This window comes from Macaca thibetana, chromosome 5 (genome assembly GCF_024542745.1).
Source record: "Macaca thibetana thibetana isolate TM-01 chromosome 5, ASM2454274v1, whole genome shotgun sequence".
NCBI classification, from domain to species: Eukaryota; Metazoa; Chordata; class Mammalia; order Primates; family Cercopithecidae; genus Macaca; species Macaca thibetana.
The window spans coordinates 153,339,897-153,484,075 of record NC_065582.1 but is presented as its reverse complement, the minus strand read 5'-3'; positions in this window follow the sequence as shown (position 1 = coordinate 153,484,075).

Here is a 144,179-nt window from a genome sequence, read left to right as displayed (position 1 = left end):
AATTATTATTTTTTTCACTTTGACTTTAGACATTCTTAATATAATATGCTATGGTGAAGTCCTTTTTACAATACATTTCCTGGTGATTGCTGGGCCTCCTATACCTAAATGCTTAACTCTCTTGCAAGACGTGGGAAGTTTTCATTGATTATTATCCTAAATAAGATTTCTGAATGTGTTGATATCTCTTCCACCTCAAGAATACTAATAATTTATAAGTTCAGTCATTTTATGTACTTCTAGACATCTTTGTTCATTCTTTATTTCGTTTTTCTTATATTTGTTTGATTGGATTAATTAAAAGACCTGTCTTAAGATTCTGAGATATTTTTACTTCTGCTTGGTCTAGATTATTATTAAAGCTTTAGAACACATTTTGTATTTTATTCATTAAATTTTGAGTTTCAGGATTTCTGCATAGTTCTTGTTTTTAAAGATATCTTTGATATATTTCTCATTTATATATTTAACAGATTTTCTTATTTTTTTATATTGGTTTTCAGATTTTCTGTGCATCTCTTTGAACTTCTTTAAAAATCAATATTTCAAATTCTTTATATGGCATTTAGAGGAATGTTTTGTTGTTAGGATTTTTTGCTGGGGAATTCTTGTAGTCTTTTGGTAGTGTCATATTTTCCTGCTTTTTTATAATTCCTATGTCCTTCTGTTCCTACCTGTGTATCTTGTGTAGCAGTTTCTTATTTTTATTTTTTGAAAATGCTTTTGTAGAGGACAATATTTTCCTTACAAGACTTCTATTTTGTTGTTTTAGTAAGATAGTTTGGCTTTGATTTTTGTTGCCTTCAGACTTGTGACTTTTATATGACCTCTTCAGCAGTACCCAGGTTCAGGGGTATGTGTGATTTCCTCGGTGGCTTAAGGTATAGTTATTAGTTTAGGTTGTGGTTAAATTTTGCTGAGAACTTGGGCACCATCTGAGATGGTTTTCAGAACACAGTGGTGACAGCAGTGGCCTGAGTGTGCCTGTTGTTAGGCCCCAGAGGAGCTTATGCTGATTTCCATATGAGTGGATCCAAGAGGGCTGGTTCTTAGGCCTCCGGGTGGCTTACTTGGAAGTTGCTAGTAAAAGTGGTGAGTCATATATGTAGATGGGTTCCCTGAAGAGAGCTGAAGCAGTAACGGTGGTGGAGCAACACACCCAAGGTGTACGTGTTGCTGCTGCTGGTAGCTGTGATGAGCTGGGTCAGCTAGTCCTCAGTCCTACAACCTCCTGTACAAGGGAGGTGAGTATTATACAAAGTATGCTTAGAAGAGCTTGTCCCTCCCTTGCTCATCCCCAATCTGGGTGGTGACTTCAGCTTGCATCACCTCAAACGTGGCACAAGGATGAGGCACAGCTCAGCATTAAATTCCCCAAATGATGCCAGCTGCAGGCCTGTGACCAAGGTTGTTATGACCCCCTCAGACTAGCAGCATGAGCAAGAAGCTGTGGATAGTATGGTCCACTTGAGTTTTGTTCTCATGGCAGCCCATAACAGCGGGGTGGGTATTGTCCCAGATACAAATCAGACAGCCTTCTTCCCTTGTCCCTCCTCAACTAGGCAGCAGCTGCAGCTGCATCAGCCAGAACTCAGACTGGAGGCAGGAGGCAACCCAGCATTAAACTCTCAAAATGGTGCCTTGGGCCTGGGAACAGAGAGGGCAGGGATCCTCTCAGGCTAGCAGCCTGGGGAAAAAGCTATGGGGAGTGTGGTCCTCTCATGACTTAGTCTCAACTGCAGCCTGTAGTAGGGCAATAGGAACCTCCCAGGGTTTCATGAGTGTGCCTGATCTTTTCTCTCCCTGCTTGGAGCAATGCAGCAGCAGCAGTCATGTCTGTAGATCCCCAGTAGCTAGGCTTTCAAAACAACACCCAGTTGAAGCTCTGGGATTGGACGCCTCTGGGATTCATGTGGGTTTCCTTACTGGAGCAATGTCTCCGTGCAACTTCGTATGTCAGGCCAGAGGCCCTAGTGGTTTGAGAATATCTCCCATAGCTGATCGTAAAAGTCCATTTTGAACTGTGGAACCATGAGGGTTTCTCTCTTAATGTCCCACATGCAGGAGCCTTTCGCAGGTTTCAGTCAGTCTCTTGCCAAGTAAGCTGCTGCCTCAAACATTCTCCTTACTTCTGGTGCCTCCTGTTGTTTCTCTTGTGAATCCTAGCAGATCTGTTTGAAATGTGAGTATCTACTTACTATTCTGGTTCCTCTTAGTGGAGGACCATATTCTACCTGTATCTAGTCAGCCATCTATCATGTGTTTGAATATTTTCTTTCTTTTTTTTTTTTTTTTTTTTTTGCGGAGTCTCACTTTGTCGCCCAGGCTGGAGTGCAGTGGCGCGATCTCCGCTTACTGCAAGCTCCGCTTCCCGGGTTCACGCCATTCTCCTGCCCCAGCCTCCAGAGTAGCTGGGACTACAGGTGCCCACTACCATGCCCAGCTAATTTTTTTTTTTTGTATTTTTAGTAGAGGCGGGGTTTCACCGTGTCAGCCTGGATGGTCTCGATCTTCCGACCTCGTGATCCGCCCGTCTCGGCTTCCCAAAGTGTTGGGATTACAGGCGTGAGCCACCGTGCCGGGACGAATATTTGCTCTTTAACAATTGCCGTGTAGCACAGAGGTGAGTAATTGAGGATTTCAGTCTTTATGCTTATGAGACAGAGATAGAGAGAGCAAGTGAGCGAGAGAGAGAGAGAGAAAGGAAAGCACAGATGATAAGGTGATATTTGGTGACTGATTGACTTGTATGTTTTCAGATGTGGTCATCAGTGTGTTGAATAGGAATCCTTATTATAAGTGGTCATTGTTCAAGTGAAGGAAAGAAAAATAAGTCATGCGATGAAACTCTTCGACTGTTCAAAACCTAGAAAATCTTGGAAGTAACAGCTTCCATTCCAAAACAAAAGGTTATTTTCAGTAAATCACACATTGTGATGATTTTGATCCCACATAATCCTTACAGGAACATTTAAGCATACTAATCATGGCAATGTTTATCGTCTACTGAGAAATCTAGTAGTAAAAGTAAGGGGCATGATCTAATAAAAAAGTTTGGAGTGTCTAAGAAGAGCACTTAATAATCTTCATATTTTAGAGTTGAAAGTAACCATGTTGTCAATGCTTCCTTTGTATAATTTATGTCACACAGTCAGAACATCCGGAATTATATACATAGAATAATTACAGATAAGAAAGTATCAGAAACCTTTGCTGTAGAATAATATGGTGCTAAGTATTGACATTACAACATTTACTATAAAAAGAATTATATTTTGAACTTAAGAAGTTTTGAAATTTATATTACAATTAATAAATTAAATTTTGTTTAACATTAAAATTAAAGAATCCTAATATTTCTATGAAAAATTGTATGGAATAATATATAAGGAGATGTATATGGTATAATTAAACTTTATTTAGAATTTTATACTTTATATTTTTATATATTTATTCCTACTTTGGTGTACTCTGGGCTTTCATTTTGAAGATTAATGTTTATGACTTTACAGTTAGTTGCATTTTATGAATTGGTTCATATTCTTAATCATAGTAAAAATTCCTGGTTTCTGAGCCTTGAAGGCTTGTTCCAGTTTATAGAACAAAGCCGTTTTCATGCCTCTAGAACATTGTATTACTTTACATTTTTATGCAATGTTAAGAAATTTACCCAAAACTTTTAGAAAATAATTTCAAAGTGTTTACCACATACATATTTCTCATATGACATAACTAGCCAAATGCAAGTTTGGTCTGGATTCTGATAAATTACAGAATTACTATTGAACATATTACAAATAAAATTTGCTTTGCATGGACTACTAGAGCAAGAAAGATATAAATAATTAAACATATCTTTCATGTAAGAAAATAATCTAATATTTGTGCATATTCTTCACCAAATTATAACTATTAAATTTTATTTAAATTTTGAAATCAATGTATAAACAATTCTCTGTTTAGCTTGTTTCACTAACATTACCTAATTTCCTAATTACATTATTTCTAAATTTACATATAATAAATTTAATGATTAGAAAAATCTCAACATATAGACCAAAGAATAGTTAAAATATTTGTTGCTGTTAGGCTTTTAATATGCCTCCAATTATCTAATTGCTCTACAAGTTATGATAAAAGAATAGCTTTTATGCATAAAACTATCTTTTTTTTACTAATGAGAAGAATTTGAAAATTCATAGATATTTTAGCCTTGGTTTGCTAAGAAAAAAACAAAAGTCTGCTGCATAACTCACACAACAATGCTTTAATCAAAGTTGTAATCCCCAGGCAGCAAGTGAGGGAAATTGGATGTGATGCAGAGAAAAAGTGCATGCAAATATAAGGTGATATATTACTTCAAATGAAAAGATAACTAGTTCTTGATCAGACAGGATATTCTGAAACAGGCCATGTGGAAGCACTGGGCCATGGAATAGTCCATCAGAGGGAGGAACGAACATAATTTTTTTTCTGCAAATTTTTTCCTTTTCCTGTTTCTCATTGGCCAATGTTTATCTCATGAAGTGTTAACTTCCCCATATTTCTAGTATGTATCAGCTAGTCCTTCTGACAGAAGCCTAAGAATCCAGGATTTTCTGATGCTATTTTTTTTTGCATTTAGAAATGGTACAAGCCAGCACCCTAATGAGACATGTTGAGTAGAAACTGAGCATTGACTATGCTGTGGTTTCCATCATGGTGGACCCCACAGAAGTCAAGCAAGGGGCTTAGCACCCACGGTAAAGCAGCCAAGATAATCAAACGTGCTACAAAATGAGGAGGTAATCACAGGCGGCCAAAAGCCTGAGAGGTAAATGAGGTTTAACTGAATATGGTAATATATCAAATAAAAGGTATAAAATTTTGCCTGGCTCTTGACAATAACGGATGAGTTACTTTTTAAAAATGTATACTATTTTGCACATGTACACGTAATTCATAAATGCAGTGGATCTCTGAATCCACCAAAAACTTTTCTAAACAGCATTGTTTAATTAAATTTGCACTTGTATTATGAGAACAGTTTAAAACTATTCATGTTTATTCATTTGAACCTGCAACTACTTCATAACTGTACAAATAATTCCCCAAACTATTTAAATAATCAGACTTTACTCATAACCCTAAAAATATAGAATTACAGCTAAAAGAAGTAAAGTAGTATACACAAATCTGTATTAATCAAATATTTTCTGCTTTTGATCCAGGTTTCACTAAAGAATTTTATATAAATGCCAAATACAATAACAAAAACACGATTAAAGATTAAATACTAAGGAACATTCTTTATAAAATGAATAATAACAATATGCAAAATGAATAAATTACTACCAAATTACTCAAAAGGAAACTAAAAAATCAACTATATTCTTGGATTGTTTGACAAACTCAAAATAATAAAGATGCCAATTTTTAGGAAAGAGAATTTAAGATAATTTATAAGTTTAACATGATTCAACAATCCCAAGATTTTATTAATAATCCTGATATATGTTAATAGACATATAAGATATAAAAAAATAAAACACAAATAGCCAGAAACTACGCTGTTGCACAGTAAATAACCACCAATCTCTGTGGCTTCCAATAATCATCAATTTTTTACTCATGGGTTTGTAGGTTGGTTGTAGCTCGGTTTCTCTTGACTGGCCTTATCCGCTAGGGTGTGCTCTAATCAGCATCAGATCCGGGAGACTTCACCCTAGCTCTGAGCTGAAGAAGCCATGGCTATGTGTTTGTCATTACAAACAGGCATCAGAACCTCAACAGGGGCCTCTTAAAACTTGGAATCAGGGTCAGGCAAGGTGGCTCATGCCTGTAATTCCAGCACTTTGGGAGGCTGAGGCAAGTTGGATCACCTGAGGTCAGGAGTTCAAGACTAGCCTGGCCAACATGGTGAAACCCCATCTCTACTAAAAATACAAAAAAAAAAAAAAAATTAGCCAAGTGTGGTGGCAGGCACCTGTAATCCCAGCTACTCGGGAGGGAGGCTGAGGCAGGAGGATCGCTTGAACCTGGGAAGAGGAGGTTGCAGTGAGACCAGATCATGCCATTGAATTCCAGTCTGGAAGAAGAGCAAAACTCCGTCTCAAAAAACAAAACAAAACCTTGGAATCAGAACTTTCTTTCTCTCACTTTCTGTATATTAGATTGATTAAACTAAGTCACACAGCCATGCTTAGTGACAAAAATTTTACCCCACTCGCAGTGAATAACAACAAAGGAAGATAGGAAATTATGAACTCTGAGCAAATAATACATTCTGCTGTACATAAATTCTTCATGACTTCTGTTTTTACACTTTTTTTTTTTTGATGGAGTCTTGCTCTGTCGCCCAGGCTGGAGTGAATTGCATTCACTTCAGTTCGATGTTTTCCTCTTGTTTATTTGTATTGCTTTGCTTTTGACAGTTAGGGAAAATTTATATAACAGAGGTTTCAAAAGGATATGATAATTAAATATTAAATACAAAGAAAATAAAAATATAAACAAAATACTTATATTAGCTAATATTTGCTAGAGGATAACCAGATATTAGAGAAAAGCCTATAATTCAAGATGGCAAGAATAGGGGGAAAAATAACTAAAAATAAAGATATTCTTGACCTGGAAATAAATTCCAAATGAATTTGGATTGAAGAATATTAAATGTGCTAAGTTTGTAGAAGGTTGATGCTACTGTATCATAATATAAACCAAAATAAACCTATTATTCCGACTGAATTTGAGGAAACTCTGAGTGCAGAAAATTTTTAATTGTGCGCCTATGCCATTCTTTATGACTAGCTAACTCTAAGAATTTTCATTTTCCTCTCTTCATTGCTGCAAATCCTTATTTAGAGGATGTACATTGTTTCTCCTCTTCTCAGTTAAGAAACCAGACACTATTCCTTAATGCATTCAATGTAGGCATTGGTGCTAAAGAGTCTGTCCAAAAATGTTAAAGAAAGTGCAGCCCTCAGATGTAATGAGTATGAAAGACTGTACTCCTATCACTTTTGTTATGGTTTGCTTTGTTCCTTGGTGATGAATGGGGGTCAAAATTAGGAAGAATGTAGAATACTGGAACTCATATAATTTTTGGCAAATATCTCTAGTGTAATAAAATCTGCATTGGAATTTTATTAATTTCAAAAGAGTAGTAGATACTATATGGCTAATAAATTTTCCCAGTGACTGGGACTAGTCCCATCTGTTTTCTTTTACAGAGTTACCCCAGGACAATAAGAGGACGTGCTTACTTGGGTACTTGGAGAATGAACATGAATTGTCTTACCCAAGGCAATATTTGCATTATGCAAAAATAAAAAGTATCTGCATGAATATGAATATGACTATAAATATTCCTGATATTACAAATTATATTTATTTGCAATCTAAAAGAAGCCACACCAATTTTCCTTGTCCTCTAGTATTACATAAAACTGTCTGATTATTTCTATTTCTTCCTTTAAAATATTTCAACGATTACTTATTTATTTGAAAAAGATGAATTAGCTTTACCTAGATCTAATTAGCCAAGATGAGGTCACACTGGAGTAGGGCAGACTTGTAATCCAGACTGGTGTCCTTATAAAACAGAGAAATTGGAGCATATACGCGCACACAAGAGAAATAGCATGTGAAAATGAAGGAAGAAATTAGGATAATGAATGAAGCACATGACAAAGAACACCAAAGAAGGAGAGCAAGTAATGAGATGAAGGTAGAAGAGAAGCATGGGACAGATTTCTTCCTCACAGCCCCCAGAAGGAACCAACCCTACCAATACCTTTATCTTGACTTCTGACTTGCTGATCATGAGACAATAAATTCATGTTGTGTAAGCCATCCAGTTTGTGGTATTTTTTTAGGGAAGCCCTAGCAAGCTGACGGTTTTATTGTCCTCTACATATTAAAACTATCTCTTTTGTGTCTCATTGATCTTTGTACAAATCCTTCCTCCAACTCCAACCAATTTCTCAAATCAGACATGAGGTCAATGGAAGGGATAAATAAGTAAAATAATCAGCAAATAAATAATACCAGGGTGAAAAAAAATCTCAATTGATTGCTGTGCCTTGAGTTTGTAAGACAGGTGTAAGAAATTATTGGAGATATTACAAAAAATATAAAAAGAGAAAAATGAGTTGGGAACCATTCCACTGAATACCTACATAAACATTTACATTTCTGTACCCTCTTTCAATACCATAAACACTCATTTTTATTTCAATTTTGTGTACCTGAACCCTCTCTCTTCACAGTGACATCAGCATGACCTTTTGGCATGAATATCTTTTTGAAAATAATTTCTTTCTGAGTTATCACCACCATTTCAATTATATATGTCCAATTTCCTATGTAAACTTCTGTGACACACACCCTGACACTTCTATCTCCTCACACCGATGACTTCTCTCTGTTGTCCTTCTTCAGTGTATATGAATTTTCATTTGCTAAGAGACTTCAACTGTAGGATAATACCCTCTGCATACTTCACTAATTGTGTTTCTAATTTTAGGAAGAACTAAAGATTTTATTCTGATTTTACTTTATTTTCAAGAAGAAGTGGAAAGGAGTCAAGAAGAAAATGTTATTATGAAAAAAGATATTGCACATACTAGACTAAGGAGATTCTAAGGAGAAGTAAAGAGGCATTTAATAAAACTATTCTGTGCTGGATTTTTCTTAAGCCATACTTGATGATCTTTTAGATTGCTGCTGTTTGTAGGAAAGTGTAAAAAATTATTTGCAGGGGAAGCCTCCCAGTTATCAAACAGTAGTAAAAATAAATTAGGCTGCACTTACGTAAATCATCAAACTAGCTGATTGCTTGGGACTATCTCAAGACCAGAGACATGAAACGCTCATGCCTTACAAATCCCATTTCACCCAGTAAGGTAACACATACGGATTTTATGTCAGAATCTTTGAATCATAACAAACTTTTTTGCCTGGAAATTTGGCAAACATGTATTTGGAATCTTTAGCAACTCTAGAAAACTGATAGAATGTGTGGGCTGTTGGGATCATAGTCCATTTTCATTTATTTCTCATCAAAGGGATATTGTTAACAGATGGCATCTGGATCTAAAACTTTAGTATGGGTTCATTGCATTGCTCTACTGCCTCTGATAGATCCTACTGCACTCATTTTATAATTTCTGACGCATGAAGTCTGGGCCAACAAGTGGCAGTACCACTTTCCTTTCATTTTTATCACGAATTTCTAAATCAGGAGGTACATTTATGATAATAACGTTTACTTTAATTAAGCATACTGAATTTTTTAAATAGTCATCCTTTGTTGTGAATTTGTATTTTGAGTACACAAAAACTATTAGAGCTGCATTTTATGAAATGCCTTCCTCATAGTTATTATAACATTAGAAACCTGAGAATTATATCTTTTATAGAAAACTTTTTTCTAAGTTAACTGAAAGGCCACAAGGAAAAGTTAAGTAAGTTAAAATCATTAAATATATTTTCGTCTATATCATTATCATGTCTCACGTATAGCACAGAAACTACTGAGTTCACTATTATTTTTATTGTATTCTACACCAACACATGGTTTTACTTTATTTTTCTCTTTAAATCAACACCTAAGTGTATGTGCTTAGTCAAAAGTGGTTCTAAAATGTTGCTAGAGAATAGATGCAGCTCTAACATATTGGACAGGAATCTATAAATTAACACCAATATAAAATTAAAATAGTATAAAACAGCAAGACTGTACTTGGAAAATTACTCAATGCACAGAAAATAGTTCTTTTAAAAAATAGTACAGTCTATTGTTTCTCTACAATGTTACAATATATGAATAGCATCTATAGAAAGAAATAAGTTTCCAAGCCATGTTATGCTAGATGCATATCCTTTTCCTTAAAGAAATAAATAAGTTTAACATACAAAATAGGCTTCTGAGAGTAAACAAAATGAAACAAAAATAAACCTTCCCACACAAATAAGATATACTTGTCATGGAGTATAGCCTAGTTATAGCAATTGCAGTGCAAGACTTACAGAGCTACCCAACCAAACGCTTACTTGGCACCCATTTCCTAGTGGAACAGGCTTACCAAGTTGTAAACAGGCACCATGCCATCCTAACAGATGGTTGAGTATTCACAACCAAAAGACCATGAATGAACATCAGATGTGTTTACTGAGGGCAGGAGTCCCAAGAGCGAACGCCCAAACAGCTGTCTGTCCTTAGGTTATGAACCTAGAGTTGAAGATATCTGCCACTCCTAATTCGTGTCTTGGTGAGATTAAGTTCTCTCAAACCCTGAAGTTGCCTTCTTCCTTTCATAACAAATATTCTTTATACACTGAACTGTATGTATATGTGCTTAATTGTGTTCAGAGTACTGTAGTGTTTTACTTATAAATATGTTCATTTCAGTTAACATCTTGCATGTATGCCCAAAGGAAATAACAGATATGCACTCAAAATTGATATTGGTTGATATGTGTTAGCATCATTGTCAAAATCATTATTTACAGTCAAAAACCTGTCTCTGACCATAAGAGATGTCTATTGTAAGGTAGCCTGGAGGATATAAAATCCTCCACAATCTCTTCACTGACACAATAGAAAATTGCTCTGTCCTTATCTGGATTTAGGAGCTTTTAGGAGATGCAACTTTTAGGAGACGCAACAGGGAGCTGAGAACGGTAATCATGATGCTATTTCTTAAAAGTTGTATGTAGTAAAGTTCATGTATTACAGTTGCCATAGATTCTTCAGAAAATTCCACTGAAGAAAAACACAATAGCTAACACCTAACTTGTTTTTTCTAATGGACAATTGCACTGCAATAGCCCCCATGGGACAATTTCAAAAATCATAATAAGCCTTTTAAATAATTTTCAAGATATATTATTAAATAATTTATAATTGAATACATTATTATAAAGAAACTCAAGAAAGCTGTCAAGAGACAAGAATATCAAACAAATTATTATTATCCTATAGCAATTAAAATACATCTAAAAAGTAGTTATGTTATACAATATTTTATAAATAATAGGTGACAGCTTTATTAAAGTTTGAATATTTTAAAAAATTATTAAATTATTTTGCAAAGAGACTCTGAAGCCAGAATTTACATCAGGCTTCCACGGTGATATATGAGAATGCATTAAAAGCATTCTTAACAAAAACAAGATGAAGACAAGGATGTTTACAGTAAATTACATGTTATATTTATATTGTTCTATCTTTGCACATTATAATTAACCATAACATCACATGAAATAATATTTTTGAAACATATATATTATATGTAAATAGTTATTAAGTTATTTATGACTCAGGAAAATCATCTAATACTTGCAAACAAGGAGTTGAATATCGCATTATTCATGTAGATATTTCTCTATATAAGTAATTTATATCATATATTAAGATAATAGCTAATTTAAAAATATAGAAGAACAAATGCTTTTTAACATCAAAAGTAACTAAACCGTTATAATTGGAAATATGTTTACCTAAGCATACTGACAGATGAAAAGTTGACTATTCAACGAACAAAGATGGAAGAGGATGAACTTTATGATATCTATTCTTTCGAACATGATCTGTATATATAACAAATTTTCAATTAAAATATAATTTTAAAATCTCTCTGAAAAATAAAAATATGAAGTTAGCTAGAAAAAATATGAAAATAAAGAATAATAAAAAGCTACCATATATTTTAAAACATTGTGAAGTCACATAATTAAAAATGTATAATGACCTAGGAATTGGCTTGTCAATCAATGAGGAGGGTGTAACAAAAATAAATAAAGTCATGTGTGTGAGATTTTGGCTGATGGTAAAGAAGACATCTCAAGGTAGTGAGGAAAATATTTCATCTTTATTTAATAACATTTATAATTGCCTATTTAGTAATAAAAAAATAGAATAGAAAAAATAGGAAACCAATTTTACTTCCTTAACAATTACACCTATAGACAAATACCAGAGAGATTAACTATTTAAATGTAAAACGTGGCAGTTTAAAACATTACAAGGAAAAATGTGTTTCTAACTCGGGAATAGGAAAGGCACTTTTACAAATGGCATAGAAACCACCAGGAGCCGTAAATGAAATGGAAGCAAATAAAACTTTAAAACCCTTTTATTAGTTAGGTTAATACTAGCTTCTGTAAATAACAATCATAAAGTATCCAGTGGCTTCACAAAGTAAAAGTTTCTTGCTAGCATGGTGGGTAGCCTACCATGCTGTGATTCAGAGCTCCAACCTCCTTCCTTTTCTCTTGGGATTAGAGACTTTTCTGGGTCGTCATAGCCCTTGGCATTCAGCTGGCCGTTGAGGGAGCGGAAAGTGATAAAGGACCACCGGCTTCTTAAATACGCAGACCTGAAAAGGACCCGCATTCATTCTACTCACACTACATGGTTTGAACTCATTATCCTCACCTCCCTGACTTTGATTCAAAGGAATGATAAGAACATAATTTCTGCCTGTTCACCTGTTGCTCTTCAACAACTCTGCACAGTGGAAGGTGTAGCACATGTAATTAGAGGAAATGTAGTCATACTTTTTCCAAAAGAAAAACAATCTACACACATAAAAAATGTCACAAAAAAGAAATCAAACATTGAAAATCCAACTACTATATATGATACATTGATAAAAAAGAAGAGATTCCTTAGGAAAGTAAAGAAAGTACTAAAATCAGGCAATAAAAAGGAGACTAAAATTGGTCAATAAATACATGAAAATATAGTTAAGTACATTTTAATTTAAAAAGTAAATTGATCTCTTTTTAAAATTTACTTTAAAAAGTAAATCTCCTTGATGATTTTTTTTCATTGATCAAATTGGTAAAGCATACAAAAATTATTTATCAAAATTGGAGAACAGTTTTTATTACTCTTCAGGAGATGATAAAAAAAATAAATTCTCTCTCTCACACACACCCACAAGACACGCGCGCACACACACACACACACACACACACACACACAGAGAAAGAGAGAGCCGGGGAGAGAGAGAGAGAGAGAGAGAAATGTTCTCCAATCATTTGGCAAGCATTAAAGACTAATGGAGAAAATGTTAGGGGTGTACATAGGTGTTTGTATTTTTGTGTTTTTTTAATTGTTTGCTTTTGTAAAGTGAATGCATTGATATTGTAATTCAAAAATTGTGTTTTCAAAATAATTAAACAAAACTCTACAAAACTGCACCAAATTATTAAAATATATTAAGGTTTTAAACACAGTATTAAGCGTAGCTAAAGTTTAATTCTGTGTTCCTTAAATTTCAGATTGTAAAGTAATAATTTGTGGAGTCTAATAAAACACAGATTGCCTACATCCACTTCCAGTGTTTCTAATCAATAAGTCTAGGGAGCAAACCATGAATATACATTATTAATGAATACTCTAGAAAATTCTGATGCCAGTAATCTCTGTGGAACATACTTTAAGAAGCACCATATTGAATTTAAACATTTATAAAATAAAAACTGATGTCTAAAGTAATTATATTTTTATTGTGTTTCACTATATTTTCATCATTTTCAAAGCAAATACCCTCTACTGTATATATTTCCCGTTAATCAGTTTTCTCTAAGATATGACGTAAAGAGCCTGGACACATTTTCAGTGTTTTCACGGTATCCATGTTATACTAAAGCTTCATCATACTCCCATAACTATTTTATACAGGTTTGCCTTTTTCTCATCAACTGTGAGCTTTTTTGAACTCACGTACAACATCTCTCTCATTCACTGATGCACACCCAATGTCTTATATAAGTATAGCACCCAATAAATATTAAAATATTTGTTAGATATGAGTGAATACTTTAAGATATTGATAAATAAGAGGATATATTGCTGTTGATATTGTATTGTTTCATTTTCATATATGCATCCTGTCTCTTTAACTAGATATTCCATTTTGAAATAATCATTTACTTTATAAACTACAATAAATACAAATGCATAGAAAGATTCTTTTAGAGATTAGAGAGAAAAACAAAGTATAAAATCTTTTGTTTATTTACTGCCACCAAAAAGATAATTCATCAGTGAAAAGATTCAGGGACAAGGTAGAGTGAAAAGGCACAGTTTTGAACTAGGCTTCAGGAGTTTGGATTCTAACCTCAACATGTTTTTAGCTTGGTGACATTAGGAATGTTTCCTAGACTTCTGATACCTCCATTTTCTTATCTGTAAAATGTGAATGGTAATAATATGGCTATATTAGTAGACTCCTGTGGAGATTATATAAATCATTTGTAACAATTATTGACATATATTAAGCACTAATGATTGCCAAATAAATACTCAGTGACATCAAATGCAGATTCTTCTATATTCATTATCATAATCTGTCTTGAAAATATAAGTTTTATCAGTTGAGAGTCTATTGAGCAATGAATAATACAGTAGACATATTAATATGAGATCAATGCAATCCATGATTTTACCCAATGAATCTGTTACTCAGTGTTTGAGTTTTTTAAGCTCAATTAATGCCTGTTTTCTTATTCTTCCAGTAAGTAATACTGAGCAGTTGAGCTGTAGGTAAATGTCTAACCTCACAGATTTCATAACTATTGTGTGTGTGGAGAAATATAAAAATAAGTAAATAAATATATAACAAAATTTCATATATAATGTAGCTGATACTAATGAATATTAACAGATAATATGAATTATTTCTGTAAAAATACATTGGCAGAATTCTAAATTTATGTTTGGAACATTTGCTTGTGTGTGTTTTTATGGCATAACCAAGTTTGTCATGAACTTGGAGGGTAAAATAGGTTCATTTACTTGACTATTTTCAGGGACATAATCGAGTTCTTGACACTCATAGTGCCAAGACAAGGTAAGTAATAATGCAGAAAGAAACAAGAGAAACATACTAAGGAGATTATTATTATTTTTTATTTCTGATTTCTGATGATTTCAATTGTTCCAATGAGAAAACCAAACTAGAGCAGACAGTTTTCTTTTAACTTTAATCTTTTCCCTCTATCGTATATAGCATTTTATATTTTAATAATTTTTCAAAATTCAGATATTCTTAATTTGAGAAGCACATCTTGGAAGTGTGGCTATTAAAACATAAATAAGAAACATGTATTGTTTACAAATTGGAAATGCAACTTACCACTTCTAATATTGTTCAAAGTTATTTTATTTTATTTTATTTTATTTATTTAATTTCAGGAATGTCTTCTTAGAAATACTTGAAGGTGTTTCTATGTGAAGACCAGAGAGAAAGTAAAGTGGTCTCAAAGTGAATACATACAGAATGTAGCATGTAATATGGCTCTGCAATTAAGTTTTTATTCTCTCAACTCAGTAATTAGCTAATTATGTCATGGTTATTGTATATCTTTGTCTTGTTCTTAGTCTAAATTATGTTCTGTTCATTTTGGTCCAATGTTTATGAGTAGTTTTCTGGTTCTGGTTTTTATTTTGTTTCAATATATAGTACTTTCAGGCTAAACAGGCAATACCTGAGTTTGAAATTTTTAGGATAAGTCTGTAACCTTCTAAGTCTTTATGACTTTAATTTCTCAAAACCTAATCCACACATACTTTGTTTTTTTTCTCAACAGAGCACAACAGGTATGTTTATGTAAACCCTAATTTATCTCATTAATTGCACAACTGTGTGCAGAGCTGACATTTTCTGATGTCTGATTCTCATGTAGAAATCTCTCCGGTATAAATCCTTGCATTCGTGTCAGGAAAAACTTTCTAGAACATGGTGTCTCTCATGCTGCATGTCACCAGAACGCTCTCCTTTGATTATTTCTCTTTGTAAGGCAATCAATTAGATGTATCTTTTACTCTGTTATAAATAATACCACTTACCTAGACTTCTGTCTCTACCAGAATTGTGAGCATTCATGTTGGTTCTATTGACAGTTGTGATAAATTGTTATTCATCTGCATATGTTCTTACACAGTAAAATTGTGATTAATAGAAAAAGTATCTGAGATTGCTAGCTGGGGATAAATTAACAATGAAAGGCCAAGGAATTGAACAAGGAACTGGCATAGCAAGGCTTCAGAATGAAAACAAAGACTTTGTTAATATCCACTTTGCCATGTAATTATAATTACATCTTTAAATGTGTTTTTTTCTCAAACATTAGAATGAATAAGTTGCTACTGCATGATGTATATATATATATAGATAGATAGATATAGATATAGATATCACATATATATCTCATACATATATATCATACAGTAGCAACTTACTATATATCATATATATCATGCAGTAGCAACTTACTAATTCTAATAATATATATTACATAGAGTATTTCTTAACAGTTTTTTTGCATTAATTGAAAGTTTACTCTGTACCAGATTTTGTTCTATGTGATGTATGTATCTGTTAGATAACCTAATCTTCACTTTTATCCTATGAATTTGATACTATTATTATCTCTATTTTATGGCAAAAAATTCTGAGGAGCAGCCTGAGATCTCACAGCCAGCAAGTACTGGAGTTAAGTTCCAAATCCATATATCAGTATGCCAGGCAGCAAAACAGAATTTAGCAAAGAAAGTTCTCATATGTTAAGGGACTTTTATCTATAAAGCATTTTAATAATTCCTCATATGCAGCATGACTAATAAAAGTTGATGGCTTTTCTTGCCAAAAATTCCTAAGAAAGATGAGAACAGAACTTCCTGGTTAACTAATCCCAAAACAATTTATGAAACCATAGTAACAGAATAATAGATTAGCTGAGCACTATAATTGGGTGGGGAGGGGAGATTTGCACATTTAAAATGCAATTTAGGGAAGCACGCAGAATTTATAGTATTAAATGAACAGTAATATTTCAATGTTAAATATTTTAAGACCTTTAATTTATACTCAATTCTAAAGAAGAAATTACTTTCAAGATTAATTTCACTAGCAAAGTGGTAGCTCCTTTTTTCATTATTAAACAAGTAATAATAATACTGAACTTGAGTCTTTTACTCACTTAACAAGTATTTATTGATTCCTACTATATGTCAGTCACTCTTCAAAATATTTTATTTTGACTGCAAACAGTACAGAAAATATTACTACACCGGTGGATTTTCAGATTACCTAGGATGCAGTTAAAAAAAAAATAGGAGAGGGAATTTTCAATCAGTATGCTATAGCAATTGCTAAGTTGTATTAGGCATTTACTATGTGACAGTCACTTTCCTATATTATTTACATCTATTATTCTAGCTGAATTTCACAATCATACTGTCAGGTAAGAAATATTTTCATTCATATTTTTCAGATGAGGAAACTGAGGCATAAACATCTCACAGTGAGGTTCAAGCCAGGCTATTTTTTAAATTAATAGACTTCATTTGCTTAGATTTAGTTTCACAGAAAATTGACCGTATAAAACAAATAGTTCCTACATACTCGTTCTCTTTTTTATTCACTATTTCCCCTATTATTAACATCTTGCATTAGTGTGACCCATTTGGCATAATTGAAACAGTATTAAACATTATTACTAGCTATAGAATATTAATTATGGTTCACCGTACATTACTTTTGAGATCAGTCTTTGCATTTTACAGTTTTGTGTGCTTTGACAAATGTATTCTACAAGGTCATATATCTACTATTAAAATATTATAAGATAATTTTGCTACCCTAAATATTCCCTATACTCTATCTACTCATTTCTTCTCCCTTCCCTCTGGAAACCACTGATCTTTTTACTACCTCTATAATTTTGCCTTTTCCTTTTCCAAAATGTCATAAGGGTGGAATCATACAGTGTGCAGCCTTGAAAGACTGGCTTCTTCCACCAAATAATATGCATTTAAGGTTCCTTCATGTCTTTACATGGCTTGATAGCTCATTTTTTATCCCTGAATAATAACTCATTTTACAGATGTATCACCATTTGTTTACCCATTCATCTGTTGAAGGGCATGTTGATTGCTTCCAGCTTTTGTCAATTATGGATAGGCTGCTATAAACATTCATGTGTAGGTTTTTACCAACACATTTGGACAAACTCCAAGGAGCACAATTGCTGGATTATATAAGTAGACTATGTTTCGTTACATAAGAAGCTTTCAACCTGTCTTGCAAAGTGGCTCTATCATTTGCATTCTCACTAGCAATAAATGAGAGTTGTTCTACATTTTTGGAACATTTGATGTTGTCATATTGGGCAAGGGGTATTTTAGCTATTCTAGAAGGGATCTCATAAGTTTATTTTGCAATATCCTAATAACATATGATGTTGAACATCTTTTCATATGATTATTTGCTATTTGTATATTGTCTGGTGTGGTGCCTACTCAGACCTTTCTCCCACTGTTTAAATGGATTTTTTGTTTTCCACTTTGTTTCATGTGGACAAAATTGTAATTTATGTTACATTGCCTTGTAGAATGCTGTGTAGATAACATAGCAGGCTAAGGAATAGAAATAATTTGATGGACAAACAAATCTGCTTTTCATTTTACAAAGAAATGTTATAAAAGTCCTTTCTGAGGAGAAAACATTTTACTTAATAATTTTTTAATAGAGGGAGGATCTTGTTCTGTTTCCCAGGTTGCAGTGCAGTGACACAACCATAGCTCATTGCAGCCTTGAACTCCTGAGCTCAAGCGATCCTCCAGAGTAGCTAACACTTTAGGCGAGAGCCACTATACCCAGCCAGGAGATAACATTTGAGTGAAAATCTAAATAATAAGAAAACCTAGACAAAGAAATTCTTGGGTGTAGAGAGGATTTTCATTAAACACAATGAGTTATAGTTTCTTAAATTATGAAATAAAGATAGCTTTAAGATTTTCTCACTATTTGCTTATATCAATTAAATTGACAGAGTCAATAATTAATTATCTTTAAAAAGAGCATCTAATATGTGAACTATTTAAAACCGTTTTTATTCAATGCTAGCTTGTGGTCCTGATATCATTGTAGATATATAGCTGATATAATATACAAAAATGATTTTTAGCGCCTTTTTATTTTCAAATAAGTATTTATCTGAATATATTTCAATGAAAACCTATATATTTTAAAAAATGATTGTATAGACTTTTTGCAATTGATGCTTAATTTGTGTAAGTATTCCATCATATGTATTGTTTAGCATTTTAGCTGCAAGCCACCAAGACTGAGTAATTTAAGCAGAAATGTATTGACAGATATTGGATAGATTGTAGACATTTCAGAAGGACCAGAAAATCTGACACAGAAGCTATTTAGTCAGGAATATTTCGTTCAAATTCTACCACTTCATTGGATCTGTGAAGTGATGCAACCACGCTGGTGACATTATGCAAAGGGAACTGCCATTGGAATTCTCATCAATGTTGTTCTTTGAAATTGGTTGCAGTGGCGGTACTTGCTACTGTGTAATTTTGTTTTTATCTTCTTGCCTGTATATCTTGGTTTGTATCACTAGCTTTAAATTGAGAAGGTAGGTATTTCTGACTGGTAAAGCCAAGATCATGTGTCCACAGTCTAGCTGCTACAAGGGAAGCATAGAAAATGTGTCAATGAATTGAAGTTTTTTGTTTGTTTGTTTGTTTTGTTTTGAGAAGGCGTCTCCCTCTGTAGCCCAGGCTGGAGTGCACTGGCAGGATCTCGGCTCACTGCAAACTCCGCCTCCTTGATTCACGCCATTCTCCTGCCTTAGCCTCCCGAGTAGCTGGGACTACAGGCGCCTGCCACCACGCCCTGCTAGTTTTTTGTATTTTTAGTAGAAACGGGTTTCATCGTGTTAGCCAGGCTGATCTCGATCTCTTGACCTCGTGATCCGCCCGCCTGGGCCTCCCAAAGTGCTGGGATTACAGGCGTGAGTCACCGCGCCTGGCCGAATTGATGTTTTAAGCTTTATAAAGGTGACATAAATGAAGACAAGGTAGTTTATTCTTCAAACTTTGAAAGTTCAAATGTCCAATGGACAAAAAGAATTGACAATTTTATATAGTATGCCATAATTCAGAATATAGATTTTCCTGAAGAATATATTATTCTTTATATTCTCTTCTAATGTGGTGCTGTCTTGGAATTTTTGTTAGTATAGATACAAAATGTTACCAATTTTTTTTTTTTTTTTTCCTACCAGGTATCTTCCCCTTTGTAATGTTGTATTCTAGCTTTCCCATAAAGAGTCTATTTATTTATTTGTGAATCTGGGCTTGGCCATCTTATTTGCTTTGTGCAATAGATCCTTTCAAATGTTGTAAGGAGAGGTCAAAAAACTGCCTGTGCATTAGAATTTATTCTTTTGATAATCTTGGAAATCTTATATTAAGCATAATGTGAAATCTTGATGAGCCCACCATATGAGCAGCTTACATCCCAACCATCTTGTTGACCACTATATGGTGGCAAATGCATTAGTAAGACTACTATATATATATATACAGTAAATACACACACACACACACAAATATATATACATATATAATTTTTTTTTTTTTTTTACATGGAGTTTCGTTCTTGTCACCCAGGCTGTAGTGCAATGGCGAGATTTTGGCTCACTGCAACCTCCGCCTCCTGGGATCAACCGATTCTCCTGCCACAGCCTCCTGAGTAACTGGGATTACAGGCACCCACCACCATGCCTATGTTTTGAATTTTTGGTAGAGATGGGGTTTCACCATGTTGTCCATGCTAGTTAGATGATATCTTGAGGAGCAGCTGAAGCTAAAAACCCCAAATTGCCTAACTATAGAAATGAGAAATAAGTAGAGTATTTGTAATTCAAACCTATCAAATTTTAGGGTAGTTTGTTCTTGGTAAATGCTATTTAATACAGTTAGTATTTACTCCTTTTCATATATCACTGAGTAGCTTTTTTTCCTCACTTTCAAATTGATACTCATCTGGTACATTGAAGGAATGTAGCTAAAAGTTAACTGATTATGATATGAAGATATATATGGCATATTTTGAATATGGTTCATAAATCAGCTTCATAAAAGACCATATATTTATTTCTACAAAACAAGATATTTAAACTTTTTCAGATTTTTAAAAATATTATTAGTATCTTGGCATACTTAGCAATTTTCAACAGAGATGGTGGTGTAAAAAACTTTTATTTTTGCTTTGTTACAGATATATCAGTTTCAGAAGTCAAATTTGGTTATGCTAAAAGGATAATAAGTGACATCTTAGATCAGAAAAAAAGTTGATTATTCCTAACTACAGAAATGGAAAAATGGCATGGACCCTAATACCTGACAGATCAGTCACTGAAAGCTTTCCCACCCTTTAATGACGGCAGGGTTGTCAGTAGATATAGCTCTGTGGTAAAAGTCTGGTACACTTTCACCAGGGAATAGTGCTCCACTTATTTGCTTTCAGGAAAAACATAAATCAATCAATCAAACAAACAAACAAAAAACCCTTTAAACTCTAATGAATGTTGTAGTTTTGATAGTGTTTGCAAAATATTCCAGTAAATAAGTTTCTAAACTAAATTTATATGTGAATTTTAAATGACCTGTTCAATTTTATTGTCAAGGAAGACTTCCCCAAAGACTGTCCTCCAAATTATACATATTAAGGGAAGACTGCTGTTCATTATGTCAAACCTCCAGTCAATCATTTCTAATATTTATAGAAGTAATTTCCTTAAGATGAAAAACTATAGAAATGTGTTTTGTACTTGCTGTTTCAATGATAAAAACTAAATTTAATAAGCAAAAACATTTTTGTGACTTTGTTTCTATATATTGATCTTGCATCATCATATTTGATTGTAGTTATAGTTTTTCAATTAAGTTATCTTGGGGTTTTTAATTTTAAATGAATTATGAAAATTTGTTTAGCACTTATAAAACATATCAATATGCTTAACCTTAAGTAAATTTTTAGTGAATACGAGTCAACAAAAATTCTTAAAGACGTAACATGTGTAGGCCGGGTGCGACGACTGTAATCCCAGTACTTTGGGAGGCTGAGGCAGGTGGATCACGAAGTCAGGAGATTGAGAACCTCCTGGCTAACATGGGGAAACCCCGTCTCTACTACAAAATACAAAAAGTAGCAGGGCGTGGTGGCGGGCGCCTATAGTTTCAGCTACTCCGGAGGCTGTGGTAGGAGAATGGCGTGAACCTGGGAGGCGGAGCTTGCAGTAAGCCTAGGTCGCGTCACTGCACTCAAGCCTGGTGACAGAGCGAGACTCCATCTCAAAAACAAAACAACAACAACAACAACAACAACAACAGAAAAAAAAAAGAAGACATAGCATGTGTAGACTGAGGTATAGCTGTACAAATTAAAAGAAGACTGTATATTAGAATCAATAAGAGTAGGAATTTAGATTATTACCAAGGACAAGTAGTATAATAGTATGATTTGAAATATTTGTTTTCTTTTCTTTTCTTTTTAGTTTTTTAAATTTTTTTTTTAGATGGAGTCTTTCTCTGTCGCCCAGACTGGAGTGCAGTGGTGACAACTAGGCTCACTGCAAGCTCTGCCTCCTGGGTTCACGCCATTCTCCTGCCTCAGCCTCCCGAGTAGCTGGGACTACAGGAGCCCGCCACCTCGCCTGGCTAATTTTTGTATTTTTTAATAGAGACGGGGTTTCACCGTGTTAGCCAGGATGGTCTCAATCTCCTGACCTCGTCATCCGCCTGCCTCAACCTCCCAAAGTGCTGAGATTACGGGCGTGAGCCACCACGCCTGGCTGATTTGAAATATTTCATCAGAAGACATTATATCTGCTTCCCTACATATTCACAGGACTACAAAGCAAATGGAACTTAAACTAGGGGAGACAAAATAAGGAACACTTGCCCAACGAACGTAGCAATGATAAATAAATTTTCAGAAAGAAGTGAGCACTAATGGCCAGCACCTCAAAAGACAAGGTAATAATCACTATATTTGTAAATCAAAACACATTATTTATAACTAAAATAATAATTTATTATTTTACCCATTTACAATACTAGCCATTTTACCATATAGTCAAATATAACTTTATTAATATTTAATATTTAGTATCAATTCTTTCTGTTGGAGTTTAAATCAAGTCCTGGGTATCACTTTTAAATTCAGTCCTATCACCCTGTTATTTAAAATAATTTATTACATGGATGCAGACAAAATAGCCCTTCGTGTGCATGAAGACGTAAATGATATATCCCCCTTAAGACTTTCCAGTTTAAATTTACCTCTAAACTTTGATGTTTTGAAAACATTGTCTTTGACTTTTTTGAAGTCCATAGTGTTGACACTACTTTGTGTAATTGTATAAGTTAGATCACTCCCATAAAATGACAAGTAGTTCAATTTATAATATTTACAAACTATGACCTGTTCAACATGATAATGTCCCATGTGCTAAGTAGACTAGTGACCAATAATATCTTAAGGGATTTGTATTTCTGTGTCCACAGATGACAAAATTGATATCCGGAATTATCAAGGTACTTATCAAGTAGAGGACCTGAAGCTGCAATCCACATATTTGATCAAGTTCATTTCTTTTTCTAATATAAGATCATGTAGCTTTCTACAGAATGAAATTTATCTGTATATTACCTTAAGATTTCTCATTTCAATGGACCACTGAATTTAAAAGTGGAAATATGGGTCATTCATGGAGAGGTTATGTAAAAGTTATTCTGCTATGATTTGTGGTCAATCATAAGTCAATAATCTGAAGCTTAAAATGTGCCCCAAAGATAATGAGCTTTTCTAATTATAAGGGGGCTCCTGGGTAAGGTGGGCAGGGCTAAAGTAAGCATTAAAACAAAATGAAACAAAGCATTGTAAATTAAGTTGTTGGGCCTAGTTAATGCACAATACAGTAAAATGTGGTTGCCTGTTAAGCAAACCAGACAGGAGCCTCAAAAGAAATTAATTTAAATATAATCAATAAATAGGTGCAGAATTTTAACTTCAAAACCTTGAAAACATTAAATCTACCCCAGATAATTAACACATTCTTTATATTTAATGACCATTATGCATTAGAAATATGTAATAGTACTCACACTATACTAATCTGAAAGAGCGTACAGGAGTGACAAAACATAGAGAAAAATGTATACTTTTTACTGTTAATACATTATAGTTTTCAATCACTTCTTCATAGCTAACTAGATATTAGAACATTATTTCAGGTGCTTCAGATCTTAGTAGAAAATTTATGCTTTTTGTTTTTATATATGCCACCAAAAACTTGCAATGTTTATATTTCTTTGGGAACTCTGTTCCCATCACCAGAATAGTAATGTATGATATACTCAATTTGCATACTAACAGGAAATTAATTTTTAACCAAACTGTAAGTAACCTCAAGCCACCATTAAAAACATCATTTGAACTTCTAGTATTAGATTAAATTTAAAAAATATTAAAAACTAGGCTCTTGGAGCTGAAATGTAGCAAAATTCTGCAGTGTTTCCTAGGATTTGTCAGAAATTTAAAAAGTTATTGCTTTAGTACAGCAATGGTAGTTCTTAATTAACGCAAATGATAAATTAACCAGCACATCCCATTTTTGAAAAACCTACATGCATGCCTTTTTTTGTACTAAACACCTATGACTGACAGTGTTTCCTTTGAGAATTTTCATATAAAATTTAATTTATTTTAATATCAAGAGTGATTTAACATTACCAGCAAGAAAGCTACAGTCAGTCCTTGATACTGATGGTTTCTTCATCCGTGGGTTCAACCAACTACAGATCTAAAATTTACAGAACAAAAACAGATGGTTGTATGTACTGAACATAAACAGACTTTAAAAAATTTCATAAGAAATATGGTACAAACATAATTTACATAACATTTACATTGTATTAGGTATTATAAGCAATCTAGAGATGATTTACAATATACAGGAGGGTGTACTTAGGTTATATGCAAATATTACACTATTTTATATAAGACACTTGAGTATCTGTGAACTTTGGTATCCAATGGTGGGGGGGGCTTTGGAACAAATTCCCCACTGATACCCAGCAATGAGTGTAATTAGATTTGAGGTATCTTTTTCCATCCATTCAAATTATTATATAGAATTTCATAACAGCAATATGACTAATTTTCCAAGTAAGCACAAAACGTGTCTGGAGGGTATTGATAAGTACTTATAACCATCAACCTAAGACCAAAGAATGATAAAAATTTACTAGTTGGACTCCCAAAAGTAATTTTTAACGTTCATGTCAAGGTGCCCAATTGTTATAAAGTAATTTCTCCAACACTTTACATTTTTGAAATAATCTAGATAAATTCAGTCCACTAAAATTCCACTTGAACCTATTTAATTTCCTATGATTCAGTTATATTAACAAAAGGATTTTGTTTGGGTTTGGGGGTTATGCTTGAACGAGACTCAAGTTAATCATTTGGGTACTTCAATGTTCTTAACTCAAGGATTTCTCCTGACAGCCATTTCAAGAACAGCTTTATATTCTTCAATTCATATATTCCACAAGAAATAAATACAAAGGAATTTTATTCTTCTCACATTTTTCTGCCTTGTCACCAAAATGCATTGCTTAGGGGCAATTTTCATGTATAAAAGGCCTATATGCTACATGAATTTAAACACCTCTATTTCTCAGTAAAGGTCAAAGGGTGTTAATCACAGCTCCATAATTGTTCTCAACCTTCATTAACAGACACCATATTAAACTGATGGAAAGCCCTGCTTAATCGGGCTTTGCTAAAATTACTCAGGTAGATTATCAAGATAAAAGAGGAGGAAAGCTAGAAATGGGCCTAAGGGAGAATGTGCCCTAAAAGTATCTATCTTCCTTCTGACACCAAAACCTGTGTAGCACTGAGAGATATTTGGAAAGTGAAAGTTCAGACTTACTATTGGATTTCATTGTTAAGCATTAGAGTTTGGTGGTTTCAATTATAAATGAAAGCACAACTTGCTGCAGGATGATTTCAGCAAGGATGTTCTATTTCTTCATATATAGTAATAATCTTGCTTTCCAGTACTTGAAATGTTTAAAGTCATTTAGATTTATGTAGGCTACTTCTTTTAGGTATTTATTCCTCAAAAAGCAGATATGTAAAATGTAGCAGAGTAGTTATACTATATAACAGGCTTTGCATGATTAATATATAACTACACACATTGGCTCCTTAATTCACATTGCGTTAACACAGTTATGTTTTAGTTGCTCTAAATATTATGAAGCTAAAAGAAGAAAGCAATAAAATATCACATACTTAATGGCAGACATAAGGGTAATATATATTTATACACACACACACACACACATATATATACACCCACATTTGATCTCCATCAAAAGGTTTTGATCAATAAAAATATGTATGTGTGGATGTTTGCATTTATGTATACATTGTGACCTTACTGTATGAATTAATATTTATTCAGTTCAACTAAAAAATTCTTTTCATTGTGGTACTCTAAAAGACACTAAACTAAATCCTAAGAAGCCATACAAACACTTTAAAACAATTCTCTTAAGTGGGTTACCTTTTGAACAGACATACACGTGTAGTATAAAAGCAGGCAGAATAGGATACATTATTTTAGTGATATAAAATTTTACAGGAATTCGGAGAAATGAATAGTTAATTTTGGCTGAGAACCATAAACTATTCAATAATTCTTCATGAAGAAACAATGTTTAACTCAAATCTTAAATGTGTTATATACATTTAAGTTAGATAATGTTTAACTCAAATCTTAAATCTTAAAAATGAGTTTTAAAAATTCATACTAATGGCATTGGGCAGCAATATTTCTTCATTTATTAAAATAACAGCTTGTAGGAAGATATTTGATAGCAGGTATATGTAATGAGAAGCATGTGACAGTTCTTTGCAAACCACCAGAGCAGAGGAGTTCAATATATCAGAAACAAAGAAAAATACAAAAACCAAGGAAAAGATGGAATGGTAGAATAATTTTAAGGACGAGAGTAGGCATTGAGTAATTCAAATGTGAGTATTTTATCATGAGGTCGTTAGGATACAATGAAATATTTTAAGAAAATATTTTAAGGAAGATATGCAATGATTTAATCTTATTTTTTAGAGTGTATTTGATGGAAGGAGGTGAAAGTGAAACCTAGAAGATGAATTTGAATGTAATTGCTGAATTCCATTGAAAAATAAAGGTAATGTGATATAACTATGATAGTGGCAATGGGAATTAGTATGCGATAATGATAGTGAGATAAGGAAGCTCAAACTTGGAAACTGATTAGATGGGTGATCACAAATATAGAAAAGGCAAAATTCTAAATAAGGACGTTGTATTATTTGTTACTATTTCATTTTTCGTATGGGGAGGTCTTTCTCTCACCTCACTTCTACCACATACTTAATCTTATATTTCTGAAGTAGAAATATAATTATATATATATATATATATATATATATATATATATATAAACAAGATAATGAAAGGAGAACAAAAGAAAGTCCATAAGATTACATTCTTGGTGCTTTGATTCATGGTGATAAATTTTTGTAAACACTGTTCCTTTCTATTAAAATCATGAGCCCATATCGACTTTAGTGAGCATTCTGTAAATAGAGTTGGAAAATAAGATTGTTAATTACTCTAATTCCAAAGATCTCTTTTCCAGTTTATCTGAATATCCATGTCAGAAATTACATTACAGGTTTGCCTTTAAAATATAATGTGATGCTAATCCATCATCAATGCTTTAACCAGTGTGTTCTTACCAATTAACAGTGTAAAAGCCATTCAGCATCTGAAACCAATACTTTAAAAAAAAAAATCCCATGGAAATTGTCTGTGAAATTCATAGAAAAATATTCTTTGTCACAAATTTGAATGTGCAAGGACAAGTTTTGAAATGGTGTCGATGTATCAAAATAACACATTTCATGCTGTGTGATAAAATTTTCAACACTGTGAAACTCAGAGAAATAATATCTTAACAGGTTTACAGGAAAGCAAAACATGCTTCATTATCGCTTTGAATATTTCATGAGATTAAAAGAAGCATTTTTTTTTTTTTTCCCCAGGGAAGAATCTGTTTTGTTACTGAGAAAAACTTGTTTAGGTTTGAAAAGTTCAACATTTCTAAGATAAATGTCATATTTTCGCTTAAAAAATATGAATTTCCAATTTTTTTCAGAGTGAAAACTCATGTAATAGTTGCAATATAATTTCATTTGTAGATATCCAAGTCAATATTTTCAAAGAAAACATCACACATTTTTTAAACACAACTAAGAGAAACTAACCTTATGATAGAAAATTAATTTTAGTGTCTCAGGTGTGTATTGTATTGATGCCATTGGGCTATGATATATCTTGATTTGAATCCAAGACATTCCCTCCACTGTGACAAACTAACGTTTCCAGACCTTCTTCTTAATTTGCTAGAGATGAATTGTCCCCCCCCCCCCCCCCCCCCCCCCCCCCCCCCCCCCCCCCCCCCCCCCACCCCCCCCCCCCCCCCCCCCCCCCCCCCCCCCCCCCCCCCCCCCCCCCCCTGTAACAAGATGCCACAGACTGGATTGCTTAAAAAAAAACCAAATTCATTTTCTCACTATTCTCAAGGCCAGAAGTCCAAAAACATGGTGCTGACAGGGTTTTATTTCTTCTGAAGTCTCTCTCCTTGGCTTGAAGATGGCGGCCTTCTCACTGTATCCTCACATGGCCTCTCTTTGTGTGTTCACATCTCTTGATGTTTCTCTCTCTGCCTTAGTCTCCTCTTGCATGATATAATGATACCAGTCAGATTGGATTAGGGCCCATTCTAATGACCTCATTAAGGCTTAATTACGTTTTAAGGGTCCCTAAACTCAAATATAGTGACATTCTGACATACCAAGAGTTAGGACTTCAACACATGAAGTTTGGAGGGAGCAACTGAGTCCACGTCAGTCCTAATTATTTCAGAATACAAAGAAGCAGATTTATCATTTAAAATTCACAGTAATATAGATATTGAACAGAAATACATTTTATTCCCAACCCAATTTGACAACAAATAAAATTAAATCAGACTTTAAGGAAACTATGAGGAAATTTCTCAGAGATATTCTTGAGCAATGACAATTTGTTTTCATTCGTAATGCTCATACACTATTACTGCTTAATTACTCCACTTGTCTTTCAGTTGATTAACACTTGGCCAATTTCTCACTTCATTTATAATCCTATGTCTGTAAACTTCATTTTGTTAGCAATGTATCTACCACTTTGGAGGAGGTTAACAGCTATTTCAGTGTCTGGAATAAATACTATTTTAGTAGCAGAAAAGTATCTTTTAAATTCCTGACATTATAAAGAAAGAAAGGAAAGATACTTTATATGTTGAAGATAATCTATCTCAAGCTGGTTGTCAGTAGAATATTAAATGTTGATTTTGTGGACACCCTCACGCCCAGTATTACTGACACTATTTAAAATTATTCAGTACAGACTGATCAATGCATTAACAATAGCAACAACAAAGAGAGTACATCTATGTAATATATAATTTCAATATTAATATTATAATATTAATATATAATTATCTAAGGTTATGTAATTTGTTTAAAAAATTGGAGTGCTGAGGGAAACAAGGGGGATGTACACTATAATATTTTTATTTGTTTTTTAAAACGTTTTACAATATATTTACGACACTCAATACCTTATGATTTTTTAAAACTGAATAAATAAAATAATATTCCTGCAGCCTGTAAAAATGTAAAGATATTTTCCAAGTAATATGCAGGATATTCTTCATGTTACTTACATTGTATTTGAAATATTATAAATGTGTATATAATAACATATATATGTTACTTTTCTTGAGAAATAAAAAATATATACTGAGTAAATGTGGAGATAATTCTACATCGTTTCTGGTATTGGATGTTATAAAGATATAATTTCCTCCCCAAATAAACATATATGCTTAATACAATGATTATCAAATTCAAATTATTTTTAAAATTTTAAATGAAAAAGTCAATAAGTAAGAAAAGCTAACAAACTTTGGAAGTGGAAAGGCTATGTTAAAACTTGCTTTAGTAGAAATTAAGGCCTATATTAACATCTCAATACTTAACCAATTGTGGCCTTGTTTCCAGAACAGAGAGCTGATTTATATCTCGAAATAGGAGCCTAGAATATGCACAAATGAAGATACAATGAAGACGAAACAGATATCAGAATATTTAATAAACAATGATTGACAAGTGACTGAAAAACCAGGTTCATATCTGTCTACTTATCTAAAAAAATTTCATTATAAAATATCAAACAAATAAATATAAATCACTACTCATTTAGGTTCCAGATGAAAAAAAGACTGTAAATAGTAAAAATGCAAAAAAGAAAAAAATGTAGGAAAACATTGGTAGTCTAATTTCCTAACCCCATATTTCCATTTCTTAACAAATCCTATTGATTTTACCTCTAAAGCCTATTGCTTATCAGGCAATTTCTCTCCGTCTTTTTTACCGCCATGCAAAAAGTAGTCTACAACTGGACTTCAGTAGCAGCCTCCTAAATTATTGTCAGTTATCCAAAAGCTTACTCCATTCATCGTTCAGCAGCAAGATTACACTGTAAAATATAATATGTGCTAGCAATTATTAAGCATGTAGTATGGGTCATGTATTGTTCTATTTTCTTGGCTATAATAACACATTAATCTTCATATTAATCTTAACTTATGGCCCTCATTTTTAAATGAATAACCTGAAAAAGATGAATAATTTATGACTTTAGCATTCATTAACAAAGTCACACAGAGAGTGGCAAGGCAAGATTTACACCCACACACTTCCACACTGAACTGCCTCTGTAAAGCAGCCCTGAAATTTATCTAGAATTAGAGAATAACCTTCAGCTTCTTTCCATGGCATATAAAGCCCTGTTGTGCTGCCTGCCTGCCTGTCTCCTGACTCATTTCATATGACCTCCACCCGCTCACTCACAAGTCTTCAATTACACCAGCCTCCCATTGAATTCCTTGCACTTGCCAAGCTTATTCTTAGCTAACATCCTTTGCTTTTGCATCACTCTGGTTCTTCCCAGTGTTCTTCAAATAGTATATCCTCAAAGATAAAATAACCTACATAAAATAACGTCTGTCCTCAACAAATACATACTCCAGGGGCTATTAATTCATGCTGTTTATTCTTCATAGCACCCACCACTATCATACATTTTTTCTCTTTGTTAGTAATTTATTTTTTGTCTTCCCACACTAGAATGTAATCTCTATGAGTTCAGGTGTCTTGCCCTTTCTGATCAGAGCTCTATCAACAATGATTAAATCACTATGTGACACAGAATAATTTCTTAATATTAAATTAATGAAGGTATTAAATTAATGCCAGACTAAATCAGCAAAACTTTTGTAGGCTAAAAAACTGTGATTAGAACTGTTCTTCCCACTCAATTATTTTGTAAACCGAAAACTATTTTAAAAATCGATTAATTAAAAACTTAAAATAATATTAAAAGAAAAAAGAGAAAAGTCTTTTCAATATTATAATACTACAATGAGTTAAAATTTCTAAATATGAAATTTTATAATTTATTTATACATAAAACATCAAGACCCTAATTTTAATAATGTGGAAAAGACACTGAAGTTTCCTGTATTTGAAAATGCAAATGTTGAACACATGTATAAAATAATTTAAATTTTAAATTCTTTCCTTTTTAGAATTTGTATTATCTTGGAAAGATGGACAAAAACAAACGAATAAATATATCTGTCACAACCTATACATAAAGAAATCTAAAACAATTAGATAATAAAACCTGATTTGATATCCTGATTGATAAGAAGAAAAATAAAACAAGATTAAGATATAGGATACCATAATATTTATTGAAATAATTGGTTTGTTAAGCATTTATATAACTGCACATATCTAACTCTTTATAAAAATATTTCATTAAATTCACACAACATCTATGAGGAAACTTCTAGTATCTTAATGTTTTACATATGGAAACAGAAATAGAGAGGTTAAGATACTTGCCAACAGCACAAATTACCACAACACAGAGCCTGAATTTGAAGATTTTGAAGTCCATACTTGTAAAAATTGTTACCACTTCCAGTATTTTGTGTAAGTAATTAACAAATGAGAGAATAAGTGAATTAATATTTTCTATTTGGTCAATTTATCAAATTACATTGTAAATCAATTGTGTTCATAATTCTTTTATTCATAAATACAATAAAAATATACCCATATAATCTAATCTTGACTTTCTCCTTTAAGTATGAACAATTACATTTTGTCTACCAGAATGTAAATCTAACAGATTACATATTTATTTTCATTTATTGAATTGTCCTTTTAAAATTTCTTATGTTGAGGGAAATTTACAGTACTAAATGCCCACATCAAAAAGCTGGAAAGATCTCTAATCAACAACCTAACATTTCAACTAAAAGAACTACAGAATCAAGAGCAAACAAACCTCAAAGCTAGCAGAAGGCAAGAAACAGCCTAGATCACAGTAGAACTGAATGAAATAGAGACATGAAAAGTCCTTCAAAAATTAAAGAATTTAGGAGCAGTGTTTTTTTTAAATAGTTGATAAAGTAGACCACCAGCTGGACTAATAACGAAGAAAAGAGAGAAGAATCAAATAGACACAATCAGAAATGAGAAGAAGGATATCATCATTGACCCTACAGAAATACAAACAACCATTGGAGAATACTATAAACAGCTCTATGCACATAAACTAGAAAATCTAGAAGAAATGGATGCATTCCTGGAGGCATACAGCCACCTAAGACTGAATCAGGAAGAAATGGAATCCCTGAATAGACTAATAATGAGTTCTGAAATAGAGGCAGTAACAAATAGCCTAACAACAACAAAAAAAAGCCCAGGACTAGACAGATTTACAGTTAAATTCTACCAGAAGTACAAAGAGGAGCTGATACCATTTCTACTGAAACTATTCCCAACAACTGAAAAGGAGGAACTCCTCTCTATTTTATGAGGTCAGCATCATCCTGATGCCAAAACCTGGCAGAGATATAAGAAAAAAAGAAAACTTTAGGTCAGTATCCCTTATGAATATCAATGCAAAAATCTTCAATAAAACACTGGCACACCAAATCCAGCAGCATATCGAAAAGCTTATCCACCATGATCACGTCAGCTTCATCCCTGGGATGCAAGGTTGGTTCAACATAGCAAATCAATAAATGTAATTTATCACATAAGCAGAACTACCGAAAAATAAAATAAATAAATAAAACCGTGATTATCTCAATAGATGCTGAAAGGGTCTGTGATAAAAATCAAAATCCCTTCATGTAAAAAACTTACAATATACTAGGTATTGAATGAACATACCTCAAAATAATAAGAACCGTATATGACAAACCCACAGCCAATATCATACGGAATAAGCAAAAGTTGGAATCATTCCCTTTGAAAACCGGCACAAGACAAGGATGCCCTCTCTCACCACTCCTATTCAGCATGGTATTGGAAGTTCTAGCCATGGCAATCAGGCAAGATAAAGAAATAAAGGGTATTCAAATAGGAAGAGAGGAAGTCAAATTATCTTTCTTGGAAGATGATATGTTCCTATAAAACCCCATCGTCTCACCCCAAAAGCTCCTTCAGCTGATAAGCAGCTTCAACAGTCTCAGCATACAAAATTAGTGTGCAAAAATCGCTAGCATTCCTACACATCACCAACAACCAAGCAGAGAGCCAAATCATAAATAAACTCCCATTCACAATTGATACAAAGAGCATAAATTATCTAAGAATGCAGCTAACAAGGGAGGTGAAGGACCTCTTCAAGGAGAACTATAAACCACTGCTCCAATAAATCAGAGAGGACACAAACAAATGGACAAACATTCCATGCTCATGGATAGGAAGAATCAATACTGTGGCAATGGACATACTGCCCAAAGTAATTTATAGATTCAATGCTATTCCCATTAAACTACCATTGACTTTCTTCACAGAATTAGAAAAAACTACTTTAAACTTCTTATGGAACCAAAAAAGAGCCTGACTAGCCAATATAATCCTAAGGAAAAAGAGCATAACTGGAGGCATCACACTACCTGACTTCAAACTATACAAAGCTATAGTAAACAAAACAGCACAGTACTGGTACAAAAACAGACAAACAAACCAATGGAACATAACAGAGAACTCAGAAATAAGACTGTACACTTACAACCATCTGATCAACAAATCTGAAAAAAGCAATAGGGAAATCATTTCCTATTCAATAAGTGGTGCTGGGAGAACTGGATAGTTAAATGCAGAAAACTGAAACTGGACCCCTTCCTTAAACCTTATACAAAAATTAACTTAAGATGGATTAAAGACTTAAATGTAAAACCCAAAACCATAAAAACCCTAGAAGAAAACGTAGGCAATACCATTTAGGACATAGGCAGGGTAAAGACTTTGTGAATAAAATGCCAAAAGCAATTGCAACACGAGCCAAAATTGGCAAATGAAAACTAATTAAATTAAAGAGTTTCTGCATAGCAAAAGAAACTATCATCAGAGTGAACAGACAGCCTATAGAATGGGATAAAAGTTTTGCAATTTATCCATCTAACTAAGGTCTAACATATGAAGTCTACAAATTTTCAAGAAGAAAACAAACAACTCCTTTAAAAAGTGGTCAAAGGACATGAACAGACACTTCTGAAAAGAAAACATTTATGTAGCCAATAAGCATATAAAAAAAAAGCTCAGGCCGGGCGCGGTGGCTCAAGCCTGTAATCCCAGCACTTTGGGAGGCCGAGACAGGCGGATCACGAGGTCAGGAGATCGAGACCATCCTGGCTAACATGGTGAAACTCCTTCTCTACTAAAAAATACAAAAAAAAAAAAAAAAAAAAAAAGACCCAAAACAAACAAATAAAAACTAGCCAGGCGAGGTGGTGGGCGCCTGTAGTCCCAGCTACTCGGGAGGTTGAGGCAGAAGAATGGCTTAAACCCGGGAGGCGGAGCTTGCAGTGAGCTGAGATCCGGCCACTGCACTCCAGTCTTGGTGACAGTGTGAGACTCCGTCTCAAAAAAAAAAAAAAAAAAAAAAAAAAAAAGCTCAACATCAACATCACTCATCATTGGAGAAATGCAAATAAAAAACACAATGAGATACATCTCATGCCAGTCAGAATGGCAATTACTAAAAAGTCAAGAAACAACAGATGCCGGAGTGATTGCAGAGAAAAGGGAACACTTTTACACTGTTGGTGGGTGTGTAAATTAGTCCAAGCAAGGTGGAAGACAGTGGTGATTTCTCAAAGATCTAGAAGAAGAAATGCCATATGACCCAGCAACCCTATTATGGGTATACACCCAAAGAAATATAAATCATTCTGTTACAAAGATACACATATGTGTTGTTCATTGCGGCACTATTGACAACAGCAAAGTCATGGAATCAATCCCAATGCCCATCAATGATAGACTGAATAAAGAAAATGTGGTGCATACACACCATGGAATACTGTGCAGCCATAATAAAAGAGTGAGATCATGTCCTTTGCAGGGACATGGATGCAGGTGGAAGTCGTTATTCTCAGCAAACGAAGGCAGGAACAGGAAACCAAACACTGAATGTTCTCACTTATATCTAGGAGCTGAATGATGACAACATGTGGACACATGGTGGGGAACGACACACACTGGGGCCTGCTGGGGGAGAGAAGGGAGAAGGAGAGCATCAGGAAGAATAATAAAGGCTCTGATTAATAATTAGGTGATGGGTTGATCTGTGCAGCAAACCACCATGGCACACATTTACCTATGTAACAAACTTGCATATCCTGCACATGTACCCCAGAACTCAAAATAAAAGTTTGATTAAAAAACAAAGTTATCAAAAAATAAAATAAAACCTCTTACATTGAAAATTTAATTTCTTACCTGCAAAATTACCACTGCAAATATCAAATTAAACTTTTTTTTTCTTGAAGGACTATTTATAATTTACAGTCAAGTATAACAGAATCACCTAGATGACTCCATTTTTTTGATGTTTTATGGATTTATCATTGTTTTATTTCTTAATTCAATCATTAAGAAAACTATTGTGGCATTAAAACCACAATTACGATTGTAAATAAAGCCAGTTTCCATTTTAGATACTTTTGCTCTCCAAATCAAAAAGTTCCACATTATAATAAAAGGAACAGAAAGAAAAGAAAGATAGCAGGAATACAAACACTATTATCAGAGGATGAGAAGTATTTTTTTTTTCCTTTTCTCAAACATCTAGCTTTTTCTCAAAACATTGCTTTTCCCCTCTGCTACATCCAGAAAAACCCATTGGTTGAAACAAAATTCTACAAAAACTTGGATTGCATGTCTTGGTGTTGGTTTTCTAAATGAATAAATTATGTAGTTCACTGAATGAGTAAATACATTGCTAAAATAATAGGATTGAATTATTCCACCTGCAAAGGAACACTGAAGAAATAAATACAAATTACATTATCTCTATTATATTCTTATTTTTTATTTCAAATATTATGGGCAAGATAAAGTCAACCTTCTGGAGAAATGTATTCTATCATCAAAATTCCAAGGGAAAATATATGCATGTGTATATACATGTAAATTTATACTTACAGTGGCATATGGAGTTTTTTGTCATATCATTATTTATATTTATAATTAAATGTCTAATTATGCTACTTTTTGTAAAAATTGTTAATGCATCAGATATACCTAGAAAACGAAAACACACATTATTTTCATTTTAATGTGTGGCAAAGCTGATAAGAAGCTGTTAACAATACAGAATTGTAATGTGATGGTTTTATGTACTGAGGGGTGTGAAGCTGAATTTATTAAACAGATCAAAGATACCTATTTTTGTTATTTTTCTATGTTAGCAAATAAATGCTACTTCCAATATGTTGTGTTCTGATAAATATTCAGTATGCTAAAATGGAACCTAATGGCAATCACTGACCTTTGTATCATTTTTAAAAACTATATTAAAATAATGAACACATATTTTTAATAAATGTGTTTATTTTCTAGTTTTTCTTGTAAGAAATGCTGGCTAGTAACAAACTATAAATACAGATGAAAAATTAGCAGGACTTTTTTTTTTTCTCTAAGTTTAAGCACTACCATTTATTATTCCAGATATCTTCCCTTTTCTACCTATAACCTAATATCTGAGGGGAATTCATGAATATTTATTTGAGAGTAATGAGGGTCAAGCTAAAGCAAGGTAATGGACCAGTTCTCTTTTGTCCCCTTTCCTCCCTGTAGGAGTGGATCATTTCTTAATGGGGCACTTGACATAATACATGAGTAGAAAGTTTACCTTTTTCCTCCCACTCACTCTCCCCTAGAGGTTCAAAGGCAGAGTGCTTTCTTAATAAAACCATTTATGGCTGAAGGTGCTTTTCCTCCCATCTTTATAAACAGCAACAGATATAATCACAAATGTGTGTGCTAAAAACATTTTTCTTATTCAGAATGTGATATTGAAGTCTACAGGATCACTCAAGTCATATCTAGAATTTAGCTGTGAGATCACAGATCACTCTTCATGAACAAACTTTTTATTTATTTTTTCCTGGAGATTTCTTTGAGTTTGCCTTTGAATTATGAGTGCTGCCCCTAATGAAGAAATGCGTGCCACCAGGAAACAGAGCAGATTTTGCCCAGATTCTTTCCTATGGACTGGGCTCGGCAATCCCTGATAGGTCTATTCATGTGTTTGTCTAAAATAGTTCATTCTATACAGGAAGACTCACATCAAGGACTTTGCAACAAGCTTCCAAACCTATTCTACAGCAGCCCATGAACACCCAACTGGTCCAGTAGATCAATGAAGTTGGCAATCATATCTTCAATGCCATACCAAAACAAATTTAATTTTAGTGTGGAAGCAAAGTCACTGATAAAACAAATTTTCTGACTAAATACTTTTCTGATTTAATGAAAAGTATTAATATTCAAAATGAGATAAATGAAGTGAGTTGATACCACATTTATGTTATTTAATTTAATTTAAAATTTTGATTAACCTTTAATGGATACAGCTTACGTTATGACTCTAAAGTGCTAACTTTAAAAAATTGAGAATATTATCTTTTACAACTTAAAATTTTGTGACCTCATAAAAATCAAACATTTTATTTTTTATGTTTTATTATTTCTTTTCAATAAAGATAATTTCTCTAATACAGTAAAGTTCTATTGATATTATGATTTAAGTACATATGAATACTACAAATTATCACTAAAAAGACAAATCTTGTGAAAGGACATAGTTTAATGGAATATACCTTTATCTTTATGGAGGTAAAAGAGAGAGATAGTTTTCCATAGGGCTTTCAAAAAACAAAATATATATAAAGTATAGCTAAAAGGACAGAAATTCTAGTATAAACTTTTGGTTTATGGAATTACAATTATTTATTTTAAAATTTTGCTCTCACGTATTCTACAATACATTAAAAATCTAGCTTTTGTTGTCATAGTTATAAACCTTAATGCAACAATTTATGAATTACAATTCATGTGAGTTGTCCAAATGCATTTGTTGACTGCAGTTTATGTTTAAACAACTACTTTTTTCATGTGTAGAAATTTACAATAGCTCAGAAATGTATTACCTTCTGAAAAAAAGAAGTTGGTTGGATTAGGAGAAGGTCAACCATATTCATTAAAATTGTGCCTTGCTCTAGAAAAATAAAATCCAATTATTTTCAGTGTAGAAATACCAGTGATTTTTTAGTTCATTGATTCAGCCTCATTTTGTTAGTATACTGTCTCAGAAAGAGTATCTGCCTGATTTGTATGCAGATGTCATACATTTCTGCCTACATATAAGTATTTTACTAATCATAGACTACTATCATAAGCTCTAAATTTTACAAACATAAAGCACATGTTTATACAGTTGATATGGCTTGGTTGTGTCCCCACCCAAATTTCATCTTGAATTATAGCTCCCAGAATTCCCATGTGTTCTGGGAGAGATTTGGTGGGAGGTAATTGAATCATGGGGTCATTTTCCCCCATACTGTTCTCTTGGTAGTGAATAAGTCTCACAAGATGGGATGGTTTTATAAGAGATTTCCCTTTTCATTTGCATCTCATTCTCTCTTCCCTACAGCCATGAAAGACATGCCGTTCACTTTCCACCATGATTGTGAGGCCTCCCCAGCCAAGTAGAACTGTGAGTTCATTAAACATCTCTTTTCTTTATACATTACCCAGTCTTAGGTATGTCTTTATCAGCAGCATGAAAACATACTAATACAACAGTTACAAGAACAATTCTTAGAAATAAAGGATTTTTTGCTAATATATTTAAGGAAATACCTGTCTCACATCCGAGAGTGCTATCCTAAAATGCTAATTAAAATTGAATCTATTTAGCTTTGTCTGTCCACTGCAGACTTCGAAGAGCTTATTCAGCAAACTCTGATAAGCCAATGTGTCTGACCGTTTGAGGTGTTCCTTGCTGTGTAGATGCTTTCTAAGATACTTGAAGTAGGGTGTAGATAAGGCTGATAATAAATAAGCATGGATCAAACAATCTGACTAAATTTTTTTAAGTCTAGCTTTGACTTCTATTACCAAATGTCATTTGAAAATGAAAAACTTCTTGTACTTATTATATGTTTTCAGTCCAAAACCTAGAACTTCGATTTTTTAACAGTGCCAATAGGGACAAATTAGATAGAATTACCTCCACAAATCAATCCTTAATACGTTGCCATAAAACTGCCATTTGGCATTTGATAACACCTCATATTCATTCTCTGCTGCTTTTTTTTTTTTTTTTTTTTTTTTTTTTTGAGATGGAGTTTTGCTCTTGTCGCTCAGGCTGGAGTGCAATGGCCCAATATTGGCTCACTGCAATCTCCGCCTCCCGGGTTCAAGCAATTTTCCTGCCTCGGGATTATAGGTGCCCACCACCATGCCCGACTAGTTTTTGTATTTTCAGTAGTGACGGGGTTTCACCATGTCAGCCAGGCAAGTCTTGAACTCCTCACCTCAGGAGATCCACCCTCCTCGGCCTCCCAACGTGCTGGGATTACAAGCATGGGCCACTGCTCCCGGCCCTTTTTTTTTTTTTTTTTTTTTTTTTTTAAAGTAGAAAGGGGGTTTCACCATGTTGGCCAGGCTGGTCTCAAACTGCTGACCTCAGGTGATCCACCTGCCTCAGCCTCCCAAAGTGCTGGGATTACAGGTGTGAGCCACTGAACCCAGCCTTGCTTTTCCTTTTAGTTATTGTCATCTCTGCAACTAAATTATAAACTTCTTGGGCATAGTAATTATTTATTGTTTAGTTTTCCTAGCCCCTAAAGTAATAATAATACTGATTTTAATATTGAAGTGTAAGCAGTCTGTTAATATTTGATGAATGAAAGAATAAATAGCATTTATAAGAGTTAAATATTACAGAAAGATGGTTTAGTCAACAAATGAAAGTGTGGTCACATTAGTCAGTCCTGACTGGTTGTAAAGTGGACCAACGTAGAATAAATACAGAAAGAAAAGGAAGAGGCAACAGAGCCCAAAACTGAAGTAATGGGATTATGGCAATCAGGCAGGGGAGCTAGAGAAGGCAGAGGCTGCAACAGCAGAAGTGGCCATAACAGTCAGAAGTGATGATAGATGGGGTGAAAAGCAATAACAGGCAAGGGCGACAGACAGAAGCAGAGAAAAAAAAAAAAAAAAAAAAAGAATATAATGGTAAGAGAGTACCATCTTGGGTGACACACTGATCCAGGAAAAACTAATATAAGTAGAAATACATTCAATGCATACTAATAGCCAAGGCCTCAGGGACTTCAGAATACAGATGAAAAACACAGTGAAGCAAAATAGAAAAGAGAGCAAGAGAAATGGGATAACCATTAAAGAATAAAGAGCTTCACAGGCATCCGTGGCTTCTGAATGTGAGAAATTTAAAAGATCACACATCCTTTACCTGATAATGGGCTGAAAATAGTGGATGACTGAGACTGCATAGTATTGTCAATCTTCTTCCTTCCCTCTTACCTCCTTTCCTCTTTACATTCCTTCCTTTCTTTTTTCTTCTTTAAATCTTTCTTTTGGCCGGGCACGGTGGCTCAAGCCTGTAATCCCAGCACTTTGGGAGGCCGAGACAGGCGGATCACGAGGTCAGGAGATCGAGACTATCCTGGCTAATACGGTGAAACCCCGTCTCTACTAAAAAAAATACAAAAAAACTAGCCGGGCGAGGTGGCAGGCGCCTGTAGTCCCAGCTACTCCGGAGGCTGACGCAGGAGAATGGCGTGAACCCGGGAGGCAGAGCTTGCAGTGAGCTGAGATCCGGCCACTGCACTCCAGCCTGGGCGACAGAGCGAGACTCCGTCTCAAAAAAAAAAAAAAAAAAAAAAAAAAATCTTTCTTTTCCTTCTTTTAAAATCAGTGACTCACCAGGCAAAATATGAAATTCTTAATTTTGGAAAAATGTGCCTCTTCCTTTTCACTCTCCGTCCCCCTCTTCTCTCTTCCTTCCCCAACTGCACTCCTCATTAGAAGATATTCTTTTAAATTGTATTATTTAGAGTTGAATTGGAAGTTTTGACAATTGAGACTGTTAATAAACATTTTGTAAACCTGTCTTTCCTGAGGCATAATAACCATGTTCCTTTAAAACTGAAGAATGTATAAGAATGTATTTTCACGGGAAACCTGGAAAAAATTAATTTAAATTTTTATTTGGGAAATTAAATTAAATGTAACTACTGATTCCAATTGTGTAAAAAACAAAAACAAACAAACAAACAAAAAAAAACCTTAAAGAAGTGTAAAGTGGCCATCACAATATTGGAGCAACTAACACATAAACATTTTTACTAAAAAATCCTTGTTTTTCTTCATTGATCCTCATAAATTGCCCTTGTAAAACCATGGATTCTAAATTACTTTTTAAAAATTCTTATTCTGTGGAGTAGGTAAAATAAAGGTCTCCTCAAAATCCTTGACCTGTTCTCTAGAAATTATGCATATGTTACTTTCTATAGCAAGACAGAATTACAGATGTAATTAACTTAAATGTTCAGTTGATCTCAAAGGGATTATCTGGGGATAATCCACCAGGGAACTCAAATAAATTTGATACAAATTCAGTGTTATTAAAAGAATCCTTAAAAGGAAAAGAGGGAGGCAAATAAGGTCACAGTGAGTGAGGCAATGTGAGAAGGACTTGATACACCACTGGCTTTGAACATGAAAGTGGGTCACAAGTCAAGGAATACAGGAAGCTTCCAGAAGACCCAAAACACAATGAAGTAGAGTATCACGGAGAGTCTCTAGAAGGATGTATTCAGGCCAATAATTTGATTTTATTAGTAAGACTGGTTCTGGATTTTTGGCCTCTAAAATTGCAAGATAATAAAATTGTGCTTTTGCAAGTCATTACAAATTGTTCTAGCAATTTTTTTTTTCTCTTACAACAGCCATAGGAATCTAATAGAGTCTGTATGGTTATTGTGACACACATTAAGTAAAGTAATATATTGATTTTAGAGGTAATTAGGACTGTGAAGTTAAAATGTGTAAAGATTCTTAAGTTGAAAATGGTAATTACTCTGATAACTATAGTTGAGTTTAACTGATATCAAATGCATTGTTATTTTCTTTATATTTTGAGTTTTCATGATTACATGGTTGCAGTAAAAATCCAAAATGAGAGATTCAAAATCTCAAGTTATCAGTTGGTCTCAACCTGTGCTATTCAAATCATGCTAGCAAGAAAGCAGTGTCTATTATATGAGCTTGAAAAAGGTAAAAATTCACATTTCCCTGGAATATAATTTCAATTAGGGAAGTCATCTCTATTTGACATATATCAAATATATGTCAGATAAACATACAATGAAGAATGAAAATGGTTATTTAAAAGTGTAATCAAACTTTACCATTGAAAGTGAAAGAGGGCAGTTTATAAGATCTCTTTTAATGAAAATCAAAATGGCTTTGCAGTTTATAGTGTTAGAAAAAAGTGTCTATTATCTCCCTCTCTCTCATATTGCTTTGCATTATATCAAAACTTCACCTTTGATATCATTATAAAACATATATTTGTTGGAATATATATAAGTTATATTATTTACCATTATATTTTCAAGTTTTTTCCTTATTTTCTCTGAATTACAAGAGTCTCTGAGATGTTTTTTTCTGCTGCCAGTTTCTCTGTGACTGTACATATGCTATTCCCATGCCTAAAATATTTTTTCATCCATATTTTTGGATAGTGAAATCATTTACACTCATTGAAACAAAGCTCAAAGATACTTCCCTCTGTGAAGTCTTCACAACTCTCCTAGGCTGCTAAGGTTGCCAGTTATGATGTAAATGCAAAGATACTTTGATATGCTTTTCTACCTGGCATTATGATTCTAACTTTACATGCATTTCTCCACCTTGGAAGGTGAATTATTTAAAAGATAGGACACGGTCTCATTCATCTCAGTATCCTCAGTCCCCAGCACAGTGTCTAGGACACTTTATCAATGTTTATTGAACAAATTAAGTGCCTGTTTAAATTCCAAGCATGTATCTTTCAATGTAACATCTTGCATTTGTCCTGGTGAAGTATTGGGATGGGATGAAATACTGGCATTCAATGTCTTTTATCCCCACCCCAAGAATAAATCTGAAAAAATCTTTAGTGACAAATTAATGCATTTTTAAAAGAATTTCATTTTTAGCACCTAATTTTCACCTCTGTTTGCTGAATGCCCATTTAAGCTACACTAGAGGCATAGGAAACATTTTATTCTGTAGAGAGTAATCAATTTCTTACAGAAGGGTTTAAATGCCTTTATTTATATGTCAATAATCTACTCTGTTTTTAGTCTAGTAACCACTAATCCAGTTTATATTTATTTTTCCTGTTTCCTGATGCTAAATAAATAAAGTTTAATCATAATACTTAGAAACGTAATACAGGTAAGTATTCCAATGCCTGGTGCCCTAAGGCAGACAGCCTGGCTTAAATCCTAGTCACGACACTCACAATGCTAGTAAGTTTGAACAAGGCAGCAGATTGTTCTGTGACTCAGTTTTCTGACAGCAGATGCTCGACTTTTAGCCAGGTTGTAAATGTTTGGAGGAGGCAAAGGAAAAATTGCATATGCTAGATGGAGCCATGTTTAAGGGATAGCTATGTTTAACACCGACTGATATGTCTTCAATTAATGCATTTATTCATTTAAATATATTATGTGCCTATATGGTCGAGACTTTGACCAGTAATTGTAAAGTTATGTACCGATTTGTAAAAATCGTAATAATAGTAATAATAACAATAATTGGGGGAGTAACATCAACCAGGCTGTGAAGCAAAAGATTCCAGCCTTTGTCTTCCCACCAAAACACAATAACTGGACAGCCATTCCTGAGTGAATATAACCTGGTAGAGCTCAGAAGTCAATTTAAGAAGGTATAACAACACAGTAGAGGAAAAAAATAATAACTGCACCAAAATAGTGAAAAAAGACACACTCATTTTGCTTGTATCATCCCATCCCCCAAGAAGACATTGCTAACAAAAAGAGGAAGATCTTTGTCTCACTAGCTTTCCCTCATAGGAAAAAGAAAAGCAGGATAAATAACCAGCTTCTTCAGACTTAGGGTCATTGCTCAGAGGGTCTGCTTTAGTGGTATCCTACCCAGCTCACTAAGGAAGCTGGTATCGCTGACACATCTGGAAACAGAGAAACAAAAAAAGTATGGCGCTATTAGTATCAGCCATGTGGCAGAAGCCACCATGGTACCCAGTGGCTGCTCTATGGAGGACTCCTGTATCCTTTATCACCAGGGCCACAGTTTTTCACCTTTGCAGACTCCAGGTGCCTGAGCCACTGCCTCGCTAACATCCCGATCTCTGGAACCGTCCTGGGACCCCGTGAAGCTACTGCATCTGAATGCCCAAACACAGCCCAGGCCTCAGCCCTTGGCCCCAGGTCCCAATGCAAAACATGCATCCATGGTGGATCCCGCAGCTGTGTGCATGCAGACAACCCAAACCTAAAATGTCAACCCTCACTGCTTCCTGGAAACCTGAAAAAGGCAATAGAGCTGTGCACACGCACATTGCCAGCCCTGGAATCTGCAGCTACACATGTGCAGGCAGCCAACCCTGAGTCTGTCACTTCTTGAACCACTGTACTTGTCCTTACACCTAGTTCCTGAAGCCACATACATGCACAGCACAGACTAAAATCCCTACAGAAAAGCACAACACCTGCAGCCCGTCCCCACATCCAAGCGCATGCATCGGTGGCCCAGGTCCACATTGCTAATCATTTTGATCCCTCACTGCAGAATCTGGAAGTACTGCTGAGGATCCCAACAGCCCATGTACCCACTGTAGAATTCCTGAAGCTCTTGAAATCATGGGCTACCCAGTTTCCAGTGTTGCAGATCCCAGCTTCCCGAGTTTAAAAGGTGCTGTGAACCTCAGACCTAAAGCCACACAGGCTCTCGCACTTGACATCTGATGCCATAGCACATTTCAGCATTCCCTTATCTTCCTCGCACTTCCCACAGTTGAATGCCTTTTCACACCAAAGTTATTCCATAAAATCTGGAAGAGATTACTGTTTCTTCAAATGTGCAGCCACTTGTGCAAGGTGACAAGCATCATGAAGAATCAGGAAAATGATATCACCAAAGCAAAACAATAAACTTGCAGTTACCAAAAAAAAAAAAAAAAAAAAAATGGAGATTCACAACTTTTCCAAAAAAAAGTCTCAAAATATTTGTTCTAAGGTAACTCAGTGAACTACAAAAGAAAACGGATAAATAACTTAATGACATTGGGACAACTATACAAGCACAAAATTAAAACTTTAACAAAAAATTTAAAAAATTACAAAAGAACAAAATAAATTTTAGAGCTGAAGAATCCAACAACTGAATTAAAAAATGAAAAAGAAGGCTTCACTAACAGACTTGGTCACACAGAAGAAAGAATAAGCAAACCCAAAGATAAATCATTTGAAATTATTATTATTATTATTATTATTATTATTGAGATAGGGTCTCGCTCTGATGCCCAGGCTGGAGTACAGTGGTGCAATCTTGGCTCACTGCAGCCTCCACCTCCTGTGTTCAAGTGATTCTTCTGCCTCAGTCTCCCAAAGTGCTGGGATTACAGGCATGAGCCACTGCACCTGGCCTCATCTGAAATTATTTAGTCAGAGGAGAACAAGATAAAAAAATAGTAAAAATAAATAAATAAATCCTGTGGATTTATGGGATGATATCATGAGCAGTAACATCTGTATTTTAGGATTTTCAGGAGAATAAAGAAAGAGTAAGAAAGCTTATTCGAACAGGTAATGGCTGAAATCTTCCCAAATATGGAAAAAAAATTATGGAGGTCCAGGTACATGAAGCTTGTAGACCTTCAACAAGATTTAACCCAAAGAAGACTTCACCAAGACATATTATGATCAAACACCAAATATTGAAGTTAAATAAATAACTTGTAACATCAAGAGAAAATGAGCTCTTTACATGCAGAAAATCCCCAAAATCTATCAGTAGATTTCTTAGCAGAAACTGTGAAGGTAGAAGAGAGTGGGATGATATAATCAAAGTGCTAATGAAAAAAATATATAAAAAAACTGTCAACCAACAATATTTTACCTGGTAAAACTTACATTTAAAAAGGAAGGAGAAAGAAACATTTCTCCAGATAAACAAAAAATTGAGGAATACCATCACCAATTTTTTTTTTCAATTTTTGTATATTTGAGGGATACAAATACAGGTTTCTTACACGTATACATTGCATAGTGGTGAAATCTAGGCATTTAGTTTATCCATTATCTGAACAGTGAACACTGTAAACAATAAATAATTTTTAAACTCTCATTTCCTTCTACCTTTCCACCTCTTGGAGTTTCCAATGTCTATTATTCAACTGTATGTTATGTCATTGTGTTCTCATTATTTAGCTCCCATTTATGAGTGAGAGCATGATGCAGCATTTGACTTTCTGTTTATGGGATATTTTACTTAGGATAATGTCCTCTAGTTTCATCCATGTTGCTGCAAGAGACAAGATTTTATGATTATTATTATTTTTGTGTGTGGCTGAGTAGTATTCCATGTATATATTGACTATATCTCTTTATCCAATCCTCTCTTGATGCATACTTAGGTTGATTCCATACCTTTGGCATTATTAATAGTGCTGCAATATAAATATGAGTGCAGGTATCAGTTTTTAGTAATTATTTATTTCCCTTTGGCATACACCCATTAGTAAAATTGCTGGATCAAATGGTAGCTCTATCTTAAGTTTTTAAAGAAACCTCCATATGGTTTTTCATAAAAGTTGCTACTAATTTGCATTCCCACCAACAGTGTATAAGCATTCCCTTTTCTCCACATCCTTGCCAACATCTGCTGCTTTTAGGCTTTTAATAATAGCCACTCTGACTGGTATAAGATGGTATCTCATTGTGGTTTTAATTTGCATTTACCTTATGACTAGTGATGTTGAGCACTTCTTATGTTTCTTTGTTGCTTGCATGTCTTCTTTAGAAAAATGTCTGCTTGTATCTTTTGCTCACTTTTTAGAGTTTAATGTTTTTGTGTGTGTGTGTGTGTTTTTTTTTTACTTGTTTGAGTTCCTTGTAGATTCTGGATATTAGCCCTTTGTCAGATGCATATTTTGCAAATTTTTTTCCCATTTGGTAGGCTGTCTCTTTACTCTGTCAATTGTTTATTTTGCTGTGCTGAACCTTTTTTGTTTAATTAAGTCCCATTTGTTGTTGTTGCATTTGCTTTTGAGAAATTGGTCATAAAAACTTTGGGTTGATATTCACAAAAGTTTTTCATAGGTTTTCTTCTAAGATTTTTATAATTTCAGGTATTAGTTTAGGTTTTTAATCCATCTTGAGTTAATTTTTGTATGTTTGAGAGGTATGGGTCCAGTTTCGTTCTTCTACATATGGCTATCCAATTTTCAGCACCATTCATTGAATAAGGTATCATTTCCGCAGTGTATATTGTTGTTGACATTGTCAAAGATAGTTGGTTGTAGGTATATGGCTTTATTCTTGAGTTTTCTACTCAGTTCCATTAGTCTATGTTTCTAGTTTTATAAAAATACCATGATATTTTGGTTACTCTAGCCCACCAATATAATTTAAACTAAGGAAACGTGATGCCTTCAGCTTTGTTCTTTTTACTTAGGATTTATTTGGCTATTTATGCTCTTTTTTGATTTTATAGGAATTTTAGAATCTTTTTTTTTCCAATTCCATGTAAAATTCATTGGAAATTTCATAGGGATCACATTGAACCTGTAGGTTGCTTTGGGCAGTGTATTCATTTTAACATTATTGAGTCTTTCAATTCATAAACATGAGATGTTTTTCCATTTGTTTGTGTGATCTGTGATTTCTTTCATCTGTATTTCGTAGTTCTTCTTATGGAGATCTTTCACCACCTTGCTTAAATATATTCCTAGAAATTTTCTGTAGCTATGGTGAATGAGTTGTCTTCTTGATTTCATCCTCAACTAGTTCATTATTGGTTTATAAAAATGCTAATGTTTTGTATGTTGATTCTATATCCTGAAACTTTACTGAACTAATTTATCAGATCTAAGAGTGTTTGATGAAGTCTTTAGGGTTTTCTAGATGTAAGAGCATATTATCAGAAAAGAAGGATCATTTTACCTTCTCTTTCTCAATTTGGATGCCTTCTAATTTTTCTCTCGACTCATTCCTCTGACAAGGACTTCCAGTTCCAGGTTGAATAGGAGTGGTGAAAGTGGGCATAAGTAATGTATCAGGATACAGAATCAATATAAAAAATCATCTGTATTTCCTTACACTAATAGGAAACCACAATAAAAATAAATAAAGAAATCAATCCCATTTAAAATCTAAAAAGAATAACATACTTAGGAATAAATTTCATCAAGGAGGTGAAATATCTGTATGCTAAAAACTGTAAGACATTGATAAAAGCCATTGAAGAAGATTTAAATAAATGGAAAAATATCCTGTGTTCATGGGTTGGGAGAATTGATATTGTTCAAATGACTATCCAAGCAGTCTTGAGCAAGAAGAACCAAATTAGAGGCATCATACTTCCTGATTTCAAATTATATTACAAAACGATAGTAATCAAAACATGTTATTGGCAGAAAACAGACACATAGACAAATAGAAAAAATAGAAAATCCAGAAAAAAAAAACCATATATGCACAGTCAACTAATGTTTGGCAAAGGTGTCAAAAACACACAATAGATTAAATCAATGTTGTGGGATATTATTCAGACACACATATAAGGCAATTTTGCTATTTATGAAAACATGGTTTAACTTGGAAGACATTACGCTAAGTAAAGTAAGCCAGATGTGAACACACAAATACTGTATGATTGCACTTCTCTGTGGAATCTAAAAGAGTTGAACTCATACAAACAGAGAGTAGAATGATGGTGACCAGAGGTCGAGAGGTGAGGGAAATGGGAAGATGTTGGTCAAAGGTTACACAGTTCCAGTATAAATAAATTTTATAGACCTAATGTGTAGCATGGTGACTATAGTTTATTAATTATAATGTACACTTTAAAATTTCTAAGAGAATAGATCTTAAGCACTGTCAACACACACACAGGTTATTATGTGAAGTGATGGATATGTTTTATGTGAAGTGATGAATATGTTAGTTAGCTCAATTGTAATAATCATTTCACAGTGTATGTGCATATGAAAGCATTATGTTACATACCTTGAATATGACCATCTTGGTACCTATATTCCTTAAGTAGTAATACTCATCTTTTGACTGAGTGCTTGCTGTATTTGCAATATTGTGTTAAGTTCTTTACATATCTTGCTTCATTTAATTCTTACCCTTTTAGGGATTTTTAAGTTCTCATTTCAAAGTTGTGAAAACTGGTGCTTAGCAACATTAAACAACCAGTATTCTAAGTAGCAGAAGCAAGTATAATTCTGACACAGGTGAACAGTAGACCCAATACCTGACAACTAAAATAACTCTTCAATTATAAAATAAGGTAAACTTAGTCCAAAAAAGGTTACAAAGTGCAAAACATTATATAACTTTTAATTAAAATAAAATTGTTAAGGATATTGGTGAGCTTTACTGTTAAGCATAATATTGTATTAGAAAGGGTGGTAGAGCTTTTATGGAATTTTATTCTGAAATGACTGAATTCTACTTTGGACCAGCGATGCTTCATTTCTAAGTGGTTTTTGAGGGAGCTGTACTCACAAGTGTCACTGATAAATGGGAATCCTGAATACTTCTTTAATATTATTTAATGTTATTTGCCACTGCCAATATCCCGATGAAGAGTTCCTTGGTAAACATGGTTTAAAGTAGTAAATTTAGGCTCCACACCCAAGAAGGTCATTCCTTAAAACCTTAAGTTACAATCTTGACAGCAAATTGAAAGGGAAGCCTAGAAGATAAACAACCTGGGGAAGTGTAATACAAGGTGAAGAGAGTCTTCAAATACGCTAACTTGCTCCAAGTCACTCTACTCACGAATCCATGGATAGAAGAGAAAGCTGTAAAATAAAAATGTCATGGCATCAAACTAATGAGTGATATTCCTGGCTGTAAGGTGAAGCTAGAAAGGCAGTGGTTTAAAGGATGGATGCTAATCTCTCCAGAAGCATGTTTATTTGATTCTAGATGTCATACTTAATCACTAGGTGGCACTGCTTGGAGTCTGGTATCAAACCCAAGTGCCCATGTTCTTTCCCATCTAGACCATCTTATGTTTAATAAAGTGGAAAGAAATATACAAAAATACATAGAAAACACAGAAAACTTTTAGTAAAATACACACCATAAAATTATAGTTTTTCCAGCTAGAATAGATTTATTTAATATCTGATTTATGCATAGGTAAATGGGTCTGGAATTCCTGGTACTAATTTTTCTTTTAGGTTAAGCCAGGTGAATTATCTATAAGAAATAATAAAGGATGTGGTAAAATGTTTAAAAAAGGTATTTATCTGAAAGTCATGAGTGGGCTCCACACCTTACCTAATCCAAGATAACTATAGCAATGTTGAATGTTATTTCTGTATTTTTACTCTCTATATTTGAAATATTACCAAGTTCTTTCCAGTTTGTATTTTGAGTATTGTTTCAATCTATTCACCACTGTCATCCCTACTAAAACCTCCTTAACCCAGGTTCTCATCAGGTCTCAATGTGATTATTTTAATAGCTTTCTAAAAATTTGTGTCTCCCTCCTTAATAATGATCTCTCTAAGATACAAATCTGCCCATGTTGCCTCATCCTTCTAAGCATGCAATGGTTACACACCACCACAGAGCAATGTTGAGCTTTTTAACGTGGTATGGAAGACTCTTTATATCATTACTATTGCCGGCTTAACCAGTCACATTCTCTGTCTTTCTGAGAGCATCCAGGAATGTTAGACTACTTTTTTTCCCCCAGTTTCCCAGAAGCAAACAGTTTACACTTTTGTTCATTTGGATAACTTCTACTAATTAAGTTTGGCATAACACCTCCTAATTCTAAAGCAATTACCCATATTGTTACACATACTCTTTATAATCTTATAGTGTAGAAATTTTATAATATTACAAAGTTTAAAAGTCAGCCACCAAGATGCTAGGTTATGTTGTCAAAGCTATACTATTAGCAACTGCAGGAGTTTAATCTCACATACTATTTCGTGAACACTACATTTCATTTTAAGGGAGGCTGGCAATCTAACCTATCATATTTTATAGAAAGCAACTTTGAATTTGACTTATTCCTATATATCACAGAATAAATGACCCATGATGTCTAGCTGACCACAAAATCATCCTTGATAGAGATATTAAGAGACATATTTGTTTTGACTATTTGTGATCACTCTGTCAAAAAATAGCTTTGAACCCAAAGCAGATAATTTTTTTCCTATTTGCCTTTATAGATAAATATGTATTTGATCTATACAAATTTGTAAATTTGATTATATAAAATATTATATATGGACTATATATTGCCTCATCCTTATGTTTATAATCATTATAACTACTAGAATAGCAATAGCACATATATGCAATTAAAATATATATAAAATATTTTATAAAACCAACATAAAATTGATTAGAAAGAAGGCTAATCTTAACCATTCTCATCATATATATAAAGGTTTTTTATATATATTTTTCCTTGATTATATTCAGAATTCTCATCTCCAATACAGCGCTCCAAAAATACATGTGAGACTTGTTTCTTTTTCCTTCAAAAATGAGATTCTTTTGCTTCCTTCCTTCCTTCCTTTCTCTCTCTTTTCCTCTCCCCTTTCTTTCTCACTTCAGAAATGTACATCAAAATTTTCTTATTATTTAAAAAATTATTTACCAGCTCTTCCACAAAAAAAAATTATATAGCCAAAACATAAAGCAGATCAGACATCAGTATTATTAGGCTGTTAAAATAAAATACTATTCCAAGTATGACAAAGAAAAGAGTACGAGACTCATGTCAAAATGAAGTGAATAAGGCCAATAAAGAAAGTGTTTTAGTGCCTTCCATTTTTCCTCTTTGTTTTTGCTTTTATGATATAACTTGAAGTCTTTCCAAGTGAAAATACAGTAGAAGTCCAGGAGATTGAAACATGTAGTTCACTTTCATTTTATTTCACCAGTTTAAAGCAAGAAGATACTGTACTGTGCTTTCCCTTGATATGTGTGTAGGCTATTTTGGCATCTTTTAATTCCCAGTAGGAAATCCTTTTCCTTTTGTTGTTTGTCACTAAAATCAGTTCTTGTGTTTGAAGTTGCCAGTTTTTTTTTTTTTTTTTTTTTACTTCTCTTCAGCTGCCATTGTCCACAACTTGCCCAATTACCTATTACTTCTTGTTTGCAGAACCTATCTCAGGCAACCTTGAAGCATCCTATAAGCTATTGTCAAGACTCCACGGACATCCCTGTTCATTAAATGAGGGCAGCACTATTGTGTTCAGTCACAATACAAGGTGCAGCCTCAGTTTTCTGAGGACCTTCTTTAAAGTGGCACATCCTGTTAGAATGCTCATCTGTGGTATTAACAATATTAATCCTTTAATTCTAATGGTAACATCCATGATATTGTAGCAATTTAAACCCAGAATTTTATGTTGGCTTAGGAATAATGTCAAAAAAATAACAGAAAAAAGTGTCCTTGAAGGATTAAAGAAGAAAACAAATATCTTGAATCTAAACCTCCTTTCAATTTACCAAGTTTGAAATAGCGCAACAGAAGCAAGCACTTGCTAAATCTCTTTTTTCTTGCTCCATAATCCTTTAAAACAATAATTACGTGATTACATATGTGAAAGTTCTCAGTATGTGTTTTGTTTCTAGGTTGTTTAGTTATGCCTCCAACCTGACCTATTAATACTCAGCAACTTTGTTTTATTATGACAAAAGGTAGCCACCTTCCAATTCTAAAGCGAATGCAGACTAGCCTATTGAAATATACTTCTTTTCCCGCAAATGTTATGTTGTTAAACAACCTTATATATATATCAAAACAAAGCAAGTCAGAATTGTGTATACATATTCGTTGTTAGGAACAATGGTTTCCTAAAAGGATTTGAAAAATAAACAGGTCTTTATGTATAATACAAAGAGAACTTCACATTACCTTCTTGAAAAATGTACTTGAAGGTAAATTTAGGCAGTGTACATCCTTTATAGTACTTTTGTAAGTCAACCTTAAACAAATCTTAAATGATAAAATGTATTAAGATAGTGGAAATGCTGATTTAAGGTTATTCAACTCCCACTAACACTCTTTGTCATCGTATTTCATTTGTAATTCTTATAGTACCTAAGTATATACACACTTTTCAGTTTGTTCATTATTTATTATAAGAAATATGTTAATCTAGATATGAAAGAATCAACATAAATTAACAAACTGATTCAGGAGTAAGATATTTTAATTCCTGTGTAATATTATACAATATAATTTGTATTTTAAATTAAATGTTCACTGCTTAGGTACTTGAAAGTTGCCCACTGACATAACTATTTAATATTAATATTCAGGACAACAAGAGAAAGAAAATAAAGCAAATCTTCCCAATCTGATCTTCCGTGTTCTAAGTCTAATTTTTAAGCTTTTTCAAATACAGGTCTATTTAACAAACATGTATAAGCCTAAAAGTGTGTGTCATTTGTCTTTAAAACGTCTTGTCTGTAAATATTAGACTGAGTATATCTATAGGAAGGGTAAGAGTAAATTATGAAATAAGATTGCAATAAGATATACTTCATCCATTTCAAACTTACATTATATACTTTAGAAGAAACTATTTCTCTTATTTTTTTTTTCAAAATTAAAAATATACAGAAATAGTTAACATACTCCAACTTGGAACACCTGCGTTCTTCAGCAGAATTCAAGTCATGATGGAACTGATAAGGGATATTTGAAGTGCCAATCAAGGAGCTGTTCCCAGATCCTCCCACATGGTTGAAGCCCTGCTGTCAGGAACATATTGGAAAGTTGTTCATTGACTTGAGGTGACAGATACAGATTGTGACAAGCCTCCTATTGGGATTCTAGCTCAGGGGGTAACAAAGAGTGAAGTGAGAATGCAAAATTCATGGAGGAAAATGTCACTTGCCAGTCTCCCTTTTTCCATACATCTTACTCTGCTTTGGACTACAGTTCACATATTACTCAACAACAGAAAACAGGTTTTTTGTGAGATTTTTCTCTTACATCCTTGATTTGAATTATTAAGTCATAATGCTTTTATTAAGCAATTAGAAAATCAAATAGTAATTTTCGAATATGTCAATTAATTGCAGTTTTTTTACCCTAGTGAAAATTTAATTAACATATAATGTTTCAACATATATGTATATGTTGAAACCTATGCTAATTTGAAAATCTGGAAAAATTGCTAATATTCGCTTGTGTTAATTAAATCATTTTTATGAATTGAGACTGTGAAAACATCAATAATATTTGAGTTTGTAGCAATTTTTAAAAATAAATTCTTTTTCTAGTCCTAGAAAGATTTGGACATATTGATAACACAGCTATGAAAGAAACATTGTATTGTACAGATGATTCAAAACAATGATTTGTACTTATAACAGCATTCATTGAAGTGCTATATGCTGGATATTACAAATTAGTAACTGGATTGTCAGGAGCGTGGCAGAGCAAGATGGTTGAATAGAACCCTCCAGTGATAATCTCCCACAAGAACGCCAAATTGAACAACTATCCACACAGGGAAGCATCTTGAAAAGAACGAAACATCAGATGAGTAATCACAGTACCCAGGTTTAACATTATATTAAGGAAAGAGGCACTGAAGGGGTAGGAAAGAGTCTTGAATTGCCTGCACCACCTCTGCCCCATCCCCCAGCAGTGTCATGTGGTGTGGAAAAATATTTTTGTGTGTTTGGGGGAGGGAAAGTGAAGCGATTGTGAAATTTTACATTTTAGAACTCAGTGCTGCCCTGTCACAGTCAGAAGCAACACAGGGTACAATTCGGTGGGTGCCCAATGGAAGGAGCATTTAGACCAGTCCTAGCCAGAGGAGAATTGTCCATCTCGGTGGTGAGAACCTGAGTTATGAATAACCCTATCACCATGGGCTAACGTATTCTGGAATCCTAAATAAATTTGACAAGCTGTCTAGGCCACAGGACTGCAATTCCAGGACTGATGCTGGTGCTGTGTTGGGCTTGGAGCCAGTAGACTTTGGTACATGTAAGTCAGTGGAACACCAGCTAGGGTAGCCAAATTAATGCTTGTTACCCTTCTTCTAACTCCAGGCAGTGCAGCTGAGGGCACCAGGAGAAAATCCTTCTGCTTGAGGAAAGGAGGAAGGAGAGTAAAGAGGACTTTCTCTCGCAACTTGGATACCAGTTCAGACACAATGAAATAAAGCACCCAGCAAAGTCCTGAATCTCCCATTCCAGGCACTAGCTCTTGCATGACATTTTTAGACCCACTTTAGGCCAGAGGACAGCTTGATGACTTAAAGGGAAAGAGTTGTTCCTGGCAGCATTCATCATCTGCTGACTAAAGAACCCTTGGCTTTGAAGAAAATCAACAGTACCCAGGCAGTAGTCTTCATGGACCTGAGAGGGAAGTAGCCAAGGGGAGAGACTTCGGCATGAGGAAAGGAAAGGGAAAAGTAAAAACTTGCCTTGCAACTTTAGAACAAGCTCAGCTGCAGTAAAGTAAAGCAACAAGCAGCCTCCTAAAGTCCCCAATTTCAGGTCCTGGCTCTCGAATAGCATTTCTAGACTTACTCTAGGCCAGAAGGGAACCTGCTGCCCTGAAGAGAAAGACAGAGGCCAGGCAGGATTCATCATTTGCCTACTAAAGAGCCCTTGAGACTTGAATAACCATCAGTTGGGCCAGGAAACAATTTCTAAAAGACTTGGGCGAGACACAGTACTGTGCTAGATTCAGGTATAAACTAGCACATTCCCAGTGTTGGCAACCATAGGGGTGCTTGTATCACTCCTCCCCCAACTTCAGGCAGCATCAGCATGGAGAGACAGACTCTGTTTGAAAGTAGGAAGAGAACATTAGAATCCACCTGTTAATCCAGGAAACTCTCCTGGATCTTACTGAGGACTACCAAGGCAATACTTCTCTGTGTCTGCAAGAGTCATGCCATCATTTGTCTTGGGGTGCCATCTAATGCAGATACAGCTGCAGTGACCAAAGAAAGATCATAACACTCAATTCCCTTTGAATACTTGGAAAGCTTTCTCAAGAAGGACAGGAGCAAATAAGTCCAGGCTACAAAGATTAGAAAAAATATCTAATTCTTTAATGCTTGGACATTGATGAACATCCACAGGCATCATTACCATCCAGGAAACATGATCTCACCAAACGAACCAAATAAAGCAACAGTGACCAATCCTAGAGTGACAAAGATATATGACCTTTCAGATAGATAATTCAATTTATCTTTTTTGAGGAGCCCAGTGAAATTCAAGATAATACCGAAAAGGAATGGAGAATTTTATCAGATAAATTTTGTAAGAATATTAGAGTAATTTTGAACAATCAAGCAGAAATTCTGGAGCCGAAAAAGTGCAACTGACAAACTGAAGAATGCATCAGAATCTCTCAATAGTAGAATGGATTAAGTGAAAGAAAGAATTACTGAGCCTGAAGACAGACTATCTGAAAATAAATGGGCAGAGACGACAAAAGAAAACAGAATAAAGCATGCCTACAAGATCTAGAAAATAGCCTCCAAAAAGCAAGTCTAAGAGTTGTTGGCTTTAAAGAGTAAGTAGAGAGAGATCAGGATAGAAAATCTATTCAACAAGTTAATAACAGAGAGCTTTGTAAACCTAGAGAAAGTATCAATATTCAAATAGAAGAAAGTTATAGAACACCAAGCAGTTTAAGCTTAATAAGACTACATCAATACATTTAATAATCAAATTCTGAAGTGTCAAGGATAAAGAAGGCTCCTAAAAGCAAGAGAAAAGAACCAACATACACAAAAGCTTTAATAAGTATGATAGCTAACTTCTGAGTGAACACCTTACTGACCAGGAGAGTGGCATGACATATTTAAAATGATGAAAGAAAAAGATTTTATGCTAGAATATCATATGCAGTGTAAATATTCTTCACATGTGAAGGATAAATAGACTTTTTCAGACAAACAAAAGCTGAGGGGTTTTGCCAACACCAGACATGTCCTACAAGAAATGCTAATGAGAGTTATACAATCTGAATGAAGAGAATGCTAATAAGCAGCAAGAAATCATCTGAAGGTACAAAACTCACTGGTAATAGTAAGGGCACAGACAAATACAGAATATTATAACACTGTAATTGTGGTGGGCGAATTACTCATATCTTGAGTAGAAATGCTAAAAGATGAACCTCTCAAAAATAATAACAACTTTTCAAGACATAGTATAGTAAGATATAAATAAAAATAATAAAAATATAAAAGTATGGAAATTAAAGTGTAAAGTTCTTTATTTTTACTTATTTGTGCAATCAGAGTCAAGTTGTCCTCAGTTTAAATTATGAGTTTTAAGATGTTACTTGCAAGACTTATGGTAACATCAAATCAAAACACCTATAAAGGATGCACAAAAAATAAAAAAAGCAAGGAATTAAAACAAACAACCACAAAACAAATAGCAAAATAACAGTAGTAATTTTGTACTTACCACTAACATTGGATAGAAATGGACTAAACTCTCTAATCAAAACACGGAGTGGCTGAAAGGTGAAAAACAAATCCCATTGACCTGTCGTCTTCAGAAAACACACTTTATCAATAAAGATACACAGACTAAAAACAAAAGAATGGAAAAAGGTATTCCTTGCCAATGGAAACTAAACAAAAGCAAGAGTAGCCATACTTATATTAGACAAAATAGATTTCAAGACAAAAACCATAAAAAGAGATAAAGAAGACTTTCACAGAATGATAAAGGGGCCAAGTCAGCAAGATGATATAATAATCGTAACCATATGTGCACCCCAAACTGGAACACTCATGTATATAAAGCAAATATTATTAGAACAGAAGAGAGAAACAAACCCCAATTCAATAATAGCTAGAGACTTAAACATCCCACATTGAGCACTGGATGGATCATTGAGACAGAAAATCAAGAAAGAAACATTGGTCTTACCCTGTACTATAGATTAAATTAACTTAATAGATGTTTACCAAACATTTTACCCAACAGCTGCAGAATACACATTCTTCTCCTCAGCACATGGATTAGTCTTAGAATAGGCCATATGTTAGGCCACAAAGTGATTCTTAGATGCAATTTTTAAAAAATAAAATTTTATCAAGTATCTTATCTGATGGCAATGGAATTAAACTAGGAACCAATAATAAGATAAACTTTGCAAACTATACAAGCACATGGAAATTAAACAATATGCTCTCATTTAATAAAATTTAGCATTGATCTTTGATTAAAAAAAAAAAACCCTCAAACAACCATGTATAGAAGAAGCATAGGTCGACACAATAAAAGCCACTATGACAGATTCTGAATGGAGATCATACTGAATGGAGAAAAACTGAAAGCATGTCCTCTAAGATGTGGAACAAGACAAGGATGCCCACTTTCATCATTGTTATTCAATGTAGTACTGGAAGTCCTAGCTAGAGCAATCAAACAAGAGAAAGAAATAAAGAGAATCCACATAAGAAAGGAAGAACTCAAATTATCCTAGTTTACAAAAGGTTTAATCTTATATTAGGAAAAACCTAAAGACTCCGCCAAAAACTCTTAGAACTAATAAATTCAGTAAAGTCGCAGTATACAAAATAAACATACAAGAATCAGTAGCATTTCTATATGCCAATAGTACACAATCTGAAAAAGAAATCAAGAAAGTAATTTCATTCACAATAGCTACAAATAAAATACAATACTTAGGAATAAACTTACCTAAAAAAGTAAAAGATCTCTTCAATAAAGAGTATAAAGCATTGATGAAACAAATGGAAGTAGACACCAAAAAATGAAATGATATTCTGTGTTCATGGAATGGAAGAATCAATATTGTTAAAATGTCTATGCTACCCAAAGCAATCTACATATTCACTGTAATCTCTATCAAAATACCAATGACATTCTTCAGAGAAATAGAAAAAAAAAAAAAAAAAAATCCTAAAATTTATACGGAACTGCAGAAGAGCCAGATAGCAAAAGTCTCCTCAGCAAAAAGAAAAAAACTGGAGGAATCACATTACCTGACTTCAGATTATACTACAGAGTTGTAGTAACCAAAACAGCATGGTACTGGCATAAAAACAAATAGACCAATGGGAAAGAATACAGAACCCAGAAACAAGTCCATATATCCACAGTGAATTCATCTTTGACAAAGGTTCTAGGAACATACATTGGGGAAAAAACAGTCTCTTCAATAAATGGTGTTGGGAAAACTGGATATCTATATGCAGAAGAATGAAACTTGATCTCTATCTCCTGCCACATACAAAAATCAAATAAAAATGAATTAAAGACTTACATCTAAGACCTCAAGTTATAAAACTACTAAAATAAAATGTTGGGAAAACTCCCCAGGACATCGATCTAGGCAAAGATTTCTTGTGTAATACCCCAAAAGGATAAGCAGCCAAAGCAAAATGGACAGAAGGGATTACTTCAAGTTAAAAGCTCCTGTTCTACAGCAAAATAAACAATCTACAGAAAAATATTCTCTGGGGAAGAGACAACCCGCAGAATGGGTTTGTAAACTACCGATCTGACAAGGGATTAATAACCAGAATATATAAGGAGTTCCAATAACGCTATAGGAATAAATCAACCCATTACCCTACGACCTGGTCTCCAGCTTTGGCTCTGGCGCGGGCTCCAGCTCTTTCAGCCACACCAGCTCCACTAGTGCTGTGGTTGTGAAGAAGATCTAGATGCGCGACCGGAAGCTGGTGTCCGAGTCCTCTGACATCCTGCCCAAGTGAACAGCTGTGGCAGTTCCTCCCAGCCTGTCCCTCCCTCAGCTGCCCCAGAGCCCGGGACGGGGGGGCGCTGTGCAGGGGAACACAGGGAACAGGAGACCCACCTAAGGCTCAGCCTTCAGCCCACCTGTGGGGGCGTTTACTACCTGGGGACGGCCCCCCTCCCCCCCCACCTTGCCCATGCCTCCAGCTACAAAACAGTTCAATCGCTTTTTTTTTTTGTCCAAAGTAAAACATCAGCTAGCTCGGCAAAAAAAAAAAAAAAAAAAAAAAAAAAAAAAAAAAAAAAACTGTAGGTATTTCTCACGGAAAACATACAAATGGCATCCAGACATATAAAAAGGCACTCAACGTGATTGCTTATAAGGGAAATTCAAGTCGAAAATATAATGATATGTCATCTTTACAACCACTATGGAAGACAGTTTAGAGTTTCCTCAAAAAACTGAAAAGAGAGAACTACCATATGATTTAACAATCCCGCCACTAGGTATATGCCCAAAGGAAAGGAAATCAATTTACCAAAGAAGTATCTGCACTCTTATGTTCATTGTAGCATTATTCACAGTAGCCAAGATTTGGAATCAAAATAAGTGTCCACTAACAGGTGAATGGAAAAATCAAATGTGGTACATATACAAAATGGAGTACTCCTCAGCCATAAAAAGAAAAAGATCCTGTTATTTACAACATTATGAATAGAACCAGAGAACATTATGTTAAGTAAAATAAATCGGGCACATGAAGACAAACGTCATATGCCGTCATGCATTTGTGGAAACTAACAATTAAAACAATTAAACTCCTGGAGATAGGGAGTATATTAATGGTTAGGAGAGGCTGGGATGAGTAGTGGTGGTGAGGAGGTGGGGATGGTTAATGGGTGCAGAAATACAGTTAGATAAAATAAATAAGATCGAGTATTTGACAGCAAAACAGGAAGACTACAGTGAACAATAATTTATGGTACATTAAAAAATAACAGAGTATATTGGAAAGTTCATAACACAGAGAAATGATAAATGCTTGAGGTGATGGATAACATATTACCTTGATGTGATTATTACACACTATATGCCTATATAAAAATATCTCATGTACCCCATAAATATATACACACAGAAGAATTAAAAATTAAAATTAGTAATTATCCTTCATACAATTACCATTTAGAAAACATAATAGAGACAAGTGATCTAACATCAAAATGTACAACAACAACAAAAAAACAAAATGCAGAACATTTTATAAGAAATGTAATACCTATATGCAAAAATAATAAACTGACTTAAAATTATATTTGGGGGCAATAAAATGGACAAACATACCAAAGATATCTTTGCAAATATTAATGCAAAACAAATATTCTCAGACCAAAAATTTTAGACTACATAAACGAATTCCCGGTATGTGTTAGATATGTGAGAATGACTGAAAATTTAGAAAACACAATAATCTTAATAAGGAAGTTTTTCCTATACAAATATTAACAAGTTTTAGAAATTCCCATTTTAAAATAATGTGATTCTGATGAAAAAATAAAAGTTAGATTGATGGGAAATAAACTAAATGAGATATAATAATTAAAATTAATGTTAAAAATATTAATCTGTGCATAAAGGTACTCACTAAATAATGACCAGAAGACTGATTAGCTTTTTAATCTGAAATAAATCTTCATTTTATACAAATAATTTTAAAATTTAAAATATTAGCAATAATTATTTTTTAACATATATAGTGGTGTGTCACATAACATTTTGGTCAATAATGAATCACGTATACCATTGTGGTCCCATAAGTTTATAACACACAATTCTACTGTATCTTTTCTATGTTTAGATACACAAATATTTAAATATTTACTACTGTGTTATAATTGGCTACAGTATTCAGTACAGGAAGATGCTGTATAAGTTTATAAGCTAGGAGCAATAGAGGATACCATAGAGTCTAGGTGTGTAAGTAGCAGGTTACACTATCTAAGTTTGTTTAAGTACACTCTATGATATTCACATGACAATGAAATCACCTAACAATGCATTTCTCAGACCCTATCCCTGTCATTCAGCAACAAATGACTGTATTCCTCTTATAGTATGTATATAAAATAAAATTACATAAAATAAATATTTACCCTTTTAAATAACTTTTTAAAGACAAGTTTTGATTTGTCTTTTATAGCTATATAGTTCATAAATTTATTTGTTACCTATACATTATTTAGCCACATCAGAATAACAGAGTCCTAAGTAAAGATTAAATATCAACAAAATCTTCTAGTGTTGACAGTGGTACAAAAGCTACAAAATATGAGAATCTAAAGACGTTTTCTTGGGATAACAAAATGTTTTGACTTTATATTCACTGATATTTTGTTAATGAGACATGTACCAAATGCTGATTTCTCTGCTACTTTTCAGATAGCATCTGTCATTAAACTGTTAATAATGATTTTTTTTTTTTTTTTTTTTACCCAAAGGAATATTAGCTTTGTGAATTTTCTCAAGTTATTAAGCAAAGGTATGTCTTCTCTTTCCTTCTCTTTGTCTCCCTCCCTCTCTCCTTCCATCCATCCAATGGGTTATGAATCTCTTCTCTTTCCTTTCCTTTCCATCCCTCACTTCCTCCCTCCCTCCCTTCCTTCGTTTCTTCACTTCTTTCTCCAATGGGTTATGAATCTTTCTTTTATGGAAGATTTTATACTGAAATAAATATACTTTATATGAATGAAAGACAATTTTCCATTAATTTAAGTTTTTGTCTTGGTGTAATTTTTTCCACGAATTGCTTGAAATTGTTCATGATGGCAAACTAGAAACCACTACATGGTTAGAGGTAGTGGCTAATGGAGAGAAAAAGGGAAGACAAAGAGGGCATATGGAAAGCAATATAATTCTGATACGAGCATATTTCACAAAAAATATGTACTAACCTATACATTTATATTTTTTATTTGTGTTCTTCACTCTATTGTAAACCTTCCCCCAGTGAGGGAAAATATATAGATTTCAGATAAATTACTTAATATCATAGAGAGGAGTGTAAACCCCAGGTAGTTTTTCTTGAAATCTATTATTGAAAAATAATATTTTACAGATAGGCGTTAATTTTTCTAAGGCCATGGATAATTTATATAGCATCTTATATATATTTATGTTTGTATGTATATATTTTAATACACACATATAGATATATAAGATGCTATGTAAATACACATACATAGACACACACACATATACATATAATCAAGAAAACTAACAGCAGCTAAAGTAATATAATTGGTAAGAACCAGAGGATAAAATGTGATGAAAGTAAAGGGATAATTTGATGTACATCTTTGCACCCAAGAGACAGTATTAGTCACTCTGTAGAAGACAATGTTGTGAAAGTTATTTCAAGTGAATATTGATAGAAATAAGTTTTTTCTTTAAAAATGAAAATTAGTGTATATCTTCACAACAAAGAGTTAACACAATTGTGAAATACTCAGAAAAGTCATTAATTTGATGATGTATTTTCAGCCTTTAAATAAAACCAAATATAATTTGGTCAAACCAATTAATTGTGGAGTAAATTAGTAATCAGATGAAGGCTTCATATATGAATTATTTAAACTGATTTATTTGCTAGTGGATTGATTTTACTATAAGTCAAGAATGAATGATAGACACAAAATTGATCAGATTCAATAGGCATAAATTTTAATTGGACTAGTGAGGTGTGTCACAATAAAATATTAAAATATACTTGCATATATACCTGACATGCAACACACATATAAATATTCATATAAACACCATACATGCAGATAAGAGAAGAACCAGTAAACTTTACTGCAAGGTGTACATTTTGAGTTAGAAATTTTTTTTTTTTTTTTTTTTTTTTTTTTTTTTTTTTTTTAAATGGAGTCTCACTTCATCACCTAGGCTGGAGTGCAATGGCGCAATCTCGGCTCACTGCAATCTCAGTCTCCCGGGTTCAAGCAATTCTCCTGCCTCAGCCTCCCCAGTAGCTGGGATTATAGGCATGTGCCACCACCATAATTGACAGCAACTTCTTTTTCTTATATTAGCTCTTTTGCTAGTTACATGACTGCCCTTTTTTAAGGTAATGTTAGCAATTCATTTGTAGCATACTAAGTTTGAGATAACTGTTACATAATCAAGAAAATACATTGTCCTAATAGTAATATCATACATAATAATGAAGAAATTTCCTGCATAGAGATAAAATCATATGTAATTATGAGTATATAAAGAATATAAAGCCATAAGTAGAACATGGGAGTGAGTGAGGATAAGAAAAAGTTTCCAGGACTAATTCATAGGACAGTCTAATATCCAAAGTTGAATTTGTGAAATGTACACAAAAAAATACTCAGAATGAACAGATAATAAGACAAGAAAATCCAGTAAGTTTGAAGTGTTGAATGCCCTCTTTTTTTAAAAGTGTTTTTACAAAGTGATTTCCATTGGATCCAGCAATATAGAAGTAATGATAAGCTCAATGAATTAAGATCTATTGAAGCAATCAGAGAGAAGACTCTGCCTGGATTGTGTTCATAACAGAATGGAAGAGAGCAAAAATGGAGGCATCCATTGTAGAAGAATATTTTGAGAGTTTTACAGTAGAGAAATGAAGAGGAAGTGAGACCTGCAAGTGCAGTCAGGAAATGTTTTGTTTGGTTTTGTTCTTGAGGTTGCATAAATTTAAAAGTTCTTAAATGTTGAAGGCATTTATTTAGTGAAAAGGAAAAAGTTGATGAAAAAGGATGGGAAAAGGGAAACTACTGGAGTAATGTATTTAAGAGCAAGAATGGATGGCATCTAGTGAACGAGAAGAGTGTTTGACCTTTGAGCAAAATCCAGACAGTCCATCCATATTAATAAGGGAAGTCAAAGTACACAGACAGAGATCAAGTAAGTGTTAGATACGGTCATGGTAGCTTTTGGAATTTGTTGTCCTGCTTTTTTTTTCTGTTTTATCAGTGAATAAGGAAGCAAAACATCTACTGAGAGTAAGGTTAGGGGAAACAGTGTTGAAGATTTTAGAAGAGATAAGATACAAACAAATATTATAAGAGAAGGAGATAGTGATGGACAATAAAATGTAGGATGAACATAAACATTAAGACCTTTAGAATTACTAGGCATTAATTTACTGGGGAACAGTCTCCATGTTTGTTTTCTTTTTTTCTACAGCCACATTGAGCTACTGCCAAAGAGAGTAGGATAATAGTAACTGTGAGGTTGTTTTCCCAAATGAATAAAATGAAAGGACACAGGGCAATGAAATTTGAGATGAAAATGACAGATGATGAGATTTACGATGTGCAAAGACAGAAGTAAGATAGTGAAGTGAAACTAGTGACTGACTGAAAAACTATCAGCATCAGTGGATTAAAAATCCTGATAAGGGAGGACACAAGTCAGGATACTAGAAGGGATCACCCAGAAAAATAGTTGCTGAGGATGTGAAACCAGTCTTGAAATTGAGACTGGCTAAATGTTGCAGTTACTGGTATCCAACACCACCTGTGTTACGACTAGCAAAGTAAGTGGTTGAGTTTCATGTGTCTCCACTACTAGAACATAAGCACAATAGGATGGGAATAAAATCTATTTTGTCTCTCTCTATATATATAGTTCATATATATATATATGTATGTGCATATATATTTTTCATATATATGTGCATACATATGAACATACATATATATGGACATACATATGAACATACATATATACATATGTATATATGTATGTATATATTTTTCTTATATATGTACACATATATGAACATACATATATATGTATGTATGCATATATGTATGTTCATATACACACACACACGCACATACACACACACACAATTTCCTTAAAATCCTGGAACATGGTAAGGGCTCAATTAAAAAAAAGTTCCAGGCCGGGCGCGGTGGCTCAAGCCTGTAATGGCTCAAGCCTGTAATCCCAGCACTTTGGGAGGCCGAGACGGGCGGATCACGAGGTCAGGAGATCAAGACCATCCTAGCTAATGCGGTGAAACCCCGTCTCTACTAAAAAAATACAAAAAAAAAAAAAACTAACCGGCCGAGGTGGCGGGTGCCTGTAGTCCCAGCTACTCGGGAGGCTGAGGCAGGAGAATAGCGTGAACCCAGGAGGCAGAGCTTGCAGTGAGCCGACATCCCGCCATTGCACTCCGGCCTGGGCGACAGAGCGAGACTCTGCCTCAAAAAAAAAAAAAAAAAAAAAAAAAAAAAAAAAAAAAAAAAAGTTCCATGAGCTAATAAATGAAAGAATACATATATTATAATAAATCTCGAGACTGATTAATATTCACTTAAAATTTTCTCTGGTTTTCATTTAATATTGAGAAAGGTTTTAATCACAGAACATGGATCTACTATTAAAATATTAATGTTATAATAGGCAAAGACTACTGGGAACTGTCCTCTTGTTAAACAAATTGTGTGTATCACCTCTGGAAGCGAGAAAGAACACACAATATGGGGAAACATGGTATCCTGAAAAGAGGGTGTTAACAAGAATCTGGCAAAGTATTGAAGTTTTCAGTGGGTGATTTGGAGGATGTTCTAAAGAATCAGAAGTTTGCCCTAAATTGCATGCTGTTAGAAGGGGACGGGAGGTTTGGAAATGTGTATTTCATTACAGCTTTGCCTTATGTTCTCTCTCCTAACTGCAACTTTGCATCAGTCCATTTGCTATTATGTTTTTAATGTACTATTTTTTTCCTGGGAGATGTCTTATAAGAATATCATAACTTTTACCTATTGAACATTGAAAAATTAGTTCAAAGATAGTATTAAAAGTTTCTGATTGGCCGGGCATGGTGGCTCATGCCTGTAATCCCACTACTCTGGGAGGCCAAGGCGGGCGGATCACTTGAGGTCAAGAGTACAAGACCAGCCTGGCCAACATGATGATATCTGTCTCTAGTAAAAAAACACACACACACAAAATTATCTCGGTGTGGTGGCACACACCTGTAATCCCAGCTACACAGGAGACTGAGGCAAGAGAATCTCTTGAACCCAAGAGGCAGAGGTTTCAGTGAGCTGAAATTGTGCCATTGCACTCCAGCCTGGGCGATGGAGGGAGACTCAGTCTCAATGAAAAAGAAAAAGAAAAACAAAAACTGACAAAAGACTCTTTGTGTCAATAAGATACCAAATTACAAACAAGACCTAAGGGTATCCAAAGTAAAGATTACATCATGCCTGCAGGACATCCTTTTGCTAAACAGATTGTTTTGACTGACTCTAAGCATCCTTAACTTAAACATTTCTCTCTGCTGACTCTTAGTTGTAGACAGAGACTTACTCCTTTAACCAATTGCAAATTAAGAATCTCTGAATTCACCTATATCCTATCAGCCCCTACTTCCTAACATTATGCCTTTTCCAGCCGAACCAGTGTATATCTTCCAAGCACTGATTTATGCCTTTGCCTATAACTCTTGCCTCTCTTAAATGTATAAAACCAAGTTGTAATCTAATCACCTTGGGCAACCTTTCTCAGGACTCCTCAGCCTGTGTTTCCCTGGGCGATGGTAACTTATATTGACTCAAACTAAACCTCTTTAAAGTATTTTAAAGAGTTTTTCTTTTTTTTTCATTAACATTCTGTGGAGCACATGTGGTTAGTTCAGTGTAGTTCAAGGGGTAAATTGTAGCAAACCCTATTCATATACTCCACCCAGTATTTTATATGCTTGTGTGTTTACCTATAGCTGTACTTAACTTAAATATTCCTGTACATTAAGTATGTTTCCAGCACTATGTCTCCTTTCCTTTTCAAGAATCTGTATTTCTCTTATTTACCGCCTGGCAGTATTTTCCGGGACCACATTATTTTGTACAGTTGCATTTAGATAAAATCCTTAAATATTGAATTTCCCTCTGACTATGAAGGATGGATGTTATTGAATATAACCTCCACACTCCAAGCCCTTTAATGGAATGAATCCAAGATTTATCTCACACGGTTTCTCAAAGCTGCTAATAGACTGAATTCTGGTTGATTATTAATGTATCTTAATAAAATGTATATTTTATTGTGTTTCTCTTTTTCCCTTACTTTGCCTGTTTCTCTGCTTTTGTTTTCTGGAATCATATCCAAAATTAACTAAATGAATCCAAGTTCTCGATTCAATTTCTACTATAGAAGAAAACCTAAACTAAGACAAAATCAGTACAAGTCCATTTGAAAAAATAAGGGGGAGTGGGTGGGTGGATATTTACCCAATTATGTGAAGGATGGCAAGGAGTCTACAAGTTGAGAAATGAGGAGCAAAGTATTCCAGTTAAAGAAATTAGTTAATGAGAAATTAGTGAGTTGTAAAAACAAATTACAATAAAAAGAGAGAATATAACAAACTGAGAGAAAATCAGCGTGGTTTTATTATAGTGATGGGTGGGGAGATTGACAGAAGATTTTAGGGAATTAGACAGAGGCCATGTGAACGGTTTTGAGTTTTGAATTTAATTAAATAGAACAATCATTGCACATTTATAAGCACAGGAGAAAATACAATACTTCCTGATGTGCTGCAATCCACCAGGAAAGATTAAATTGATAGGGCATCCAAGAAAAGTTGTTTTAAGCTTGAATAGAGAGCAGTTGGTTCGGGAGTAAACGTATATGCTGAAGAAGAAGGTGGTGTCCCAGAAACGGAGAGGAAAAACAGACATTTCTCAATATGTGAGTAACAGGAGTATAAACTGGCCAATCTCTGGGAAAAGACAACACAGTTAAAATGTAAAATACACATAGTCTTTCACCTATTTTTAGTAATTTATACATATATTTGTGTATATATCACTCTATTATATATTATTTTTTAATATATTTACATATTTATGATAAACATAGAACCTATTTAAATATATATAATATGTATTATATATTTATATACTTATAGAAACAAAAATTATATATATACATGCATATGTTGCTTATAAATCTGTGGAATAATGCATGCACAAGAGTATTCATTGAAAAGTTTTAAAGAACATAAGACTAGAAACAACCTATATGGTCAAACTCCTATAGATTATGAGACATTTATAGAATGGTATATTATTCAGTCATTACAAAGGAAAGCAAAAATGATCTATGTTGATCCCAATTATATTATACTTGATAAGAAAGCATACATTAAAATTTAATTTTAAATTTTATCTACTAGAATTAAACTAATAGTATTTCCTATGGTCATTAATTTTTTAAATTCAGTGATATATGGTGATATCACATATAGTGATAACACAATATGTGCTCAATTGATATTTGATAAATAAAATAATTATTTAATTAACATGAAATGTTAAGCCCCAAGTTTACATAAGAAATTCTTATAGCAGACAGCTAGTCAGTCATAAGCAGAGCACGAGAGGCTTCCCCTCGCACCTCCCAACACCCCACAACAGGAATGTCAGGTGACCATCAGGTGATGGTCAGGCAGTCGTTAACTGTCTCTCTAAAATAAAATAAAATTAAAAAAAAAGATTGCAGCCAGTCCCAGGGAAAGTCGATCTCCCAATAGATAGAAACACCTGAAAGTTGTGATTAGCAGCTTCCCACTAAAATCCCAGGAGTTGGGTGAGTGGGCTCACACATGTGCCCTAAGAGGCAAAATTGTGAAGTTTAACTGGTATATGACCATCTGGGTGCATACCACTGGTAAAGAGAAGAACACCTCAGGTGAGCATGCAACTCCAGTAAATACATTGTGCATCTCACCGAAGTGCTTGCGGGCCACTGCGCTTGAGGGCAGCACAACCCATGAGAAGACTCAAGGAAAAAGGGGTGCAAGATACCAGAAGTATGGCAACATATGAAACCCCAAGTCAAAAGGTAAGACTCTCCACTTGTCCTTCAAGTTACCACATAGGCCTCTTCCAAATGTACTTTCCTTCCTTTCATTTCCTCTCTAAAGCTTTGAAATAAACTTTCAATCCTTCTCTAAAACTTGCCTCAGTCTCTTCTTCTGCTTTATGCCCCTCAGTCAAATTCTTTTTTTCTGAGGAAGCAAGAACTGAGGTTGCTACAGACCCATCTGTATTTGCCACCAATAACTCGATTCCCAACCACCACTAATAAAATTATAAACTTTCATTTATAGATATTTTACTTCTAACAAATAATACTTTATGCCCTCCCAAATGGAAGATAAAATATAAAATTTAACAGGCCACTTATAAATATTGTTGGTTATAAAGAAAGACATATTATCCAGGAAACATGACTGTTAGCCCCAGCTCACCATTTACTAAATGAATGCTTCCAGGAATATCACCTTACTGCTTTTAGTCTAATTTTTTTTTGGCTATAGGTCTATTAGTAAGAGTAAATATTTGGCAATTACAAAGATAATTTTGTGATTTTCATTATTTTCATTTTATCAAAGTAGAGCTAAATTTTAGTACCTCATATTCTATTATATAGAAATATATAGATGATTTATGTATTTTCGAGATGATTTTTATATAATTCCTGATAAAACCTGATGAAAACATATACATTTAAGATTTTCTCCAGTTTTATTATTTCATTATTTTATTTCTTCCTCTTTACCTTTCTCTTTCCCTCAGTTTTCTTTTCTCTACTTAGCTCATCTTCCTTTCCTTCTTTTCCTTTTCTTTATTTTTTTTTTTAATTAAACTGTGTTTCATATCCAACATCAGTTACTGTGCATAACTTTGAAGGAGCATAGGGAACTTTACCCCAAAATGTGACTCCTTGGTATAATGAATATTTTACCTTACAGGTTAACAAAAGATGGAAGAGACTTTCCCCCTTCCTACATAAAGATCAGATAGAGCCACCAAGGAGAACAATTGTTTTTTCTTCTCATTCCTGATAACTCATTATTCATTGCAGAAAAGACCAAAAAGGTAACCACATCTGAACAGATGCATCCACTGGACAAAGTTCATCTCTCGGGCTCACGTAGTTTTCTGCCCAAAAGAACCATTTACAAATTAATCTCTGTTATCTAATGATCCATTCGTTCTACCTAGTAATCATTTATTGCCCATCAACAGAATTACCTGTACTCCTCATATCCACTCTCTCATCTGTAATAAGGTTATATAGCTATTTGGACCCCACTGGGATATTGGGCAATCACTCTGTGATTCTCCCCCAAGCACACTGATAAACCAGATGCCTTTTATCTTATTAATATGGCTTTGCGAGTTGATTTTTCAGTGATGCTTCCAAGGTCAAAGAACATGATTTCCTTTGACTTCTAAATCTTATTAAGCAAATTAAACAAAGTTTTTATTCTTACAGGGATCTTTATAGATCTGGTAGACTTATTTATCTATTGAACAAATATTGATCGAATGCCTACTGTGTGCTAGATACAGTGCTAGGTATAAGGGGTTTGCCTACACAATCAAGAATGAATGACAGCACCTCTGCCCTTTCCAGGTTTACATCTTTATGTGGTAGGAAATAAAGCCCGTTCAGTAAGTACATAATGAAATACATTCATATATTTCCCCAAACTGTGATGAATGCTAAGAACAAATACAGGAAGCTATGCAATATTAAATACCAAGGCATAATTTAGCTTTGAGGGAATTTAGTGTTGGTACAAATAAATGACTACTTTGAATATTTTCTTTAATTAAAATAAGATAATAGTGGTATTCCTCAGTGCAAAGAAAGGGTTCATTTAATTTTTGTCCTAAAACTGTCTAGCATAGCATAACCGTGAGCACATTAGGGCAGTTAGCAAATTATCTGGATATTATGAGGATATTAGACGTCAACAAACTCCATTATGCCTTTCGTCATTGTGATTGTACTATTATTTAAATTTCCCAACAGGGTCAGACTTTTTAAAAGACTGATGTAATGTTCCATTTTTTATCATGTTGTTTTGCAAGGCTCAGAAAATATACAAACACATTTTCAGAAAGTGACTTAGGCAAAATCCTATCAAAAATGACCCTGAGAATTAAAATTATATCATATTTGACATCATTAGGTGACATTCTATTATGTGGGTCAGTAAAGAACTGAAGCTAAAGACTTTTTTTTTTTTTTTTCATTTTGGTTAAGCAAGGCTTTTTTTTTTTTTTTTTTTCCTATCTATCATTAATTAAAGAAGACCAGGGCCAGTTAATACTTAAAGTAATACTTAAAGTGATAAAAGCAGATTTTTTTTTTTCAGGAACTATTGAAATATGGGAAAGAGAGACCTCAGTATAGAACTTGTCTCATTTCCAAATATGACAAGAACAAGTAGGCTTTTATAGCCAAGGACCAGGAGATGGTGGGCATCGGGGTTGGTGGATGGAAAATGATTAAGTGTAGACATCAGGATAGGGAGAATTCTTGCTAAACTGGCCTAATGGGATTCTCACTGAAGGCAACCCATAGTGTTTCTATATCACCTGAGGGATGAAGTATTTAACCAGATGTCAAACGTGTTTAGATATGAAGGTTTGTGGGTATGTGGTGGGTTCTCTCTAAACCATTGTAGCAGGATTTCTGCTAAAAATGGAGGACGTAGACCCAACAGGAATGGATATTGAAGGCCAAGGGAGAGAAGAGATCTTACAGGAGCTTTACTAAATTTGGGTCAAGGAGAACATCTTTGTCATTCCTGGTTTTGATAGCAATGGTTAGTAAAACACTTTCTACAACAGTGATGGGGAAGATCATTAAACATTACATATTTACACACAAAAAAACTATACATGGTCACATTATCATTTCAATGAATGTTTTAAACAAAAATCTAAACCCAGCAATAACTGCGTCAAAGCAGGCTGCATATGCTCTGTGATTGGCTAAAGAACTGCGATATCGTCTCTAGATCTCCTGAGCATTATTTAAGAAGGACATTGTCGAGGAGAAAATTTTTCTGGAAAGAAGAGAGATTGATAGGGTTTTCAAAGACCAGGGCTCCCGAGAAATGCTAGAAGGAATCAAAATGTTGTCTCTAGAAAACAGAAGAGACATTCACTACTTCCTAGTAGAACCTCAGCAAGTATTTTATGATTTAGTGGAAAAGAGGAAATGAATTTCCAATTCCCAATGGGGGCCCAAAAGGTCTTTCTTGTAAGGAATGAAAAAACAAAGTTAGAAATATAAAGTGCCTTTTATTTAATCTCCACAACCATTTTGTGAATTAGGACATGATGCAATTTTTATACACTGGGAAATAGATTTCAGTCAAAGCAGTCAGATTTTTCTGACAGCATTTTTATCTCATACTATAAATATTACTACTAATGTGATTATTATAGACTACATATATAAATGTTAGCTAATTTGTTTTCTTTAAAAATAAATCAGCCAGGCACGGTGGTTCACTCTTGTAATCCCAGCACTTTGAGAGGCTGAAGTGGGTAGATAACCTGCGGTCAGGAGTTTGAGACCAGCCTGGCCAACATGGCGAAACCCTGTCTCTACTAAAAATATAAAAACTAGGTGGGTATGGTGGCACACGCTTGTAATCCCAGCTACTTGGGAGGCAGATGCAGGAGAACTGCTTGAACCTGGGAGGTGGAGGTTGCAGTGGGCCGAGATCACGCCACTGCACTCCAGCCTGGGTGACAAGACTGAAACTCTGTCTCGAAGAAAAAAAAAAAAAAATCAAATGAAACTCATGCAGATTCATTCTATATGATATACATAATCTTGACTGTGTTTTAAAAATATTTAAATGGCAGTTTTCTCTTGTAAGTTCTATTTTAAACAGGGTTCTAGATATTAAATAAAAATCTTATCTCATTTTACATGAAGTAGCTTTTCCCTAAGTATTCTGTTCCACTAATGACTTGACTTCAAATTTCTAAAAGTTAGCAGATTTCAAAAAGAGCCGGGAGGAAAAGATTTTTTAAAAATTATCAATGACATTATTACAAATAGGGGGTATAGCTGCAAATAATCTCTGCTTCTTTTAAACTAATTATAATTTGTGTCAAAGAGGATATTTTCTTTCATTGTAATAATATGGTGTAATTACAGGGGAATCCATAGTGATACAATATGAATTTAATTTTTAGGATTAAGTTTTTTGTGTTTTGCTTATATATCTGAAAGGCTTTATTTTCAAACTAATTTGACTATGTTATTTATAATATAAAAGAAAAATTATACTCTTACAGATGTGAAAAAATTGTCATATATTGTGTTTGGCAGCCTGGTTGCATTTAAAGCAACAAAGGATGTGTATTAAGCAAATTGTACTAATACCTCAAAAGTACAGTTCACAAAATGAAATGGAGAATAAAACACTATTGTTTTGGGAGAGAGTCTCATTGCATGGCCATCCTAAAGTCTTGTTATGGGATTAATTAGAAATAATGAGCTTTGTGCGAAACTTTTTTATTATGTCTCAAAGGGATTGTAAATAATAGAAATCTGAAGAGCTAATAAGAAATGACAAATGTATTACATTATATAGAGAACGACTAAAGAACAATTGCTTCTTTCCAATTATGTACCAGCACTGAAAGTAAAAAGAAGGTACTGTCACAAATTCTCTTTCAATTACAATAATATAAAGCACAGTATTTTAGCTAGTTAATTGCTGTCATGTCCTAGTGTAAAGAGAAATTATTTAACATGAAGCAACGTTGTTTTTCTACAAAATAACAACAAAAATTGTTGCTGAATGATGGGACTACCTCTTATTAACTCACTTTTACAAGTGTGATTCTTTAAAACAGAGAAGTAGTTTTATGATACTATTAATGCCAGAGGTCATGTTTTGATGGTTTTAATTATAAGACATAATTGTTAAAATAATAAAAAGTGTAGGAAAACAATTCAGTCTGTTTTTATGAAAATAAATCTTAAAAAATAGATACATGCTCTTTTTGTTTATAGGAAATAGAAACAATCCCTCTCACCCACATTCACCAATAGTTAGCCCATTAACCTATGGATGAATGCAAATGTCTTCCTCCCCTAACCAAACTCTGCTCTCCAGTTATAAACTAGTACTCCTAATGTCCTGTCATAAAAGTGATTCAGAAAAACTGAGAATAAAACACAATTTGAAATCATATATGTATTTCTAATTTACCCGTCGCAATCATAATAGGAGTGATGTCATGGAATATAGAGAAAAGACACTTGAGCCAGCGACTCCTCAAATATATTCTTGACAGCAACACATCTTTAGTATTTTAAGAGGAAAAAAAGTTAAATTGTCAAAAATAATGTTAAAAAGCTGGCTTAATTATGCTAAGAAAAGTGTATTTGGTACTTTATGCTAACAAAAGTTTATTTGGTACTTTTCTTTGATATGTAAAATTGTTGTAAAATGTCTGAAACCCAGTGGATGGTGTTTTTTCAAAGTAATTTAATATTCTGATTTAAGCAGATGATAAAAATAGCAGATGATAAAAAAAGCAAAATTGAAAACAACTCATTTACACAAATACTATTTTAATATTTTGGAAAATGTATTTAAGTGGAATATCTGGGCACATCACTGTAGAATATTCTTTAAAACATTCACTCATTCATTCCACATACAATATATATCTACAGATTATGTATATGAAACTCAGTGCAGATTTATTCCCTAGGATTGTAGCAGTGCATGAGAACCATGTGGCCTCCACCCTTAGGAACAGAACTTTCTAGTGAGGAGAAACAGATATTAAACAAGGAAGCAATATATGAACAAGACACTTTCTGATTATGAAAGAAATAGAGAAGATGATGTCCTAGATGGAAACTGCAGTTGGTTGTGGAGAGGGGCTCGGTTAAGGCATTGTTTGGAAAAGACCTCTTTTAAGAATGAGAAGTGTTTTGCTCTGAGAACTCAGAGTGCCTACCTTGACATTGGAAGTTTGCACCCCCATGTGTGCATGTATCGAGTTTCTGCAATGTCAGCTTCTTGTTTATTATTCAAGATTTGGCAGAATGGTTGCTAGCAGAACTAAGTTAAAGAGCTATGTGTGTGTACATTTAACTTGGCCTGGGGAACACAAACTGCTAATTCTTTATACTCTGTGATTCTAGTCAAACCAGCTTCTTTAAGGAAGTATAAGTTCCATTGCAGAAACTACATTTTTACTAGTTGAGTGCATGTTCGTTTAAACCTTACACATGCATACCAAAATATTCATCTGTGACTACTTGTATGATAGTATCTTGGAAAGATTTTTGAAAATTGCAGATTAAGCAGTGTTGTTATTTCAGAATGAATTCATCAGATCTCCCTAGAGTGAAATGTGAAGAACAGGCTCCCTAAGTGATACTTATGCACATTAAATTTGAGAGCCTCTCCCCTAAGCCCATATGTATGTCATTCTATTTGCTACACAGGTGAATGACGATGTCAGGTAATGATATGCATGTCATTTGAGTATCTGTTCCTCCAAACATGATCAACTAAAAGTAATATCTAAAACATATATTTCCAAATTCTAGTGTGATTTTACTTTTAGTTTTTTTTTCATTTAAACACTTTATTAAGTAATATAAACTGAATGATACACTCCCAGAGACATTAAACATTAAAACTGGAACAACAAACATATGTACCACTTACAATATTGTCAGGATTCTAATAAAACTGCTCTCTTTTTACATGAAGAGAACTTTAAGACATTGCCTTATGCACCAGTTACCCCTTTTCTATATTTAACAGTTGGAGAGAGAAAAAAAAAAATACTCCAAATACAATGTGGGGACATAGCGTACATGATTCCCTGTGAATATTTTATTTCAGTATGTAATTAATATAGACCCATTGAGTGCTACTCAAACGTGTGGTTCACACATTGGTGCAAGTCTGTGAACAGTTTGTTACTAGTCCACCAGGAGATAAGAAACCTGTGCCAGAAATATAAATCAACCAATGCTTTCTTCATCAAGAAAGTCACATTATTCCCTTTCCGCCCCCCAAAAAAGTCAATGAAACTAGTCAGTGAGGTGTGTTTACTGCCAAAAGTTGATTTACGATCTGGCTCAAGTTTTCTGCCTCCTCAGGTACCAATAACGGACAGTTCTAGACCAATGTTTTTGAGTAGCACTGATTGGAAAAATCACATACAGGGGGCATTCACTGCGCTCCTTTGAGTTTGACACATTTGTGCTCATTTACTCATAACTGAGATGTTCGATTGGTAAAATTATTTACTTTCTGAAAATTTCTAGGAGATGTCTGTTTTCTATTTCATGTATTAATCTCAAAATACAAATAATTTATTTGGAGATAGCTAATTTGAGTCTATAATCTTTACTGTTGAGTAAATATGCAAAATAAAGACACTTAAAAGTAAATGGTGACTTTATATTAAGTATATGATTCTTTCATTATTGGTTATAATTAAGAGGACAAAGGTTTGATTGTTTTTTTTTTAATGTGAGGCTGGTTACTTTCTGCTAATATATTAATGATTTTTTTTAAATAATAAAATACAGGGAATTCTATTTATATGGTTAATATGATGGAAATGATCCTCTAGTATTAACATCATGATCTAACTAAAGAGACGTCAAGGTCAGACGCAGTGGTTTATAACAGTAATCCCAGCACTTCGGGAGGTTGAGGCAGGAGCATTGTTTGAGCCCAGGAGTTTGAGACCAGCCTGGGAAAACATAGCAAGACCTTGTCTCTACAAAAACCTTTAAAGTAACTTTAAAGTCAATGGTCCTGGCTATGCAGGAGGCTAAGGTGGGAGCATTAATTCAGCCCAGGGGTTCAAGGCTCCAGTAAGCTATGATCAAGCCACTACACTCCAGCCTGGGCAACAGGCAAGATTCTGTCTCAAAAAAAAAAAAAGAAAAAGAAAAAGATATCAATCACCATCGATAGACAAAATAAATTCATTGACATCTTCAATATAGTTTAGAAGTTGACTTTTATTAATTAATTGATTTGTTGAAATTTTAACATACTATTTTAGAATTTCTCAACTTTTAGAAAATTTAAGTTTAAATATTAATTCTGCTACCTATTTGCTATTTAATCTAGAGCAGGTCATATTTCAGATCCTATATCTCCATTCTTTAAAATAGCAATAAAAACACTAATTGATAGTTTCTTGGGTAGATCAAGACCTATAAATATTCAATTTTCTAACTTGGGTTTTGGCACATATTAGGTGCTTAACGAAGTCTCTCTCTCCTCTCTCTCTCTCTCTCTCTCTCTGTCAGTGTATGCATGTGTGTGTGTGTGTGTATGTGTGTATGTATGTGTGTATATATATATAGTAATAAATTTGTGTATTTACATACAATTGTTGATCCAAACAATCCTGCACTGAAAACAGATCTTATTGAATATTGCAGGAATAATGCTGGACACTGAAGATAGGATGAATAAGAGAAATCCTGTGAAATAATGAAAATGGCAATCCTAGTATTGTTGAAAGGAGTAGAACAATAATTATTTATTAAACTAAAAGTATCTCTCACATGGTAAGTTTATTATTGTTCTTCAAACACAGCAGTACCATTTGGGTAAGTTGCTATTGAAGCAGTAAACATGACTATAAAATAGTCAATAATTAATTAACTAATTAATATTTGGGTTAGTAGAACCAAACAGAAAACCAAGCATGAGGTATCTCATTTTTATTCCCCTGGGACAGCAATATGTGGCACAGTGCCTTTAGAATTTACTCCCTTTTGGGTGATTAACAGTTTTATGGCAAAAATTTTGAAATGTCCTTGGGAGTTGATTTTATGGATATTTTATGTTATAGTTGTACTGTCTCAAGTGTTCCCACTACTGATATCAAAAATGGTCCTTTGTCCAAAGAGAGTGACAGAGAACAAGAGAGAAAGCAAGAGAGCGAGAGAGTGAGAGAGAGAAAGACCAAGATCTTACCAAGAAAACGACTATCTAACCTTTAGAGGTTCCCTTCATTTCTATTTCCTCTGAATATAATATAATGTGTTTCTCATTGATGTAGCCGATTAGTAATTAAAGAAATCTGAATCAACACTCAGAAACCCAAAGGGATGAAAATAAATGACTACACATTAGTTTAGGCTGAGGGTTGAGGATGTAATTTATTTATGAACTAATGAATTAATTCATGAGAATCTGGATGTGGTTAGGGGATTAAGGTTCTTTACTCCGTAATCTTTGCTTGGAAAACATATAGTTTAGAGGTTTTAGCCAACTGCTGATTAAGACCATTAGACAAAAGGCAGGCTGGTTTTCTTTTTTTACACTCACAATCACCTCCAAGACAAATGTGAGGGCTGCCTTCTACCTGTCAAAATTGATATGCTTTTGAGAACAAATATGTTTCCTCGAAAATATTTTAAGCTTTTTCCAGTCAACCTTCCTGTTGGCTTTTCAGATCAAGCATTTTTATTCATTAAGAAATAAAAAATAAAACTAAGGTATTTATTTTATTGACAATAAAGTAAAAATGTGATGTAAACTATCATTTTTTTTTTGAAAATAACTACATATATACACAACCATCTCAGAACGTAGTCCTTTATATGAGACTGCTATTGCTGAAAACATTCTTTCGAAGATGTTGTAAAGGTACACTTTATTTCTTTTATTGAAGATACTGATTGAGATCCAAAATGGTGAAAGTCTCAAAGACATTTAAATCTGAAAGAGTTGTTTTTAAGGTCCTGTATATTTATAAAAGACAAGGAGTAAAGTACTTAAGAAAGGTCGAGATCTTATAATAAGATGTGTTTTTTACACATAGTTTAGATTAGCAGATGGCTTAAGTTTCTGCTTCCATTCTCATCCTGACATCCATAATCACCAGCCAGGTGAATGTGTCATTGGCAGACAACTGTCAGAGACAGTGGTTAGGAGACAGAAAAGTGCTGTCCTTCATCCTGAAATCTTGCATGAAGATGACGGCTTTCTAACTGGCATTGTTAAATGTGATGAAAAGCCAAACAAAAAGAAATAATGTAAATAAACCAGGCAATCAATCGTGGGGATTGAAAACTGAAGATCTGCCCTTCTATTTTCTTAAGACCCCTGTTAAAATGTCTAAGAACTAACAGAAAAAGTAATCTCTTTCTTTGACATTCCACAGAATTTTACCTGTACTTATTTAGGGACACCTCTACCAAAAGTTAGTTAGTGCGGATTATTTACTTTCATAGGTAGTTACATAGACTCAATAAGTAAAATAGTTTCTTGAGGAATGGCACAAGTTCTATATCTGTCTCACTGTTCATTGCATATGGAAATTATTAAACAAATATTCTCTGATTAAATAAATAAATAAATGGGCCAGAACGTTAGCCAATGACTACAGCTGAGCTACCTGATTCCTGTCCTTATGCTGGTTATAACACTCTGATACAGGAAACACAAAATAGATTTGTTTTAGTGGAGAGAAGGTTTAGAAAATGACTGTGTGGAAGCATTTCAGCTCTAGAAGTCTGACTGGTGAAAGGCAGCACGTGGGCTCCAGGTGATTGAGGGTAGGCTACTGAGGACATGAACTTTGGAAACAAGAGTAAGGATAAAGAAAAGTAATGACAACACTTCACTTATTTTACAGTTTTCCTTAGAGTTGGCTCTGAAAATGGGTTTTAAAAATGGCTAAAGTCCCCTGATAGATATATATTTAATCAAAATAATAACAAAAACAATATTACTGTCTACTAAGCACTGAGCTGTAGTCTCTAAGAAAATAAATTTAGAGATAGTTCTTTTTTTTTTTTTTTTTTTTTTTTTTTTTTGCTTATGTTCCAATAATTGGGGGTATGTGAATATTTCCAATATCTCCTAAGTTTCTTCTCCTACCATATGATAGTGGCAGTAATAGCATAGTGGTAAAGGGCATGGACTCTAGATTCAGAATGCCTGGGGTCAATCATTATCAGCTGAATGACAGGGCCAACACACAGCATAAGGCTTGACAGTTGAGATAATATATGTAGAAAAATAAGGATTAGGGTTGGGGCCAGAGAATAGAGTCAGTTTTCCCTAAGGCACACAGAGGCACACAGATGAGTGGAAGAACAGTGGGTGCTTGTCCAAAATATTAAGAAAGACTGAAGGGAAAATGGATGTTGAGAAGGCAACCAAAAATGTAGATTATATTCTGTCTCTGACTTTTTAGCAGAGCAGGAACTGATCACAACAAAAATTAATCACTCATCCAGCAGAAATCCCGTACCTTCAGGTTCTCTACCTCCATTTTCTTGACTTTCTACTAACAAAGAAAATTTATTATTTTTGTCTTATTAGACCATAAACCTCTACGTGTACTCAATAACTAACTTAGCAGAAAGATACACATTTGTTTCTCTTAGGTTGCTAAATTTGTCTGAATTATTTATGGTGGATAAAATTAACTTATTTTCATGGTCTAGGTGATTCTTTCATAGGACTCCCCTTTCTCCCACAAGATACTAGAAACCTTTGATAATTCCTTTGATAAGGTATGGCACATTGTTATCTTGTAAACTATCAAGGCCTTAATCTTAATTATATTGTATCTCAAATCACAATTTTGAAAACATCTTTATCAAATATTTTTCCTCAGACAATTTATTCTTAAAACACACCATACATACATACTTAGTTCAATATATCTATATGGAAAAGCACCTGCTTTTTTTTTTATAAGAGCATCTTCAAACTATAGCATTTCACCGATTTATTTTTTTTTCAGATTTTAAACATACATTCAAATCATATGCAACTATTTTCTCAACTTTATTCTAAAATGTCACTTTACTCTTACATATGAATTAAAGACAGACAATATTGTTATATCCTATTCTTATATTTTGTTTGGTACATATTGGCTTATTGATAGGTCATCTTTAAAACTCATCATTCATTGGCTTTTTTCATTCAGATTTACTATAAACACATGCTGATAGAAAAGTATTATTTATCATAAGGTTTGAAGTGAGAGATTTAGTGATCATTTGCTCTAAACACAGAAAATGTAAGCTTAAGTAGAAATAAATAGAATGGTGTGTCTTTCAATCAATAATTTAATAGGCACAGCAAGAGTACATTTGTATTAATAAACACTTTTCATCCAAAGTTTCTAATATTCCTTATTTTTTTCTCAATTACCATATATAGCAGATGAAATTATTATTCTCATTTTATACTTGAAAAAAACTAATGTATATGGAAGGTGAAGTAACTCAAAGCATCTGTTTAACAAATGACACCCAGAGTGTAGATGCAGAGCGTGGTGTAGACGTGAACTTTTATTCTCTTGCATACTTTATATTAAACTGTGAAGGCATACTTGTCTATAAGACTAAACCCAAATGGAGGCTGTCACTCTGATTCTGTTCAATGAGAATACTTATATGATCTGTCTAATGAATGTAGGCCCTAAATTTCAATTTAGTCTCTGTAGACAATTTAGTCTACATTTTACTTAACCATTAAACACTGATTTTATTTTTCCATTATTTAAATCTATTCTGGCTCTCTTCTTTCCTACTCTTTACATTTAATCATGTGGAATATGATAGTAAAATGTACTGTAACTAACGCATTTAAAAAGAAAAATCAATAGGATGCAACAGATAACAACTTTCACCCTCTGTTACCCTTGTGCATTCAAGCCTGGTTTGGGGTGGAGAGAAGGGTGAGTACTATTTTTCTACCACTTGAAAGGAGCGTGGAAAAATAGTACTCACCCTACTCCTCACCCCAAACCAGGCTTGAATGCACCAGCTTGCATAACTTATCTGAGCACTCTGAGATTCCCCTGGTCATTTCAAGTCAAAACAAACAAACAAACAAACAAAAACCCTTATTTCAGTGATTTAAATGCCAATTCCAAGTCAAAGACAAAATTAAATTTTATTTTACGTTTCTCTCTGCTTTGAATGTAGCCTACTCGAGGGCAGGCCCTACCCTTATAAAACACAGAGTATGGATAAGACAATCCGTGCTTCCTATAGGCAGCAAATTTCCAAGAAGAAAGTTTTTTTTTTTTTTTTTTTTAAGTCCAAAATCATTATCACATTAAGTAAAAATTGTTTTCCAGGGCTGGAATGATGAAAGGGTAGAAAGAAGGAAGGAGTATTGTGATAGCAGATCTGCCTTCACATAGAAAGGAAAATAGGGAGCGTGAAAGATTTGTTTTGATTCCATGTTATGCAGTAAGCAAAACACCCTATTCCGTAGATTTCACAGTGGCCCACAGGAAACACACACCAATTGTTGGTGTGATCCCAGTCAATTCCTTCCCATAGCTCTCTTTTCTATTGTTTCAGCAATCTACTTACCCTTCTAATGTGTGAGACATTGGTTAGAAAGCAGATGTTTCCAGCATCCCACACAGTCCCATAGAAATCTTTCTCAACCTTCTTTTACAAACTCAGGAATGTGGTTACCCAAAGATAGAAAAAAAGATACTCAGTCTCCGGCTTTGCAGTAACTGCTCAGGTGTCCTAGTTCCCATTTTAGAAAGTGACAGTAATTAGGATGCTTACAGAAAAAAAAAAAAAAATCACTCCCTAAGTGATTCAAATAAGCAGTCGAATTTAAAAGCATGGCCTGGAGTCCATCTGTATGAATGTCTGAAGGCAGGAACAGATGTCCACACCCTCTTTCCTTAGAGTAAAGCTCAGAAAGGTTAAATTAACTTGCTCAAGGCCACAGAACTAGTATAACGTAGAGTCTGAAGAACAGACTAAATTTTCCAGTCCTAAAATGGTGAATTTTTATTATAATGACTTCTGATCATAGAAACCTGTAAGATAAAGGCTAGGAGAAACCTGCTAGAACCAGAAAAGGGACACTTATTTCCTGTCATCCCTTTTATTTATAGTTCTAATACCTTTATGTGAAACACACAATTAGGTACAAGGGATAAAGCTATTAGGTTGGTGCAAAAGTTATTGTGGTGCTTACCATTGAAAGTAATGGCAAAAACCACAATTACTTTTGTACCAACCTAATATATTTACTCTCTTTGTCTTTTTGCTTGCTGTTCCCCCTGGACGGAACTCTCCCTTCCCTGACGTCTGCAGGCCTCCATCTCTAACTTAAAGTCCTTGCTGAAATGTTCCTTATCAACAGACTCTCCAGGACTGGACTCAACTAAATAAAACAACACTCTGTAAAACAGACTATCTAATTCCCTCGACCCACTTCATTTCTCTCCCTAGCCCTTATCATCATTTTATACAATCTATACTAATTTTGTCTTGTTTTGCTGTCCCAACTAGAGTATCAGCTGCATCAGGACAGACTCAGTTTGTTTCACTGCTGTGTCCCCAGCAACAAGAACAGTGCAAGGCACAGGGTAGATGCTCAATTAACATTTGTTGAGTGAATAAATGAATAAACACATAAATTGAGATTATAATATGTTCCAAGGACATAAAACACATACATAAATTATCACAATATAAAGCAAAATGTTACAAATAAGAGAAGAAAAAAACATTATTTATGGGGTGATCATCAGGTATTAAGACTGGTATTTAAACACAATTATTATAGCATTTATTGGGCAATGATGAAATACAGCACAATAAGGATATCAGAAGGAAGTAACACCCAATTTCAGATTAAAACCAAATATAAGAACACTTCTTAGGAAAGCAGAAAGATATAGAGGTGAAAAGCACAGGGTTACAAAAAAGATTGCCTGGGATTTAGATACTGGCTCTCTCTTTGTTTAACTACGGCACTTCTCTATACTCACATATATCACTGTGTAAAAGAATAATAATAATCATATGTACTATATATTTTAATTGAGAAGATTAAATGAAATAATCCAGGTGAAGTGCCTGGGTCATATTAAATTACCAATAAGTATTAATTTCTTTTTGCAATTTTACATAAAATCATTTCTTCATGACCTGCTCCTGCAAATGTGTTTATTTAGACATACTTCTATTTCTCTATATTATTGGAAGGTAAAATAATATATCCAATTACAACAACTAAAAACTTGTATTATAATGGGAAAAAATGCCATTTATATTCCAATTGTTAAACCTTATGAATGCTAATGAAATCAATGTGGTATTATTTGACTGGAACAGATATTTAATTTTTATATAAATATATGGCTCTCAGCTAATATTTGGGTATTAAAATATAATCATAAAATCATGTTATACTGCATTATACCATTAAGCACAACCTATTGTACTTGTTAATTAAAACCTCCAAAATACTGACATCAGACAGTTTAAGTATTAGCAAACTAAGAACATGGCTAATTAAAATTTAAGAGGAATATTTCCATAATTGTTTTCATGAGAAATATGTTTATATTTAACTTATGAGCAGGACTGATAGTCAGCTGGAATGTACTGGTGGCCTTACCCATTGCTTCCAGTTGGCTCTTTTTCTGAATGGTTGGCGTCTTCATATGCTCTGCTTGTATGGACATGTTCTGAATTCAAATGATTTCCAAAATTCCAGAGTAATTTTAAAACCAAAACATGACTCAAGTGTTAACAGTGTAACCATTTTTTCTCTTTTTTTATCAATATATAATAGTCAGATTTTCCCTAAAAGAGGGACTTATTGAGGACATTTAGATATTATTTCTTTACATAGAATGTACCTCCTGCTAAAGTATAATATGATAATTTTGAACGGTACCCTAAATCCATTTTGTTTCTCACTTCAATTCTGTTTGAAAGTGTTTGCAAACTTTAACCTCTTTAATTTATATTGAAAGCTGAAACATGTATTTTATACTAGATTTTATTAGTTTTAAAATGATGTTACAACATAGTAATATCCACAACTTTTTTTAAAATAGCACTACTTATAACCATACCAAGTATTGTGCAAAATTTATCTTTAACTAGTGATAACGAAGTGATTTCCAACATCTACTTATTTGTTATGAATGTGCAAACAAAAGGTATCTTTTAGTTTTTGTTTTATCTATGTTTGAATATTAATGGGACTTGTCAAATATTTAACACTAGCATAATAAAATTTCTTATATATGTTTCTCAGATATTCTTAAACTTACTTTATAATATTTTTATAATTTTAACATGAAAATTATATTTAAATATATGAAAGTTTGATGTATTGAGTATAGAGTAGAAAATAAAATGAGAACATATTATTCTGATAAAAAAACTAACACAAAAATTATAGTAAGCACAAAAATAATAATATTTTGGAACCTTAATATGTGCTAGACCTCATGATAATTATGTGACATATTTAATTCACATATAGCCTGTGATAGAGAAAAACTATTTGTTTCCTATTTACATAGAAGACACCAGAGCTCAGAAAGCATCCATTGCCTGGGTGCTTTCTGCCACTGAGCTTGGAGTGCAGTGGTGTAAGCACGGTTCACTGCAGCTTCTGCCTCCCGGGCTCAAGTGATTCTCCCACCTCAGCATCTCATGTGGCTGTGACCCCAGGTGCATGCCACTATGGTTGCCTAATGTTTTAAAATTTTTTGTAAAGACAGAGTCTCGCTATGTTGTCTAAGCTGGCCTCTAACTCCTGGCTCAAAGATCCTCCCACCTGGCCTACCAGAGGGTTGCTGCTGCAGCCCATGAAACAAAATATTATAATAACATGATCCTGTATAGCATTTCCTACACAGCAGGACACTTATAGTAATTAAGCATGCATCTGCCATCAGACAGTAGAGTCATCATAGAGATACCAATTGGCCGAGTGTTGATAAAGGTCCATTCTTGAATTAATGATGAGGGTGAGTATTCAATGTGCTAAAGTAACGTATTTCACTCAGCTTCAATTAGATTCCACCAAAATTCCTAAATCCAGAAACCCTGGGTGTGGAAGAAAATGGCAAAGCCCAAGAAGATACTATAAGTAGATACAAACAAGACATTTTGTAGAAGATACAGCACTTTGTTGAGGAACAACAGTATAGATACATTCTTTATCATGTAACATTGAAATTAGGTACTTATGATCAATTACTTTTCTCTTAGACTGTAAATTATGGTTCATGATTTACTCATCTTTGAAACATGGACATTTAGAGGACCTGGCTTATATGTGTGCTCAACAAATAGAACTAAATTTAATCAAGTATTAAGATGATATAAACTGTTTCTGTAGTAATGGTTTAAATGCTATTTGGTACTGGGCATAACAGTTATACTGTACTATTTATTTCTTAGCTCTGAATAATGCAAATTATTTGATTTATGTTACATTCCAACATTTCCTTTGTTATCAATCATCCTAATGCATCCTAGTCTTCCTTATTTTTCAGGATATGAAACAGTGATGTATTTACATTTCAGTTTAATTCAGTGAAAGCCTCATCTTTTTCTGGTCTTCAAGATTTGTCTTAAGACAATATATTAAAATAAGAACAGTCATTCTTTATACAAGCTTTGTTTCTCAGCCTGTGACTAGTCAATAAAGATTATAAACAAGGATACCTTCCAAGAGGAATTTTGGCTCCAAAAAATAGTTTCAGGCATGTTAAAAGATGAAGATTCTTAGCAGTAGGAAAATATCACCAACACATATGTGCTGCTAGCATTTAATAATAATTAAATGTCTGCTGGAGCAGGTTACATTATGAAGTAATTTAAAACTTTCAACAACGAGTAGTAAGATATTTACCTTATTAGTTTCTTGTTTTAATCCCTGAAGAAAGGACTAACACTATATTCCTAAATAACTTGGTATTGCAGAATTCTTCTTTTATAACCTTTAAAGGCTCCTGATGTTATTTGCTTTTGCGTTCTTGTCTTTTTTTTTGGAGACGGAGTCTCGCTCTGTCGCCCAGGCTGGAGTGCAGTGGCCGGATCTCAGCTCACTGCAAGCTCCGCCTCCCGGGTTCACGCCATTCTCCTGCCTCAGCCTCCGGAGTAGCTGGGACTATAGGCGCCCGCCACCTCGTCCGGCTAGTTTTGTGTGTTTTTTAGTAGAGATGGGGTTTCACCGTGTTAGCCAGGATGGTCTCGATCTCCTGACCTCGTCATCCGCCCGTCTCGGCCTCCCAAAGTGCTGGGATTAGAGGCGTGAGCCACCGCGTCCGGCCTCTTGTCATATTTTTAAACAAGTGATACATAGAAGAAGTCTAAATTATATCATATATCATGAAGTGCTTTTATGTTCTTTATTTGCCTTTGCCTTTATTTTCTATCATTGGCATTTCATATATAATTCATCACTAAAATTATTGATTAAAAAATGTCATCAGAGATTTTCATTAGCTATTATGTTAGACTGTGGCAAATTCACTTGTTGATGATTACCAGCCCTCTCTTCAGTTTACAGATGTGGAAATAAAAGATCCAAAATATGTATTACCTTATGCAAGGGTGCACAGTTAGTTCAATAGCAGAGAGGTGCCTAGAATTTGTCTGCCTCATAAAATATGCTATAAAATTCTCATAATTATAATAGTCTATATTTTTCAGTACACTGCCATTCTAACTGCTGAAGATATGGAGATGAATATTATCTAAGGCATGCAGGTCAATTTGCCTGCAAAAGGAGACACAATCTAAGGTATCAAAAGAGCACCAGAAGATCTTTACACACATGTTCTGTTACCAAAGTAAACTCTGTGAATTTTTCTTTATTGTATTACATTTTTGTTAAACACTTGAAAAATTCATTTGATTTCCAATATGCTGATTTATGTTAAGTTTCATTCCAAGTAGTGAAACATACCCTTTCATTACTTGGAATGCTTCTTTTAGCTTTTCTCATTGACAACCTAGAAAATTTAAATAGAATATGTTTAACCAGGTCATTTTAATTTTTATATAACTGTCCATCCATTTTTGTCTTTTAATATTTTTTCTATATGCAAAAATGAGAGGAAAGAATTAGATTAAAATCATATAAAAACTTATTTAGTTATTCATCTACCTTCTTATTTATACTTATTTAATTTGGAAAGTGCTTCTTAGTAAGTGTTTGGTTAAAAAAAATACATTTTTATTTGAGACTGGGATTTCCAGTGGCAATGCTGGTAGAGGCATGGATTGTGAAGCAAAATTTCTGGATGGGACTAGCCCTCTGCATGTTATTAGAGAGTACAAAATTATCCTCCCCTGGCACATTTGCAAGAGGCAGCTCTTAGAAAGTAAACTCTCTCTACAGGCTATTGATATGAAGCACACTGATCTCATGCAAAGAACTGTGCAGCTGGTGCCATGGGAGAAGACCGTCAGATCCTTTCTAATGGAAAAATGAAGTCAGCCCAAGCTTGCCTCCTTTCTTTACAAAATGTAATTATGTAAACTACAAAGCTGTATTATAGACAATGTTTATAATTAGCACTATTTTCCCTTTAATTTTAAATAAAGCATGTTAGTTGTGAGTGCCATGCCAACATATTTTCGACAGATGCTATAAACAATGCACAATCAGAAATCCATTTGTGTTGTTTTTGTGGTTATTATTTCAAATTGTGAAAACTCATAATAAATATCAATGTAATGAATAAACACTATTATATGTTGATAAACATCATACTCTTTCAATTTCAGACAAAACCAATGAATATTAATCAGAACGTCGGCTCTGCAATGATGACATCAAATGGGGTTTCCAATACCTATTAGTCTTCTCTCATAGTTCAGTTCTAATAAGACCAGTGAAATCGTTCATTGTATTCACAACTCACAAGTTAACAGAATGGCATTTCCATATTTATAAAATGCAAAGGGAAATAAAATATTAGTTTTGTGGGGAAGTGGTTTAGTTTCAATATCTAGCCAGCCTTTAAGGAAACAATTGAGTTTTTCATGCTCTCATTACCTGAGGTCCTCAGTTTCCTTCAACTTTTGAATTTAAATACACTATGGCTTATGGAAGGTGGTAATATAATTTAGTACTTCAAGATGTAAATTACAGACATGTAAATATAAATTTACTTTTTAGATTCTAAGCAACAACAAATGTTAGTTTGATTTTAGAAGCAGCTGCCCAGTTTAGATACCAGTTAATCTTTGTTATTTATACCTGGCTCTATTATTCATTGTAAAATTCTGAACTAGTAACTTGGCATCTTTTCTCCTTGGTTTTCTCCTGTATAAAAAGATAGGCACTCTGCAGCTTCCATGATGGTTTCTTGCTACATCATGCTATCACCTGTGCATTCACATAAACATATGTAACCCTACAAAATTTGGCTATGGTTATGTCTGCATTAGAATTTCAAATCCTTAACTTCAAACTTATTAAATCAATTTCATTTGTTGTGCCATTAATAACAAGGTTTACAGAGTTATGAGAGATGACTATATAATTACAATAGGAATCTACTTGCAAAATTAGATGTTTGAACGTTTTTAATGACTCATATAGACTCTAATTCACATGTAAATCCTCTCTACTATAAACAACTATAAAACATTTGATTCATTCGGTTGTATTAAGTCAACTGAATAACACCAAATTCAAAGACTCTTACTTAAAATTTGACCAAAATTTTACTTGTACCCAATGTTTAAAATTTTATTCGTGTGTATAGATACTGGTTGGTTTTAGGTAATATGTGGATTACAACTTTATAAGAAGTCAACTCTCTATAATTATTTCCTGTTTTGGCTATTTCACTGTTTGTTAGCACCTTTACTAGCAGGTGATAAGGTACAATTAGAAGATATGGAGTCTCGTTCTGTCTGTCGCCCAGGCTGGAGTGCAGTGGTGGGATCTCAGCTCACTCCAACCTCCGCCTCCTGAGTTCAAGCAATTCTCCTGCCTCAGCCTTCCAAGTAGCTAGGATTACAGGTGTGAGCCACTGTACCTGGCTGCAGTTGGTTTTCATCTGCCATTTTCATATCAAAAAATTTATGTAATAATAATAACTCCTATATACCGAACACTTGCTATGTAGTATATTTGCTGATGTGGTGTGCATTCAGTTTTAATTCACCTTAATTTTTCTGTAATATTAGTTAGTTATAAAATCCTCCATTTATGGAATTTTTATGGTGCTTCTTAACATTTTATTTAATAAAAATATCTGTACAGCACAATGGACAAAATTAAAGGTGGCTGTACCCTGCTGAGGATAACTGGTCACTACCCTGCAATGCAAATGGTGGAAGACCAGTTAGGAAGCTATGGAGGGTGATCCAGAGGAGACAGACAGCATGGTTTCTTCTTTTCAATATTTTCTTTATTCTTTCCAATTATGGCTTTTGTTTTCCTTTCATGAAAATACTTACATGCAAATTGACTCTTACAGACCATAGCAATCTCCCCATCAGACAAGCCTTGAAAAGGCTAAATTCTAGTGCGGAATCAATATGAGAGTCTTATTCCATGCCATAGCTAGGCTAGCTGCATAATTTGCAAGGCCCAGATAAAAAGAACAAATGTCAGGGAAGCCAATCTCTCTTTTTAGTGGCCCACCGCTATGGTGCACTGTGGACAGACAAATGCCAAGAATCACAACCTCTGCACCACAACATGCTCAGTACCTGGATCAGGAGTGGGTAAGCAACTCCCACAGACGCCTGTCAAATATACTGTCCTGTGATGCTGTCATTCCAACGTAAGACCCCATCTTGAGGGTCCAGGAGGCATGCATCTGATCAGCATCCAGGCTCTCAACATGGTCAGAAAGTGGAGGCGTAATATTGATGCAACCAACTAGCAGCCCTGGGTAGAAAGAAGCTGCAGTTGCAAAGAGTGTGTGGAGAGAAGTGTGAGGGGAGCCGAGGGTGCCAGAAGGTGGAAAGTGGGCATACCCAGAACCCATCTTGGAGAGGCTGGGGACAGCAGGAAGCAGGGCCATATAAGCGGAGGCTCCAAGCTCTCAGTGCATGCTCCATTGTCCCTTGAACTTCACTTACATAATATAAATTGAAAGATAAAATTATTAAGATTTTTCAAGAGAAAAGCAAATGTTAAACTCCAAGCATGAGCCTCTTCCGAATATGAGCTTCTGTGCTACTACAAAACCATAAATCTGACCTATGAGAAGCGAAGATGAAGAAAGTCTCAATAACTAACTCAAGACTACATTTAGGATTCAAGTCAGAATAACGTTTTTGAATTTAAAACCTACATCTTTCTAACCTGCTACTCTGATTTTCTGACATGAAATTTAATATGTTGCTTTTCAGAGCACAGTTCTCCATTATCATAAGATATTTGCTCAATGTATGCTTTCTGCCTGAAGGGCATCACTAGAAACACTTTATTTCCATTAGTAGAGAATATTAGTGAGAACACTTTTGATTCCATCAACACCTTGCATTGGGTTATGAAAAACAGGAAAAAAAAAAAGAAAACTTGTCACAAAGGAGACATTTTTCAGAAAAAAAAAATTGGGGGCTCAACTATGGATTAAGGCTGGGTATAGAAGCCAATAAATTTTCCCTCCTCTTCTCCTCCTTTTTGCATGTCTGTTTTATATTTGTTTCTTTGTAAATGAATGTTTCCATTGCTTCCTTTCCCAAATTCGAGATGGAATGTATTCAAGCCACTATTCCCAAGCTTTAATACTGCTATTCCAATCACTCAAGAGAAAAATTATTTAATATTTTTATTCTCAATGTTAAATCCCTGAAAAAGGGACTGATGGGACGTTCCTAGGTCATTATCACCTAACCACTACCACCAGGGAGTATCTGTTAAGGAATATTAATATATCAGTATTAATATATCAAGAAAATGACTTGGTGGAGCCTCCCAGTAACTGTATCTGTGAAGAGAACAGTTCCTGGAAACGAGAGCCTGCCAGGCAGCTCATAGGTTCCACTATGGATGACAAGGCTCTGTATCATAAGACCTTATTAGATTTATTGGAAAATGTTAGTGTAGCATCTCTTACTACTCAAATTCAACTGTGTGGCAAATAGATTTTTGAAACATAGCAATACATTTGCTTTATTTCTCAAATTTTTTCCAAGAGTCTGAATGACTTTAACTAAGCTCTACATAAGAACCTGTTCACATAAAAAGCAAAACTAATGTCATTTTTCATTTGTGGTGTATCTGTGACCTGATAGTCCTCCCATTCCTCTCAATGATACATTTTATTGAAAGAGTGAAAATTCTGGAAGGTGAAATGCAATTCAGGCCACCCCATGGCTGTCAATGCCATTTTTGTTCCTGCTGGGATTTCTAGTTTGACAGAAATCGCCAGAAGTCAAGAGAACTATTTAAACTATGAATATAGCCTATGCACTAACTGAGGCCACTGGGTACCCCAGAAACCTCTAATAGCAATGTAAAATGTTTCATGCTAAACAACACCTCCTACCAGAATGTTACTGCTGTCCAAGGAGAACAACCTAAAAGAAATAGTGCTCCTGGGGTCTATCTCTATGAAAAAATGGGTTTTGTGAACTTGAATTTCATCTGCTTATATAGAAATTCAAATTGCACACGTTTCCAGTATGTGTTTCCAGGCTTTGCAATAAAATATGGGTTCTTTGTGATGGAATTTTGAAGTATAGTGCTGATGTTTTTGACAGAAAGGATGTGTCTTCAAAGTTTTGTATCATGCATTTATATTTTATAGCCTTAAGTGAGTATATTCTGCATCAGATCACCTTTTCCATTTATACCTTTTCCTGAAAGGCAAAATCCTCATTACTTTTGTGCAATTTTTTTTTTTTTATGAATGGTCTTGGTGCTGGAAAATATTTTGTTTCTTAATAATATGATTTAGAGGGTCATAATTTCTTATTGATTCACTTTGAATCCTTGATCAACTAAGTTGTTACATATCTTTAGTAACAAGACAAAGTTCTTATTTGCCTTGTGTGTGTTAGAATGCACTGAGGCTTATTAAAATGATTAGCATAATCACATCATGCTGAGAACATATTCAGCATCTTAGATTTAGTAGATGAAGTTTCCATAGATCCCATCCTCTTATTTGAACTTTACAACAGTTAAGCAGTATTTTTTCAAGCGTAAAAACTTAAATCTACATTGAGTAAACAAGTTTTAATTAATTTTGAGGGCAAGTCACCTGCAGAGGTAGTGGTTCCAAGATCAAAATAAAGCAATCTGAGACTCATGATTGGATAGACATAGGTTCAAGTTTCAGATTTTATACTTCCTGATTCTCTGCTATTGAGTAAATTACTTGCCTGCTATATTTTCCTATTAGTAAAGTAGGAAAACGCTGGTTATATCTACCCTGTGTGAAGATCAGGTGAGAGTTTTATGAGTGCTGATATTCAGTTTCCACACAATCTTGTGGATTTGGGCTGTGCACAAGCCCTTTCTTTCCTTATTTGCTGAGGTCCATGCAGTGCTAATTGTGAAATGTTTTGAATGTATGTAAATGTCAAGAGCCACAACCTGGACCATATCACATACTCAGAACCATCTAAATACAATGACATAGCAATTATTAGTTTATTCTGTATGTGTACAGAAAATCTTTGAACAGCTTTAGATGAACCTTTCATTAAAAAAAGAACTACATGCATCATGACATAAAGCCTTAATAAGTAATTCTTATATTAATTTGTTACCAGTTATTTGTCACATAGTGGTATTCACTGAATATTTTTACTCCATCAGACATCATTTTGGATAGATGCTCAAGGATTGGTGTGGTGACTACCTGGTGAAACTTTCACAAAAATTTCATTGTAAAAGTTCCAAGCATTAATTATGAGATGAAGCCATTTGAACCAATATTCCCTATATTTATATGTTTGAGCCCCATTAGATATTGATGTAAAACCGAACAAAAGTATAATTGCTTTATCTTCTAGTAGTTGAAAGGAGAAAAAAGAGAAATAGTATCTTATTGTAGAACTGGTGACCCTAGAATTCATTTGTTCTTAATCATGGCTAAATAATGGCATCATTAAAAACTTATGGAACCCTTACTAGATATCAAGACCTGCCAAGTATTGCCCTTGTAATTTTTAATTTAACTTTCAAACAATCTATGACGTAGATAGCTTTATATTTCCCACTTTACATATAAGAAAACATATGCTGTAAAACTATACCCTACTTTGCAGAGTTCTTCAATTATTAGAGAGAAAACAAGATTTGAATCCAAGTATGACCAACATGAAATAAATACACTTGTTGTAGCCATGTGTTAATCTTTCTTAGTGTAGTACAGGTAGTATTGATTTTAACATTCAACTTACTTGAAAAAATAATAAATACATTTGAGATGTCTTTTGTTTTTTTTTTAGGGGCAGATTATTGTCTATGTATGAATTTCTGCTCCAGATGATAGTGGAAGGATATAAGATCAAAATAATAAACAAAATGAACAGAGACCATCAGAATACAGGAGATATGGACAAACTCATTTCAGTTAGAGACTAAATGAAAAAATGTTTTTACTAATGGAACTTAAGAAGTTTCTGTTAACAGTAACTGTATCTATCTTTGTAGTTGTCAGGCCAAAAACCTTGATGTCTTCTTTAACTCTTCTGTTTATCTTGCCCCATGCAGATAGTCTCATCAAATTCTCTTTTCTTGAACATTATTTTATCCCTAATCCCAACGTCTCTCCTCACCTCCTTCATTAACACTGTAGTCCAAGCCACCACTGTCAATTGCCTAGGCGATTGCAATTGTCTCCAAGCTAATCCCTCAGCTTCCACCAATCTTAGACTTTGAGTCAGCCTATCCTCAACATTAATCTGAATAGTCCTGTAAAAATGTTTGCCATTTCAGCATTTTCTGCTTTCAAAATAATGATACATTAAAAAATTTGTCATAGCTCATTGTTTCTCTGCTCCAAACCCTCCATTTGCTCCTTGTTTCTGTCTAGCAAAAGACAATATATTCTTGCTGTGGGCTACAATACCCTTCAAAGTATAGTCTCTGGTTATATCTATTACAAAATTTTCTACAAAGCAACTATCCTATCTTCTGGTTTCTAAACAAATGCTTCTGATACACAGACTTTTTACTTAACTTCACTGCATGATTTTCTCTCCCTCTTTCATTGCCATTATCAATTTCTTAGTGAGTTCTTTAGTGAACAATGTACCTCATCCTGTATTCTCCACTTAGCACTTTCAATTATATTGCTCCACAGAATCGAACACATTTTAATATATTTTCTATCAAATACATTTTGTTTTTTGTCTGCCCTTTCCTATTCTCCTGAAACTGTAAGCTTAATAGAGGAAAGCATGTTTTCTTGTTTATTCATTGCTCTATCCCATCACATTAAGCTGATTTTAATTGTTTAGTAAATATTTATTGATCACCAGATTAATACGACCTCCTAAATGTATATGTATATGTATGTTTGTGTATATATGCAAACACCTTCTCAACTGTTTGTTGTGTATATACAATATACACATTAATATGAACATTAATACTCACACATATATGTATGTATACATATGCATATGTGTGTGTGTGTGGGGCAAACATTTCAGTTGACACGGTGTTTACATGTCTGGCAACATCCTAAGCATTCTCCAGTTATTAAAGAAAAATCCGTAACAAAACAAGTATACAATTCTCATATTTCAAGGTCAAAGAGAAAATCTGGAACCTGTATGGGAATGGAAAACAACTAACCCATAAAATAAAGCAAGGATAGTAAATCAGGTTTGCATCCATTTTCTATTAGCAAGTGATATTGTAAAATATGGATATAACTACTAAAAGAAAAAAAAAACTGTGAATGTTTAAAAATGCAGCTGCTGAAAAGTGAATGGATTGGGAAACAAACTGAGAATTCACATTTAAAAGGTACCATTTTATCTAATCTGGGGCAAAAAATTTGCTTCTATGGTTCTTGGTTTCATTATCTCTGGATTTCTGTGATTCTATCCTTTCTATTGTTCTTTTTTCATAAGACTGTTTTATTCATCATGTAGAAAATTGTTTCTGGCTTACTAGTTATCAAGTTACCCTTTGAAAATTCATCAAATTAAAATATTATTACATAATTGAAAGACTCAGCTTTCCAAATATCTGCAGAAATCATTGTAGGCAGGGATTACCATTATTACCTCTTAACCTTCTTATCGATCCTGCATTTTTTCTTATTTTGGCTTAATCTTGGAGCATCATTTCATCTTTTTTAACCTAGAATACAGTCCAACTGTTAATAATTCCCACTTGCCTTCTAGACACTTCTGATAAAAATATTCCATCAATATTTCCACCATGATGCGTTTAAAACCAAGCTCAACTTCTGCCCATCTTAAGCCAGGCTCTTCTATGTCACTTGCTCTGTTAATAACGTCACTATTTTCAGAGTCACTCAAAACTTGTGTGTTTACTTTTCAATTTTTTTGTTCTCCTTTCCCAACAGTTATTCCTTGATTGGATATCTACATACTCTGGGCATAGTATTTCTCTAGTCTAAAGATATGGAAGTAAGAGGCAGAATCTCCGCTCACTAGAAATTCTGTTTATTCTGGAGATCAATGTGTATAAACAATTATGGTACAATAAACTGAGCATCAGATGAACAATACACCAACCTGAAATAAAGCAGTATGTGAACATTAAGGGGGGGGGGGGGAGAGAGAGAGAGAGAGAGAGAGAGAGAAATTGTTTCTGTCTCTATTGGAACATCATTTAAATTATCTAATTTCATCTTCTAGGTCACTAGGACACTGCCCAGGGTCTCCTAGGTCCTGCACAAAGTAGTCTCATTGCAGTATTTTTCTGAAATCAGCTATGTGTGTCACTAAGATTTCAATGGTTTAACTTTGTCAAGAGGGTTAAATAAATTTATGTATTGGGCATTCAAGACACTTACGGTTTGGTTTTAACTTTTTTTTCCCCCAGCCTTGTCTCCCGCTATTTCTCTGGTAAACACTGTACATGAGCTTTATTGAAACATTTACCTTTTTCAAATCCTCATGTTTTTCTAAATCCATCCATTTGCTCACTGCATTTTATTTATTTTTCAAGATGCTAGTAAAATCAGCCAACTCCTGAAGTGCTCATGCTTACTACAATGATATGATCTGTCACTTCTCTTAACTTGCATAGCAGTTTATGTGCACTATTCTTAACATGCTTAATACATCAGTATTTGGCATATTTGGGTATGTATCTGTGCCGTCCTACAAAATAATATGCTTGCTGAGAGTATATATCATTCCTTACAACTTCTGGAATACTGTTTTTAGTGAGTCAATCAAAATCCTTTTAAAAGTTTAAAGCACACTTAAAAGTAAAAACGATTTTATTATTCTTCCTCATATTAAAGCTAATTATGAAATTATTATTCTCAATTAAATCAAACCAAAAGCTGGGTATAGCATTCTCAAAAAGATAAGTTTCACATCATTGCAACAACAATCACAATGTGTAGTATTTACAAAGGCCTTTTGAGAAATTATTTTACAAAAATTGTACTCCTTTCTTATTTCATGTACTAGTTGAAAAGAGAGAAAACTGCTTATTGACTTTGTTTTACCTCCATGAGGCAATGAGATTACAATTGGGACTCACCACAGCCAATCGTTTTTGCCATGAAAGGGAATAAAAGTGTACAGCATACTTTCTCTTCAAATCAATGCCCAATTCAGGGACAAAATCTTTAAGTCCATTCCTCCCTAAAGGGGAATTCCAGATACTTACGGTATAGAAATAACTGGATAAGTCTCTCAAGTATCGGAAGTAAAGAGCAACCTGAATGTAATTTAGTATTATCTGAGGTAGATTAAAAGTGAGGCAGTAGAATAAATCCTTGGTAATAAATCTCTTACTGCCATCCCCCCCACCCAATTAAGTAAAATCAAAATTAAGCCTACCTCAGTGATGAAACTCACACCTGAATTTTTCAATTACCCAAGCCAAATACTAGCATAGCACCTTATATATCAAGGGGACACATAGTAATGGAAATTAATTTAATTATTTCATTAAAGAGAATCAAAAAATGAATCTAGCTTTTGGTTCTGTATTTATTTCTTCTACTTTATTTGGAGAGATAAAATGCTACCATGTTTACAAAAAAGATCATGCTGGTTTCTATTTCACTCTGTTGCATCTTTAATTCATTTTGATGTTTATTTTTAAATCAAGAATTTAAGACATTAGAGAAAAGATGGAGATTTAAGCACTTAAAATTTCTTAACAAAGACAAAAAAATAAGTCATGAGTATTTTTCTATTGTATTATGTAAACATGTCCAAAGATCTAACACAGTTCAAGACGCTGACTTTCTCTCTCTCTCACTTTCAAAATATAAATAGATAAATATAAAAAAGAAACAAAGAAAGTAAAGTTACCCTAGTAAAGGTGAGAAGCAAAGACGCAGACAAAGACACAGAAGAAACACCATACAATATACAAGAGAAATTAAGAGAAGTCTCCATGGACTCTGAAAGGAAAGTTTAGGCTACAGAAAAGCTGCTTTGGTCATGCTTTCACTATGCAGCTTGGACTGTAGTCCTAAAGTGCTCTTATCCTTTGTGTTGTGTGCCTTTGAAATGATAATTTAATCTTTAGCATCCTTAGTCCATTTGGAATCAGAGAGAGCTTTAAAGTTTTCATTTTAAAATTGCAGTTCAGTTTTGAATAAAAGTTTATTCCCTATAGAATTAACAAGTTTTTATACAGGTAGGAGACACGACAAGTATTTTTTAATCTATTTTGGACCCACATATATGTTGGTGAATTTGCCAGCCATGTCACTCCCTTTGAAATGCAAAGCCACATGACTGCTTTATTTTTGTTTAAAGATTAGGATATTCTCATTCTGTAATGGTTGAAAGTTACATTGAAACTAGCATTGATTTCATTATTATAGGCCATTTTCCAAATTAGGACCAATTATTTTCATCTTGAAGGGATAATGAACAGTATGACCTTAGAATAGCTATGTAAATTAAAACTCAGGAGGAATACGCCTGTGTTTTACTGTAAATTAAATATTAAATACTGCTTGTAGCTCTTTAAGAGACTTGTTTAATCTTCCAAACAGTAAACGAAATGTCCACAGTAATCCGAGTAAGCATGTGTGTATGCACAATGTGGAACTTTCCTTCTGAGATGTGCGGTTCTGCATTTGCTTCAGTCCAAGAAAAATTCAAGTCTTTCCTGTAATACAGTCAATAAGTTATTCATTAGTTAGTTATTTATTCAATTAGGCTTTGCATTTCAAAGTTAACTGAATAAAATGGGAGAGGACTTAATTCTGAAATGCGAAATCTAGTAATGATGAAGTTTAGATAAAAGTAAGTAATTATAATACAATGTGACGTTTGCTGTGGCACACTTATATAGAGGATCTTCCTGGAGAATAGAAGGAAATTAATTAATTAATTTGATAGCATAGACCTGAGAAACTTAAATAGAAAACTTAGTAGTCAAATAGACTATAAAGAATAAGAAATATTTTATCTGGAAGAGATTAGAGAAAAAAATTTGCCAGGAAATCTCTTCCTATAAAGAACCTCAAATTTTTATTGACATAGTCACACTTTTTTTCATTTTCTATTTTGTCAAACTTTCCATAAATATGTGGTAAGACCTAGGAACTAGCAAAAGTGAACACACGACTCAGGCAAAGCCAACCTAAGTCTATGTACTTACAACCTTAATAGTAATCACAACAACATAAGGTAAAGAGGGTAGAAATTGATCCATCCTAAAAATAACTCTGATAAGAACTTCCACTTGTTTGTGCTAAGTAGATTTCCAGAAAGCACCTAGTTTTGATTGTCTATGGAGTCTGACTCTGCTTAGCTATGATTCAGTGAGGTATCCAATATGTTTCCTTCTCATTTATATATAAAAAGAAGCCAAATGGAAATACTAAAAAATAAATAAATCTCAGATAAAATAATTCCTTAAAAAATAAATAAGCAGACCAGGTAGAGTTGAGAATACAATTTGTGAACTTGAAGATAGGTAAAATAAATTGTCGAAACAGAAGCAAAGACAAAAATTTGAAAAATTATGTACATAATCCAAGATATAAAAATATCAATGGTATAACATCTAAGGGGTCTTCAAAAATTTATAGCAAGTGTGTATTTTGAAAAACTGTGTGTGGATTTAAATATTATTTTACACCAAACAAGTTCATAATAATTTGTTGTAACATGTCTGAACAAGATGTAGTTTGAGGCATTAAGAAGGACAAGACACCAGTTTAAAAAAAGGCCCTACCAGAGCAACATGAATTCTGCGAAAATTGAAGGAAAAATAACATCAAAATTTTTATTTATTTTTGTCTAACTAGGTCAGTTTGAAAAACTTGCCTTAAGCTCTAAAATTCTTTCTTCTGCTTGATACAGTATACAGATAAAGTTATTGCAATTTGTTTTGTACTGTATTTTGTATTTATAATATATTTTCAATTTTCTTAAGTGCGTTTTTCAAGTCCAGAAACTCTGATTGATTTCTTTTAAAGATGCTTAACTCCTTCTTCATTTCTTGGGTTGCTTTACAAATTCCTTTGTGCCGATTTTTTTTTTTTTTTTAAGATGGAGTCTCGCTCTGTCGCTCAGGCTGGAGTGCAGTGGCGCGATCTCCACTCACTGCAAGCTCCGCCTCCCGGGTTCACGCCATTCTCCTGCCTCAGCCTCCCGAGCAGCTGGGACTACAGGCGCCCGCCACCACGCCTGGCAGATTTTTGTATTTTTAGTAGAGATGGGATTTCACCATGTTAGCCAGGATGGTCTCGATTTCCTGACCTTGTGATCCGCCTGGCTTGGCCTCCCAAAGTGCTGGGATTACAGGCGTGAGCCACCGCACCCAGCTGTGTTGATGTTTAACCTTATCTTACATCTTGTCAACTTCCTTGCAGTCCATGCACTGAATTTTTTTAACTGCCATTTCTGAATTTCCATTTTCGTTAGAGACCATTGCTAGAGAGCTAATGTCATCCTTTGATGATGTTAGTGTAATCAGATATTCATGGTGCCTGAATTCTTGCCCTGGTTTGTTTTCATTCCAGAGACACTGACAATTCTAATTATTGTAATTATTTTCACAGGTAGAATTTTTTTTCTTTTTCTTTCTTTGCCTATGTTATTACTTTTTTCTTTGCCTTTCCCTTGTTCCCCCCACCATATTGTGTAGGACTTTAGAGAATGTTGGGTAGGAACTTTTGGTTTTGTTTCTAATTCCCTATTCGCTTCTTTTAGCATATTTCATATTGAGCTGTGCGGTTTGATCTACAAGCAGGTAGATGGCACTTCTGGGTTAAAAAAAAAAAAAAAAAAAAAAAAAAAAAAAAAAAAAAAAAAAAACACTATATCCAAAGTGGCTAGATATATGCTAGCTCCTTGTTTGCTGGCAGAAGTTCTCTGTTGCCTCAGGAAATGGGTTGATCCATGGAGTGCACAGCGGTCTGAGCTTCCTGCTCAGCCTCTTTGGGTGCCAAGATGGCCAGGGTCAGTTTAGGCAAGCCCATCTATATGTTTCCCCATAGGCACAAGCTTCAGCACTGAGGGAGAATTCAACGGATAACCACCAAGCACCCAGAAACGTACCTAGGCATGAAACCTTCTCAGCCCCAAGTTCTCTGCATGAGGAGGAGGTTGGGCTAAACTACAATTCCAAGTAAGTGGGTGCCCCAGATGCCTGTAGATATGCCTGGACACACGGCAGAGAGGGCTCTATTTTACCATGGTTTCCACACAGGAAGGGTGAGGTAACTTAGGCTGCTGATCCAAGTGAGTAGGTTCTGTGAATTCCTGGAGATTTGCCCAGGTGTGGAGCAGAGAAGAACACCCTGCACCACAATCCGTGTCCAAGAAAGATGGATTGGCCCAAGCTTCTGGTCTAGGCAAATGAGTGCTCCTACTGCCTGGAGATATTTCTAGGTGTGGAGAGAGAGGGCTCCACTTCATCATGGTCTCTGCACAAGAAGAGTGGGTGACTCAAGCTGCTGACCCAGGCAAGTGGATGCTCCAAAGTCCTGGACATCTTCCTAGACACTGAACAGAGAGGGCCCCTCTGCAACCAGATCTCTGCACTGGAAGGGTGGAGCAACTGAGGCTACTAATTTCAGTGAGAGAGACACTAAATGCCTGGAAAATATGCCCCACTACCCCATGGTCTGTGTACAAGAAAGGTGGAGTGGTTCAGGCTGCTGATCCAGGTGAGTATGTGCCTGGAAATCTGCCTGAACATGGAGTGAAGAGGTCTCCAATTTATACGGTTTGTTTTCTCATTGTCTTGACAGTATCAGATCAAAAGTTTTTAATTTTAATTAAGTTCAGCTTATCAATTATTTTCTTCATGGATCCTGCCTTCGGTGTTTCAGCTAAGAAGTCACTGACAAACTCACAGTCATCTAGATTTTCTTCTTTGTTATCTTCTCATGCTTTTATAGCTTTGCATTTTACACTTAGGTTTATATTTTATTTTGAGTTAATTTTTGTGAAGGGTGATAAGGTCTATGTCTAGATTTATTTGTGTGTGTGTGTGTGTAAGTCCAATTTTTCTAGCACCTTCTGATGAACAGGCTATATTTTCTCTATATTATTGCGTTTGCTCTTTTGTCATACATCAATTGACTATATTTGTGTGGTTATATTTGAAGACTCTCTATAGTACTCCATTGAACTATTGGTCTGTTCTTTCACTGATACCACACTGTCTTAATTACTGTAGTTTTATAGTAAGTCTTGACGTCATGTAATGTCAGCATTCTGATTTTGTTCTTCCCTTTCCATATCATGGTGGGCATTCTAGATCCTTTGCCTCCCCAAATAACATTAAGAATCAGGTTTTCAATATTCATATTATCGTTTGCAGAGATTTGCATTGGGATTGCTCTGAATCTATATATCAAGTTGGAAAGAGCAAACTTCTTGAAATTATTGAGTCTTCCTGTCCATAAACATGGAATATTATTTCATTCTTCTTAGAATGCTTTCACCATGGTATTTTAGTGCTTTCCATATAGCTATTGTATATATTTTGTTAGGTGTGTATGTAAGTATTTTATTTTGGGAGTGGTAATGTAAATGGTATTGTGATTTTAATTTTGAATTAAACTTGTTTGCTGCTGGCATATTAGTTGCTTTCTTTTTGTCCCATTTATTCTTTGTCATAGTCTGCAGTATCACAGTCTTAAATTATACACCACTGTATTAGTCCTTTTTCATGCTGCTGATGAAGACATACCTGAGACTGGGGGAAAAAAAAGAGGTTTAATTGTACTTACAGTTCCACATGGCTGGGAAGCCTCAGAATCATGGCAGGAGGCGAAAGACATATCTTACATGATGGCGGCAAGAGAAAATGAGGAAGAAGCAAAAGTGGAAACCCCTGATAAACCCATCAGATATCATGAGACTTATTCAATATCATGAGAATAGCATGGGAAAGACTGGCCCCCATGATTCAGTCGCCTCCCCCTTGGTCCCTCCCACAACAAATGGGAATTCTGGGAGATAAAATTCAAATTGAGATTTGAGTAGGGACACTGCCAAAGCATATCAACCATTTAAAATATGGTATATAATATACACCACTTAAAATATAGTATATACAATATATATTTTAAATTTCTTTTACATATTATTTATGTTATTGATGTCATTCATTTTACTTTTATATAATAACAAACTCAACACTTTATCCTTTATGCTTAGACTTTAAACTTTATGCTCTAGACATAAATGACTTTTAAATTTAGCCTAATTTTTACCATTTCTGATAACTTTTGTTTATATAGACAGAAACCTTTATCTGGCATTATATTATTCTTTCTGAAGAAATTCTTTTAACATTTCTTGTAGTGCATGTCTGCTGAAAATAAATTCTGTCAGGTTTGATTCTCTAAGTAAAGTGTTTATTTCACTTTTTTTAAAAAAAATTTACTGGCTATAAAATCCTTAACTTACAGACTTTTTATTTCAAAACTTTAAAAATGTTATTCCATCGTCTTCTGGTTTGTGCCTTTGTTGACAAAAAAAAAGAATGCACTGTAGTTCTTATCTTTGTTACTTAGGATACAATGTTCCCCCTTCCCTTGGGATGTCTCCAAGTTTCCTTTTTCAGCTATAAAAAGATAATGTCTAGATGTTTTTATTTTTTAGTTGAATGCTTATTGTTATATGTTTGTTTTTATTTGTTTTTCTTTATTCCCCTTGGGTTTGCTGAGATTCTTGATTATGTAGTCTGTTGACTTTCATCAATTTTAGAAAAATCACTGGCCATGAAATATTTTTCCTGCATTGTTTCATCATCTTTCTAAATCTAGGATCTCCAATTACACATATAAGAGGACTTCATAAAACTCATGGAAAATGAGGTTAAAATATAAAAATATAAAATATAAACTTTCTTTCTCAACATAAGCTTTATCAAGTGTAAAACATTTTTCTAAGTGATGTGAGTCACTCAGAATCATGGCAGGAGGCGAAAGACATATCTTACATGATGGCGGCAAGAGAAAATGAGGAAGAAGCAAGTCACTAAATGTGAGTCATTTAGTCCATTCCCAAAGAAAAAAAGTCCTCCTTAAGAGTATTTTAAGATTTAAAAAAATGAAAAGAAGTCAGGAGAAACCAAATTAGAAATATAAGATGAATGCCTAATGATTTTCCCATCAAAACTCCTGTAAAATTGCCCTTGTTTGATGAGAGTAATGAGCAGAAGCATTAGCATGGTGAAGGACTCTAGTGACACTTTCCCAGGCATTTTTCTGCTACAGCTTTGACCAACTTTCTCAAAACACTCTAACAATAAATAGATGTTATGTTCTTTTGCTCCCCATAAAGTTAACTAGCAAAATGCCTTGAGTATCCTCAAAAATTGTTGCATGAGCTTCGCTCTTGACTGGTCTGCTTTCTCCTTGACTGGACCACTTCTTCCTCTTAGTAGTCACTGATTTGATTGTGCTCTGTCTTCAGGATCATAACAGTAAGGACATGTTTTATCTCTTGTTACAATTTTTTAAATAAGTGTTTCAGGATCATGATTCTTCTTAAAAAAATAAAGTCTTCAAGAAATATGGAAATTTGTAAAGCAACTCAACCTATTAATTACTGACATTCTTAGAAGAGAAGGAGAAAAACTCAACAACCTGTATTCAAGAAAATTTCCCAAATGTCATTAGAGAGGTAGACATCCAGTTACAAGAAACCCAGAGCATGCCTGTGAGATACTTTGCAAAGCGAACATCTCCGAGATATATAGTCATCAGACTGTCCAAAGTCAACACTAAAAAAAGAATTTGGCCTGCTGTGGTGGCTCACATCTGTAATCCCAGCACTTTGGGAGGCCGAGGCAGGCATTTGAGGCCAGGAATTTGAGAACAGCCCAGCCAACATGGTGAAACACCATCTCTACTAAAAATACAAAAATTAGTCAGGCGTGGTGGCAGGCACCTGTAGCCCCAGCTATCTGGAAGGCTGAGACACAAGAATTACTTGAACCCGTAGGTGGAGGTTGCGGTGAGCTGAGGTCTCACCACTGCACTCTATCCTGGGCAACAGAGCAAGATTCCGGCTCAAAAAAAAAAAAAAAAAAAAAAAAAAATATATATATATATATATATGTGTGTGTGTGTGTGTGTGTGTGTGTGTGTGTGTGTGTGTATTCTTAAAAGCAGCTAGAGAAAAAAGTCAGATCACATAAAAAGGGACCCTAATCATGCTATCAGCACATTTTTAAGCAGAAACCTTAGAAGCCAGGAGAGATTGGGGACCTATTTTCAGCATTCTTATGGACAAATAATTCAACCAAGAATTTCATAGCATGCCAAACTATGCTTCTTGAGTAAAGAAGAAATGAAATCTTTTCTAGACAGGCAAGCACTAAGGGAATTCGTTACCATTAGAACTGCCTTAAAAGAAATTCTTAAGGAAGTTCTAAACAAGGAAATGAAAGAAAGATACCTACTACCACAAAAACACACTTAAGTAAATCGCCAACAGACCCTAGAAAGCAACTACAAAATAGATAGTACAAGGCAACCAGCTAACAATGTAATGATAGGCTCAAAACTTCACATGTCAATATTAACCTTTAATGTAAAAGGTCTAAATGCCTCATTTAAAATGTACAGAGTTGGAATTTGGACAAAAAACATTGAGATTATCCAGCTGTTGTCTGCAAGAGACCCATTTCACATGTTATGGTATCTATAGGTTCAGAGAGAAGGGTTAAATATGTATCCTAGAAACAGAAAACAAAACAGACAAGGAGTGGTTTATTCTTATATCGGATAAAACAGACTTTAAACAAGCAACAGCATAAAGGGACAAAGAAGGGCATTACTTAATGGTAAAAGCTTCAATTCAACAAGAAGACTTTACTCTCTTAAATATATATGCACCCCACACTGAAGCACACAGATTCATAAAACCAGTACTTCTAGACCTCTGGAATCTTTCACGGCCACACAACAAAAGTGGGGATTTCAACATCGCAGCTTCCAGCATTAGACCAGCCTGAGCAACATGAAGAAACCCTAACTCTACAAAAAGTACAAAAATTGTCCAGGCATGATGGCGTGTTCCTGCAGTCCCACCTACTGAGGATGCTGAGGTGGGGGATCACTTGAGCCTCAGGAGGTTGAGGCTGCAGTTAACTGTGTTTATGGCACTGCACTCCAGTCTTGGCAACAAAGAGAGACTTTACCTTGAAAAGAAAATAGAAATTAAAATTAATAGTATTGATGTTTAAAATGAGAAAATATCTTTAAAAGAGCATAAGGGAGTATATTATAAATAGCATTATGCCATTTGCTTAAAATTTTTGGCTAAAATCAACAAATCCTTTGAAAGTTATCAATTATCAGAACTGAAAACAATAAGAAATGGAAAATCTGAATTACCCATATCATTAAGAAGAAATTAAAACAATAATGCAAAACCTTCCTATGAAAATGTTAGGCCTAATCTTTCACTAGTGAAAATGTGAACATATTAATAAGAAATAATGCCAGTGTTATTAGCCCTTTCAGAAAAGAGATCTAAGAGGAAACATTTTCTGAATCACCATATGAGGATAGAATTTCCATCATACCAAACCCAGACAAGAGTATTACAACAAACAAGAAAAGCATAGTCCAATAATCCTAACCAACGAAGATTACAACAGCCAGTAAAACATTACCAAATCTAGTCCTTCAAAATTATAACATTTAATGGCCTAGTGAGCTTTATCACAGGAAGGCAAGTTTGTTTCTTCATTCGTAAAGCATTTAATGTGTAAATAGCAACATTAATAAAATTGTCACGTGGAAATTTACTTTAATAGAATGGTAGCCTCCAAGTATACTCTTGCAGGAAGAGTGACCCCAGAAGTCATGGAACTGAAATGTGTATAGAGCAAGTTAAAATGCTCTAATCACATACTTTTTTAAAATCAATTAAAAACATGCAGCATCAAGTGAGGTGAGTTAGATGGGGATAAGTTACCCCATTTACAAAGCATGCAAACAGGTACGTGTTGCATATACATCATGGAATACTACGCAGCCATAAGAAAGAACAAGATTATGTTCTTTGCAGCAACGTGGATGGAGCTTGAGGAGATTATTCTAAGGAACTACTATAGGAACAGAATAAAAATACCTCATATTCTCATTTAGAAGTGATAACTAAACATTGAGTACAGATGGACACAAAGAAAGGAAGAACAGATACTGGGACCTACTTGAGGGTGGAGGGTAGAGGGTTGGAGGGGGAACAGAATAAAAAAACTACCTATCAGGTACTATACTTGTTATCCTGGTGACAAAATTATCTGTACACCAAATGCCTGTGACATGTAGTTTACCTATATAACAAACCTGCCCATGTCCCTGACCCTAAAATAAAAGTTACAAAGAAGAAGCAAAAGTATGTATATATTGAAATTAAAGATTTCTATTTTCTAGGAGGAGGAGGACATTAACTTATTTTGATTTTAAGTTGGTGACTTTTTCCTGAGGCCCAAATTCACATATTTGCACAGCCTTGGAAAATGCAGTGCCATTGAAGTATCTATCTTTGTCTCCTCTACAAAACACAGATGCCATCCTTCCAAGATACTATCTTATCCTTAATTGTTTAAATGAATTTTGCTATGCCCCCACCCTCATTTTTGATCTGCTTAACAAATAAAATTTGTGATAGAATTCTGGAGCCTATGCTGGGGCATGATGTCAGAAGAAAGACACAGTTTGTTATGTTTTGATTTATTTCCCCCAATTCTGAACTGCTTAATATTTCACCTAGACTACAGGCTTGATTTCCTTTACTTGTACTGCTAATGCTGAGATATGGTGCCAGGTGTGCTTTAATTTTATTTCCTTTGGAAATACAATATTATACTGTATTGATTTAAATATTTGGAAAACATAGGCAGTTATGGAGATGATGGGATACAAATGAATAGTTGATGGGTCCTGGAGTCCCACTGCGTGAGTCTGCATTTTAAATTTGTCACTTCTAGCTGCGTGACTTGGGCAAATTGTTTTAATCTCTTTGGGCTTCTCAGTCTTAAAGGGGAATAGTATTAGTTTTGCCCTCAAGTGCTTGCTAAGAGTATTTGGTGAAATAACATATGTAAAGGACATGGAAGTGTTTCCTGGCACAGATTAAGCCCTCCATACTATAAACCATATTGTTAATATTAAGTGAAAACATCAGTGATATATTAAAAGATTTTAATATTTGCAGTAGTTTGAATTCTGTAACTGCCTTTGTATTGACGAAGAAATACATAATAAAATGTTAAGTAAAAGTTATTCTGAGCCTAATGCATGCGTAATGGATGAAAAACTGTACACAAAAAGTAAGTGGTTCGGAGAAATCAGGAATGCGGGTAAGCTTCAGTGACTCCCAAAATATTGGGAGACTAATAGCATAGACTACCCAAAAAGACAGATTTGTCACAGACTTACAAATAAATTACTGAAGACAACACTAGTAACCTACTTTCAACACAACATGAAACTCTATTCCAGATTCATTTCCAACTTCTAAAAATACTATATTAACTTTTCAGTAAATATGTGTGTAATATCTGCAATTGAAAAGTTGAAGAAAACATTGTAACAGAAAAGTCCACCAGTATATCTGTCTCTGTCATTCAGTGTATACCATAAAAATTAGCAATAATATCCACTAAAAGCAGAACGCAACAGTTAATATGAAAATGTCCAAGTAGTAAAACACTCCTGAAACTGTGAATTCATTGAAGTTCATTCTATATTGTGCATTGTTTTGAATTGATGCTAATGTATATGATATATGCATTTTTTGCACACTTTGCATGCATTTTAGAAATTCATTCAAAATCATTTTGCTTGTGGTTTGCTTTTTATTTACTAAAGCTATTGAAATACGACCCTTTTATAATCTAATTACATTGAAAGGCACAGAGCTGCTTTAGATAGTTTGAAGAATTTTAACAATACGTACACTTATTTAACCCATAGTCCGACCAGGTTATAGAATAATTTTGTCTACCCAGAAAGTTATCTTGGTGCCCCTTTTTGGCCAATCATAGTGTCTACTAGAAGAAAACATTAATCTGATTTCTATCATCATAGATTAATTTTGTTCATTCTAGAACTTCATGGAAATCATGCAATATGTCCTCTTATGCAAAGCTTCATTCATCCAGCATAAAATATTTTTGAGATTCATCCATTTTGTTCTGCATATAAGTAATATGTTCCTCTTTGTATTGCATTTTGTATATTTATTTTACTGCTAGATATTTAGGCTCCTTCCTGTTTTTAGCTATTATGACTAGTGCCGCTGTGAATCATCATGTATAAGAATTTTTCTAGACACTTTTATCAAGTCCGAAGGAGACATGAATAGTGGATGAGTAAATGGATTCCTGGGTCATAAGGTGGGGCATGTTTTAATTTATTAGAAATAGCCAGGGCATTTTTCAAAATGATTTCACCATTAATTCCCATAAACAAAAAGTAGGAATCCTGGTTACTCTACATCCTGGGGAATATTCAGGATTTCAGGTATTTCATTTGATCAATTCTACCAGGTATGTGATATCACACAGTGAATTTAATATCTATGTATCTAATGACTATTGATATTGAGCACTTTTCAAATATCATCTTCTGTTGTGAAGTGCCTGTTCAAGCCTTTTGTCCCTTTTTTGGTGAAATCATTTGTCTTTATCATTGAGTTAGAGGCTTTCTTTATATATATATTTAAAAGAACTTTGTCAACTATAAATATTTGGAACTATTTCTCCCACTGTCAGTTGTGGGAGAAATGTTTCTAAATTTCTAAAATATTCAGATTATAAAAGCTATCTTTTGAAAAAGAGAAGATCTTTTACTTTCATAATGTCTGATTAATAAACTTTTTTCCTAATGCCTAGTGAGTATTGTGTTTTTTATTAGATACATTTGACAATTTAACGTCACAAACAGTGTCTTTTTTAGAAGCTTTACGGTTTAGATCTTATGGTTAGGTCCATCTCCAATTGATCTTTTGCTTTTGTTGTAAAGTAAGAATTGAGATGCATTTTCTTTTCAATTTTTATATGTGGTTGTTCCATTACTATTTATTTATTTATTTATTTATTTATTTATTTATTTATTTATCTATTTATGAGACAGGTTTTTCTCTGACTCCCAGGCTGAAGTGCAGAGGCATGATCATAGCTCAGTAGAACTTTGAATTCCTGGACTGAAGTAATCTTCCCTCTTTAGCCTCCCAAGTAGCTGGGACTTCAGGCATGCACCACCATACCCAGCTGTTTTTTTAAATTAATTTTTGTACAGATGGGGTCTCACTATGTTTCCCAGGCTGCCACTATCATTTATTGAAAAAAACTTCTATTTTCCATTAAACTTCTTGACTGCTTCTTAAAAAACTAATTGACATGATATATGTGTGATTATTTCTAGATTATTCTGTATCAAAATCAATTAGTATTAGTTCTTATATTTTATTATTTTTAATTATAATGTTTAGTCTTTTCATTTCTATATAAATTATAGAATTACATTGTCAGTTACTATTAAGAGCCCTGCTGAGGGTCTGAGTTGTTTCATGGTGAATCAGTAGATCATTTTGGGAAGATCTGACATCTTAACATGAGGTACTCCTCATTCATGAGGTTCTAATATGGCCTCTCTTTGCTGACACTTTTTGTGGCCCCATTTGTTCTCAATTCAAGAATATAAATAAAACTCACAGTTACTTAGAGACTAATTTGTATGATACAGTAATTACCAGGTAGAAATTATTTCATCTTTCCAACAGAGAAAATATGTGTCATTGAGTTGGGGCATCTTCCATCTTTGGGTCCCTGTGTTCAAACCTCAATTCTCGTCCTTATACCATCCACAGGGAGGGTTAGTGCAGCAGAAAGTGAGAGACCAGGCATATAAACATTGTTTATCCCAACACTCAGGGAGAATTAATTTGTTATGTATGCAATAATGAACAATGGTTGTCTTATGATATAGGATGCGAAAGCCTAAAGTTTCAGGAGTTAAAAATGGGTAGGAGGCAGATGCCTGTGATTCCTAACAGGAGGGTGGACCTGTTGTTTTGTTTTGTTTTGTTTTCTCAGTAAACCATCAAGTGGGCAGTCATATTCAGTCCTATCAACTACATCTGTTAGTTTTCAGAGATGTAAGCAGTCTTGCATAGAATGTGTTAATGATGATCATAGACATAGCTCAAACACAGTAAGACTCAAGAGTACAGAAATCTAAAGTATCTGGATGTTGAGACAACCAGAGGAGTGATTTGAAATACAGCCACATAAAGAACTTTTTGTTTTAAATTTAGATGGGTTCTTGCTATGTTGCCCAGGCTGGTCTTGAACTCCAGGGCTCAAGCAATCCTCCCACCTTGACCTCCCAAAGTACTGGGATTATAGGCATATGCCACCATGCCCAGCCTGAAAAACTTTTTTAATGAGAATTTTTCTCATAGCGATAGAAACACAGATTCAGACTTATTTCTGAAAAATGGAATGATGTGATACATATTAATGAATATTATTTGTTATTATAGGAAGTGGAATATATAGGGGATTTATTTTCAAATAGACCCTCATTCAATAAAAAATAGATAAATAATTGCAGTGGATTGAAACTCATTTCCCTTATTCTTTATGTTTCTTCTCCTGCCTAAAGGACAGTTGTTTGGGATGATTTAAATTAGTACCTTCCCAATTTCATTGAGAGTAATTTGCTACAAACACTTACTGTCAAAATGTTCAAATTAGAGATATTTAAATGGTTGTGTAAAAAGATAAAATGGGGAGATTTCCATTTATGTTTTAAAATATAATACATGGATTAAGAAATTATTTTATCTTGGCTCTGATGCATTAGAGGTTGATTATGTACTTTAATTTGTTGTCAAAACATAATTTTTTACATCTAATATATGAATGCTTTCAAAATAATAGCTCTGTTATAAGAAAATGGATATAACCTATACCTATTTATAAGTTGATAACAGAAATCAAATATACATTTTTTGTACTATTAATACCAGATGTTTTCACTGAATACAAAGATTTGACAAAACATTCTGAAATGCCTATATGAAACTTAATCTATACATTAAGATTATAATGTTAATTGAACATTTATTATCTTAATGAGATTTTTCAAAGCAGTGGTTAATTGAGTTTATTACTAGAAGCTGCGAATCTCTGAGATTTACATTTAACAGTAGTATGATGTTAATTTGCCCCATTATTTTGCCAATTTTAACTGATATTTCCGGTTATTTCAATATTATTTTGTTTTGCATTCTGATAAGTGAGGCAAAATTGCCTTTTTGTGGCCCTGGGATACTTATTTCTCCATTGCAGGCTGAGATCTGTAACCCACCACTGCCAAATTCAACATTTTATACATTAAGGCATTTTAAAAATAGACCAAAAAAAGAAGACTTTTAGCCATATAGACCCTACTTGTTTTGAATACCTTATGTAACCTCAACCAAAATATGACGGGAATAAATAAGCTCTGGGCTATATAAAGATTCCAAGCTGTTATTGCCCTTCTGACAATATCATTGCCCCTCTGACCCTGACTCCCCACCATGCTACTGAGTGACATCACTTAAAGCTGTAAGCCTCCTCTCTAATCTTCTCCACCTTGGAGTCTGCTCACTCAACTCCTCTTTTGAGCATTTGCCCCCATGCCATATCCTCTGAAGAGACTCCAGCTTTGAGGGACTCCCCCTGCAAATCAACTTGTCAAACCACTGTCCCATAAAGCTTGTGTGTGTTACTGCACACACATGGTCATATCTTTTTCGTTGATTAGCCCTCAAATCCTGGAACCTCTTATACATGTTTATAATAAATGAAAAGATGCATTCTGATTAAACAATATTTTAAACATATTGTTGAATTTATTTGTTCCTATATTCACTACATTTAAAAATGATTCATTAATTCAGTGAAAACCATTCTGCAACTTGTTTGGAACCATGTGAAAACAAAATCAGATTTACCTATAAATGTTTTTTTTTTTGTTGTTTTATTTTAAAAGCTATTATTGTATAGACACAAACGAAAAGCCAAAATTTCCACCTTCTGGACAACAAATGTGAGCAGTCCAAAACTGAGTTAAATAAATGAATAAATAAAGCAGGAGAAAATGATCAGAATCCATTCTTGATTGCCTAAGGAATAATTAAATTATCAGCTCATCCCTCCTTGTTATTTATACTAGAACACACCAATTGAACTTTCAAATTATTCTCATAATTTGATATCACCTTCTGTAGCCTGTGAAATCCCTTCTCTTTTTCAAAACATCATTAATTTTTGTCTTCTTTGTACTATTGCACTATGTGCTTCTTTTACAACATGGTACTTTACTACATTATAGTTTATTTTTTCAAACTTGTTTTCTGTATCAGGCTATGACTTCTAGAGGAGCTATGTGTTATCCATCTGTTTTTCTAAATACCTTGTACAATTCATATCACATAGTAGGCTCTAAATAATTGTTACATAAATATTTCAACATAAAACATCATTATGTATACTGATATATACATACATGTACACATATAAAAGTATATTATGCAAAAAAACAAGAGCCCAGGGGTTAAAATTTGCTTAGTTCTAACATGTGAGGGTTTGTCATGAAAATGCCGACATGTCACATTCATGTGAGCCATTTTTATTTTAAAATATAAATGTTCTTCATTATGATATTTAAACATTTGGTTTTGGTTAAGTACAGCCTGGAAACAAAGTATAGATAGAAAGAAAACCAGACCAAGGATATACTTGAAAAGATTAAGTTAATGTGAATTATTTCTAATGGCATTTATTCTTTTTAATATAAGACTTTGTATTGTGATTAAAATAACATTATGTTACATATAGATTATATACAATCCAAAGTAATTGATAGTTGCACTGCATCCTAAACTTAACAAGTGATATAATGCTTCCTAACAAAGTTTATAACATATAAAAGAGAATAAACTTGCATATACAATGAAGTAGCTTAGTCTCATCTCTCTCTTTTCCTAACACATTCAATATATGCCACACAGTGGACTTTAATTTCATTTTGAATTACATATGAACAGGTAACATTATAATAAAAATTATTAAAGTAATCTCGATTGAACCTAGATACCAGAAAATTGGCTGGAAGTTGGCTGATCAAGTAGATATTGAGCTTAAAAACTGAGAATTGACTAATAATTGCATTCATGTAGAATGTGAAGGGTGTTACAAACATCTTGTTTACTGGGAAACACAAGTGTTGGATTGCACTGGAATCATTCAATTAAGTAGAAAGAGGCATTTAAATGCAAAGAGAGAACTTACTTAAAAATAAATAAGCCACAATTATAGGAATTAAGTTTTGGAAAGCCTTTACTTTAAAAGCTTCTTAGAATTAATATCTGAATTGCATGAAATAAGATATGAGAAGATAATAAGACAGAAAGAATAAAAGGAGATTTAATGTTAGAATATAAGAATGAAAATTCAGAAAAGAATGTCAAATGCTATAATCAGTAAAAAGAGGTAAGATTAAATGTCACATTGAAACTAGGATAAACCATTGAGCATATTGTTCCCAAGATAGGTACAAAAATGAAAAACATAAGAGTAAAAACTTTATCATATTTAAGGCCATATGGAGTTTTACATTTACTAAGTGCTTTTTTAACATGAGTCATGGAGCTAAAATTCGACAGACATTATACTATTTAGACCCACAATAAGCTGTTTGGAAGGAACTTTTATTCACTCGGTTTCATCTAGAAGGAAGGTGAGCCCTCAGGAGATAAAAAACACTATTGGAGTTACATGACTATTGAACCAAATTAAAGAATAGTAGGACTTGATACGAAATATTCACCATGGGGGCCATGCTTTTAAATATTGTTCCAAAACCTTGACAAATTATATGGTCTAAGTTTTGTATTTCCCACATATCAAAGGGAAGCCTAATAGTTTTACATTCATACAATTGTTATGAGGATAATTATAGTGGTGAAAGAAATTGCAAGGACCTAGAAGATAATACATTCACAAAATGTTATTCCTATTACCATGATTATCATAAATTTCACCCTAGCTCTTCTCCTTATTGGTCAATATTCTTTGTCAATGCCTTTTCATATCATAGATAAATTTAGTAGAATTTTTATATACAATCATAATGGCTCTTATTTGGACATATTATTTCATGCCGCATTAAACAGATATTTCACTATCTGGTCTGAGGATATGATGCCTGTTAGCCCAAGCTGCACCATTTTGTAAATCCCCGCCATTTTGCCAACTCTGGTCAGACTGGAAAATTCCACTAGGGCTCAGGTCGTGAGAAACCTCCTGCCGGTCAAGCCCTAAGCCTAACCTCCTGATCTCAGGAAATTCCTCACTTAGCAACAGCTAACCACACTGCCCACCCCATTTCACAGCAAGCCCAGATCTCTCCCACCCGGACTTACCCCAGTCCGTAAGTGGGGGCGGACTCTGGCGCTATTTGGTGCTCCTCTGGCGCTATTTGGCGGGCTCTGGCGCTCTTTGGCTCTGGCGCTGTTAAGTGTTTGTTCAATAAACCTGTGTTGCTGTAGAGCCACCTCCGTCCGTTATTTCTCCCTTTCCTGCTCTAACAATGACATTATACCAAATGTAACTGGTAAGCATCATTCTTTGAAGAAAACTAATTTACCATATTGTAAGACGGGCTTCAGTTAAGAGCAGGGGAAATTAGATATGGCGGCCTGACATCATTTTAATATGTCTAGCACAAGACTTAAAATGTTTGCCAACAAAAAGGTTATATTTTTTGATCTTGATAAATTATATCTCAAGTTCAACTGAATTAAATCCCTGCCAAAAACAAATACAAAAGCAACAACAACAGCAACAAATAACAATGAAACAATGGACTATTTCTTTAAAATAGGCAAGACAATCTTTAAAAACATTGAAAAAAAATACAGCAATTCATAGTTGCAAACATAGCTTTTAATACAAAGTATATTATAAAGCTGCAATATTTCAGGGACTAGGAAACGGGTAATAGAGTCGACAAGTAAATTGATGCTAATATAACCCTGAATAATCCATAAATATGATTTTTAGCATTTGGAAAATATAATTTTATATGGTTATTTAATAAGTTGTTCCAAGATAATTTATGAATTATTTGCATAAGGTTATGTTAAATCCATGCATCACATCATTTATTGAAAATAAATTTTATTTAAATGTAATATATGTGTGTGTGTGTATAATATGAGGTGTGTGTGTCCTTGTGTGTGTGTATGTGTGTGTACTATTATACCATTAAGAGAGGCTCTAAAGACAATCCCTTAATTGGGATTTGAGACATCCTCACCCTAAAAGAAATAGATTTCATTTTTTTTATTTTCTGCTGAATCAAATAGGATTATGAACTATTTCCTATTGTTTTGAAGCAATGCACTAAAAACCATCTATACAATTTTCTATCCTTTTCTGCTGACACAATTACTACGCTAAATTCTATTTTTTTTTCTCTCTAGTTTTGTGATGGTTTTCATGACTCTGTGTCTCCATAAAGAGCATATTACTATTGCTTTGTTTTATATATTGACATATGTTGTGTCTATTCTACTGTGACTTCCATTTGGGCTTAAATTACTTGAAAATTCATCTATGTTGATAAGTGTAGTGGTCAGTTAACTGATTTTCACTGCTGTTGTAGTATTATGATCTACAAATATGCATGTTATTTATCCATATTATAATAATAATCAGTGCAAATGTTTTACATATTTTGTTATGACAGCAATTCTCTAAAGACCTTTTTGCACTGATCTACACTTCCAGTAATTTGTTTTGTGTATGTACCAACATGTCAAATGTCAGCATAAAGGATATTTGCTCATTTAACTTACATAGTTAATCCAAATTGCAACATCTGTTTGTGCTGATTTTAAAAGGAACTTTATATAATCGAAGTCATTTTGTAAAATGACTACCCAAACGCAACTCACAGATAAGGGAATTTTATTTTTAGAAACAATAGCCTCCAGAAAAACAGCTTCCTTCTAAAAGGGGTCAAATGCAAAAAAACAAGCCAGGCATATCTCATGTCTGTAATTCAAGCACTTTGGGAGGCAGAGGGGAGAGGATGGCTTGAGGCCAGGTGTTTGAGACCAGCCTGGGCAAGGTAGCGAGACAGCCCTCTCTCTCTAAAAATTAAAACAGAAATAGGAACACTTTTACACTGTTGGTGGGATTGTAAATTAGTTCAACCATTGTGGAAAACAGTATGGCGATTCCTCAAGGATCTAGAACTAGAAGTATCATATGACCCAGCCATCCCATTACTGGGTATATACCCAAAGAATTATAAATCTTGCTGCTATAAAGACACATGCACACGTATATTCATTGCGGCACTATTCACAATAGCAAAGACTTGGAATCAACCCAAATGTCCATTAGTGACAGACTGGATTAAGAAAATGTGGCACATATACACCATGGAATACTATGCAGCCATAAAAAAGGATGAGTTCATGTCCTTTGTAGGGACATAGGTGCAGCTGGAAATCATCATTCTCAGCAAACTTTCGCAAGAACAGAAAACGAAACACCGCATGTTCTCACTCATAGGTGGGAACTGAACAATGAGATCACTTGGACATGGGAAGGGGAACATCACACACTGGGGAGAGGGGAGTGGGGAGGGATGGCATTGGGAGTTATAACTGATGTAAATGACGAGTTGATGGGTGCTGATGAGTTGATGGGTGCAGCACACCAACATGGCACATGTATACATATGTAACAAACCTGCACGTTGTGCACATGTACCCTAGAACTTAAAGTATAATAATAATAATAATAAACAAATAACCTTGCATGGTGGCACACACCTGTAGTCCCAGATACTTGGGAGACTGAGATGGGAGGATTGCTTCAGCCCTGGAGGTTGAGGCTGTAGTGAGCCGCAATAGTGCCACTACATTCCAGACTGGGTGAGAGAGAAAGACCCTGTCTCAAAATAAAAAATTAATAAATAAATGTTTGTTAAAATATTTAAAAGAATTATATATTATATAATAAAATCTGTAGATGTATTTTGGTAATATATTGATTCTTAATATTTTTCTGTGAGTCCTGAATAGCATAGATTCAGCTTAGCGTTGTTTTTTTTAGAAAAAAAATCTTTGTGTTACATTTTTGAATTGCACAAAATTGCATTATGCTTTAGCTTACACTAACTGAATTTCCCAGCTTCTTGTTCACCTTCCATTTTTAATTGTCTTTCTATCTTTCTGTCTAATTAGAACATTGTTTCTTCTCTTGTAGAGATTTTTTTCAAAAAAATTTAATAAAATATTTTGTTTTATTTTTCTTAAAGACATCTTTCAATTGATTCATTTCCTCCTTATCTGAATTAAACTGCTTCACCTTGATCCTGCTAATTAGCTGTCATCATGCCATTTCTTTTCTTTGGATTAGATCTGCTGTTTTCCCACTTTTCTTTGATAGATGTCATGTTTTGTGATGGTGGTGTTTTTGTTTTGTTGTCTTTTCATGTGTTTGTTGGAAAGCGGATGGGCAGAGAGAAAGAACTGTTTGTTTTGTTTGTATGGTCCACATACCTGAATAATTTTTATCAGAAACTTTTTGTAAGAGGTAAACTTTCCATATCCTCAGCAATGACACATGACACATTTTTATGACAAAGGAGATGTCAGCAGAAATAATGTATTTCTCAGAAAGTTTTGCTTTTGCTTTACTGACCTTGCTCAGTGGCCATCTTGGGACTGACAGTGAATAAAATGGCAAGAGAAACTGGAAAACCCTGGCATTTATATGTTTGAGCTGGTGCATCTGCTCCGAACTCCCAATGCCCAAACGTCTTTTTATTCGATAAAAAAATAAAACACCGTCATCTGTGAGTAGTCACTATTACTTACGCTTTCTATTATGTGTGAAAGAATAGAAGTCTAATATTGACAATGTATATATGAGAATGTGGGTGAGTTGTCTGTGATATGTTACATGTATATATGTGGACAAGTCAATATGCAGCTATAGAATATGAAAAAAATGATGTATTTTTAGTTGTTGACATAGATTACTTTTAAATGATACAGGAATGATGTCAGTTGGACAGAACTTCACATGAAATGATGCATGATACAAATCCTTAAGAATGTGTAGCTCACCGTCCAGTAGTAGTGAAAGGGGTAAATGAATATCAGCAAGCACTTGGGCAATGTAGCCAATGGCATAGTGAGTAATTTTCCAGTGGCTGAAAATAAAATAGAAATCAGTAAAATTGATCATCAGGAAGTCACAATGCATATAAAACAATATAGGAAAAGGCATAGATAAAAGCTCTTTGCTTTATAAGGTTGGTTTGTTTTTTTTTTTTTTCAAATATTGCTAATGCAGGATTTTTCTCGGCTCCTTTGTCAGACTCGTGACAAGGGTGAATGTTTACTCGGCCCACCGCACTCAACTTCTTGCAGGAGGGAGCACATGAGCAAGCGAGGGCAGGACCCAGCCAGTCGGTCCGGGCACTGGTGGGAGCAAGTTCTGTGCAGGGCCCACGGCCGGACCAGGTATGAGTGAGCGAGTGCAGGATTCAGCCAGCCACTCTGGGCACTGATGGGAGCAAGCTCCATGCAGGGCCCATGGCAGCACCAGGTGAGGATGCCTGTGACACTGGAACCCCAGAGGGAGTGTTACAGTCTTCCCTTAGCTCCTCTGTCTGTTGATGGCTGTGTGTTAACAGCTCAGTTGGCTCCTTACCTCATCATGTGGGGCAACTGCCCTCCACTGGTGAGGGCAAAGGGACAGTGTGACAGCCTTTTTGGGTACCTGCACTCAGTGGGTACCACAATCTTGTCTGGCATCCAAGGAGAATGAAATCACAAGGACACTTGAAGGATGGTGAAGGCAGATAATTTCACTGAGCAGTGGAAATGGCTCTAAGGAGAGAGGGAAGCTAGAAAGGGGACAGGAAGGGCAGGTAGTCTTTCTGGAAATCAGGTGGTCTTCTCCCCTATGTGTGGCTATCTCTTCCCCAAATTCAAGCCATCTCTTTTCCCCTAGCCATCTCTCCTCCGAAGTCAAGCCATCTCTCCTCTGTACTGACAGAGTCTGGGGTCTTCAGAAAGAACCAAATGGGAGAGAGTGGGCAAACAGGAATAGAAGTTCTCAATTTGGTCTGTGGGTTTCATGCTACTTTGGCTTGAAGGTGGGCTTTCACTGGGAACCTGCCCCTGTTTGCCTAGAATTTCTCTGCCTCCTACCTCTATCATGGCTTTGAGTGTTCAGCATTTCCAGATAAGCCCTGAAAGAGAGTGTCATTCCCCTGTGGTTTTACAAGTCCATTCTTCCTCAAACTCCAAGGATAAAATCACTGAAATATACCACTATTTGTGTAAGTAATAAAACTTCAAAATTTATGTTAAATTTGCATGGGACACTAATAATATATGTTGTTCTAACTTGTAAAATGGAAGGAAGGAAGGAAGGAAGGAAGGAAGGAAGGAAGGAAGGAAGGAAGGTAGGTTGTTGTGAGGTTGTAGTTTGGCTGAAAACAAAAATAATTTAGTTGTTATTATTTGGAATAATGATACTTTTAGCTTGAATGTTCAATTTAGCCTTAATAATTCAGCAACTCTGCAATCTCCATCTCAGTACAGCCCTACCATTTTCAAATTATAAAGGCCAAGTATACTATTAAATGTATTGACTTTCATCTTTACTTACAGATATATGAATAGCCTCTAAACCTGACAAGCAAATAGGGTTAAAGTTGCTTCCTACAAGAAAGCACAGAAGGAAAATGCTAAAGCGGAAAAAAAAAACCAAAAATATCTTTGATAACACCTTAGTCACTCTACAGGATAACTAAGCCTCAGAACATTAGCTAATTCACGTAAATTATCTTTGAAATGTTCTAACCTTTGAAATAAAATGAAAATAGCTATTAGCTTTATCTACATGACATGACTGGGTTTCTTTTAGCATGCAAAATAACAACAGAAAAAACTATATCTGATAGCAAAATTCTTACAATAATCTCAATCTCTGCATTAAACTCTGGGGGGATTTGCATCTTTGTATACAAAATCATTTATGGGCAAAGTTTCAGAATAAATGAGATGTAAATTCTATGAATTTCATTATGTTGCTAAATTGGAAACCAGTTAAGCATATAGAGACTTAGGTGCACTGAGTTGAGAAATAATGCAGAGACTACGCATTATATTGCATGGACATTTTCTACCCTTCATTTTTTGAAGAGGAAGATGACATTTAAGTTGAGTTTAGTGTTGAAAAGATTGTCTAATGCAACTCATATAGTCTATTTTAATTGCATAGGTTTCACATTTGTCCTTTGGGGGGTTGCTTATGTTTTGAAGAGTATTGAAATTATATGAGTTTTTCCATTCATATTAAACCTAAAACATATTTTTGTCACCAATAAGCTTCTCTGTTGATCATAACTGCCCAACAAAGTGAGCAGTTTGAAACATTTGTTTTCAATAACCAATAATCTTGGGCATATTGTGAAATGGCCTACTTTGTTTTGTGTCCTCTCCACCACCCCCAGTAACAAAGAGTTCCATTTATTAAATATAAGGTAACTGAGTGTCTGAAAGCTGAACATTCTTCATGAATATCTTAGCATTTTATTTGTTTGGAAACCCATTTTAATGTTGTTGGTAAAGAAAACATTATTCAATTATTCAGAATTTAATTATGGATCATCTTGATCTAAGGTGATATTTCATAGACTAATGATAGTGGTGCAATTATACAAGGCATCTGTGTGACAAATCTCATAGATACGCAGAGATTAATGTATAACATGAAGATCAGTGGGCTATGACTTAGGAAGTCCTGAGTAATTAGTATATTGCTAATTATTACTTTTTTCTTTTTGAAAATTTTATTTAGAGATATGGCTTCTCTCTGTTGCCCAGGCTGGTCTTGAAATCCTTGGCTCAAGCAATCCTCCTGCATCAGCCTCCCAAAATGCTGGGATTACAGGCATAAGCCACTGCACCTAAACTATAAAATTATTTTTTGAGTAGCAGAGCCTTTATTTCTATACTTTCTGATAGGTACTATAGCACTGATTATAATTCACAGGTTTGATGTGAATAATATGTGGTATAACATATGCAAAGATTTCTGCAATTTTTAAAAGGGTTTTATAAATTCCATCTTTATTAATGCAACCGTCTTTATTAATTTTTTATTACTATTTATGCTCATTAAATTTTTGGATGTTAGCTTGAAGCCCTTCTTTCACTCTGATAGTTTTCCATATGTTTTAATAATCATAATTATTTTAATCATTAATAATCAATTTATCAATGTGCCATGTGCTAAAAGATTTAGAGATGTATAAATCAGCATAGTAAAGTTGATATAAATATATAAATACATATATATATATATTTTTTTTTTACTGTAGGCTTTTCCTGTTACCATTGTTAGGCAAATAATAATTGTGATATGGTTCATGAACTAAAACATTATGATTTGCTGTCATTTCTACAAATCCCAAACAAGAATTATATGCAACATAAATTGTGCAATAAGACTAAAATTCTATTTTTAATTTAAAGTAATAAAATTGAGTCACTTAATTCAAGCCATGTATTCACTGAACACCTGCTATGTGTAATGCATTCTGCTATATACTTGAAGACTTGTAAGCTTTATGAGGATTCTATGCTAACTTTTTTGTACAAAACTACCTCCTATTTCAAATTTGTTCTTATCATCTTTTATCTTGCATTAACATGATGAAATTGGATTTTTTTTTTTTTTTAATATTCTCAAGATGGGAAGATTTTTGAAATCTTCCAAAATCATGTCAAGAAACTGAAGGATCTGAGATTTTAGATTACTTCTACACTAACAAGTTAGCCATGGTTACTGGAAGAAGAGGCAGAACTTACAGAGACAATAACTTTATTAGAGCACCATAAGCTTATGAGTATCATGTTTGGAATGGCCCCACTTTTTCTCCTAGTCCGACGAGAACAACACGGACGTGTCCACTTGATACCGCGCATGCAATGTTTTTGCTTCATAACTGATTAATTGCAGTGTCAGGGAACCTGATTATTTTGCAATGGGTTATGCAGCAGATCTGCCCTTTTGCCCAAAGGGAGAACTATTTCTGTCTTCCAAGCCTATCCTATACAAATAACCTTGAAAAGACAGGTTAGAACAAAGAAAAATCAGGACCTCTGCTCAGAAACATGCAAAACATGAGACATGATGAAGAATTGTCTCCCAAGGTATTATATCTTCAATTTTGAAAAGAGAAGCATAATGCTATCTGAATTTATGTTATGCTTCTATTCAGATATACTAACACATGCTGCTATCATAAGCAGTCCACATTTAAGTTACTGTGTCCAAAATGAGTTTCCAGGGGTCTTTCATCTTGATAAATGCTTCAATATCACTTACACAGAAAGGGTGGACATGGTAAGTCACTTGCTTACTTTTTTTTTTTTTTAATTTAATTTTTATTATTATTATACTTTAAGTTCTAGGGTACATGTGCATAACGTGCAGGTTTGTTACATATGTACACTTGTGCCATGTTGCTGTGCTGCACCCATCAACTCGTCAGCACCCATCAACTCGTCATTTACATCAGGTATAACTCCCAGTGCAATCCCTCCCCCTCCCCCCTAAGACTTGGAATCAACCCAAATGTCCATCAGTGACAGATTGGATTAAGAAAATGTGGCACATATACACCATGGAATACTATGCAGCCATAAAAAAGGATGAGTTTGTGTCCTTTGTAGGGACGTGGATGCAGCTGGAAACCATCATTCTTAGCAAACTATCACAAGAACAGAAAACCAAACACCGTGTGTTCTCACTCATAGGTGGGAACTGAACAACGAGATCACTTGCTTACTCTTAATGCTTCTTCTTAAAAGTGACATAACTACTTTTATAAATATTCATTTGCCACAGCAAGACACGTGGCCATATTTAGCTTCCAAAAAGGCTGGAAAGCACAGTTTTATCACGTCCCTGGAAACTGATCAACACTGTTTACAAGTCTCCATATTCATGGAATGAAGAGAACAACTCTTACGTTTGTAATCCGATCTGGTGATGGCACCAATTTTTCCAATGTGATGTTTTCATAATGGTCACTAGAAGAAGAGAAACAGAAGGCAGTTCTTGTTTGGGAACAGGATTTCTTCTAAGAATGAGAAAATGGTGTCTTCCTTGCCAATTATTTTCTCTGTCCATAGAGCCACAGGGCTAAAATTGCTTGCCAGAGTAATGTGTAAAGACCGCAAAGTAGTCAGTTCTTCACAATAAATGTATTGTAATAGATATCATTCTGCTATCATTCAGCCGTGATAATATAATCTCATTTGCTTTCACTCCAACATGCTACTCACTCTACTGCTATACACTCTCACCCTCTCACCTTGAAGAAATCTTTGAAAATACTGTTCAAAACTGTGGCACCATTCTGAGTTCCAGTCCTTGACTTAAATCAGTTTTCAAGAGCATTAGATAAGCAGAGGTCTTGTCTTAGTTTTATATGACAATATAATGAGATTTATTGAACCACTTTGTCTTAAAAATATACACAGAAAAAATAGCATGAAAATGAAGAGTTGGAAAATACAGGGATCATTACTAAGCTGATGAAAAGCTATTCCTCAGGCACATTTTATAGAGTTGAAAAGATTTCAAAATTGTTAAATAAAACTGTAGCAAAGACAGTTCAAGTTTGAACAATCTGTAGTATAATGAAATGGCTCAGATATTAAATACAAATAGAAAACAATGCATTTTGTTTATTGTAGGATTTTGCATATTAAAACATTAAAACTGTCTGTCATTATTTTGTTTAAATTTGGGGAAATTCCTGGTTTGGGGAAATTTCTTTCTAGAGGAGAACATTATTACACATATAAGGCAGTATACTTTAAAACAAGAAAGAATTATTTTTTCTTCTTTTAAAATTTAGTGACTGCTGGAAGAATAATGAGATAAAATAATAAATTTTTCAGGTTTTTTGAGGTATAATTACACAGTAAAAATTGTATATATTTAAGGAGTATAATTTCATGTTTTGACATAGGTATACATTTTGAAATAATCACCACAATCAAATTCTAACATATATTTTAGGCTAGGAAGCAAGAGTGGAAAATGAAATATATTTAGTTCTCACTGAGTATCCCAGGGGATTCAGGATTATCATGGTCAAAGAAAGTAGTGAGAGCGATAAGCACACTGAAATCATAGAACAATAGTTCAGCTTCTATGAAGCTCAAAATCTGCTACTCTAAGGTAAACATCCCTAGTCGTTTGTCTATCTTGGGCTTCTTTTGGCCTATCTTCTCTTCTCACTCATCCTTCTTGCCTCATATCATTCTCAGTTACATGCTTGTCTTCCTTCCTAACCTCCTAGCCTCCCTTCTCTTCTTTCTTCCTACCTTCCTTGCTTCCTTTTTTCTTCTATCCTTCCTTCCTTTCCATCTCTCCTTTCTTTCTGTTTCCATTTCGTTTTGCAAGATCTTGTCCTCATCTGCCACTGCAGTATTTCTAGTGTATTAGTTTTCTCTCCCTCAGGTAAGAAACTACCACAAATTTGGTGGCTTAGGACAGCAAACACTTATTATTTGACGGTTCTGGAGGTCAGAAGTGAAATGAAATTCACTGGGCTGAAATCAAGGTGTCAGCAGGACTGCATTCTTTCTAGAGTCTGTAGCTAAGAATCTGTTTCTTTGCCTTTTTCAGTCCCTAAAGGTTATCCACATTCCTTGGTTCATGGCCATCAGCTAGCAATTACATCACATTAGCCTCTACTGCCCTTTTGTACACCTCCCTGTCTGACTTTAATTCTCCTGCCTCCTTCTGTCAATTATTTAAAATAAAAAAAAAGCTGTGATTTCATTTGGCCTGTATGGTTAATACAGAATCATCTCCTCACCTCAAGATTCTTAACCTACTAACATCTGCAAAGCCTCTTTTGTTGTATTCACAAGTTCTAGGAGTTAGGACATAGACATCTGTGGTAGGCTATTACCATATCCAACAAATTGCCTTAAGTCAAGTTTCTCCTGAAAAACAGAAACAACATGTTTATCTATCTATCTATCTATCTATCTATCTATCTATCTATCTATCTATCTATCTATCTATCTATCTGTCTGTCTATCTATCTATCCATCCATCCGTCTATCGATTGACCTGTCTATATTTGTTTCTATTCTATAGCTCTATCCATCTATAGAGACATTCTGGATACACTGCTTCTGAATAATACTATCTTCCACTAGATCTTACTCCTATAGATGGGTCAAATTCTGTGAGGTGGTCTGAAGTTGTAGGGTTCTCCTGAGTACTTTCAGCACTGAATACACATTGCGTTATCCACACAATAGAGGACAAACCTTTATTCTGCCATTTACAGACATGTATCAAAGTAGCTGATGTCACAGCATCATACAGAGTGCTAATTGAGTAACAGCCTATTTTATTTTTCATGTGTGCCTCTCTTTCCATAATAGGACACAAGGGTTCATGGGTGGTTAGCCTCAAAGACAAATATGAGTGATGAACATCATGCTGTACTCAGAATTGCTTCTCTTGGCTGATAATGAAAGCTTTTTCACTAAGCCATGCTTGACTGCCTGACTCTTCTGTTATGATGAGCCCTCTCCCAGGATGCTCCTCAGGGGTTTATTACAATCGACTTCTGGAGCGGGCTGCCAGACATATAGAGACACGTCTGAATTCCACATATCAACAGAGCATAGACTAAAGCTGTAACACCTTCTCTTCTCCCGGGCCGTTTCCAAGCTTCTGAAAACTGGCTTTGCCCCTAAAACCTTAATACATTGTAAAATCCACCCTGTTATGTTTGAGTCATAGCATTTGAGAAAAATGAAATAGTGATTTTGATTCTACTGCTTGATGATACAGAAGAGTAAATGTCTATGCAAGGATATGGAGTACTTATATTTTTAAAATTTAAAAAGAAAAGTAACTGGACATTGGGCTTCCTTGTCATTTAAAGCAGCAACCCCTACCCTTTTTGGCACCAGGGACCAGTTCCATGGAAGACAATTTTTCCATGGTCCCAATGTGGGGAGATGGTTTCTGGATGATGCAAGCACATTACATTTATTGTACTCTTTATTTCTGTTATTATTACTATAAGTATACAACTCAATATTATTCAGAATAGTTGGGAACCCTGAGCTTGTTTTCCTGCAACTAGATGGTCCCCTCTGGGGTTGATGGGAGACACTGACAGATCATCAGGTATTAGATTATCATAAGGAGTCCATGACCTAGATCCCTCGCATGTTCAGTTCACAATAGAGTTTGCACTCCTATGAAAATCCAATGCTGCAGTTGATCTGACAGGAGCTGGAGCTCAGGCACTAATGTAAACAACGAGGAGGGGCTGTAAATACAGATGAAGCTTGCTGGCTTGCCTGCTGTTCACTGCTTGCTTGTGTGGCTCGGTTCCTAACAGGCCATGGACCAGCAGTAGTCTGTGGCCCAGGGACTGTGGACCCCTGATTTTAAGAAGCAAGAGAGCAATAAAAATAAGGATTTGTTAATTCAACAACATTGTGAAGGTTTAGGAATTTCTTTTAATTTCACGGTGTTTATTTTTTTGGCTGTATTTTCTAATTATCTGTTATATTTCATATACAGCTCCTAATTATCTGTTATATTTAATATAGAGCTCCTAATATAGTGTGGATGAAGACAGTGGTCTACCTGCCACCAATTTTATTGAAAGAGAAAACTCAAAAAAGTAAAGTAAGTGATGCAAAATATGAAAAAGATGACATCTGAATTCGATGGCCTTCAGAAAGGAGAGTGTATAAATATCTAGGATAGAGAAATGGTGACTTTAGCTTCAAGGAACCTATGTGGGGTTGCCTGAAATTTGTTTCTGTGATGTCACATGTGTGGAAGTTACTGTATGTCATTAATAACAGATTCTGTGCCAATTGAAAGTATTATTAAATTACTGTGCACAGCATTTGATAGCAAAAAAATGAGATATTTCTTACATATTCCTAGGTATGTCTGAATTTACTCTGCTGGTTTTATATAAAACATGAACACTGGAAAATAGAAAACAAGTATCCCAAAATCTTTTCCTAGTTGTGTGCCCATACCTCTCACTTAATGATTTCACATTATTGATAAATTTCCTCATTGATGTACTACTTCATTTTATTAATTTTGAATTGGGCAAAAAAAGATGTAGATGCTGGAGGCACTTTCATTTACCATCGTTCTCTCAAGGGCTGATATTCCCACATCTTCTGAAATACCTAATTAACTCTTGTTTAATATAAGCACATGCAGAATATAAATGGAATAAATTACTACTCATTGAAACTCAAATATTTCCAATTGAATAAATATTTGACAGAGTATTAAGAGCTTTTTGAAGCTGTTTCACATAAGCACTTAGAAACTATGAATCTGGGACCCACTATTTAGAAAGTACATTACCAACATTAAGCAGCTTGTTCATTGTAAGTCTCATTGATATGTCAAGTGACAGTATTAAATCAGTGACTAAATAAAGCTTATTATATCTAAGGTTAAAAAAGGTTGGGTTTACTTTCTGATTTGTCTGATTTTTATGTAATGACAAAACCTTTTTTTTGAGAGCATTAAGTTAATCAATTTATGTTACAAATGACAAACAGTGACAGTATACCACTGTACATATCTACCTACAACAGAGAGGCAGACTTCCAAGCAAACGAAATCATGATCATTCAATTGAAATAACCTAGGTTCAATATATGCCTTGTCATCTCCTGAATATGAACAAAATTACTTCATTTCTCAGAAGTTCAGTTTCCCTGATTGAAAAATGTGAGTAATAGTAGCATTCGGTTGATGCTGTTATTAGTCAGTTCAGTATAACATCATAGAATATCACAGACTTGGTGGCTCAAGCAACTGAAACTTGTTTTTACAAAGCTCTGGAGTCTGGAAGTCCACGATCAAGGTGCTAGCAGCATTGCTTTCCAGTGAGGCCTCTCTTTCTGGCTTGCAGGTAGCTGCCTTCTCACTATTAGTTTGATGCAAATGTAATTGCATATTTTCCCATTAAAAGTATGGCATAATGGTTGAACTAGTTTACAATCCCACCAACAGTGTAAAAGTGTTCCTATTTCTCCACATCCTCTCCAGCACCTGTTGTTTCCTGACTTTTTAATGATTGCCATTCTAACTGGTGTGAGATGGTATCTCATTGTGGTTTTGATTTGCATTTCTCTGATGGCCAGTGATGCTGAGCATTTTTTCATGTGTCTGTTGGCTGTATGAATGTCTTCTTTTGAGAAATGTCTGTTCATGTCCTTTGCCCACTTTTTGATGGGGTTGTTTGTTTTTTTCTTGTAAATTTGTTTGAGTTCTTTGTAGGTTCTGGATATTAGCCCTTTGTCAGATGAGTAGATTGCAAAAATTTTCTCCCATTCTATAGGTTGCCTGTTCACTCTGATGGTAGTGTCTTTTGCTGTGCAGAAGCTCTTTAGTTTAATGAGATCCCATTTGTCAATTTTGGCTTTTGCTGCCGTTGCTTTTGGTGTTTTAGACATGAAATCTTTGCCCATGCCTATATCCTGAATGGTACTACCTAGGTTTTCCTCTAGGATTTTTATGGTATTAGGTCTAACATTTAAGTCTCTAATCCATCTTGAATTAATTTTCGTATAAGGAGTAAGGAAAGGATCCAGTTTCAGCTTTCTACTTATGGATAGCCAATTTTCCCAGCACCATTTATTAAATAGGGAATCCTTTCCCCATTTCTTGTTTCTCTCAGGTTTGTCAAAGATCAAATGGCTGTAGATCTGTGGTATTATTTCTGAGGACTCTGTTCTGTTCCATTGGTCTATATCTCTGTTTTGGTACCAGTACCATGCTGTTTTGGTTACTGTAGCCTTGTAGTATAGTTTGAAGTCAGGTAGCGTGATGCCTCCAGCTTTGTTCTTTTGACTTAGGAAAACAGTATGGCGATTCCTCAAGGATCTAGAACTAGATGTACCATATGACCCAGCCATCCCATTACTGGGTATATACCCAAAGGATTATAAATTATGCTGCTATAAAGACACATGCACACGTATGTTTATTGCAGCACTATTCACAATAGCAAAGACTTGGAATCAACCCAAATGTCCATCAGTGACAGATTGGATTAAGAAAATGTGGCACATATACACCATGGAATACTATGCAGCCATAAAAAAGGATGAGTTTGAGTCCTTTGTAGGGACTTGGATGCAGCTGGAATCCATCATTCTTAGCAAACTATCACAAGAACAGAAAACCAAACACCGCATGTTCTCACTCATAGGTGGGAACTGAACAATGAGATCACTCGGACTCAGGAAGGGGAACATCACACACCGGGGCCTATCATGGGGAGGGGGGAGGGGGGAGGGATTGCATTGGGAGTTATACCTGATGTAAATGACGAGTTGAAGGGTGCAGCACAGCAACATGGCACAAGTATACATATGTAACAAACCTGCACGTTATGCACATGTACCCTACAACTTAAAGTATAATAATAATAAATAAATTAAAAAAAAAAAAAAAAAAAAAGTATGGCAAAAAACACAATTACGTTTACACCAACCTAATATATCCTTACATAGTCGTTTCTGTGTGCACGCACTCCTGGTGTTTCTCTTTTTATTAGGACCCCAGTCCTGTTGGGTTAGAGTCCCACCTTTATGACCTCACTTAACCTCAATTACCTCCTTAAAGGTCTTATCTCCAACTAAAGTCACATTGGGGGTTAGAGCTTCAACATGTGAGTTTTTTGGGGCAGGGTAGCACATTCCATAATAGTTTTGTTGCAATGATTAAATGGTATATGGCATGGATACTCAGTGTTTAATTACACAGTAAAAACTCAGAAGTGTTAACTGTTATATTTTAATGCCATCACCTATCAGTGAATTCTGATTTGCCTTATCTGAAAGCATTACCTGGTAGACTATCCAGGTAGTTAAAGCAGCCACTGTACCTGTCACCTTCTCGTCTTCCCTGCATCTCAATTACTAGGCAAGAAGGTGAATCAAACTCCACTGAGTTCTCAGAGATTGTTTTATTGTCCCTTCTCTCTGGTCACCACAGCCAAGGTTTTCAAATCAGTTCACTGCCATTCCCCAAATCTCAAGCTTCTGCAGAAATAAAGAGCAATATTGTAAAAATAAAGACAAACAAATAGAAGGAAAGGAAACAAAGGTTTGGACATGCTGAGTGTGACATGTACAAACTACACACACAAACGCAAAATCACAAATGGTTTATCTCTATAGATTTAATATGCATTTTATTAAAAGGCAATTATGAATTATTAAAGGATCTGAAGGGTTCATATCTATTTTTACCTAGCTTTTATATCCACCCAACTATCCGCACACATCCCTTTTTTGACTCCTGCATTGGTTTTATTGTTCATTAAGAATACCAATTAGATGACAGGTCTTGATTTTAAATCAAGTTATGCAAATGTTGCCTACATATGCAGGTTTATTAATAAACAATATGTGTTTCATTTTCAGTTGCATTAATATTTTACACCTAAAATTGCAGTTATAGCAAGTTTACTAAAAAGACTTTCTAGCTAGAATTTAAATGAAAGAACAAAGCAAGACACTTAGCATATTGACTTTAGAAGGCTTCAGAACATATTATATTTTTAGAATAGTTATAGGAAGTGTGGTAAACAAGTTCTGTATCTGGAACAACATCTCATAATCATTTGTGTTACTTCAAAACAGACTAAATAATGAGTCCTGTTTATTCACAAAACGAAAGCAAATTTTATACCGTGCTCAAAGAAATAAAATAACAGTATTTACATGAAAATTACATGGTACCTTTAGGACAATTCTGAACGAATACTTTGGATAAAGTAAACAATATTTTTCTCAATTTTTTTAGAGAATGCATTTAAGTTTTGAACATTTCATTCTGATATAAATCTTCCAAGTAAGTATTGCCAGGAATTATTATCAATTTAGAAACTCAGCATATTCATAAGTTCACTTTGCACTTGTATAGTTTTTCATAAGTCCAAATGTTTATACCTGGTCTCTAGTTATTGACATAAAGAAAGATTAAGCATCTACATCTAAGATAAGGCAATCAAAAGACTGTTTCTCCTAGGAGTTTACAGTACAAATGTTTGAGGTGAAATGTATCACTTGTTGATCCAATTCAGACCTAGTCTCTCTATCCAAGAACCTTTCTTAGGTCACTTTAACCCTACCCTATCTGTCTCAGAGTGCAAAGTATAGTTGAAGGTAAGGACAAGTAATCATAAAAAAAAAAATAGATACACTTTTGAAATTTCCAAGTAGTTGTGTAATAATATTTATCACTGACAGATAATACTTGATATCAGCTTTTATGAAAAATGTCAATAAGCAGCAATCCATAGAAGAAAGATAATTTTTTTTCATTGTACTAATAGAAGTTCAGCTAATTCAGGATTTTAGAGGTCAGTGAAAATTGGGGATCGTTTGTGAGGCCAGAAAAATGTAATGATAAATAGATATTATTATGCTTTTCCTATATGCTAGGCAGCCCTTTACATGCTTTACATGTTTCTTAACATGCTAGGAGATGAGATGGTGCTATTCTTGTTTAAGGATTCTCAACCCCTAAGTGTAGAGCTTGGTTTCATTGTGACAGAGTCGATTTCCATAGCTGGAGCTCTTGATCCCAAAGTTTTACTGACTACCATGCTAAAGTTATGTACATATCATAAGTAAAAATATCTTCTAGGCATTGTAGTAGGTACAAAATAAATAAGCTTCTGCCCCTCAAGGTACAACTTGTGAGCAATTACTTATAATACCTTGCAGAAGTATGGAGCACTCATTAAAGTTCAAAGTGCTCTGGAGACAGAAGAAATTTTCTGACTGGAGGATTGAAAATATTTGCAAAAGGAAGTTTGTATTTTAGCTAGGTCTTGAAGAATGTATTGGATTTCATGGTGAAGTTTATTGTTTCTGCCAATTTATCACTTTCTTGTCTATAATAGAATTGTATACCCACATCCTTTAACATTTGACTTGGCAGTACCTCCCTCTAGAGCACATGGTGTATATTTACCTGCCCCAATGATATTGAGCTTGGTTATATGCTTTTCTTTGGTCATTGGAATGCCAGTAGGCATTATATAAACTGATATGACAATGTTTGGTTCCTTGGACTTCTGCCATCACCATGAGAGAAGTATGCCCATTAAGTCACCAAATGAGACAAGTGAGGCAATTCCGAACCCAACCTTTAGCTTAGTGGAAAATCCAGCTGAACCACAACTCATCCAAACTCAAGAAGAAAAATAAATGTTTCTTGCAAGAAGACACCAAGATTTTAAAATTTATTTATACAGTAAAAGCTAAATAACATATATTTTGACCAGGCTCAGTGGCTCACGCCTGTAATCTCAGCATTTTGAGAAGCCAAGGCAGGCAGATCGCTTGAGGCCAGGAGTTCGAGACCAGCCTAGCAAATGTGGTGAAACCCCATCTCTACTAAACATACAAAAACAAAACAAAACAAAAAAACATAGCCAGGTAAGGTGGCATGCACCTGTAGTCCCAACTGCTGGGGAGGCTGGGGCAGGAGAATGGCTTGAACCTGGGAGGCCAAGGTTGTAGTGAGCTGAGTTTGGCCACTGTACTGCAGCCTGGGCAACAGAGCAAAACTCTATCTCAAAATAAAATAAATAAATAAATAAATCAATGACATTTTAACAGATAATGTGGTAAGAGACAGAGACTTCAGGTTTGAAAGAACTATATCCTCAAAGACATAGAGCCCTCAAACAGATTGAGAAAATAAATATTGAGTGCAATATCAGAGGACTGATAGAAAATCTTCATGGAAAAGTATAAGAAGTGGTAAAGTCAGTGAGTCCCTCAAATGTGAACTCCTTCAGGGTAGCAGTTTCATTTACCTTGTCACTCTGTATCCTCAGTATCTAAAACAATGCCTGTCACTCAAGAGCATTTGAAAAATATTTGTTGATTGAGCGGATGACATGAACACAATTATGGGTGTTTAAACATTTTTCTTCAGCTGAAATCTGGGAGCCATCAAATGATTTCCAAAGGAGGAATTTCAGAAATGGTATCAGGTTTAGTGAGCCATTTTTTCTGGAGGAAGGATGTTTCATTCTCTGCAATACTTACGTTTTCATGTGGAAGGACCTCTCATGGAGAAACACTCCCGGGCTAACTCACTCCTCCACACAGAGAATGGATTGGAGTGGTAAAAAATTTGGAGGTAAATGAACTAATTAAGACCCTTGTTGGGCATAATTTTTGTGATTCTGGTAGAGTAGACTTCTGTGATTCTGGTAGAGTAGACTTTTTCTTTTTTGGCCACAATGTATTTTTTTTTATTGTGTAGGACAGAAGCAAAAACGAGAAATAGATAATCAGAATGCATTTGGGGAATTTATTAAAATTATTTTGAGTGACTGTTATTCTTTGGAATCCTTGTTATACATTTCATATGTTCCTCGTGCTGCTGTTAAGATCTTTGCTACCATATAGGGAAAGCCTGCTGATGAATTAAATCAAGAAGAGGAAAGCATAAAAGGGAAACGCAAAGGTAGAGAGTCTTAGTGATTTTTTTGGGTGTCTAGATTCATGATTACCTGAAGCAAAATCCAGAACTTAAAATTTTCTTTTACATCGACTTATGGAATTAAAAAAGTATTTTTTTTCTGTTTTGAATTGGATTTCAGTTGGTTTGTGTTTGATTCCTCATAAGTCATAGTTGAAGGATTGTGATTAATGAATAGAATGAGATCAATACTGCAAATGAAAGAGAAGAGAATGAAATAAGTAACAGTATGGCCCTAGAAAAGTCAATGGTAATTTATTACATGTAGGGAAGAGAAGTATCAAAGAGTTAATGATTACTTTGAAGTTTCCATTTTGAGCAGGGTGAAATGTGAAACTAAAATAGGAAAGACAAGAATGAGAGCAGCTTTACGGAGTTTCATGTTGTCTGTCATGGATTTAAGGAATGAGTAGGATAGCTATATGGTTGTTAATAGAGCGTAGTTAAATTTTGTAATTATAGTCCAAATGAGAAGTTTGCCATGCAATATTTACTTAAATGCATTCAGCACAGTAATAGCGGAAGATTTCAGAAGAATTTATCTCTGGAGAAGGGTATAAAACTGAACTGGGGAAATATTTGTATGTGGGAGTGGATAGAGAAATAAAAAGCACTGATGGAAACAGAGTGGGAACTTCAGAAAGATACAAAAAGATCCAGAGAAAAAGAAATTAGCATTTATTGAAGACCGAATATAATGTTTTCAAGCATTTTCTGTGTCATTTCATCTATCATCAGAACTCTATGAGAAAGACATTACTATCATCATTTTACTGTTGAGTGAACTAAAACTTGGCAAGGATAAGAAAATTGGCCAAAAGCCCACAGCCAGGAAGGGCAAAGCTGGAATTCAAACACAAATCTGACTTTAAAACCCATGCCCTTTCTGCCACTTCCTGCTGCCACTTTCACTAAAGGAAAGCACTATTATCAGGGCCAATGAAAAATTAACTGCAAGGGTCTAAGACCAAATGCTGGAGAAAGCATTAACAGGATATGAGCTAATTTGAGATCAACTAGTTCTCCTATTATCTTGCAGATTGCAGATAAGAAAAATAAAGTTAAATGGTTTTTCCATAATCACACAAATGGCTAGCATCAGGGTCAGAAGGAGTACCTAGGTTTTCTGGAAATGACTATGGTGCCACCGCCCATCACCACATTCTGCCTTCAGCATGTACTTTAAATCACAATATATTCAGTTATGACTAGAACCATTAAGTAGTATGTCTTGGACTCTTGATCATATCTTCATAATTTTCACTCCTAATTCATCTTACTGGATACCTGAAACATTTTTTTTCTATTGAATTAAGCATAGTTCATACAAAAATAATTAAGAATATGTGGCACAAGGGAAACACAAATTTCACTGATGGGTTCAGGCCAATCTGCTTAGCTTTGATATTCCAGTTTCTGATAACCTGACTGATAATAAAAGACTTGTGATAATAACGCTTGTTAACTAATAATGAATAAAACAGGCTTTTCCAGGAGTTCAATACACACACACACACACACACACACACACACACACACACACGCACACGTATGTATCCCATAAACGCTTGATTTTATCATAAGTGGCATAAGTGGTCTACTACAAATATAATCACCATATCAATGCTAATAGCTATGAAGGAAACACAAAAATAAAGTTACTTCAAATACTTTTGAATACAGGGATGTATAGTGGTGGTGGGGAGAGAGAATGGGGGCAGGGATTTCTTCATAGAAATGTCAGGGAAGCCACTGTGAGTTCAGGATAATTAGAAGGAACCAGTCATGGGATGATCCCGCCAGCAAGTGGAACAGCAGGAAAAGAAACAAATGAGGTAGAATGCTATTATCATATTTGAGGACTAGGAACATTGGTAGTAAAGATGATAACTTTCTAGCCTGCAGACACATTGCCTGGGCTTCGGTTTACTCACCTGTTTGTACAGAAAGGGAACTCCTGTGGTATTCTTGTGGACCATGTTAAACGCATCCATATTTCCTTTTCATCTTTATCAAGAAAATGGAAATGACTGCTCAGTGTGTTGCCGAGTGCCATTTTTCCAAGAAAAGTATCTTAAGCCCATTGTGATCATCTGACTTTTCAGGGTATATCCTGCATGACCAGTATCCACAGATTAGAATAATAAATTATGGCCTAGGGGTAATTAAGTCAACGCTTAAAACTTAATTTTCTTTCTCGGTAGATTAAAATAGTGATAAAATGTGTAAACATTCTAGAAATATTCCCCTCCAATTGTTGAAACAACAGTATATTTAAATCAATGGGCCTCCATATTTTGTGTAAGCTGAGATACTTACACAAAATATTTACCTTGTTTCTAGAACAAGTGATCTGAGGTCTGAAAGGGGTCTGAGTATATTTTAAAAGCTTTTCCTCTAAATCTATTAAACAACAACAACAACAAAATACTTTCTAGGTCATTCTGGTACTTATCAATAATTGGTAATTCTTAGCTTATGGTACAATACATATTGGCACTATTGCTGAAATTCCATTGTATCAGCTATCTCTTGCATATCAAAGCTGTATTATTACAAGCTTCCCCAAATCTTAGTGATTTAAAAAAAATAAGTCCTCCTTTAGCCCAAGAGTCTAATGGAGGATGTATAGGCTGGGCTTGGTTCTTCTTATGTCAGCTGGACTTACTCACAGGCCTGGTAGTCAGCTGCCTATTTCCAGGGGTAATGTGGGGGACTGATTCACGTTGTCTCTCATTTGCCAGTAGTCTAGGCTGGGCAAGTAGTGACAGCAGAAATGCAAGGGAATGAGCAAAAACATAAAAATACATTTTCAAGTCTCTCTTTTCATTAAGTTTGCTAACATCTCATTGGCTAAAGTCACATGGCCAAGCCAGATTATGAAGTTGCTTTGAGATTCCAAAATGTTGGAGGGATAAGAGAAGAATGGGGGCATTAATACAATTACTAAGTTGTATTAATTAAGTTACCACATCATACATAGTCTTAGCTACATCAAACACAGGAAGAAACTCCCTTTTATACTTTCCCTGCTACTCTAGCTTTTACCTTTAATTTAACTCGCTAGCTAAGCAGGCACAATAAGCTACGTAGTTAGCTAAAATACATTTCTCAGGAGAGCAGACTCAGCCTGGAAGATTTTCCTGGTTAGAGAGAAACTAGTGATAAGATCTAAGATCAATGTGAATGAGGGAAAATGTGCTTCAGCTGCTTTTTTTCACTTTAATACTTCTGACTTCTCAGAAAAGGACACTTTGTTTTGTTTGTTTGTTTGTTTTGGTTTGGATTTTTGTTTATTTTTTGGCAGGGTCTCACTCTGTTGCTCACATTGGAGCTTAGTGGTGTGACCACGGCTCAGGGCAACCTTGATCTCTGGTGCTCAACTGATACTCCCTCCTCAGTCTCCTGAGTAGCTGGGACTACTAGCACATGCCACCATGCCCAGTTAATTTATTTTATTTTATTTTTTTTGTAGAGATAGAGTCTTCCTATGTTGTGCAGCCTTTAATCTCGAACCCCTGCGCTCAAGCAGTCCTTCTGCCTCAGCCTCCCAAAGTGCTAGGATTACAAGCATGGGCCACCAAACCCAGCCAAAACTGACACTTTACTCTTCTCCCCTTCCTAGAACCTCCCTATTTATTTGATATCTAAATTGGCCATCTCCTCTTCTGCTTATTCAGATATAATCTGACACTCAAGTCCTATTAAAATGATTCAAAATATAGGTTCTGGCCAGGTGCGGTGACTCACACCTGTAATCCCAGCATTTTGGGAGGCTGAGACGGGAGGATTGTCTGAGGTCAGGAGTTCAAGACCAGACTGGCCAACATGGTGAAACACTAACTCTACTAAAAATGCAAAGATTAGCTGAGTATGTTGGCAGGTGCCTATAATCCCAGCTACTTGGGAGACTGAGGTAGGAGAATTGCTTGAACCCAGGAGACAGGGGTTGCAGTGAGCCTAGATTACGCCACTGCACTCCAGCATGAGCAACAGAGCTAGATGCCATCTCAAAAAAAAAAAAAAAAAATTATATATATATATATATATATATATAGAGAGAGAGAGAGAGAGAGAGAGAGAGTGGTTCTAATCATAAAGAGTCGGTGTAACATCTTAATATTTAAAATGCACATATGATCTTTGATTTCGAATTTGTCTCTGATATCTGCACCTGCAGACCATCTATTTGGGGAGAACCTTATATTGAGTGAATATTGGCATGCTTCTGTCCAAGGCTCAGCAAATCTCGTATTCCTACTCAGATTCTGATTTTTGAAAGAAGATACTGATTCATAGGAAGGGCTTGGATTTCAACTGAAGTGGAGGTATCTTTTCAGCAGGAGGTTTTCTAGGGCTATTGGCTTTGCCTGCTATTGGTAGGAGTATCGGAGTCCAGCAGGCTTTTAAAAATACATGCTGTGTTCTACCTGTCTGAGGTTTTCATGCCAAGCCTCTCTGGGTTCCTGAATCTTTCTGACATCATTTCTAGTGTTTTTCAGCCAATTCTGTGATCACATTAAAGCTAGAAAAGATAGATTAAAACACTCATCAACTTGTTTCGGAATTTAGAATATCTCCAAAGTTTTTATTATTTTTTTGTGGTTGTTGAAACAAAGACTACTATGAAACCCCAAAAGTTTGAAAACCTTTGTATAATAGGTTAATTTTGTTATATTAAGCTCACCATACCTCCAATTATTCCCAATGTAAAAATTTTAGAATGTGAAGATAATCATTTCTACAGCAATCAGAATATCCGGAGCCAAACTTAACCGTCATATAGATTTTTCTTTCAAAGTGGTAACTTATAAGTTAAAGTTAAGGGATCAATCTGCAGGGCTATTTTAAATTATTGCTTCCTTGGAAGGATGACCTGGCATCTTTCTACAATGACAGGGTGACGTACTTGAGGAAGGGAAGGAGAAGCAGGGTGAATCAACAGTGAATTTTTGTTTTCCAGGCTTTTTCTGAGGAGTAAGGCTGATACACAGAAGTCACCTTAATTTTTTAATAGAAAACTATTTCACATTCTTAGAATGTTATGCAAGTCATTATCCCTAACAATTTAACCAGCTGCTGTGCTTAACTATATTTCTCTGTATGAAAATGTAATGATTAATGTGACTCATGTAACGATACAAGTACCACTTACCTACTTTTAAGTTAAAGAACTAAATTCCCTGTTCAAATGCATTGGGATTACAATATTTTCACATTAGCTTGCACAGTTCAGTGCTTCTATCTAGAAGTTTTTTTTAGAGATCTCTGATTAGTTGCATTATCCTCACACAGCTTAAGCAATTTTTTTATTAGCTGTATTTTTAACAGAACCCAGGGGAGTTAGAAATTATTTTTAAGGTTAAAAATGACTGTGTTTACACACCTTTTCATTGGAGACCTAATTAGCTAGATAATTTGAAGAGCAGCAGTTGAGAGTTGTATAAAATACTGAAGAGAGGCTACTTTATTAATCGTTTCCACAATGAAGACACTCTTGGAATAGTGCTTGATTTTATGAATAAACTATATCAGGATACATAGAGTTTTTTTGAAAATTGGTACATTTTCCCTAGGGTTGGATAAAACTAACTTTGGAGGGGAATAAAAAATAACAGCCTATTATATTTTTGGATATTATTTATTCTGTAATTCTCCGTTAAATTTATTCCATTTGGCACCTACGAAAGGATTTCTTTTACTCTGTTCGTCTTGTTCATAATATGTTTAAGCTTAAGCTAATTTCTCCTAGAAGGTATGAAGGCAGACAGAGGTTAGCTCTCGGGGTCAGAAAAATTCAGCCCGAGCATCTTCTACACAAGGTCCTTACCATCATCAACAGAGAAATGGTAGTTAAAACTAAGGCTACTTAATGCACTGAAAGTACAGAGATGGGCCTGAATTGCACAATTTTTAGGTGGTCTTTTATGTTGCAGTGAGAAATTTCAAACATAATTTTTGCTCACACTTTGGGTTCTTAATGCTTTTCATTCAATCAATACAGTTGTGTTGAAGCTAAATCCTCAAATACATTGAAAAATAGCACTCCTCCCCATGTGAGGATAAGAAAAATTAGGTCCCTAAATTACAACATTCCATAATATTTTGGATTTAGGGGCACCAAAAGGACATACCTTTTCTACTCAAACAAATAGGAACAGTTATGAAAAACATGTAGGAGTCAGGCACATGGAGATCAAAATATCTTTACTATTGATAAAGATGCCTGGAGAATATGGTTTAGGGGCTTCCAGATGGGCTTATTTATTTGCCCTCCAGCTAAATTGCTCCCTCAAATCTTCCCACAAAAGCAGAGCCCATCATGTAAACTTACCACAGTTGGGAGCAACAGAACAAAACTGTATCTTCTCTGCTAGCCCCAGGGCATAAAATATAGACACAGAAGTTGCTGAGCCATATGTTACAATTTAGTAAATTAGTCTTTTCTTCCTGGGGTGGAAGGCAGAATTGATCAAAGCCCATTTGTTACTCTAAAAGAAGTCCCTCTACGTGGAGACATGAAGAAGGAGAGAGAACTGATACTCCTTCGCAACTGCTGAAAATGTGGTATATAATGGCATATAGAATCATAGCTTTCTGTTCTTCAGTATTGGTTTCTACTAATAAAATGAGTCTGATAAAAAGAAAGGTTACCGGCCTGAGATAAGAATGGTCAGATAGATACAAATGATTATTTAAACAACCACTAGCTTTATATCATCATCATGCTACATTATATAATGCATCAGGTATAGAAGAACAAATTTAAGAGCAGAGGGTTCTGCTATCTTAATGTCCTTTTTATCTTTGGCCTCTGAAGAGATAGGGTGGAAAGTTATTCTTGTAATTTAAATTATAGACATGGCTTTTAATGGTGTCAGCTGAGGCCATCATTTCATTTTACATAAAACACCAAACAGCTATTGGAAGTTAATGAACTTTCTTTATTAGCATATCAGGAACATTTAAACCAGTGATCTAGAAAAACAAAACAAAACAAAACAAAACAAAACAAAAAAAACAGCCCTGCATATCTGATCATAAATTTTGGAACTCCCCATCAACTTGATTAATATTGTCTTCAGGATTTGGAAGAATGGTATTCAAATGCATGTGTATATTAGTGTGTTTTTATTGTGGCATGTTTTATTATTATTTTTGGAAGACAGCCATATAATATTACTCACTATTATTATAATTTCCTTTTGGTTTTGTATACTATATAATGCTTTGTAAAATTATATGATACAATGTACTATACAATGCTTAAAATATTTGGTAAGATGAATATAAATATATATTTAAGTTACATAAAATTATTTTATAAATGTATACATTAAAATTTACCTGTATTAAGGACAAATATTTTAAAAGTAGGCATATAAATTTACTATTGGTGTATAGAAATGTTATCAATTTTTGTGTTGGCTTTATTTCCTGCAACTTTATTACATTCATTTTTAATAGGTTTCTGGTGGAGTCTTTAGAGTTTTCTGTATATATATATAATTATGTTCTCTGCAAACAGGGACAACTTGACTTCCTTCTTTCCCAATTTGGACATCCTTTATTTCTTTCTCTTGTTTGATTTATCTGACTAGAATTCCAGCACTATGTTAAATAAAAGTGGCGAAGGTGAGTATTCTTTTCTTATTACAGATCACAGAGAAAAAGCTTTCAATTTTTCCTTTTCAATATGATGTAGGCTGTGGGTTTGGAATAAATGGACTTTAATGTCCTTAGGTTTGCTTATTATATACCCAATTTGCTGATAGTATTTATTATGAGGATCTATTGAATTTTATCAAATGCTTTTT